Here is a 121,896-nt window from a genome sequence, read left to right on the forward strand (position 1 = left end):
ATCCCTTTCCACACCAGAGCAGGCTTTCTCTCGAGCCTATAGCTGATTCTCTTCTCTGCTACCAGGAGTCCCCTTCCTCAAAGCTACTTCTTTCCTTAAGTAACTGCCATCTATCTTGACTGTGTGTCTCTGCTCCCTGCTTGATGCAGTATCTCCTGTCTATTAAATCAATATGTCCCCAGGGGGAGAAGAGGTAGAGTGGGAAGGAAGAAACGAGAGAGAAAAATTCTCTCTTTCCCCAAAATAGGGATTCCCTCTCAGGAACCTAGTTCTTCCTTTAATCCTGACTCCCATATTAGAGCTAAGCAGAATTCCCCATGGTTTCACTGTTTTAAACTCTCATTGGTGTGGCTAATTTGTTTGCTCAGCTAATTGTATTTTTCCCTTCGGACTTGGAGAGGTGTTCATACTTTGCAATGGGATCAGGCAAGGCCACAATTTTACAGTTAATTTAAAATCTTATTCTAACATTAAAAACTCATCATCTATGACTAAATCCTATAACTTCAACAAATGAGTGGGGGAGGGGAGAATCACATCCCCTCTCTTTTACATATACTGTGAAGATATTAGGAAACACCTTGTTTTCCAGAGCTAAGGCCCAGCAAGCAGACTGCCCTGAGCTTGGCGTAACAACCATCCTTTGCATTCACTGTCTGGATGACCTCAGCCACAGCAAAATCCCAGAACTGTTTCATATGAGTATTGTATCGCTTTGACCAGCACCAGGTGTTCTCTGAGCTCAGAAAATCACCACACAAGTAACCATGTTCCAGTCGTGCTATGAATCAAACTTGTCTCATTGTTGCTATGATCCCTCATTGTCAGGGCTACAGCTCACCGTGTAGCCATTGGTATAAGTATCAAGGTATCCCTACATTGCTTCGGGTCCTCCCACTAGGGCAGGGCCCTGGCACACGTGTACTTGCTGGCAAACCAATTCCCTCACTTTGAAATTAAACTTCTGTTTGATTCTTGACTCCCCTGTCTCTAGCCTGCTCTATTCAGCTCTAGCCATCCACAGGTTAGTGGTTGGTTCAGTCCAGATGATAATACAAAAAAATATCAAGTCATTTCTGGGAGTCAAGGAATATCACCAACAAATGGTAGTTCAGGGTAGACTTCATGTAAGAGGTGGTGCTTGAAGTGGGTCTGAGAAGAAGCTAGGGATTCCAAGAGGGAGAAGTGAGGAGGCAGGTAATTCCAAGCATGAGAGCCAGGCTTAGGGTATGGAAAGCCAGGCATGGAAGAAACAAGTAGTCTGGTTTAGATGGACCTTAGTGTGTAAATGGGAAAAAATGTTCAATAAATCTAGAAAGAGAGGTTGAAGCCAGATTATGAAATGCTTTGAATGACAAATAGGATCATAGATGGAGCAAGAAAGGACTTAAGAACCCATCTCATACATTTTACATGTGAGGAAACTGAGACATAAAGAATTTAAGTGACTTGCCCCAGGTCACAGGTTCTAAATATCAGAATTTGAACCTGGGACTTCTGACTCTTCTTTGCCTCCTACAGAAAAAAGTGAGCCTCTGGAGTTTCTACCCTCCCTTCCTTTCACTGATTCATCTTTCCTGTTCTTTTCTTATTCACCCTCTCTTCTCTTCCATTCCCCTATAAGACTGTAAGCTCCCGGAGTACAGCTCTGAGTCATATTGACCTTTGTGTCCAAAGCACCTGACACAGAACTGTAATTGAGAGGTTTCCTTATGCTCACTTGGGACTCATGGCTCATGCATTACATCTCTGGGCACCCTCTCATTACACCTCCATATTAGTCAAACCCTCCTAAGTAGGGTAAGATCCACCTCAACCCTGCCTAGGTTTGTTGTTAGACTAAGCTGAGCTTTTTGGTGAAGAAAAATCTAGTTCTTAAGGTCATAGGTCCCCATCTAGGGTGGCTCTAATTTCAAAACAGAATTACAAAATCACAAAATGTGATGGACTGAGGAGTTGCATTATTCTCCCCTAGTCAAATGTTCCTGAGGTGGAAGCCTCAGGCTTTACCACTCCTTTCTAAGGATGTCTGAGAAACGGCCCTGGGTAATTTGCTTACCTTGGCCCAGGGGAAAATAGAAAAGGGGAAAGCCTTTCAATCACTACCATTCCATCCCACGGCACCCCCACCCACCCCCAAGAAAAACCAAACCAACAAATAAGCGAAGCATAGGGGAAAACGCTCTGGACTAGACTCAAGATGTGGGATCCTGTCCCTGCTCTTCCCCTACCTGTGTGACTTTAGTCCGGTAAGTCACTCTCTTGGCCTCAGTTTCCTCTTCTGTAAAATGGGCAGGAGGGAGGGAAAAGGGGCTGGTCCCTTATAGCTCCAGCACTCAATGATTTCATGAACCACAGGCATGAACTTCTTTGTGTTTGGGGTCCACTTTTGGCTTCCTGATCACATGAGCAGCACAGATTATCAACAAGGTTTAAAAGGAAAGTGAACTCAGAAACTAATCAAATCCCACTCCTTGAAGCCCTGCTGCTTCTTGGCCGTCAAAGAGGGAAAGTCAGCAGGAACAAAGCTATCTCTGAGAAGTGCTCTCGGAGGTTTCTTCAGTGTTCCATCAGGACAGCTGTACAGAATGACCAGTCTTCCTTCCAAGGATCAGATCCAGGGACCACCTAAGGATGGATGTTATGACCCAAGTAATGGATAACTCCCCCAGAGAATGGCAAATCCTGACACTTGGAAATGAGAGGAGTGGTAATGATAATGATAATTCACATTTGTACTATTATTATTATTGTTATTGTTATTATTATTACATTTACACAGAACTTTGCCATTCACAAAGTGGCTTCATACTAGGTTATCTCATTCAATCCTCACAACATCTCTGTGCAGGAGATTGGGTAGGGATGGTTATGCCCATTTTACAGATAGGAAAGCTGAGACCCAGAGATAGAGAGAGAACACAGGCTGCTAGGACATTGAGGTGGATTGGATCTTAGACAAATGTTAGGGCTTCAGGGGAACTTTGAATGTTAATTTATATGTTAAAGCTAGAAAGAACCTTAGAGATCAACTATTTCAAACACCTCATTTTATAGAAGAAGAAAGGACCTGATCTTCCTCATTTTATAGAGATTTGCATTCACTCTACCTCCACTTACTACCTGCGTGACTCATACAGGTGACTTAATCTCTTCACCTACAAAACGAAGGGGTTGGATGAAATTATTTCCAAGGCCACTTCCAGCTGTAACTGTCTGCACTAAGCTCTGTGGTTATAAACCTCCACTATTCGTATCCTGACAGGACTACAATGGGGGATGGGAAGGGAAGTTGGGAAGCTGGGCTTCAGGGACAGCTCTTTTTAGACAAATGCTGTACATTCTGTATTTAGCGGCTAATGAGCTGTGTGAGCACTCGGGACAGCCACCCAAGCTCACACTGACAACCATGTGGTCTAGGATGAGGGCAGCCAGACGAACTTTGATTTATTGAGCCTTTCCTAAAAGAACACAGTAATACAGGCTGGGCCAAGCCTGAACCCTTCTGGGAGAGAGTCACAGATGAATGGGCAGAGGCTGGGTGACTAGGTCAATCTACTTGACCAAACCGACCAGTCAATTCAGTCAAACTTGCAGTTATATTGTCATTGTTGTTGTTTTCTATTGAACTAACTGGTTGTTGAAAAAAGGAATTGGGAGTGTTTGCCTTGGACACAAGAAGTCTTAAGGAGGGGCCTGAAGGGCTATACTGGGGAAAAGGAAGAAGATTTGTCCTGTGTAGCTGCAGAGGGCAGATATAGAACCAATGAGAAGGTTCAGGGACACAGATTTATGCCCAACATGAGGATGATCTAGCTAATGATGAAAACTATGCAACAAAATCTCCTTCCTCGATGGTATTAAGCTCCCACTTGCCAAGTCTGGGGCAACATGGGCTTTGCCCTGAAGGGACCAAATTTCGAGAGTGTTGATAGAATTTCAGCGACATGGAAAAAATAAGACAACACCAAAAGTATTTTGTTAAAATAGAAAGCTACAAGATTGTAGGTTGGGGTGGGTTGCTTTCACACACACACACACACACACACACACACACACACACACACACACACATTAAATAACCAATCAATAAACACTTAATATTTGCCTATGTACCAAGCAGAAATGTATGAATGTAGCATCCCTCTAGAAAAGGATGTAGAGTTCCAATACCCTCACAGGCAGGAGGAGTGACATGGATTCTCATAGACTTTTGAGATTTTGAGTTTTTGCTTATCTCTTTGGCCAAGAAAATACAACAGTTTTGGGACAAGGGTAGAACTTGGAGAGGCCCATGACAAAGGGTCCAGACTGAGAGAGGGGTGAAGGAGAGATAGCTCATTCCTCTTTCCCCAGGGTGGGGGCAGCAGTAGAGAGGTTAAAAATGCCTGAGAGAAGTTCAGACTCTGTCCACTCCCACTTCAGAGGGCTGTGACATTCAGCCTCCCCTATTTCTTTCTGCTCTCAGGTGGAAGCCGCCCCAGTAATCCCTATGCTGATACCCCAAGGTCTCTGTCTTTCCCTCAAGCACACATTTCATGCTCCTGGATTCAGGTGCCATTTTTGGTATATGCTGTGGTACAAAAACATATAGTTACAACTCTACCTGACTCCATAAGTGATTGAGTAAAGGTTGGCTCATCTACTGAGGTAACGTAGAGAGGTTTTCCATCCTGTATTGGAGGCTGACCCAGATCATCATGAAGGGGCCTTCCAACTTTAAGGTTCCACTACTGTATACCTGGGATCATAGGATTTAGAGGCAAAATCTTGTCCAACCCCCTCATTTTACAAAGAGGGAAACTGAGGTCTAGAGAAGGAAGGAATTTTTTCCAGATTTTACAGGAACCAAATAGCAGAGCCAGTAATCTACTGAGTATGTTGGTAACAGATCAACATTAGCTAAGAATGAAGATCAGGAGCATCCAGGAAAATAGAAAAGGTTCAAATACAAGAGATCAGCATATGCGATCACTCTCCTAAGCATGATAGGAAAAGTTCTTGTCAACTTTCTTTCCCTCCTTTAACTCACCTCTTTGAAAATGAATGGTCTGAACCTTCCCACTGTCAAGGACCCAATCAAATGCTCATTTTCTCAGGCCTCCACCCAGACTGCTTTCCCAGTCTGTCTTAAGGAAACACATTATACAGCCTCACATAGATATATGGAGGGTTCCTGAAAAATCAGATAGATAACGACCAACCTAGGACAACAAAAACCCTCCTGGAACCCCTTTATAAGCTTGTCAAAGGAATAAAATGTGTTGAATTCATCTTTTCCTTTTCTCTAGAACCTAGTATAGAGCCTTTTACATAACAGGTACTTGATATGTGACAGCTAAATGCATGAAAGAAGCCAACCTATTACAGAGACTAACTCAGGAGCTGCCCCTCACATCTTAACTGAAAGTAGAATGTGGAAAGAGTACTAGACTTGGATTCAGAAGACCCAGCTTCAAATCCTGGCTCTGAACCTTACCAACTGTGTTAGCTCAGGGAAACCTGCTCTTATGCTACTTCCATACCATAGACCACACCAAGTAGCCTACATCTCTATCTGGAACAGAAGATCCCATTCTTGTGACGCTGGGCTCTGACTGGTGAGCATTTCATCTTTTCCTGCCTGCTCTTGGCCCATTTCCACACTATCACCCTCCACCTTTCCAACTCTTGCTCTGAGAACAGTAATCAAACCAGGAATCTTGTCCCAGTAAGGACCTCTCAATTCAACTGCCCTATGACTCCACTCTCTCTGACTTCCCTTTGGTCATACTCTTTTATATAAGTTGTCTTCTCCTATTAAAATGTAAGTTTCTAAGGATAAGGACTGTCTCAAGTGCCTCTTCAGTTCTTAGCACAGTACCTGGAATACAGTAAGTGATTAATAAATGCTTTTTCATTCATTCATTGAAGTTGCTTCAGTTTTCTCATTTATTAAAATCAGTATAATAATTCCTATGCTGCCTACCTCCCAAGATTGCTGAGATGATTCTGTAGAGCACTTTGTTAACTGTAAAGTACCATATAAATGTTAATATTGCTGTTATTAATTATTACTTTCATTATTTTTATGCCAAAGTGACTTTGCCAGATGACTGGATGAAAGAAAGGCCTGACATCTCAAAATAGAAGAGTTCATTTTCTAAGCATCACATCATAGACAGATGGTGGAGAGAAAGGTTAGGAAAACAGAATTTTTTCCTTTGTTTCCTCTCTTTTCAGAGCAATAACTTGATTGGGGTGAACAGGGCTTTGTTCTCTCCGAGCTTGTGAAGTTTCAAAGGGTGTAGTATACATAAGGGAGATATGACTTTGGATTACTGGAGGACTTTGAGAGAGGCAGTAAAGTTAGGCAAACAGGATGGCAGACTGGAGATCTCCTTGGAGCTACAGATATATAGGGAAGCTGGCCTCTACTGTTCCAGTGCTTACAACCCCACAGGTGGCTAGGAGTAATATGGGTGTTGCAAGGACATGACAGAGGTCAGGTTCCCCATGTCTGCAGCTCCAGAGAAATTTCCAGTCCACTATTCAAAAGTTTCCAAAAGTCTCCTTAGACTACCTTTCTTGAAGTCATCTAACAATCAAAGTCATATCTCCCTCAGGTAGCCATATTGGCTCTCTTTGTCTCAGAGATCTCTCAGCCAATCAGGAGTCACATCCTCTTCCACCTAGTAAGCTCAACACAATGTATATATACATGTATATGTGTGTATATACATGGGATGGTGATTTCCCTGAAGCACATGTATGTATATGCATATGTCCATATATATATATATATATATATATATATATATATATATATATATATATTATATATACGCAGAGAGAGAGAGAGAGAACACTGAATTAAATTATCTTTGTTCATTTTATTACATTCCCCCAAAATTCAGGCTTCTTCAGAGCAGGAAGATATTCACATTCTCTTTGAATCCCTAGTGTCCAGAGCAATAGCTGGCACATAGTAGGCACTTTATAAGTGTTTCCATTGAAATGATTTTAATCAAAGTCTGTAGTTATATACTCCTTATAATTGCAGATGCAGAAACTGAGACTTAGGGAGATTTAGTGACAGGATAATAAACATTAGAGCTTTCAAACTCAGGTTTTCTGACTGCAGATTTAATGGGGGTTTTTTCACTGCATTCCCAATAATGCCTGTTAAAAACACTTCATAAACTTGGTAGTATTATGCAAATGTGAGAGATTATAATGATTCATGTGTTTCTCTTGTCAGAAGCAAAGATCTGTGTTTTTACAGAGTCCTTCATGAAATAAATCCCTAACACAAAGAAATGGCTCATTAATGGAAGAATTTCAGGCACTGTGGTCAGCTGGTGGTGAAGGATTTGGGGGTCAGAAGGGATGGTCTGCCAACATCCTTCATGATACCATGCACCCAGCATCTGTTCAGCCTAAAAATTATTCTAGCCCTAACCCTGCCTAGAGCCCTGGGTGTAACTAGTGAAGAACCAATAGGGCACAGCCTCAACATCTGAGGGTCAAGGGAAGTGTCATAATGTTTCCTGTTGGGCTATGCTTACTCCCTGCAGTGATGGCTAGATTTGCCAAGATCACCAAGGTACTGTTTCTATGGTTCCCCTTTGTCGGAGCACACCTTTTTTCCCATGGACTCTCTGGAAATCAGTCCCCCCCTTTTGTCCATACAATTACACCTAAGATGTAAGTATCCTCTTCATTATCACCATCCCCCACCCTCATCCCCCATCAGAATCATACCCCTCTTGACTATTTTTGCTCAGGTGAAAAAATTCTCAGCTATAGCTGAGTCTGTCAAGGAATCATTAAGGTCTTAGAATCTACAACTGTTCCAACGGAGGCTCTTCTCACAGTAAACAGAGCTCTGGTCTGCTTTCTTTTTATTCTTTCTGTTGGTTAAGCAGGTTCCCCTCCCACAGAGCACAGCATCCTTCTCAGCTGCTGTAGCCTGTATAGTTCATGCAGAAACCAAGCATCCCAGGAGGGTCAGCAAGGCCTGGTCAAGGCAATCTCTGAGCATCGGTAAAGCTGTGAGTCAGCAGTGCGTGAAGACAGAGCAGCCTGGCGCCTGGGGTGAGTCAGGTGGAAAGCTGGGGCCCTAAGACCCCTGCCCCGGGGGTGACTCCCATTATTATCACATGAGGGAATGGGGGGAGAAGGGGGAGGAATAAGTTTGGCAGCTACCCTCCAGAGACCGTAAAGTCCCTGCCATCAAGGATGGGGGAGGGAGAATTTCGCTGGCTTCGGGATGTTCTCAGCCAGTCCTCTCTCCTTTCTCTTTTCCCAGTTACATCTTATTCCCTCCAAAGCGTTAGGGTTGCAAAGGTTTTTGTGGCGGTCATTTGGTGCTGTGTTGTTTTTCTTTAGCTCTGTCTGGGGTTTGGTTTGGTTTTTCCTCTTCCAGAAAGAAGAAAGAACTATTACATTCATCTGCTAGGCACAGAATCATAAAAGATGAGGACCATCGTAAAGACTCATGGCCAACCAGAGGATGCATGATGGGCCACGCTGCCTTGCCTTCTGACACAGAGGCGACAGAGTTGGTGCCGAATGAAGCCCACGTTCTTGGACGTGGCCAAGGGGAAATTGTTTTGCTTGACTATTTATTACAAGAGTTTTGTCTCTTTCCCACTCCAATTCATCTTCTACTCAGCAGTCAAACGTGGGTCTGACTGTGTTGTAAACACACACACACACACACACACACACTCACTCACTCATTCAGTCAACCCCCGTGGCTCCTTCTTAGCTCCAGGATCCAAATTAAAATCCTCTGTTTGACTTTTAAAGCCGTTAGAACCTGGCCCCTTCCTGCCTTTCCAACCTTCTCATGATTTACTCTCCTCTATGTACACTACCATCCAGAGACAAACAGGGGCCTGTACGCTGTAAAACACACATTATTACGTGCCTGGTATACACATGCCTGTGGGCTGGGTGCAAGGGATACAGGGATAAGACACAGATTCCGCTCTCGAGGACTGACCATTCCCATCGATGCCATACTCATTAATTACTTCCTGAAAAAGGCCACGCCATTACAGACCAGTTCTAAGTATTGGGACATTTTCCCTTACAGTGAGCCAGGATTGCTTCCCTGCAATAGCTATCTGAGGTAGCACAGTAGATAGAGCAACAGGCCTGGAGTTAAGAAGACATGAGTTTAAATCCAGCCTCAGACACTTACTAGCTGTGTGACCCCGGTTAAGTCACTTAGCCCTGCTTGCCTCGGTTTCCTCATCTGTAAAATGAGAAGGAAGTAGCAAAACACTCCAATATCTCTGCCAAGAAAACCAGAAATTGGGTCACAAAGAGTCAGACAGGACTGAATAACAATAACAAAGTCAACTCTTTTGGATTCCTCATTTTGCCCCCAGGCAATAAAAAAGAAGTGTGGTGCATCAGATGAGGAAACTGAGGCTCAAAGGGATAAGTGACTTGCCTAGGATCACAACAAATTCAGGGTAGCAATAACAGTTGTAGGGGGCAGCTAGGTGGCGCAGTGGATAGAGCTCCAGCCTTGGAGTCAGGAGGACCTGAGTTCAAATCCAGCCTCAGACACTTGACAGTTACTTAGCTGTGTGACCCTGGGCAAAGTCATTTAACCCCAAATGCCTCAGGAGAAAAAAAAGGAAGAAATAACAGCTGTTGAGCTGCTCCCACCCCCAACAATGCTTTCCCACCCCTTTGTCCTCTCTTCTCCTGACTTCACTCAATCATTCTTCCTGTTACGTCGTTTCTGGGCTTTTAGTCACACTGGTCCCCCTCCTTGGGATATTCTCATTTGCCTCCTAAAATATCGTGCCCCAAAACAGGACACACTGTTCCAGGTGTGGCAAGACCATGACGGAGCCCAACGGGCCTCTCACCTCCCTGGATCTGGACACTAAGCTTCTGCCAAAGCAGCTTATTAAGGCCTTTCTAGTTTTGGAGAGGGTTGTTTTTTTCTTTTCTTTTCTTTTTGCTTGTTTGAATTGCTTTGGGTTTTGTTGGGATAGGGCTTTGGGGCTGGTTAGCCACCATCTCACATTGTCTTTGTGTTTTTGGACTTATGATTAACTGAAAACACAGGGCTCTTGCCCACACAACATCTAGCCACATTAGGAGCATTGCTAGCATTTGTATAAGGGCTTCAAGGTTTGTAAAACACTTTACTAATTATAAATATTTTTCTCATTTGATCCTCACCAACAAGCCCGGGAGGTAGGTGCTGTTATGATTCTCATTTTACAATTCGAGGAAACCAAGGCAATCAGAGACTAATGCCTAGGGTCACTCAGCTAGTAAGTGTCAGAGGCTGTGACCTCAGGTCTCCCAGACTCCAGGTCCAGCACTCTATACACCGTACCTACTAGCTGCCTATTAGAAAGAATGCTAGGTTTAGAGTCAGGAGACATCTGGATTTGAATTCTGCCTCCAATATTTACTATATAATGGTGCAGTGGAGAGAGTACTGGGCCTGGAGTCAGGAAGATGAGTCTTCCTGGGCAAGTCACTTAACCCTGTTTGCCTCAGTTTCCTCATCTGTAAAATGAGCTGGAGAAGAAAATGGCAAACCCCTCCAGGATCTTTGCCAAGAAAACCCCGAATGGGGTCTCCAAGAGTCTGACACAACTGAAAAATGACTAAACAACAACAACCTATACAGTTTCTCCCAAAAATCTTAGTACAGTTTTAAGCTTTTAAAAGCTAAGCAGGCTTTTATAAGTTTTGAATACTTGTACTAAGACTCTCTGAATTTATTGTGATCCTAGGCAAGTTGCTTGTCCATCTGAGCCTCAGTTTCCTCATCTGGAAAATGGGAGTAATAATACTTATAGTACCTATCTCATGGAGTTTCTGTGAGGAAAGTGCTTTGCATACTATAAAGCACTGCGTATCTAAGAGTTATTAATAGTTCCCCCATCCCTGCTGTGTTTAGCTTTAGGGATTTTTTGCCAAAATACAGTAAATTCGATCAATATTTATTAAGGACTTACTGTGCACAGAATAATGTGTCAGGGAGGGAGTGGTCCTATAAGGTCTGAACAAACATAGTACCTGCCCTCATAGAGCTTACGCTGTAGTCATTTATTTTCATCTTGCTGGGCTGAGTCCAGAATCCCAGCCTGTCTAAATGGTTTTGGATCCTACTTCTAATGTGAAAGGGAGGTGCTTTTATCTAGGCATCCCTGACTTGCTAGATGGATTCTATCTTGAGGACTGGCTTGGGCGATCTCTCAGAACCCTTCCAACTCTGAGACTTTATGACCTACAATTAAAACCGAGCACCTTCAGATTTTAAAAAAGTTTGACACACAGTCAAACCTCAACAATTCAGATTAAGGATTAGGGCGAGGGATGAGGCGGGGGTTTATCGAAGCAGTCCTAGCTCTCAAGTCAAAAGACCTGGGTTCAACCTGGTTCTGCCACTTACCTCCTGTGTGACCTTAAACAGGTCACACTCTCAAGGCCTCCAAATGTGGACACTGGAGTCCATGAACTCTAAACATGTAGACTGAGTATAATGGAAGGAACCCTGGCTCTAACCACTGTTGCTTGTAATCAGTGTGATCTGAGAGGTCACTTTACTTCACTAAATTCCCTGATCTGAAAAATAGGAATAATAATAATATTTGCACTATTTACTCATACATTGTACTAACTCCAGGGTTGTTGTGAGGAAAGCATTTCACAAGCCTTAGAGCTACCTGTGGAGGTAAGCCACAAGATTGAGTTAAAATCCCAGCTGGGATGCACGCTGGTGGGGTGACTTTGGGCAAGTCTGTGGGCCTCAGTGTCCTCATTTTCAAAATGAGAAAGCTGAATTAAAATATTTGGAAGATCCCCTCCAGCTCTGAATTTTGTGACTGCCCCTTCTTTAACCTCCCTTGTCTCTGTATAATTAGGAGATTGAATTAGATGGCCCCTTCCACTTCGTCTATGATGGTTCTTTGGGGCAGTCTCTGACCTCTTCTGGCCAGGCACTTTCCTTGGCAGCCTTCTCAACATGGCACTGCCTCTACCTCTCCCAGCTCCTCATCTGAGGTCCTGTCTAGAGCCTCCACTGAGGAAGAACTTCGAAATCATTCTTACTCCACACTCAACTCAGTACATGACTCCCCAGACTATTTCGCCCCTTCCCTACCCCAAACACATACACACCTTATTCAGCTACCTTCCATGTGTTGTCTTCCCTCATTAGAATATAAGCTCTTCGAGGGCAGGGACTGTCTTTCTTTTAGTTTATATCTATATTCCCAGTGCTTAGCACAGTACCTTCCATTTTTTAGTTGTTTTTCAGTCATGTCCTATTTTTCTTGACCCCATTTGGGGTTTTCTTGGCAGAGATACTGGAGTGGTTTGCCATTTCCTTCTCCAGATCATTTTATAAGGCAAACAGGGGTAAGTGACTTGCCCAGGGTCACACAGCCAGTATATTTCTAAGGCTGGATTTGAATTCAGGTCTTCCTGATTCCAGGCCCAGTTCCACCTAACTGCCCCAGCAGCTACCTGCATAAGAAGTACTTAATAAATGGTCCATCAATCTCAGTCCATCTTATAGTTTAGTGATATATACAGAACCATACTCTAAACTTACATGTATATACTTCCTCCTTCTGTTAAATTTCTAAGCTTCTTGAAGAGGGGGACTATGTCGGTTTCCATTCTTGTATCTCTCCCCAGTGTCTCTCTGGGGACCTTGGACCTAAGCACCTAAGCAGATGCTTAATATTAATTGAATTAAATCACTGAATGATAGAATGTAAGTCCCTAAGAGCAAAAAGAGTTTCTCTTTTTTTTTTCTCCACCTCTAACCTCAGTGCCAGGCTTGTGTAACCACTTAATAAATGTTTGTTGATTGACTGAAGAGGGGGTCATAGGATCATAGCTATAGAGCTGGAAGGGACTTATTTTAACTCCCTTATTTTACACATAAAAAAATGAGTCATTGACTGGTTAGAGACAGAATTTGAATCCAGGACCTGTGATTTGAGGCACATTTTGTTCTGTCATCACAGTTGGGTTCAACTGTCCACCTGAGAGCAAACAGAAATGTGTCCTAGGGCCGCTGAGGTTGTGAAGGCACCAAGGACTTTCCTTACTTTCACAAGGAGTAATAGCAGCCTCATCAGAATGTGTGTGGCCTCCCAAGGTGACTTCTCCAAAGGAGCAAATATTCATTTAGATGTACAAGGTATGGGGTGTTGGTTAAAAACGCAGTCACATTGCCTTAACTGAAATTTGCCTCATACAGTCATTCAAACTTGGCTTAACAAGGAATTGCCTAGAGGAAGTACTTAAGGGTGCTGCTTTAATATATGAAGCTTCGGGTTGGAGAGGGGCACTCTCCAAGTCCTGGAATGGATGATTCCCCGGGGACAACTTATCAAGAGTCCTGGGGAGAATGAAGCATCTTCCCTTCTCTTGGCATATCTGCAGCCGAGGCCGCCCACTTGTAATGAATAAAGGAGGATGGAGAAGGGTCCTGGGTTAGACAATTCTCAGGAAAGACTGTGAATTCTCCCCCTCTGGGTCAGCCCTGCTGGAGGTGGGGGCAGGGCTCTTCCCTCCCTAGGAGAGACTCAGTGTTTTCTATTCCAAATCAGATTTCGTCTTCCACAGAAAGCAATACTGCTTCCAGTCATGTGGAACTTATTTTTTATCCAAGGGACTATATCAGCTTATAACTAGATCCTGATAGGAACCTGGGTTTAAAACATTATTCACAGCAGGCTATTTGATCCCTATTTGTTGAATGCACTCAGCTGAATCGCCATCTCCAAACAATACCAGAAATAAAATGCCAGGCACGCTTCATCAGCCCTCGAGCTCATCTTGATTTGCAGAGACAATTACATCCCTCTCCAACTCACAAACGTTCTTGCACAATCTCTCAATATTTCTTTCCATCTCCTTCTCTCCTTCCAGAGTGGTCTTGTGGGAAGCATGTTGGCTAAGAGCCAGAGAATCTGGGTTCATCCTGATTCTGCCACTGCTTGCAAGTATTTGGGGACCTCAGTTTCCTCATCTGCAAAATGGGAACAACTACCAGCCTCCCACCTACATCAGTGGCATATCCTGAGGATGAAAGAGGATAGGATTCATGGCAATCCATTTTGAAAAATCAAGTGTGTACTATCACAAGATAGTTTTACTACATCCTAGGGTCCTAAGGATCCCAAACCCACTTTCTTCACACAATTTTCTCAGCTGGAGCAATACAGCCAACATCCCTTAAAAGGCAAATTTAGACATGATGGAGGGAAAAACTTCCCAACACTCAGAGCAATATTTATTGTGCTTACTATGTGCAAGTCACTGTGTTAGGTGGTGAAGATTACATACAAAAATGATATAGTCCCTGCCCTCAAGGGGCTTATGTTCTAATGGGAAGACTCTAACAAACAGGGAAGGGATCTTTGGTGTTAATCTGGGATGGACACCCTCCCAAAAATAGGCTTTACAGATCTGTGAACTTGAATGGGAAAAAATATTACATCTTTCTTTTCTCTAACCTCTAACTGAATTAACATTTCCTTCAATTATTTTTAAATAGTATTCTAAGAAGGAATCTTCCCCACGGACTTCACCAGACTGCCAGAAGGGTCCTTGACACATACAACAAAAGGTTAAGAACCTCTGATCCAAGCACTTACAAGGACTGCAAGGGGTCTAAGGGGCAGTAGGTTGTGCCATCCTTTCCAGGAGCACTGCTAATAATGATTTGAGGATTATTCCCTGAACTAGAAGTGGCGAGTGGCAGGACGCTGCTGGCCAGGCGCCAGTGTCCTGCTGGATGACCAGCAGGGCAGAACTTCCTCATCCCCTCTTTGGGGCAGCTCTTAGCCCCTTTCAGCTCTGGCATTTTGTGAGGTTCTGTGAGTTCTGATTTGCAGTGAAAGGGATGGAGCGGGGTCGTTTTCAGTTGGATGTGATGGGCCTCAGCCTCCAGCAAAGTCCCCATTCCTCCATCTCATTGGGGTATGGAAGAGACCAAAGGCTCTCCAAGGCTTTGCCAGGGAAGTGAGACTGGCAAGGCCAAGTAAGGGCCAAGCAGCTAGCCCCCTCGGTGAAGCTCAGTTTTCCAGACACTGCCTATTAATTTCTGATTCTCTTTTCAGAGGTCAGATCCCACCTTTGATACTTACCTACTTGTGTGACCTTAGCTAAGTCCATTTCCTCATCTATAAAATTTGGGGATCAGGCTAGATGGCCCCTGAGGTCCCACAAAGCCCTGAGCCTATGATCCTGGGATCTTGGCTTCAAAAACAACAAAGCGCTCTCAGTCAGAATAAAAACTCTCTTCCTTTACCTATTCTGAACCTTTGGTAAACCAATTCAGCTCTACACTGTCCTCTCAAATTCTGTGCCCTGGAGATCTTGCCCTTCTTAAATCCCTCCCACCATCCACTGCCTTTGTTCCTACTCAGGTGTGCTGAACAAAGGTGGGGAAAATCCCTCAACAGTGTTGACTGTCCATTACAAGTATATGTTACATAATCTCAACTGGGCTTTACACACAGAACAGCAATCCTTCTACACCTCCATAATTAACTCATTATCCCACTCTGGCAGCCAATCTTGCCAACTTTTCTCCCCCTCTTGCCTCCCATGGCTCCCCGTTTCCCCACTCTCTCATTTGATAACCTTGCCTCATATTGCATGAGGCCATTTGGCAGAGATCTCACTCTTCTCCCCCTCTCATCATTCGAATGCCTTCTGCCATTTTTTCTTCTTCCTTGCCAAGACAAACTCTTCTGCATACCCAAGGGATGCTATTCCATCCCCTCTTTCACTTCTACTCACTAACCTCCAGTCCTGCCCCTCCACTGGCTGCTTCTCCATTGCCTACAAATAGGCTCACGTCTCTCCCATCTTCAAAAACCCTTCACTTCATCTGTCCATCCCTTCTACTTTTCATCCTCTCTCCTCCCTTTTGTGGCTAAACTCCCTAAGGGCCATCTACACTAAGCACCTCCATTTCCATTCCTCTCACTCTCTTAACTCTGCAGTCTGGCTTCTGACCTCCTATTCAACTGAAACTGCTCTCTCTCAAGTTATCGAGGATCTCCTAATTGCTCATTCTACTGGCCTCTCCTTAATCTTCATCATTCTTGATCTCTGCAGCCTTTGAGCGTCAATCAACCTCTTCTCCTTCAAACCCTCCTCTCTCCAGGTTTTCTTAAGAATGCTTTCTCTGGGTTCTGCTCCTGCCTGACCTCTCCTCCGTCTCCTTTGGTAGATATCCATCCATAGCACCCCACTAATAACGGGAGCCCCTTATGGCTCTGGCCAAGGTCCTCTTCTCTTCTCTTTCTATACCAATGGTGTCAAATTCCAACAGAAACCTGCAGGCCACATACTAACTTAGAAAACCATATATTAACATTATGCTGTGTTAGATTTTTATTTTGTTAAACACTTCCCAATTACATTTTAATCTGGTTCAGCTGCACTTCAGTTTTGTTTGTGGCCTGGTGCCAGTCTGACACCTCTGCTCTATTTCACTGGGTGATCTCATCAGCTCCCACGGTTTCAATTATCATTATGCAAATGATCTGGCCATCCCAAACCCTCTCCTGAACACTTCTCCCATCTCCAACCACCTTTCAGACATTCTGAACTGGAAGTCTTGTAAACACCTTAAACTCAACGCGTCCAAAACCACCCAACCTCCCTCTCCCTCCCCCACCTTCCCACACATAACACTTTCCCTATTATATACCACTATCCTGTCATCCAGGCATCATTCTCAACTACTTATTCTCTCACACACACTCCTCATCCTATCATTTCTACACTTAAACATCTCCTTTATATGCCTCCTTCTCTCTGGCACAGCCACCTCCTTGGTGTAGGCCCTAAGGCATCACCTCACCCCTGGATTATCACAATAGCCTGCTGGTTAGTTCCCCTACATCATCTCTCCCTACTCCAATCCTGTCAAACTGATCTTCCTACAATGCAGATCTGACCATACCCTTGCCCTCTCCCGTTCAATAAACCTCAATGCCCCCCTATTGCTCTCTGGATCAAAGATCTCCTTTGGCATACAAAGCTCTTTATAACCTGGCTCCTTCCTGCCTTTCCAGTCTTCTTACATTTTGCTGCTCTCCCTATACTCTTCTTTCCAATGACACTGGCCTCCATTTCCAGCCTCCAGGTGTTTTCCCTGGCTGAGCTGCATGCCTAGAATGCCCTCCCTCACCTCCACCTCTGGGCTGCCCTGGCTTTCTTCAAGTCTCAACATCCTCCTTCCCAGGCCTCCTTAATCTTAGTGCATTCCTCATGTTATTATACACTTAGGCTACATATAGTTTAATTACATATAGTTGTTTGTATGTTGTCTCTCCCCTCCCACTAGACCGTGAGATCCCCACAGTAGGAATTTTTGTCTTTCTATCCCCAGTGCTTAGCACAGTGCTGCGCACATAGTAGGCACTTAAAGGCTAGGTGACTGGTTATTATTCCACGTTAGGGGGAAAAAAACATAGAATCTTGGGCTCAAGGAATCACTTTAATCCACCCCCAATTTTCCAGATAAAGAAACTGAAGCCCAGTGTGGGCAAGCATCTTCCCCAAGGTCACACTAATCTAAGTGGTTTCAAAGCTGGGAGCCCAATCCAGGAGCTCTGCCTCCAAATAGAGGCTTCTTCTGCAGCTCAGGGTCTGTGGTCCAGATCAGCCATCTCCCAGCCAGCCTCCTGACTAGGGAATGATCTGGAAGAGAGGTGCCTTGGCCTCCTAGGACCCCCCACCCAGGCTTCTTCTGCAGCTCAGGGTCTGTGATCCAGATCAGCCATCTCCCAGGACCCCCACCCCCAGGCTCCTTCTGCAGCTCAGGGTCTGTGGTCCGGATTGGCCATCTCCCAGGACCCCCCACCCCCAGGCTCCCTCTGCAGCTCAGGGGTCTGTGGACCAGATCAGCCATCTCCTAGCCAGCCTCCTGACTAGGGAATGGATCTGGAGAAGTGCCCTCGGCCTCCCAACACACCTCCCCCCATTCCCTGCCCCAGGCTGCTACGGAAGCCAGCTGCTGCACCTCAGGCCTTTCCCAGACTACTGCAGCAGCATACAGGAATATGCATGAGGGTTATTACATGACCCTCACTCTCCAAACTTAAGGTACACCTTCATTTGGGCAAGGAACACCCTGGAACCTTCAAAGCCTCTGTCAGGAACTTTGTAAAACCTTAAAGCTTACTTTGCTCCAGTTTGTCCACGAATTCCTAAGCTTCTTGGGGAGGTAGAGGGTCTGGTGACTCCATTCTCATTGGCCAACCCTGTCCTGATCCCCTCCATGTTCTTTTCTGACTGTGTACAGGGCTTCCTTAGCAGAGGAGCACACGGTTCCAGGCACAGCCAAATGGGGCTGGATGAGGATTCCTGAAAAGGCCCATGGCCAGTCTCCCTTCAATTGTGGGAGTCATAATGCCCACCAAGAATTAGCCCCCAGGGCTGGCTGGATGAGGAATCCTGGTCCTGGTCCTGACCCTAATGCCTGGCTACTTTGCACAAGACACTTCCTTTTTCTTGGCCACATCTTCTTCACCTGTAAAATGGCCACACTGGCCTAGGTCATTTCTAAAGGCCCTTCTAAATCGGACAGTCCAAGGCTCTCTGGGTCTTTGTGCAGGCCTCCCTGCTCTCCTTTTCTGCATCCCTTCAGATGGCCCTTTTGGTCCCTTTCTATCACCCCCACCACAGCCCCCTAGGAACCCACTGCGTCTCAAACCATTGGACCATGGATAACCCTCTCCAGGGGGCAGGGCAGGGATGGAGAAAAAAACAGCATCCTAACAGAGGAGGGCAATGTTAAACTTGAAGGAATGAAGCTCAAATGATAAAATGTTACCTCAAGAGCCACTGAGACTTCCCTACATTCCTAACAACATTGCGTCACATGGGTCAGTCTATTTTGCCTGGACATAAGGTGCACCTGGCCTCATTGGCCAGTAATTACTAAGGGGGAAGCGTGGTGGTCCTGAAGAAACTGACAAGGCCATACCCTAGACACTAGGTTCTCACCTTCCTTTATCCAGGCAAAAGTAAACCAAGTCATCTTCAGAGGAGAAAGGGATGGAGTGTGAAAAAAGGAAGCCAACTCCCAGCCCCTTCAATCTAATGGTTTATGGAAACCAATGGGTCCTGCCCCCCTTTCCCCTCCCTCACAGCTCCCTCCCCATCGCCTCGAGTCACTGCCAAGCTCCGTGGCTGCATCCAGGTACCTGGAGCCCAGATCATGTAAGGCAGGCTCCATGCCAGGGAAGTGTCTCTTCATGACCCACTAGAGACACCGAGTTCACACCCAGGAGCAGCCAGCAGTCCCCCATCCCAAACCAAGCCTGTACTCTTCCTGTCCTAGAGGTGGCACAAAGATGGAGCACTGGAAACGGAGTCAGGAAGACGCGAGCTGAAGTTCTGCCTCACACACTCAGAAGCTGCCATGTCCCTTAACCTCAGGGCTTCACTTTCTTCTTCTGTGAGGTTGTTGTGGGGATCCGATCATCTCTGTAAAGCCCTCTGCAGCCCTTAAAGCGCTCTACAAACACCAGCCATCCTTCCAGAAGAGGCCACAGAGCTGGGTTTTCCCATTCAGCCTCTCCCAGCACCCGAGGCCAGGCCAGCCACTAAGACTCCTGACCAAAGAGTTATTGCGACAAAATGCCACATCATTCAAAGCCTGTTTTCCCCCTTATTCTTAATTCTTCTTTTAAAAACAAAGAACAGTAAAATATGCACAACTTAGCGGTTCTATACAAGAGATCCTTCTGCCCAAACGCTGTGGCAGACAGTAAGGGAAGGAGGCTGGGGGGATTAGGCCCATGGTGGCTGGAAACTTTCTTAGGGAGCAGATGGTCCCCCAGGTTGAGAGGCTGAGATGCTGCCTCTATGCATTGGGGAGGAGAGACCAAGCAGGATCTATGGGCCTCAGGTTTCTTAACTAGAGACTGGGGGGCGGGGGAGAGGTAGGAAAGATACCTCCTGAACTGGCCCTTCACAGAAGCAGAGCCAGCCCTAGGAGGTCAGCAAAGATTTGGAAATAACCATTCAAGCTAGAAGGGAAAGCCCTGAGCCTGTCCCCAGCCTGGTACATGCCCTCCTCACTCTGACCTCAACACAATGCCCAGGCAGGATGAGAGGCTTGGCTCTAACCAAGTCGGGTTCTAAACCCTCAGGCCCAAAAAGCTCTTCCTCTAACGAGCACCTCTTCCATCACCAAGGCCCAAGTGTCCCCATCAACACGGTGGGAAGTACATGGTATACCCTCCCTTCAAGCAGGGAAAAGAGGAGGTCCAAACCTGGGCTGATTTCCAGAAGGGCCCTGGAAGGCCAGGGCATATGCCCAAAGAGATTCTCCACCACAAACACACACGCACACACACCAACTCCCACTAGCTCTTCTGGGTCAGGAGCTGGCTAGGTTCTTCTCTCAATGAAGAAGGAGAAGAGAGATCAAGAAATCCCTCAAGACACAGCCCCCTCTATTTCTACTCCCCACAAAGCAGCCACCTGTAGTCCCCACCCAGGGCCTATCCTGTCTAGTCCCCAGGTCTCAAAGGAAAAGTCTTTCAGGGAGGTCTTAGCCACCCAATCACCCTGTGTTTTAGCAGCATGGGGAGATCTACCCCAAACAGGCTGCCTCAAGTCCGGCCAGCTCTGGCTTTTATATACAACAGGCTTCCTCCTCTGCTCAGCCTAGAGGGCTCAAGCTTCCAGTGGCAATGGGCTTGCTTCCCACCCGTCCTCCACTCCCACCTGGCTTCTTTCTCCTCTTCACTTTGGCCAGCTCTCTCCTACACTTCTGCCAGGCCTCTGCCTCCATGACCCCTATACCCTTCACCTGACTTCTGCCCTCTCCCAATCTCCCACCCCCCTTCTGTCATGGTTCTTTTCCTACTCTGCTTCCTCTCCTCTCCTACAAGCAAAGGTTTCCCAAACAGTCCCATGCCATCTGATTGGCATGGAGACACCAGGCCTGCTGCAGATGTCCTGTATCGGCTGGCATTCTCCCTGACTTCTGGGCATCCTTCTGCCTTGACTCCTCTTCCCTCCCAGGGGATCCTGAGAAGTGGTTATGCCCACCAGCTAGTATGGCCAAGACAAGGAGCAGGTAATCAGACCTGGGGCTCAAAGCCTGCAAGTGGGGTTAGGGCTGGTCTTGGTGAGGAAGGAGCTAGGGAGTTTGGAGGTGAAGCCCCCATGGCTGCTGGACCTCAAAGCCTTTCTGGGGCAAGGGGAGGTGTAGGCCCAGGGAGAGAGGGCTCAAGCATTGATGGCCTTCCAGCGCTCACTGTCAGTGCTGTTGATGCTGCCCACGTGGCAGGGCATGGAGGCCACATCGTCCAAATAGGCAGCTGTATCAATCTGAGTGTTGGAGTAAGAGCCCACTGGCACATCCAGTCCCTCCCGGCGTGCCACCGCGTAGGGGTGGGGCAGGTGCACATCAGGCTCCTCAGCCTCGTCCACTTGGCATTTGTATGAGAAGAGGATTTTGGGCTCTGCCCTGAAGGAAGAGGACATAACACTGCTGTTGGTGGGAGACAGGGAATGGCACCACCCTCTGACAGGCCTCCTCTCACCCCCTCAGAATGTGCCAACACCAAGGCCTCCCTTCACTTAATCCCTAAAACGAATGAGAAGGGGCATAAGACACGCCCACAAAGGGCAGGGAGTGTTCCACATGGGATAGGAAGGATGTGCAATGGAGAGACTTACTGTGGGAGGGGAAAGGCCAGCCTGGAAGGAAGGAGGGCAGTATCCATGCTGGACTGACAGAGACACTGAACAATGCAGAGGTCCCATGTCCAAAACCAAGGACTGACCGTCAAATCCCCTACGTTTGCACCCCTCCACCACAGCACGAGATTCCCATCCAAGGGGCCATCAGCGGGGCCCTTATACCACCCTCCAAAGACAGACCCCACACACAGATACAACACACACACACACACACACTCTTCCCTACACCAGCCTTTCCCTACTAAAAAAAGAAGCTGTTTTTCCCACATGTGGCCACAGGGTGGCGACCACACCCCTAGATAAAGACCCTCCCTTTGCGCAGCTGGGCTTGGGGAGGGGTTCCTGGGGGGCTGGATCGCTTACCCAAAGAAGCCCTTGAGGAAGGCCACATAGATGAGGGGGGCAAAGAAGCTGAAGTAGAGGAAGGTGGTCACGTCCACACAGCTGGGAGATGGGAGATGGGGGGATGGGGTTAGGCGTGAGGCTCATGACCTCACTGTCCCCCACCCCCTCTTGGACATTCCAAAGAGCTGTCCCCATTCCACCCTTGTCCCCAGCCCCCTCCCTCTGTCCTTCCCTCCCTGCCTCCTACCTACCAGAGGCCCTCAATAATGTCCACACAGAGCAGGGCACTGCCCAGGCCCTGGACCAGGTTCAGCAGGGCCAGGATACCAGCATAAATATAGAAGCTCTTCCGGGCTACAGGGAGGGAGAGCAGAGAGAGTAAAAGCCTGCCCCACCCCATCCCACCCGTCCACCAACGCTGGAGGGAGAGCCTTAGTCCCACTCAAGGGGTCCTGGTTTGTGCCAGGAGAGTGGAGCTGAGGCCTTCATGGGAGGGCTGGGCTCTCCACTGAATTCCTCAGTGACCCTGGGCAAATGAACCGACCCCCTCTGGGCCTCGGCTTCTCTTTCTACATGAAGGCACTGAACTAGGGACAATCCAGAGGTGACCCTACACACCTGGTGAGGTGCTTAACTCCCCTCCTGGGCTCCCCTGAATCTGTGCTTTGAATCCTCCCACTCCTAGGAGGTGAGGTAATGCTGGCCTCATGCACCTTGGGAATTCCGACTGCCTTGCCCAACCTCGTGAAGGCCCTGGCCTCAACGACCCCCCCATTCTCCTTCCTTAACACGACAGTCCCCCCACTCCCTGCTGCTCACATGGCAGCGAGATCCGATCTTTCAGAGGCGTCTTCGGGAGGATAACCACAAGAGAGTAGACCTAGGAATACAAAGCAAGTGGGGACTGGGTGGTTTAAAGCGTGGGAAGTACAGGAGCCATCCCCAGGCAGTAGAAAGAGCCCCAAGCTCAGAGTGAGAAGAGACTTGGGTTCAAGTCCCAGTTCTAACACTAACTACCCATGTGATCCTGGGTAAGTCACTTGATTTCTATGAGCCTCAGTTTCACTCACCTAGGAAACAGGGATAATAATGTTTGCATTAACTAAACCTCAAGATTTCTGTGAGCAGAGGGAAAGAAAGAACAAGTGCTAGGTGGGAAAGGAGCCTCCCTCAGCCCTTACAGAGCACCCACCCCACCCTCATCTCTGCCACCCTTACCAGAAAGAAGAAACAGGAGCTGGCGAGCCAGAAGTGGCGGCCACCATGCCCGTAGATATTGAAGTCATCAGCGGAGAGGTGGGAATCAGGGTACAGGATCTCCAAGGTCCCCTGTGAGGCAAGAGCAGAGGAGGCTCACTTCCTGCCTGGGCCTCCCCAAGCAAAGGCCTCCTCCTTCATCTGTCACTCTCCTGATTTCCTGCCAAATTCATGTGGCTGGAGCACAGCAGCGGTCAGGTCACATGCAGGGTCACAGACTCCTGAGCCGGGGGAGCCTCCACAGATGGCCGTTGCAGCCCGAGCCGCAGGGAGAAGGGCCTTTCATCCAGGCCAAGCACACAACTCCGGTGTCTATGGTGCTGCAAGGCTGACAAGGCCCTTCCCATCTCACTGGATGTGAGGCCTGGCTGAAGGAACCCACAAAAGCGAGAGCAGACTCACTCTTAGACTGGTGTCAGCCTGTGTGCCTATATGTGTGTGTACATGTGTGTATGTGTGTGTGCACATGTGCCCGTATGTCTTGGCTCCCAGGCAGAGTGGGTGCCCGATTGCTCCCCTCGCGCCTTCTTCTCTAGCCACAGCACAGCCAAGCATTCAGCCCTGCCAGGCACAGGCTAGGTCCCCACTCAGTAGGCAGGCTATGCCTTCCACGAAGGCAAACGGTCTCCCATCTGACCCTTCTTTGGAGCTTCCAGGGCTGCCTGTGATGGTCTAAAGGAGAGTCTGGGGAAAGACTCTGGATGTTATAAACCAGCTTCACTGCCTACTAATCCTCTTTCCTCGACTGGTATAGTTGGTCCTAGATTTACTGGGGACGTGTTTTTCCACCTCTCCCCATCAGAGATGCTTCATCGTGCTGGACACAGGAATCAGGAGCTCTCAGCTTGGATCTCTGCCACGCATTTATTCCATTTAACCTCAAAAGGTCCTTCCCTTCCTCTGGGACTCAGTTTTTCCTTCTGTAAAAGGAGGGTGCTGGACCAGTTGATTGTTGAGGTCTCACATCCTGGGGAAGGGGGCAGTTATCAATGGCTCTCAGCTCTGCCCTTTCTTTTTGAAATAAGGGGACAAATGGGGTAACACAGGAAAAAAAGAAGCCTAAGATACAGAAAATCTGTCAGATACCACAATCTGTTCTAAAAGCCTAGACAAATATTTTTGTCCTTTGTGGCTACAAACACTTAATGTGAAAAGTTTGAGGTGCTTCATTTTTTACCGCTAAAAGAAATCCCATTACTTTTGGTACCACTGTACAGATAAGTGGAAGAACATGCATATTTCACATCAAGCATGGGTTTCCATTTAAACTGCAAAACTGCGTAAGTCTCTAAATATAGGAATTAATAATTGTGTAAGTTTTAGAAACTGCAGCCCAGTGGGCCACCCAGCCATAAAGGCAGTAAATAGTTCCACATATATATGTGTGTGTGTGTGTATGTGTGTGTGTGTGTGTGTGTGTGTGTGTATGTATGTGTATATGTATATGTATACGTAACACTCCATCTCCCATCACCATGCCTTTGCCCAAATGGTTCCCTCCTCACCACTATATCAGAGCATCCTTAGCTTTCTTTAGAGCCCAGTTCAGGCACCCCTTCCTACCGGATGCCTTTGCTGATACTCTTAGATAGCATTGTTTATCTCTCAAAATTACTTTGTACATATTCTGCATTTACTTACTACATTTGCTCTGTTTACTTGTATTCCCCTCGATACCCAGTAGGACACATCCTACTCAAAGGCAGGACCTATTTCACTTTGGTCCTCGTCCCCATGTCGCCTTGTGTTTAATAAATGCTTATTGTACTGAAAAATATCATTCTTCTTATCCCCGCCCTCCCCACACAGGAGTCCGCTCTCCCCTTTACCTGAGTGGCGAGTAGGCCAAGGACAGAACTGTGGTGATGGCCAAGACTCGTTTGATGCTGGATTTACTCTCCAGGTGACCTGAAAGACGACCCAAGTGGCCAGTGAGGGCCACCCCTAGAGAGCCGTGCCCACATGGGGCAGGAAGCCCCAACCTCCTCCCCCAGAAAACTGCTCTCCCTCCCCCCCTCATAGCCCAGTGTCCTCAGCTCAGTCCATACCAAAGGCCAGGCCCAGAATGATCACACTCAATTCAATATCCAGAAGGAAGAAGCGAGTGATTTCCCACAGAATCTGAAAAACACAGAAAGTCGAAGAGGAGATCAAGAGGCCCCAGGGTACTTAATCCTCTACCACTCTGCGCTCTCTTGTCCCAAAGCCAGACACATCCAAATTTCCCTTCCCTCCCCTCCCCTAGCTGGCTTCTCTTCCCCCACCTACTAGTTCACCACACACACACACACACACACACACACACACTCTCTCTTTCTAGCTTTAACAGCTCCACTCCTCCAGACCAGTGATGAGGCCCAGACAGGTGGGTTCTTCTTCCACGATCAGACTTACCTTATCAGCCACCGTGGCTGCATCTGAAGTGCTGACTGTCATGGAGACCACAGCCCGGGCTATGCCCACCAGGGCCACCACAAACACCTGTTTGGAAGGCCAGCATAATTAAGGCTTACGGCACCACTCCTCCTAGGCTTCATCTGGCTAAAGCCTCCAGAAACCAGCCTGGCTATCTGCAGAGGCAGAAGCGTGTGGCCAAGCAGCGGTGGGCAGCTCAGAACTGTATCAGACCAGCCACTTTCTCTCTCCTTCCATTGCCCATTCTACCCCTTCCCTGCCCATCCCTACCCCATACCCCGCTACTGCTCAACCTAGGAACTGGAGGGAGATAAAACCAGCCCTGCCCCTGAGGAGTCAAGAGAGCTGGACAGACAGGAAACACAACCACCGTTCTGGGCAAACAAGTACATCCAAGAGGCTGGCCCGTCTGAAAGCTGCTGGGCTGAATGGCGCTGCGGGGGACAAGTCCAGAAAGGCATCATGGCGGGGTGACTTCTAAGGAGCTATTCAAAGGCAGGTCACATTTCAGTAGAGAGAAAAGCTCTAACAAAGCACAAGCACAGTCCCATCAAGGAGCAAAGTTCCACCACCAACTCTTCCACAAGGAAGGAAAAGGCAGACAATGTAGTACACTGGAAAGAGTGTTAGCTATATTTGGAGTCAGAAGGCCTGGGTTCAAATCCTGACTCTGCCACCTGTGTAACTTGTGGGCCTCGGTTTCCCCATATGTAAAATGAGAGTGTTGAATTAGATGGCCTCTAAAGTCCCTTCTAGCTCTCCACTTAGGATCCTATGGACCACAGATGGAAGAACCCAGTAACGCCCAGGGCTAGGACTCCTCCATTGTTCCTGGCGATATGGCCACTAATAGCTCACACTTACTAATGCAGGTAACTGTGTAAAGTGCTCTCATGTGCACTCATTTGACACAAGTCAAGTCAGGACCAGGGAGTAGCAGAAAATGAGCTGTGCTAGGAATCCCAAGGGGACCCAGGATCTAGAGGTCCAGAAGTCACTCTGTGCCCTGCTGAGTGCTGGGGGGCAGGGGAGGATGGACACAAAGCGGAAGATTTTCTCTCTGTCCTGCCACAGGGGCGCACTCTCTCTCTCTCTCTCTCTCTCTCTCTCTCTCTCTCTCTCTCTCTCACACACACACACACACACACACATGCATACACACATGTAACACATACACACGGTACACACATGCAACCATGTTGTAAGACAGTGCAGTGAAGTGGAAAGAGCACTTGTCTAGGCATCAGAGATCTTGGACTCCAGTGCCAACTAATCCTGTCTAATCCCATCTCTGCCACTTGCTTACTACATGACCTTGGGTAAGTCATTTCCTGTCTCCAGATGTGTTTCCTCATCAGCAAAATGAGGAAATAACTCCTGTCCTTTTTACCTCATGGGCTTGCTGTGACGTTCAAGATAATTCAAGTTAATTTATTAAGTGCCTACAATGTGCTACACTATAGACAGGAAGACGAAAAGTTACATAGTCCTGACTGAAGAAGCTTATGGGGAAGTATGACATTCATTATGAATACAAGGAGCAAGTCATGTGACCTCTCTGAACCTCAGTTTTCTTGGCTGGAAAATGGGAATACTACTACTTGCCCCACCATGCTCAGGCTGTTGTGAGAAAGGCACTTTAGAAACCTTAATGTACTAGAGAAATAGGAATTACTACCGGAGATGGCACCATTGCGGCCAACCTTCTGCTCCCCACACCAAGCTAGGGCTGAAAACAACTGGGTATTTGTTCGCGGCCTGGTTAGACTGACTTTTAAGAATTCCTAAGGTCCTCTGGACCCAGCAAAGCAATGCTGTGACCAGTGAGGCTGTGTGATATAATGAACACAATCCAGAAGACTTGTGTTCAAATCATTCATCAAACACTTACTAGCTATGTAAACCTGGGAGTCATTTAACTTCTTTAAACCTCAGTTTCCTCAACTGTAACTTTTAAGGTACCTTCCAGCTCTATGTATCTATCTATAAACCTATGATCTTATTCTAAGTACACTTTACTTACCCACTTGCCCCAGCAGTTTAGTGAGCATGGGCTAATCTCGGGATAATCCAATTTCTGTCCAACTGAATTAGGAAATGGAAATCCTAGGGGAAGAGGATGCCTGGATCTAGAAGTTCTGGAAGGAGGGGTGATCTGTGCTGAGTACCAAGATGGCGAAGGCTAGAAATTGATTTAAGAGCTAATAGCACCAAGAGCTTACACAATAATGATTCGATAAAATTGTGGTACATGAATGCAATGGAATAACACTGCACCAGAAGATAGCTAGAGAACAGACAGACAGACAGAATTTATTAAGTGCTTGCTGTGTGCCAATCCTAAGAAAAGATGAATCTGAAGATAACAGAAAAACATCAGGAAACATATTAACTGATGCAGAGTGAAGTAAGCAGGACCAGAACAACATACATGACAAGAGGGTAAACATCCACCCCAAATTAAAATTGAATGCTAATTATCAATACCAAGCATGGATCCAAAAAAGGGATGAGAAAATGTACCTCCTTCCCTAGTCTGTTGAGATGGGGAACCACGGGTGTGGAACACCACCAGCACCAGCTGGCTCAGTTGACATGTTTGTTAGTTTTGCTTAACTGCCTTTTTCTCCTTTTTTATGCTTTGTTATAAGGGTGATCTTTATAAAGGTACTCCTCTCTGGAGAGAGGGACAGAGAGGAATATAGCGGGAAATGAAGGTAACTACAAAAGCAAAAGATGTCCAAAAAGTTTAAAAAAAGCTTTTTTAAAACAGCCCTGGTGACTTCCTATGCCACAGTTCATAAACCTCTCCCCCAGGGAGGGAGGGAGTGCAAATATTGATCTTACTGAGAATGAAACTTTAGGTCAGCACTCAGCACAGTGCCTGGCATATAGTCCATGCTTAATTAAATGTTTACTGAATTGAAGTCCATCCAGCAAGGTCCTACAGTGAGGAAGGGATGAGGATGGGACTCACACCGAGCCCTTCTGACAACAGATTCTGTATCTTCTCTGGTGTGTTGATAAGTGGGTGTGAAGTCCAGCTGAGCAGGTACCTCCCATGCTTTCACCCAGCCTCAGCTTGCTATTTCCTCCTGTTCCTGAGTTGACGAATGCAGGAAACAACCATTTCTTAAGCACGTACTATGTGTCAGACACTGTGCTATGGAACTTAACAAATTATCTCAATTGAGCCTCACCTGGGAGGTAGCTGCTATGATGATGCCCATTTTACAGTTGAGGAAACTGTGGCAAACAGAGAGTTCAGCGACTTGCCCAGGATCACATAGCTAACGTCTAAGGCTGGATTAGAACTCAGGTCTCCCTGACTCCAAATCCAGTATTCTATCCACTGGGCCATCTAGCTGCCACCAAGAGACCAGAACGAAATACGGCCTTAACTCTCCCTCCAGCTCCTCTTGGCATCAATCCTCCAAAACAACGCCCTTAGAACAATTAAGAAGTCTCCGACTACACAGCCTTGGCCCCTACCGAAAGTCTAACTCAGGGTCCTGGATCCTTCTTCCATCCTTCCTCTCTACTCTTTAAAATACAACAGCAGGACAAGAAGGGGTATAGAATGGTAGATGCCCAAACTAGTGTTTGACGGGAGCAACCAGCAGGCGTGTGTAATGATGGAGGCTCCCAGAGAAATAGATGCCAAGTTTAGAGGCCTCTCATTTCCAAGATTCAGTAAGGCCCCTAAGGACTGCCTGTTCTTCTAAGTCCCCAGACACCCACAGTTGTGAAACCACCCAAACAAAACAGGGGAGTGTAAAGGGAACACGCACTTATTAAGCGCTTACTATGTACCAGGCGCTGTGCCAGGTGCTTTACAGACACTATCTCCTTCGATCCTAGAGGGCAGAGACCCAGAGAGGGGTCTGAACAAAGGCATTCTCCTGGGATTGGAAGGGAGGTTGGCTCTCTCCGGTTCTCAATTTCCTCAACTATAAAATGAGATAGCTGGTCTGGATAGGCCAAATGGTCCCTTGTGTGCTCTTCCGGCGATGTTGGTGGGGGTAGGAAGAGCATCCCAGGACTCACCAGGATATAGAAAGTGGTAAAGATGGGGCTGGAGGTGATGCGGATCTTGGCCCGAGCCGATGGCAGCTTCCAGAGCAGGAAAGTGAAGAACAGCACATTGGGGATTAGCAGCACGAGGTCCCAGTACCGAACCCTGAGCCACATGCCAAGACTCAGTTAGGGAGGCCTGGCCTACCTTCCCCACCTCTCCCTACCTCCCACCTCCCATCTCCCATCACCATAACACAGACAGACCCAGGCTACTGGTCCCACCTGCCCCACCCCTGCCCATTGCAGATCCAGGGCTTAGGATCTAAATCCACCAATTTAGGTGTGGATCCCCCAACACACATTCAGAGCTTCCTTCATCCAGCTCAGCACAGACCCAGACTTGGCTGCACACACATACATAAACATACAGACTCAAGCTTGCCCCTCCCCTCCCTACACACACATCCACCAAGGCCCATTCTCTCTCTATTCCTCAACCAAGATCCTGTAAACAGAGCTGAGCTTTGGCCTCCTCAATCCTAGACCTCCAGGAACAGGGGCCCAAAAGGTATCCCCCCTTCTGGTGAGGTCCATCTCAGTCTGAACAACTGCAATGGTTCCAGGAAGGTGTGGATGGTGGACAAGCCTGGCCCTTGCTACTACTCACCACCCCACATGACACAGGGAGAGTGTTATATAGGACATCCCCGTATTCCAGGGGCACAGAGACCCTCCTCCCCACCTCTGGCCCCCTCTACTCACCGGGAGGTGCCGATGTCTTCATAAAGGAGAAGTAAGCATCGGTGCGGGATGGTGATGTTGGGCAGGGAGGATGGGGCTAAGGTGGCATTGCTGCTGTCCCAGTCCACCATCTTGCCTTGACTCTAGCCCTGAAGACAGACCAAAGGGGGAAGAGATCAGCCGCAGAAATGGCGGACAAAAGCTTCGTCGGACACACATGCTGTAGTTCCTTTTATTACTGCGTTGAGTCAGGCCTGCACCACTGGCGGACTCCAAGAGGGAGCAAGTGGTCCTTTTCACCTCAGGAGGGAGGCTCCTCTGGAAAAAGTGAGGGTCTGATTCAAATCCTGACTAACTGTACCACCTATGAGGCCTTAGGCAAATCACTTCCCTGGGTGGGCCACAGTTTTCTTCTTTGTAAAATGAAATTGTTGGACTAGCCTCAAAAGTTCCTTACAGCTGTAAATCACATGATCCTGACTGAAGACAGGGAAAATGCTGGGCAGGATTGGAAAAGCAGAGAGACTGGGGAGCATGAAAGACATTTCAGATAATAATGGGGCCTGAAAGAATGGAGGGACCAAAGGCAAGGAGACAGCAGTGAGAAGAGTGGGCTCAAGTTCAAATCCGGCATCAGACACTTAACTAGCTGTGTGACCCTGGGCAAGTCACTTAATCTTGTTTGCCTCAGTTTCCTCACCTGTAAAATGGGGATAATACTAGCACCTACCTCCCAGCATTGTGAGGATAAAATGAAATGTTTATGAAGTGCTTTGCAAACCTTAAAGTGCTATATCAATGCTAGTTACTACTATTATTAAGAGGAGATGAAGACACAGCAGGAATGGGACTCAAGATAGTAAAGGGGCCGGAAGCCAGAGGAAGAATGCACTTCATGCCAACAGTACGTGAGCCACAGAGAGGTAGGTCAAGGAGCATGAGAAGAGAACAATGGCCATCAATCTGGCTGCTATGATATGAATGGCGATGAGGTGGAAGGAAAGGAAATGGAGCTGTCCAAGTGCAGAAGAACAGAAGTAGGGCCCCAGGAGGGCAGGGCCTCAGGAGGGCAGGGCCCCCAGGAGGGCAGGGCCCCCAGGAGAGCAGGGCCCCCAGAAGGCAGGGCCTCAGGAGGGCAGGGCCCCCAGGAGGCAGGAGGGCAGGGCCCCAGGAGGGCAGGCCCGAGCCCAGTCAGGGGCTCTCTCCCACAGGAGCACCATCACTGCCTCATGGGAGAAGAGCTTGGCTGCTCCGCATCATGTCAGAAGCAAAAACTGGCCCCATGATAGCTTAGCTTGCCCTAGTGTAGTATGGACCACAAGGAAGGCCCTGGCCTGCCCTGGACCCCTGGTTTATGTTCATCTGCTCATTACAGGTTTTCTCAAATTCAACATCCACCTGGTGCTCCTTTCCTGCTCTATGAAAATGCCTAGAGATGTGAAAATGTAACCTTGACCAGGAATAACCTGTGTGGCCTTGAGGTGGTGCTCTTACGCCAAGAAAAAAGACCCAGTTTTCAGCTACTCTGGAACAGGTAACAACTTACATTTAGCCTGGTTAGCAAGGAAAACCAAATAAATTCATGACAGTTATACCTTTTAAGGAACAAGGATATGCTCTCAACCAAACATTCAAGAGGAAAAAAATGGAAAAGTCCAAACTTTTAAAGTCATTATTGACCCACTGGTGGATGGGACATCATTAAAAACCACCCCACTGCATCCTAAGGCAATGTGTACTGAGAATTAAAACTATAGTGAGGGAAGGGATCCCCTCTCTTATCTCCCCCCAACAAAGTCAAATAATTTTTGTAGGAAAAAAATTTCTCTAAATGGAAGGTGTGCTGAGAAAAGAAAATAAAAGGCCCCAGGCCCCTAGAATGCAATCACGCAGGGGAAAATGAGCCATAGAAAACTGCTAGAAGGGACTTTCAAGATCATCTATTCCAAACTTATAGTTTGCAAAACTCCTGGTCTAGATTAAAACGCAATTGGAAATGTTTAATAAAATAAACAAAAAGTACAACAAAATGTAGATAATGTGAATTTATGGTTCTCTAAATGTCCAGGGAGTCTATAGGGGTCAGTTTCAACACCACTAATCTAATCCAAACCCCTCATTTTATAGAGAGCAAAACTGAGACCCACAGAAATGACATGACTTGCCCAAGGTCAAATAACAAGACTGTATCAGTCAAGATTAGAATCTGAATCTCCTGAAGCTCTATCCAGGACACCAGAATACCACAAAGCCTCCCATGACTCAAAGGGAATTTGAAAAGTTCCTTGCATGACCTCCAGGTTAGGGTAAGGCTGGGGTATCTTCAAATACTCCACTTGGGAGCACTTTGTGGACTCAGAAACTGATCATGGGATTTAGTCAGAGAACCAGGACTCAAGCACAGTCTTGGGTCACCTGGAGCAGCCCCTCTGACCCCCTGGGCCTCAGTTTTCTAATCAGTAAAATATACAAATGTCAAAATGACTTCTGAGGTCTCTGCTACTTCCAGCTCTCTAGATTTCCCCCACTGTGATCCTCCCTTTTCCCTCAACTCCAATCTAATTCATTTCTTAAGTGCCAGCTAAGTACAAGATTCCAGGGAGAAAAGACCAAGTGGAAAACAGTTCTTGCCCTCAAGGAGCTTACATTCCAGGGGGGAGGGAAATACCAGCAGCAAACAGCTAAGTATGCACACAACAAATAAAGGAGGGATGGAGCTCCGTCCACTAAGGGGCTCAGGCAAGGCTAGAAGGAAGTGAAGGACTGTTTGGAGTTGAGGAGGGCGTGCATCCAGACATGGGACAAAGGCAGAGAGGCGGAAGACGGAGCTCAGAGGGACAAGGGCAAACTCTGGGGGAAGGGAGGTAACATCCCCTAAGTCTAGGCAGCTGAAGCCAGACCATCAAGGCCAAAGCTTTTGTATTTACTCTTATACCGTGAGTAAAGTGGCTGGTCAGACTCATGCTAGATTCCCAGACCACTGTCCACGTGTAAGATTCCTCTCTCAGGGTCTCTTGTTAAAAAGGAGCTGTGTGAGAACCTCTATCTGTTGTACTTAATGAAGACTGAGGTTCTGGGCCTTAATTCAAAAAGCCAGCGAGCTGACTCTGTGCACTGGAGTGAGTCAGGTGACCCACAGCTGATCCCGACCAGCAGCTGCTACCTCTTGGCCGTATCACTCACTGTCCCTCCTGGGTCCCGTCAATGTCATCTGTAAAATGGGGACGTGAATCCTCCTATCACCAGGGTTTTGCGAACTTTTAAGCTCTACACAAAGGAGAGCTACTCTTTTCACTAAGGTCCCCTCCTTATATCTCTCATTGCCATATGTAGGTAATACTGGGTTCCTGGATGCTAATGGAGGACAAGCTAGAAAATATGGACCCCTGGGGCAGATACTGCAGGTTGTGCCTTAGGACCATGAGGCAGCTAGGTGGCACAGTGGATAGAGCACCGGATCTTCAATCAGGAAGACCTGAATTCAAATCTGACCTCAGACACTCAATAGCTGGGGGACCCCGAGCAAGTCACCACCGCTACTTGTCTCGGTTTCCCCACCTGAAAAATGGGCATAATAATAGCACCTACCTCCTCCCAGGGTCTTTGTGAGAATCAAATGATATATTTATAAAGTGCCTCGCAAACTTGAAAGCACTCTATAAATGCTAGCTATTAAATTATTCTAGCTAAATTAGAGGGTGAGGGGACCAGGTAATTAATTTTTTCTACCACACCAACCCAGGAACACTGCCTGCTGGGACATGGAGGTGTTACAAACATCAGTAAATGGAACATTGGCAGGGTTACAGACATTCCAGGTATTTAAGTATCAGTATCAACTCAAGGGGAAAAACATCTATCCAAGACAAATTCTGGGGCTTTTTAATTGTGCGACTCTCTACTCACTACTCAAGCGCCCTTGGCCAAGTCACCTAACCCCTATGGGCCTGGCTGTGGGCAGAAGGGGCAGCAGGAGGAGGAAGAAGGTTTTTATCAGGCCTAGAGAACCCTGGTCCCAAGGTCCAAGTGCTGGGCTCCATCTCTGACACCCTCTGACACTCAAAGGGCTGATGGCTAGAATCCCCACTCACACACCGGGGAGACAGAAAGGGGACTGAGGCATAGAGGAGAAGAGGGTACAAAGCCAGGAGGGACTTTCTACAATCACTCCCCGCTAGGCACCACAGGCCAGTGTACTCCAAGTGGCCTTTCACAGGCAGAAGGGACCTGGGATGCCATTCATCAATCTGGCCCAAGCCCTGCATCTTACAGATGACCAGCTGAGGCCTAGAGAGTTGTGACTTGTCCAAGGTCACACTGCCAGTAAGCAGCAGGGGCAGGATTTATTCAACAAGCATTTATTAGGCACCTACTAGATGGCACTCAACAGATAAAACAAAACAAGTCCAGATTTCAAAGAGGTCCTGAGTGGAGGGAAGATGGCATGTACACATGTAAACAAATACAAAACACAGTAAACATGCAAGGGGGGGGATGGGGAATGACATCACTAAATCAAGATAGGCCCCCTGGAGGAGGTGACGCTAGGAACGCTAAGAGGCCAAGGCAAGGAGGGAGCCCCCTGCGGATGGGCATGGGCGGTGGGATCACAGGGAAGTCACTAATGGCCAAGAAGAACAGTGATAACCCTGGAGCTTGTCCTAGCTTCCCACTGGCCTGCTGAATGGCCTCCCTGACCTCGGTTTCCCCTCTCCCATCTAGCACAGGAATACTGTGTAGGTGTAGGGAGAGCTGGCCTGGAGAGATCACCTGTCCGAACCCAGGTATGCCCAACCAAGCCCAATAAAAGCTCAGAAATGAACTGGCTCAGGGCGCCCACAGAGTCACCACGCACACCTAATTAGGCCTTCGGTGCCATCTTCCCTCTGTGGGAAAGGCGCAGGCACTGACCTCCAGCAAGTAAGAACCAGGAGGCAAACCTCCACCATCACCAACCCCCCCTTACCCCCGGCCTCAGGCTCCCTAGCAACAGCCCCAGCCCACAGGACGTCCATGGCAGGGGCAGGCCTGGGAGTCAGCGAGAGCAGAGTTCAAACACTGCCTCAGGTATTTACTAGCTGGACTAATCACTGAACCTCACTGGGCTTCTGTATCTTTACTGTATAATGGGGACAATAAGAGCACCCACCTTGGAGGGTCAAATGAGATAATGTGTGCTGTTAACCCTTTGCAAGATTTAATGTATTACAGAAATGTTAGCTATTATTATGATTACAGTGGAAAGAGGAGTGGCCTGGTGCCTTGAAGCTAAGCAAGTCACTTCCCTCTCTCCGTGCCTCAGTTTCCTCATCTGTGAAACAGGAATCTTGACTGTTGAGGACAGAATAAGCCTATGGATCTGGCAGCACTGGGGGCTCTCAAGCCACATGGTGGTGGTTCTTCTTTATTATAGCCCTCCCTGCCTCAGGGCTCCAAGGAGAAAGAACAAGATGTAAGAAGCCTTCAACCCACGGGACAAAGTGAGCAGCAAGGAATGGGGCACCAATGGTCACCTCACCTCACTCATCCCTCTGACCTTTCATTGCTTAGCCTCTCCCCACGCCCTTGAGAACAAGGAGGGGAATGAAACAGCTGCTCTGGAGAGCCTGCCCTCAGCCTCCCTAGCATCCTGGACCAGAGGAACAGGAAATGGCCCAGGAATGTGAGAACAGATCAGGCCTGGGTGGCTAAGGCCTGGTTACCTGCTCTACCGGCCTGGTGACTTCCAGGAGCACCACTTAAGACATCCCTTCGGGCCCCTGGGCACCCAGCTGGCAGGGCACAGAACCAAGGATGCTGGGCAGCGTCCACATCCCTCAAACCTGCTCCTCAATACCTGCAACGTCAGGATCCATGGATATAATGGGATGTCTCCTGCTGGGTCTTCCTCTGAAATACCCCCCCAAAAAAAACCCCACTGAAGGCCAACTTCTGGAAAGGCAAGAGAGAAGAAAATATGCTAATGTATTCAGAAGAGGCACAGAAATGCTTCTGTGTGAGGACAAACCTGTGAATTGGATACTGTCTGGGCAACACAGGGCTGGGGAATGGGGGGTAGGGATGGATGGTGCTCTCCATTGCCAAGGCCTTTGGAAGTGGCAGGGGAAGGCTGGCCCTGCTACTGGCCTGCTAGCGCAGTAAGGCCCTCTCGGTCACTACAGCCAGCACAGAGGAGTGCCATCTCCCCACTCCCACAGCTCCAACCCAGGGGCTCCTCCTCCCTACCACAATGGCTAAGAGAGAAGGAGCTAACCGCCCCCCCCATCTTACACCACAGAAAGTCATGTAATTCCACTCCGAAACTGGCTCTGTGAGCCCAACAGATGGCCCAGTCTCCTAGAACAGCTCTAAGGACAGACACATACACAGTCATCTCCCATCGCTCACCTAGCAGCCACAAAGCAAGACCGACAAAAACCAACCAACCTGATTCTAAAGGTCAGCCTGATCCTCAACCTGACCTCCACATCTCCCAGCCGGCAGCGGCAAGCCTCCGGGAGCTCCACAGAGGATCCTGGGGCCAGGCTGGAGAGTGGAGAGAATCAGATTTCAAGAGCACAAGCTGAGCCATCTTGGCCTAGGCCCAGGACTACAGGTGTCCTCCATTTTGTCATCCTCAGAGGTGAGGGATGTTGGCTGCATCCTTTAATGCTTAAAAGGAAGCACAGGGCCTAAAAGAAACCTTAAAAGACAGGCCCGGGACTCTTCGCCTGGGGTCTGTGAACTTGGTTTTGGTCTGTATTTTTTTTTGGGGGGGGTTGGCAATAGGATTAAGTGACTTGCACAGGATCACACAGCTACTAAGTGTCAAGTGTCTGAGGCTAGATTTGAACTCAGGTTCTCCTGACTCCAAGGCTGGTACTGTATCCTCTCTATATCTTTTTAAAAAATATTTTGACAACTATATTTCAATGTAAATGGTTTCTTTGTTAATAGTCCACTGTATTTTATTTAAAAGCTTGATTCTGACAAGAGGTCCAGAGACTTCACTGGACTGATGACCAAGGGGTCAGTAACACAGAAAGGTTAGGAACACCTGATCTAGGCCAAAGCCCTGACTTTACAGATGAGGAAACAAAAACCCAAAGAAGGGAACTAACTACCCAGGAACGACAGAACTCCAGCTCGGGTCTTCTGACCCCCCATCCAGTTGTCTCGATGCTTTCCCAAGCTGCTGCCCCCACTGGACACAGGCTGCTTCCCACCTCTCCCCAGAGGCTCATTCTTTGAACCATTTTTCATTCTTGGATGATACCGTGGTTAGCTCCAGATTTGCTTCCTACACTGCAAATGAATGTATCGTCTAATATCATCTGGTTTGCCCAAAACAAACAGATAAACAAACAAAAACGCTCCTCTGGGCTCAGCCCCCCAGCCCTGTCCCCTGTAAATCTGCCTCTGATCAGGCTTCAGCACCCCATCTACCCCTCCATTTTTCCTGGACTAGAATTCTCTCTTTTTTCTTTTTTACATTTTTATTGCCTTCAAATTCTAAGTTGAGGATTGGGAGGGCAGAAGATGTTCATGCACTGGGGGCTCTCCATACCAAGGAAATCACAGGCCTAGATTTTTGAAAATGAACATCTTAGGTTTTTGACCTTCACCAAGTCCTACTCCAATGCCTCACTGAGGCACAAAAAGCAACCCAGGCTCCTCCAAGGCAGCCAAGGGCAAGCTGCCTGTCCTTGGAAAGGTGTCAAGCCCAGCTATCGGTCCCCAGGAGGCAGCCCCTTGGCCACGGCAACCACAACTCACGAAACCACCACCAAACAACTTGGACCTGGGTCCTGTTGGGCACCTGTCTAACTCTGCAGGGAGAAATGACACAGCAGTGGAGAAGAGGACAGAGGGTGCTAAGAGTCTCCCAACCATAAGGCCATCTATAAAGACCACCTTAATTAATACTCTAGATGTGAAGTACTTGACCAAGGAGTGGACACACTAATAGAGGAAAAGTATCTTCATCACTGACATTCTAATCATAAATGAAACCATCAAACAAGACACGCATTTTCAGACATGGGCAATACGTGTTGATTTGTTCTGCTTTACCACACTGAGAGGGGTGGGATGGGGGAAAGAGAATGAGTCAGAAGGGGATACAGAGCTATTTTGTGACTACCTCATTAAATGTAATATATGCTTGAAGAAAACTGTACCTAAGCTTGTGGATTCCTATACAACTAATCATCTCTCTTGTGGAAGATGGTTAAATTCGTAATACGGAAAAAGCATGGGAACAGAGAACAGAGGGAGCTGTGGCTAAGTGGTGGGATGGCTCCCAAGGTCGTCTTGGAAAGGCAGAGCTGTCGAGCCTCGGCTGGGCATCAAAAGCATCAAGACCGCCATGCCACACAACCTCAAGGCAGCTCGTATTATTCACGTGTAAGTATCTGCAAAAAGGTGACCAGCAGACAAACTGCAGCATTTAGACAAAGGGCTGGAGAATACAGAAATCCTACAAATTAAATCAACACAGTCGTGGATACTCTGTGACTCCAAACAAAGGAAAGAAGTGCGAATGGCAAAAAACACAATAGAAAACATGGATGGAGAACAAGGAGAGAGGGCAAATCCATGCATATCATGAATACTTTGTTGGAGAAAAGAACCTGAGGGTACTAGAAACGGCAAATGCCAAATACTGAAGTGAATCTGGGATCTCATCAGTTCAGGAATTCTCTCCTACCATGACATTCACAGCCCTCCTACGCCTGCCCATCCTAGGCCCTCAGGTCCACAGGACACACACCCTGGAGCTTGCCACGAGGGTCCAACTCATGAGCTGGGGCCTTCCTGGATGTCTCCTGGTTTCAGGGTCACCAGTGGAGCGCTCAAGTTGTCCACCTGTCATGCCTCCTTCTTGCCACTTGACGAGATTACCCAACGACAGCTTCTGCTCTCCCTCTTCTTCAAGGTTCCCTACTTGTTCCACATCTCATCTGGCTAAAGCCCATCATGAGCTTCTCCATCGCCCTCTGTGACAAACTCATTTTAATTCTTCAAATGTCTCCCTGCCACATAGCATCACTGGCTGAACACTAGCATTAAAAAGATGGGCCTTTACTTCCATGAGAGGCTTGAAGTCAGTAAAGGAGCGCTGCAATGTTCTGAAAGCCATCCAGCCCACTCTCTTCCTGGGCCCAATTCACTGCCCATCTGTACCATCTGTCTCAAAGAGCCAAGCTGATGGACAAGCCCTCTGGGGGGTCTGTCCAAATGCATACTGAAGTCTGGGCAAAAAAAAAATTCTCCATCCATTCATCTTCCCCGTATGGATGGGTAGTAGTGGATCTCCTCCAGAGTCTGCAGTGTTCTAGGGCTTGATGTAATAAGCAAAATGTCATCAGCAAACAGAAGGATCCAGAGGACTCACCTTCCTCTGAAATTTCCTCTTTGACCTGGGCCTCTCACTGGATCTCCAGCATATGCCTTTGGCAAGTGTACACCTCCATGTTCTATGCTTTACCTAACTTTGTGATCAGAGGGTCACTGAGTAGGAAGGAAAGAAAGGAGGAAACAAGCATTTATTAAGCACTTACTATATGCCAAGCACTGTGCATTATCTCATGACATTTTCACAACAACCCTATTATCTCCACTTTTACAGATGAAATCCTGAGGAAGAGGTTAAGGGACTTGTCCAGGGTCACACAACTACTAAGTACCCGAGGCCAGATTTGAACTCAAGTCTTCCTGACTCCAAGCCCAGCACTCCATCCACTGCACCTGGCTGTCTCAAACAGGGTTATTCTGTTGTTATATCTTCCAAGGACTCTTTGGATTTTGACATACGTCTGAGAGACAGACACGTTACTGTAAAAGAGACCGCAAGAGCTTGAGTTTTGTTCTACCAAATCAAATGCCTTTCATAATCAATAAATACTAAGCACAACGGGATCTTAAATTCTGTACATCTTTCAATTAACTGTGGAACGGTCAAGTTACGGTCCACGGTTAAAGGAGGCTTGCCAAAGTCAGCAATGTCACTTGAGAGAACTATCGAGCCAGGAAAGGCAGACAGACTGGATGAAGCGGCTGCAAGGGCTCGGAGAGACCAATACAAGGAGTATTTAAGGAGGAAAAGACATGGAAAAACCTCAGACCTCCATTCCCTTCAGCCACTGCAATCTGTAACAAGCATTCCCTAATCAATGGGCACTTACTTTTGTCTCCTGTTTTCGCAGCCACAAAAAGCTACTCTGAATATTTTTGGCAAACCTAAGACCTTTCTGTCTTTGACTTCCTCAGGGGACATGCCCAGTAGTGCAAATTGTTGGGTCAAAGGGGATGAAGAGTTTAGCAACTTTTCTCATGCAATTTTAATTTAATTTTGCAGAAAGATTGGACCAATCCACAGCTCCAGTACTGGGATATTCATAGGCCAGTCTTCTACTAGCCCCCAACATGGATTATTTCCATCGTTTATCATCTTTGCTAACCTGACAGGAGGAAGATGAAGACTCACGAGTTGCTTTAATTTACGCTATCAGTGACTCTGAGAAATTTTCCATGTGGTTACTGAGAGGTTGCACTCCTTTTCAAAATTCTTGTACCTTTACCTATTATCTATGTATCGTACACTTACCTATTAGAGTCAGAGGCTAGTCATATATTTGTGTTAATTCTCCATATCTGAATATCAGACATTTATGAAATGTTTTATTTAAAGGAGGAAATCTCTTCTGATTCTAATTTATTCATTTCATTCATGCAAAATCTTTTTTAAAAGTTTATCTATTGACTATTTTATTATCTCTTCTATCCTTCATTTGTTTAAGAATTCTATCCTTAGACATAACTGTGTAAGGTTTCTTCATTGTCCTCTAATTTTTTTTTATAATAGGACCTTTTTATATTTAGATCGTGTTCATTTGGAGATTGTGGCATATATGCATATATACACAGTGCATACATATATATGCACATACACATACATATATTTGATTATATATACAGTGTGCAGTAATATATATACATACACATATACTGTATATATAGTATATTGTACATATGTGTGTATGTACATACACACATATGGTATAAGATCTAACCCTATCTTCTGCCAAACTGCTCTCCTGTTTTACTAGCACCTCCTGTAAAACAAGGATCTTGTCCAGCAGCTTGGCATTAGGTATTTGTAAAACACTAGGCTACTGTGTTCAATCACTTTTAGGTCTTTCTTGTTCCAATGATCTACTTTTCTATTTTTGTAAACCGGTATAAACCATTTTGTTGACTATGGTTTAGCAGTATGATTTGAGATCCTGTAAAAAATGCTAGGTTCCCTTCACATCTTTTTCATGATCTCCCTTGAGGCTCTTGGCCTTTTGTTTTACCAGATTAATTTTTATTTTGTCTAGTCCTACAAAGTAGCCCTTTTGGGGCTACTGGTTGGTATAGCACTCTTTTTAAATTTAGGCAGCATATTCATTTTTATTATATTGGCATGACCTAGTCACAAACAACGAATCTCTTTCCAATTCCCTAAGTCTACCTTGATTTCTATAAAGAACATATGGCAGGCATTTATAAAAATATTAAGTGTGTCTCCGCAGGTTAACTCCCAGGTGTCTTACGCAGGTTGTGATTAGTCCGAATGGAATTTTTCTAACTCTTGCTCCTGAGTCTCATTGGTGATATGCAGAAAGGCTGATGGTTTTAGGGGTTTATTCTCCAAAGGATGAGACCTAAGCATGCTAACAAGATGTGGAATTTGGTGTTGGGGCCAGGACTGCCTTGCTTCAAACCATAGGGGAAGTGGGTGGGAAGGGGGCAGTTTCCTGTTCAGTAAAGGCAGAAATAGTAGGGCTGTTGTCCATTCAGCTATAATGGGCTCAGAGAGAGATGATTTTCTAAGCAGCTGTGACATGGAGGGAGGAAGTTTAAGACCAGAGATCACGGGATCATAAACTGGAAACTGAAAGGGATTTTAGTGACCATCCAGTTCACTGAGATTAAATAACTTGCCCAAAGTGAGAGGCAGGATTTGAACCTAGGTCCTTCAGAGCCAGCGATCTTTCTACTGTACCACACTGCCCTCCATGGTTCTCTATCCAGCTGTGACTGGGGGAGGGAGATGGCTCTCGCTGCAGATGTGTCAAGAGAGGGTGGCTTTCATTCCAGGTGTAACGGGAGGAGAGGGTGGCTCTCTCTCCAGATGTGACAAGGGGGTGGCTCTCTCTCCAGATGTGTCAAGAGAAGGTGGATTTCATTCCAGGTGTAACGGGGGAGAGGGTGGCTCTCTCTCCAGATGTGACAAGGGAGGGTGGCTTTCACTCCAGGCGTGGTGTGGCTCTGTGTCTCCAGATGTGACGGAGGGAGGTAGTTCTTTCCATATGTAATGGGGGGGTTGTCTCTCTCCAGATGTGACAAGGGGGTGGCTCTCTCCAGATGTGTCAAGGGAGGGTGGCTCCCTCTCCAGATGTGATGGGGGGCCTGTCTCTCTCTAGATGTGACGGGGGAGGGGCCTCCCTCTAGAGCTGTGACAGGGAGAGGACACGTCTCCTCCATCCAGCTGTGACTAGGAGGGCGCGGTGGGTCCCCCCTCCAGCCGTAGCCCTGGTTGGGGGCGGTGGGTTGGGGGCAGCCAATCCGACCCCCATCCAGCTGTGGCCAGGACTGTTGGGAAGGGGGCGGGCCGGGGGGAGGGGGCGCCGGGCCTGGAGGGCCTCCTTACCTGAACTCCCCGGATCCGCAGCCGCTCAGCGCCCGGTTCCCGGGCGGCCCATCAGCCGCCCCCCTCCTGGCCCTCGCAGGCCCGGGCCGCCTCAGGCTTCTCCGGCTCTGTCGCTTCCGACCCCGAGGACGCGGAGGAGGGTGGGGGGGGAGAAATGAAGGCTAGTCCGAGGCCGGCCAGGGACCGTCGCCAAAGAGCCTCACCTCTCGGGCACCGAAACGCAGAAATCACGGCCCCGTCTGGGGAAAAGACAGGAGACAGCTCGGCCCTGCCTGAACTCCCGGCGTCCGGTAAAGAAACTAGCCGAAAAGCAGTCCGCTGGGGGAGGGAGGCCGGGGACTGTGGAGATGGAAAAAAAAGTCCAAACTCGCCAACCAGTCGGGCCTAGGAGCTTATCTATCATCCCTAGGTGCAATGTCCAGCCCCGCCTCTCCATCACGGAGTAGCCAATAGGACTGAAGCACTCTGAAGTCTCGGCTTAAAACAGAAAGTAAATAGCAAAAGTAACCAATAGAGAGCGGCAGGAGGCGGGACGTACTGGCTCTTCTCTTAAAGAGACAGTCTTTGGTCCTCTCGCCAGGAAGACTAGCCTTGCACCTTTTCTGTAACCCACAGCCGTACCCCTCCACCTAGGAGCAGGGCCACGCGATGGACATTAGGACTAAAAGGGACCACAATGGTCCAATTCCTTTGTATTACCGATGAGGAACCTAAAACAGAGAGGTTGTGACTAGTTAAAGATCACACATCGAGTGTAGTTTATGCAACCTGGATTTTGAACCCAGACGTGGCCTGCTTTCCCCTCTCCCACAGTATGCCGCTTCTTTTGTTTGATTTTTTTTATAGTATTTTTAAAATATTAAATAAATATGGAGAACAATTTGGAACTATGCCCAAAGGGCTACAAAAATGTGCATACCTTTGATCCAGCAATAGCACTTCTAGGGCTACATCCCAAAGAGATCAAACAAATGGGAAAAGAACCCACATGTACAAAAATACTCATAGCAGCTCTTTTGTGGTGGCAAAGAATTGGAAATTGAGAGGATGCCCATCCATTGGGGAATGGCTGAGCAAGCTGTGGTATATGAATGTAATGGAATACTATTGTGCTATAAGAAATGATGAACAGGCTGACTTTTCAGAAAAACCTGGAAAGACTTATATGGTCTGATGCTGAGCGAAGTCAGCAGAACCAAGAGGACTTTGTACACAATAATAGCCACGTTATTCGATGACTAATATTGTTAAACTGAACCCTTCTCAGCATCCCGAGGATCTAAGACATCTCCAGAGGCCTCAGGATGGAAAATGCTGTCCACATCCAAAGAAAGAACTATGGAAGTCGAATCACTATCACTTGTTTTTACCTTCTGTTGAGTTTTGTTTCATCTTTCTGATGGTTCCTCCTATTGGTTTTAATTTTTACTTACAACTTCACTAATATGAAAATATGTTTAATGGGTATGTAAATGTAAAGCCTGTATCAGATTGTGTACCGTCTTGGGGGGGGAGAAAAATTTTCAACTCAAAAGCTTATGGAAGTGATTGTTGATAAATCAAAATAAATTAATAAAATTTTTTTAAAAAGGAAACAAAATTAAATAAATATTTGTTTAGGAGGCCATCCAGCCCCTCCCCGACTCATTGAAAAGGAAAGTGATACATGTGAAGTTATGCAAAACTTATTTCCATGATAGCCATATTGCAAAAAAAGGAGCAAAAAAAATGAAGAAACCGAGAAAATTGTATTTCGGTTTGCGCTTAGAGTTCATCAGTTCTCTGGAGGTGAATAACTTTTTTTCATCATGAGTCCTTTGGAATTGTCTTGGTACCCAAATCTTTCTGCGTTGATCATTCTCACAACATTGCTGGTACTGTGCACGGTGATCTTTGGGTTCTTCTCACTTCACTTTGTAGCAGTTTATATAGGTCTTGCCATGTTTGGGTTTTTTTTTCTGAAACCACTCCCACTCATCATTTCTTTTAGCATAGTGTTCCATTACAATCATATGCTACTTGTTCAGCCACTCTCCAACTGATGGGCATCCCCCCCCCCGCTTCCAATTTTTTGCTGCCACAAAAAGAGCTGCTATTAATATTTTCAGTATGCCATTTCTAACAGATCTGGCCCAGTGAGAATTAACTTAGAGTACCTATCTTCAAGAACCAGGAACCTCCCTACGGACACCCACTGCACTTCTGCTTTCCTTTACAGCAAAGAATAATTGGATTTCAGAGTTGAAAGAAAACTCCGAGGACATATAGGAGACAATGATTGAAGAAAATAACTTACTGGATTTAGAGCAAAGTGGCTCTTAGAGCACATAATGTCAGGGCTAAAAGGTACCATCTTGTCCAATTCCCTTATTTTACAGATGAGTAAACTGAGACCCAAAGACAAAAAGTGATTGTCCAAGATGTCAGGGGTAAAAATACAAGAACCAGGGTTCCAGACCAGGTCCTCTGCCTCCAAGTTCAGTGCACAACAGTGCAATGGATTTGGTATCAGACCTGCTACTTATTCCTTGTGTGACCTTGGTCAAGTTACTGTATGCCTCGAATGGGATATTTGTAAGGCACTCAGCCCATGTTGTTTGTAGTTTAGTTGTTTCAGTTGTGTCTGACCCTGCATGATCCCATTTGGAGTTTTCTTGGCAAAGAGACTGAAAAGGTTTGTCATTTCTTTCTCTAGCTCATTTTACAGATGAGGAAACTGAGGCAAACAGGGTTAAGTGACTAGCTCAGGGTTACTAGTAAGTGTCTGAGGTCAGATTAGAACTGAGGAAGATGATGAGTCTTCTAGACTCCAGGCCTGACATACGGTAATTGTTTAATACATGTGTGTTCCCTTTCTTTCCCCTTCTCCCTCAACCTCAGTTTCCTTATCTCTAAAATGGGGGGAGGAGTTGAATTAGGTAGTCTCTAAGGTTCCTTCCAATGCCATGTTCCTATCACATCTAGCTTCTCTACTGGGCTGCTAACAGGAAGGAAGCCAAAATAACAAAAAAATTGTAAGGATAATTGAAGCCGACTCAATCTATCAGCCAGCGTCAAAGACCAGATCTGGGACCCTAGTGAGAGGTATAATTATCCTACTGAGTGAGGAGCCCCTGAGAAATAGGGCTGAGAATGGGCAGTCTGAGGCAACAAGTGTGTAATAAAGTAGAAATAAACATGGGAACTTCCAGCAAAGGATGAAGGGAAATCCCTCTGAGTCAGGAAAGCCCATCAGAAAGGATTAGCCATTGGAAACCACTGAGAGCCAAAAGCTGATGGGTAGGAAGTCTGACTCAAGGCCCTTTCCCTAAGCAGGGATTTCAGCAGGGCTATGAGCTTTGCCTTCACTCTCCCATCACAGCCCAGGGTCAGAAGGTACCGTCACCCACAGCTGACCACTTCTTTCTCTTCCTATCCCAGTGATACGGAATCCCGGGCTGCCTAGGTGAAAAACACCTGCCACTGTTATCTCTATATCCTCCTCAGGCCCACTTTTCCCACTTCCGCTCCAACTGTGCAGAACCCCTTCCATTGTGACTGCTGGAATTCCCCTTCCCTCCTTAACAAACTTCTCTTTACGTTTGACCTTCATGCCCTACAGATGGTTTATCGGAGAGGGTGTTAGACCTGGCTTCACACCCCACCTGGAATACTTACTAGCTGTGTGATCCTGGGCAAGTCACATAACCTTGGTTTGCCTCAGTTTCCTCAACTGTAAAATAGGGGGAAATAACAGCATCTACCTTGAAGGATTGTTGTCAAGATCAAATGACGCCATGTCTCCAAAGCCCTTAGCACAGTGCCTGGCACGTAGAAGGCGATTAATGAATGTTTGTTCCCTTCCCTAGTTCCCTCAGAAGGAGAATGACAGGGTTGGTCTTGAAGGCTTTCAAGTTTTCTTCCCATTTTACATCTCCAGCCTTAGAAGCCTAAGCTCCTTCCATCTTCTGACTCTCTCTAACACCTGACTCCCATCAATAACACTGCTTCCCTGGACTTCGTTCTTTCAAGTACTAAACACGTCTTCCTTCATACTCTCTGACTCACTTGACTAGGATCAGGGAGTTGGAATACTCCTTGCTTCCCATTACCACTTCTAAGACTGTCTCTCAGACACTTATTAGCTGAGGGACCCTGGGTAAGTCACTTAATCCTGTTTGCCTCAGTTTCCTCATCTGTAAAATGAGCTAGAGAAGGAAATGGCAAACCACTCCAGTGTCTTTGCCAAGAAAACTCCTAATGGGGTCGCAAAGAGTTGGACATGACTGAAATGAGTGAACAGTAAGTGTTTAATAAATGCTTGGTGATTGATTAAATTGAGCCCCATCATTCCACTTCAACCAGGGACAAATAGGGCCATACCCTTGATCTTGCCGTCCCCCATATGTGTCCCACTTTTATGATCAAGAATCCTGAAATTCTTTTAATTAGCCACAACCTCTTATGTGATTTTATCTTTTCCTATGCCTTACTCCTTTATAATCTTTGGCAATTCAAAGAATATAAATGAAAGTGGCCCAGAGTAAAATCAGCCAGGCTGAGACCAAATTGGGGTTAAAAACATTCTGGGGAAAGAGTTACAAATTCACAGACTAATTGATTAAAGTAAAGTGAGGAAGTATTTTGCACTGCCCTGCCTAGGGACAGAAAGGCTGCTCCTGGGAAAGGCAATTTCCTAGAGTCCTTTGGGAAGTATCACTCTCTAATCTACCTGTAGCTCTTTACAGGAATGCCAAGTTCTAAAAGTCTGACAGATAAGAGAGCTTAGAATCCTGATGCCACAGCTGTCTGTACTCCAGGCCTTCACTTTCCTCTCACTTCTCAATTCCTTGTAATCTGGCTTCCAAATACATCACCCAACTGAAACTGCTCTCCCAAAAGTTATCAATGATCTTTTTTAATCTTTCATTTTATTTTTCAATTAACAAGCATTTATTTTTTCTCCCTCCCACTCCCCTGACTTCAAAGAAAAAAAGAAAAAGAAAACTCATGTAACAAATATATATGTATTTTATATGTGTGTATATAACATATATATGTGTGTGTGTGTCTATATATGTGTGTACATATGTGTGTATATATAATTGAAGCTGTGTGTATATATACGTATGCATGTATATATATACATGTGTGTGTGTGTTATATATATATATTATATATATATGTATATATATGTGTATATATATATATATGTTATATATATATATATATATATATATATGTATGTATATATTCAAGCAAAACAAATTCCCACCGATTTGTTTGTTTTTGAAGAGGCCCAATGGAGTCACAGGGCAATGCCTTGACTTACCCTTCAATTGGGTTTAAGTGATCTCTTAATTGCCAGATCCAATGACCTTTTCTCAACTGGTGCCCTTCTTGACCTCTCTGTATTTGTCACTGTTGACTAACCTTTCCTCCTGGATACTCTTTTCATCTCTCTTCTGGTTCTTCCCCTACTTGTCCCCTGCTTGTTCTCACTCTCCTTTGCTGGATCATCAGCCACATCCTTCCCCATAACTGTGAATATACCCCAAGACTCTGTCCTGGTCCTCCTTCCCTTTCTTGGTACATTTTCTCACCTGTTGATCTCATCTCTGTGCAGGTGACTCTCAGATCTAGGTAGCCAGTCCTAGTCTCTCTCCTCAGCTCCAGAGCACTGGACTTTGAGTCTGGAAGACCTGAATTCAAATTATGCCTCAGACCCCAATTAGTATGATTTAGACAAATTGCCCTACCTCTCTCAGCCTCAATTTCTTCATCTGTAAAGTGGGGATCATAATACCTACTTCACTAGATTGATATAAGGATCAATTGAGATAATGTACGTAAAGAAACTTGAAAACCTGAAAGCTCTACATCAATGTTAGCTGTTATTATTATCATTATTATTATTTATTACCATCACAAACTACCTATTGGACATTTTGAACTGGGCATCTCAAACACAGTATGTCCAAAACAGAACTCACCATCTTACACACACACACACACACACACACACACACACACACACACACACACACACGCACACACTCCTTCAGAACTTCCTTCTTTCTATCGAGGGCCACACCATCTTTACAGCCTTCCATTTTGGTAGCCTCCGAGCCATCTTGGATTCCTCACATTCTCAATGGGTTACCAGGCCTACCTACAACATCCCTCACATCCCTCACCTTCTCTCTGCCCCTTAGGCGACCTCAAGCATCATCACACCAGGACTACCGTCCTAGGTTTCTGATTGGTCTCTGTGCCTCAAGACTCTCCCCTTTGCAATCCATCTGGCACAAAGAAGCCAGAGTGATATTCCTAAAGCCCTGTCCTGATCCCGTTATTCACCTGCTCAGGAAATTCCAATGGTTCCCTGCTACTCCAAGGGCCAGATACAAACTCTTCAGTTTGACATTTAAAGCCCTTCATGACCCGGCTCCAATTTACCTGTCCTGGATTATTTGTAGAGTACTGAACACAGGGCTTGGCACATAGTAGACACTATATAAATGTTTTCTTTCCTGCCTTCCTTCCTCCCTTCTTTCCTTCCCTCCACCCCTTTCTGTTCTCCTAGTCCTTCACTCCTATTCTGTTCTCTCTTTTCTTCATAGTATCTGCCGTGTGGTTTCTCAGGTTCCACTACATAGTATGTTCTCGTCTTGGATCCCTTGAGTTGTGGGTCCACTACAAATACAGTTTATTACCCGATTTCAACTTGGCCCTCACTGTTGCATGACAGTCTTTTAACTCTACTCTAATTAACGTAAGCAAGCAAGCATTTATTGTGCTAAAACCCAAACATCAGACTTAACTGTCCAAAAGGAATAGGGGTGTGCTAGACCCAGCTCAAAAGCGGTTCCTGGGATCATTTAAACTTGTTAAATGATAAACGGCTACAAATCAGAACTTGATTTATTGTTTTGTTGGTTGTCTAGACTTAAGAAAATGATGGAGAAAATATTGATAATTTTTCCTGGAAAGCTACTTATTAAACATTCACCAGTATACCACTGATAAGGGATTCATGAAAGAATATTCAATATATCTAATCAAAGATTCAGGAAGGGGGCAGCTAGGTGCAGTGGATAGAGCACCAGCCCTGAAGTCAGGATGACCTGAGTTCAAATCTGGCCTCAGACCAAACACTTGACACTTACTAGCTGTGTGACCCTGGGCAAGTCACTTAACCCCAACTGCCTAAAAAAAAGGGGAAAAAAAGATTCAGGGAGCCTGGAGATGAGGGAAAGGGCCACAGTCCTCTAAATCTTCATCCATGTTGGGATGAGTCTGTGACAGCTCCTAAGATGGTTTCCCAACTTTTCCTTTGACAGAGGAAAGTCCCATTTCTGATAAGCATTTAAGATGTACCCTCCTCTTGGGGGGCTTTAGGGTAGATATTGATGGAGAACAAGGTACTCTTGATTAGGTGTAGAGGTTTAGGGGCGCCAGAACCCTGAGATTAGAACACATGGGCCCTACTTGAATGAATTCAACCCAAATCTTCTTTCAGCCAGAGAAAAAGTTTACTAGAGATAAACCACACAGCCAGACTTTTAAGGAATCTGAACATTGGTGAAGCCCATAAGGATGATCGGGCATGAGAAAGTCTTAGTGTTTAAATGGGGGTCAGGTTGGATCTTATATACACTAAAGTAACTTTGGGTGACCAAAAGAGGGGCTGGGAAAAAGATCTAGGTATGAATTCCAATCAGAATGTCTGAGAGATTGAATAGACAATGGGAATAGATGATGAAGGGAACTGGAAGGAAGAAGTTTGAAAGGCATCTGAATAAAATCAAAAAACGGGGCTAGGGCTTTCAAAGGGAGATAAGGGGAGTCGATAAGGAACTGTTTGAGACCAAGGGTAAGAAAAGTTTAAGGGTTTTCTGGGGCCTGGAGACAAATGGCAGCCGGATTCTTTTTAGGGCAATGGGCAAAGGTCTCAGCTGGGGCCCATACTCCATCACTATAACCATCATTTCCAAGAGTATGATTTGGACTTTTGGAACACAATAATGGGTTGAGGGGAATAAGACTATAGGACTGGAATATCTTGCAATTTATTCGAGGTTGGCCACAAAAGATGTGAAACATATGGGTCAGTCAATCAGTCAGTGAGCATTTATTAGACACTTACTATGTTCTAGGCATAGAATGATGACTGTGTGACCCTAGGTGAATGTCTATGGAGTCATAATTGGGGCTTCTTAGCTGGTTTGGGGTATAAAATTTAAAAATTGGGAAGCAATTAATACCACAGACATATACAGCATAGTAGCCAATTAATACAGGCATGAGTCTTCCAAGGGATCTGTGTCTCTAAATTGCTTAGCCTCAGTTATGCTCACAAGTGAGGATCAAAGCCCCTCTGATGGAAACACAGTTTTTTTCCCTTGGGGTTCTACAAAGGAATGTTAACTCAGATCCTCCAGGGAAGGAAGAATAAACTCCCAGTACACAAGGATCCTAACATGGAGGAAAAGGCCTCAATTATTAATGTAGCTATGTATAAATGTGTGCAAGTGTATCTGTTTTGGCCAGCAAACAAATAAGGAATTTATTTGCATTCCAAAGGAAAGGGATGATGCTTGCAGTTACAAAATTTTCAAAAGCAAATATGTGGTTGTATGCCTAGTAGGATAAGACCTAGGAAATGACAAAGCAGATTTAAAGCAGTCACAGCTTAAGGTGGGCTATAATGCCCACTTGTGGGCCCATTGTAAAAAGGATTCTTGTTCAGGTTAGATCAGATGGCTCTGGAGGGCCCATTCAACTTTGAGATGCTGTGATTCTATGATTATTTTATAGCCAAACTCCTTAGGGGAAAAAAGATCATGTGAAGGATTGGCCTTCATTTCCTCACCTCTCATTTTCTTCTCATCTCTTAGTAATCAAGCTTTTGCTTTCACCATTCTTTCTAAGATTGCTCCATCTCTGAAATGCTCAAGGTGATGGCCTCTCCTCAGTTATTCTATTTCACCTCCCGGAAGACGTTAACATCAGTCCCTCCTCTTGGATACCCTTTCCTCCCTTGGCTTCTGTGACACTGTTGTCTCCTGGTTCTCCTCCTCCCTGCCTGATCTCTCCTTCTCCTATGATCCTTTTCTAGATCTTAATGTTTTGCTCTCTAATCAAGGGCATTCACCACAGCCCCATCCTGAGGACTCTTCTCTGTCCAGGCAAGTGCAGGGGATAGGGCATAAAGCATCGGCCCTGGAGTTAGGAAGACCTGAATTCAACTCTGGCCTCATGTACTTGCTTACTGTGTGACCCTGGGCAAATCACTTAAACTCTGCTTGCCTTGGTTTCCTCAACTGTAAAATGGACCTGCCTCCCAGGGTTGCTTTGAAGATTAGATGAGATTTGTAAAAGGCTAAGCCAAGTGCCTGGCACAGAGTAGGCACGTAATAGATGTTTCTGTTTTGTTTTGTTTTATCTGCACTCTTTCTCAGTGATCTCATCAACTTCTTTGGATACAACTATCGTTTCTACACAGAAAAATCACAAATCTATGTATCCAGTTTTCTCTTTCCTGAATTACAGTCCCACCTTGCCAAAGGCCTGCTGGATGTTTCCAACTGGTTGTCCCATTGAATGAATGAATGAATGAATGAATGAATGAATGAATGAATGCAAAAACATTTAAGTGCTTAACATGTGCCAAGTACCCTGCTAAGTCCAAGAGATTCAAATACAAAACCAAGGCAGTGCCTGCCCTCAAGGAACTTTTAATCTAATAGGGTAGAGAGTATATAAAGGGGAATGGTGCCTAGGAAGGGTTGGTTTTTTGGGGGGAGTTTGTGGGGTTTTTTTGAGGGGGGGAGGTCACAGGTGGGGTAAGTGAAGCCATAAAGGAGTTGACTAACACACCTTTTCCAGTAGCAATCACAATATTGATTATGGCTCCAGAGCTACAAAGTGGTATAGGAAGAAGTGGGGATTGGAAGATGGAGGGAAGGCATTTCAAATCCAGTATGTCCGAAAGAGAATTCAAAATCTCCCTCTTTGGGGCAACTAGATGGCACAGTGGATAGAGTACTGGCCCTGGATTCAGGTGGACCTGAGTTCAAATCCAGCCTCAGACACATAACACTAGCTGTGTGACCCTGGGCAAGTCACTTAACCCTATTGCCTAACAATAAAAAAAAATTTCTCTTTTCAAACCCTCCCCTCCTCCAAACATCCTTATTCCTATTAAAGGCACCACTGTCTTTCTAGTCTTCAAGGTTCATCATCTCAGTATACCTCATATCTAGTTAATTTCAGTCATATTAATTTTTTCTCTACAAAATCTCTCCCATTCATCCCCTTCTCTTCATACACATAGCCACCACTCTGGCTCATCTCTCACTTGGACTATTAAAATAGCCTCCTAATTGGGGTATCTCTACTTCTAGCCTCTCTCCAACCCATCCTTCCTTTGCTAGTATAGTGAACTGGCCACAGGTCATCACTCACTCACATACACACACACACACACACACACACACACACACACACATGACTACCTATCAGTCCTATCTGTCTTGGAATTCAGAAGTTAAGGATTCCACCTCCAGTCCCAAACTTGGTTGGCAATAGACAGACTAGCACCTCTGGTGTGAACACTTGCCCAGCTCTTTTCAGGCTGCTCATCCACCTTTGGTGTCTACCTGTCTCCCAGCTCTCACTTGTGGCTCCAAGAAGCTGTAGCAGGAGCCGCATCCCAGTAAAACTGTCTTGAGAGATGGGCTAAACCAGGCTGAGGGTAACCAATGGTCCTCAAATATGTCAAGAAATTAGGGAAATGTCTACCCCCAATGGAATGAGCTGATGGAGCAGGCACTATGGAGTGCTTAGAGCTTGGTCAAACATCGTAAAAGCCAAGGTCATCCATTGCATCCCGGGCCATCACCAGTCATCTTAACTTGCCACTGGTCTTTGATGACTCTGGAAGAGAGAGTGAAGCTAACAATTTTGTGCAACTCATCCTCACCTAAATCCAATTCACAGACAAGTAATATCATCGGTCTTCTTTGAAAATGAAGAACAAATAATAATCTTACAAAAGCATATATGTGGTAGGAGCAATATCTTGACTCTGCACCCCTACCATGCGATTCAGTATAATTTTTCCTTAAAAGGAAGTGAGGCTGTCCTTGAGACTTAATTGACTCAGGGAATGATGGCTCAGTCTGTTGGCATTGTGTCCTGGTTGTCTGCATACAAAGGAGCTCCAGGCATGTCTTCTGATGCTTGGGTTGGTGATATGATGGGCAAGGGATTTTCACTCAGCTGAATGAGCTTGAGGAATCTTCAGTGACCCTCCTTGTTAAATATTCTTTTGTTACAGCTAGATAAATCTCCTATTCTTTACAGATGAATGCTCCCCAAGTGTCTCCTTTTGCTCCCAATACCAAGCCTAAACTACCTGGGGAATGGACTGAGTCCAGCCCAGATCAGAACAGCAGGTCTGGCCTTATCGCTTTGCCCAGCTCAAGACCCTTTAGGGGCTCTCTGTTGCCTCTAGGGTAAAATACAAAATTCTCAATTTAGTATTTAAAGCCCACATCTCCCTCCAGCCTTTCTTGCCAGGCTTATTCCAGGCTTTCTTCAGGTTTGTACTTCTCAGTAGAAGCATCCTCCACCCCATGGCCTCTTGCTCTGATTAGCTGGCTTCTCCCAGAACCTCCATTTTAAGGAGGACGGACGCCCAGGCCAGCCTCTCTTCATTCCTTCCCAGGCTTTGGATTTTTCCTACCATGCCTCAGCATTGGAACCCTTCACTGTTCCTCCCCACACCCCACCTTGCTTTTAGTTCCATTTTATGTGTTGTCCACCTCATTAGGATGTAAGCTCCTTTTTCTTCTTAAAAAAAAACTATTTGTTATATGGGATGGTTCTCTGGGATGGGAAAGGATACTTGGGATAACTACGATAAGGCAAGAAACGGAAGACATCAATAAAAAATTATTTTCAAAAAAAAAGAATGTAAGCTGCTTTAGGGTAGGGACTGTCTTTCTGATTGTATTGTATTCCCAGTACTTAGCACAGTGCCTGGAAAATAGTCATGGAAAACTGAAAATTCATTTTAATTCTGCTTTTTTTCAAGTCACATCAACCAGCACTTATTAAGTTCTTACTATGCCCCAGGCACTGTACTAAATTCTCTGAGTAGAATACAAATAGAAAAACAGTCCCTGCCTTCAAGGACTTCACATTCTTTTTTTTTTCTTTCAGTTTTTAAAAAGATTTTTATTTAAAGTTGTGAGTTCCAAATTCTATCCTTCCCTCCTTCCCTATGCTCCCCCCCATACCCCGGACTGTAAGCAATCAGATAGAACTGAAGGCAGAGAGTATGCTTCATCATTAGTCCTTTGGGATTGTCTTGGATCATTGTATTGCTGAGAATAGCTAAGTCATTCACAATTCTTCATCGTACAATATCATCGTTACTGTATACAATGTTCTCCTGGTTCTGCTCACTTCACTCCATGTCAGTTCATGTAAGTCTTTCCAGGTTTTTCTGAAAACCACTTGCTCATCATTTCTCATAGAATAATAGTATTCCATTCCATTCATTCATATACCACAACTCAGCCATTTCCCAATTGATGGGTATCCCCTCAATTTCCAATTCTTTGCCACCACAAAAAGAGCTACTATCAATATTTTTGTACAAATAGGTCCTTTTCGCTTTTTTTGGATGCCTTTAGGATATAGGCCTAGCAGTGATATCATCAGATCAAACGGTATATGCACAGTTTTAGGGCCCTTTGGGCATAGTTCCAAATTGCTTTCCAGAAGGGTTGGACCAGTTCACAGCGCCACCAACAGTACATGACTGTCCCACTTTTCCCACATCCCTCTAACATCCAACAGTTTCCTTTTTTGTTATATTAGCCAATCTGATAGGTGTTGATCATTTTATGTCTTGATGCAAATTGAAAACTTATTTAAATGAAGTCCTAACACACCCAGGGAAGATTCAGATCTGAGACACTCTACTTCTAGAGTCTAGATAGGGGCAGATCATAATAAAATATAATTTAGAGACAGAATTCTCCTCGGATTTGTAGTCCTCACCTTATTTCAGTCTTAAAGGCCCCCCCTAAAGGTGGATCGATCATGAAAACCCCCAGAATTTGTTTCTTTTGAGAGTTTCTATGGATCTTAGGCTAAGAAGGAGATCAGAAAAGGTAAAGGGCACCTAGATTCTATTCCAGCACCTTTGCAAAAACACACACACACACACACACACACACACACACAGACACACAAAACCACAAAAAAATGGGGTCATAAAAAGACCCAACAACAAATTAAGGGTAACCCTGTAACCAGATATGAAAGGATCACTGATGAAATCTAAGCCCCATACCTATCTGTGTGACAAGAGATACTAGGGCTGGGATAATGGGATTTCTGCTTGTGGAATGTTGCGATATTATTTTCCAAAATGCCTTGCATATAGGTATATAAAAACCCACCCACCACCCAGATAATTCAAATTCAGGTTGATTCAGTGAAAGCTGCTGATTACTTCCATTGTCTGCAGCCTAATCCTCCCGCTAGGTGGCAGCAGAGCTCTGGGTCTAGAGTCGGGAAGACTCATCTTCCTGAGTTCTGATCTGGCGCCCAACACTTACTAACTAGTTGTGTGACCCTGAGCAAATCACTTAACCCTGTTTGCCTCAATTTCCTCATTTATAAAATGAGCTGGAGAAGGAAGTGCTAGACCACTTTAGTATCTCTGCCAAGAAAACCTCAAATGGGATCATAAAGTTTGAGGAAACACAACATTTCCATTTTCTGAACAGAGAGGAGCTAAGGTGACTCTCATCCCACCTCCTCATTAAAACGTCTACTAATCGGGATTATTTTACCTTTGTTAGGGGAGAGTCCAAATGATGTACTGTCAGGCCAATCAGAAGGAAGACCCATCCAGGTTTAAGAGACCCTGTCAGCCCTCGCTCAGGGTCTTTGGTCCTTGAGAAAGGCGTTGACCCAATTTACTGCTAGCCTAGTTGATTGATAAATTGATCACGCTCAGACCATTGTCTCTCGGTTTACCCCAATTTTGAAAGGTAACAGTAATCTAATAATAATAGCAACCCAAATAAATACTTATTGACTTCACATTACCTTCCTTTTTATCCTCTACCTTCCAGACAAAATGGCCTATGTGCTGTTTCCGAAATTGATCATTCCATCTCCCGAGCCAGAATCTTTGTACAAGCTATTGCTCATGATTGGAATGTACTACCTCCTCCCCTCTACCTCTTCAAATCCTTCTATCTCAGCTTTCCCTTCCGATGCCACTTCCTAGGGATAGCCTTTCTTTGTTAATCAATCAATAAACGTTATTAACCCAGGCGTTCTTAACTTGGAGTCCACAGATATACAAAGGATGCATGGGATAGACTTCAAGGTGTTTGTGAACTTGAATGGGTAAAATTATCCCTTTATTTTCATTGATCTCTAAACTGAAATTTAGCATTTTCTTCATTATTTAAAAACATTAGCCTCAGAACAGTCCACAGGCTCCACTGGAATGCCAGAGGGGTCCATGACATAAAAAAAGTTTTAGAATACCTGAGCGCTTACCACATGCCAAGAACTCTGCTAGGCACTGGGAATACAAAGAAAAGATCTCCCCCCTGACCCACCTAGTTTTTGCTACTCTCTTTTCTTAAATTATCCTGTATTTGCTCGTGTAGCATATCCCCCAGGTTACTTTCCCAACCTAGCACTTGAAGGTCACAGATTGAGTGTGCAGTAGGCAACTATTACCCCAAGGTCAAGGGACTCTGTGGGTCCACACTCCTCTAACAACACAGCTTACGAGCCCCTACTGGTGTGTATCCCTTTGTTAATTAGCCGCTAGACACAATTAACTCAAGTAAAAGCGTTTATAGAGAGGGCGTAGTAAGAACAAGAGCTACAAAACATTTCCCCCGTAAACATAGATGGATAGATAGATAGACAGACAGACAGACAGATAGATAGATAGATGGATGGATAGATAGATAGAATGAGTGGGAAGAGTGATATACAACTTGTCGTGTACAGTACAGAGTACAGTAGCAGTGAAGTACACACACAGGAAACACCTGCAGACAAAGAACTTTATACCCCTGGCCCTGTAGGGCCCTGTTGTCCTTCATCTTCTCATAATGTTGTTCCCACCTGGGTAACGATGTCTCTGCTGGGCAGGTCAGTAAGCTGGACTTCTGATTGCCAAGGCTAATTTTCTCTTCAATTTATAGCTATCTGCTTTCTCTGATGCCAAGGGTCACAATCCACAAGGCTGTCTCACTCAATTACTCAAGTTTGCTCCCTGCTGGGCATTATATCTCCTTCTAGAGCAGTAACTTTGCTCTAAAATGCCATGGATAACTTGAGGGGAAGATAAATAACTGCCCCCTCCCATAATTGCCAGCATTTATACAGCACTTTACAAATATTATCTCATTACAGCCCTGAAAAACAGGTGTTGTTATTATTCCCATTTTACAGATTGAGGCTAAGTGTCATGCAACTAGTAAGAAGCTGAAGTAGAATTTGAATTTGAATCTTCCTAACTCTGGATTCAGTGATTCATGCACCATGACACCTAGCTGCCTGCTCTCTTTTAAGTAATAAGACTTTTTCCAGAAATAGCTCTCTTCTCTGCTGTTAGGGGTCATTCTCATCAAAGCTGTCTCTACTAGCTCTTCAGTCATTTTTCAGTGCTGTCTAACTCTTCACATCCCCACCTGGAGTTTTAGGTATTAGAGTAGTTCACCATTTCCTTCTTCAGCTCATTTTACAGATGGGAAGACTGAGGCAAACCAGGTTAAGTGACTTGTCTAGAGTCACACAGCTAGTAAATATCTGAGGCCAGATTTGAACTCATGAAGATGAATCTTCCTGACTTCAGGCCTAGCATTCCATCAGTTGTACCACCTAACTGCCCCTCTACTACCTCTATGCCTTCTAATTTCATCAAACTCGATTGATGAACTTTTAAATACTTCTTTTAAGATCCTAATACATTGTTGCCTATTACCTTCCCTTCACATTCTTCCATTTCATCAACTGGGCTATCAATTGATCAAGGTTCCTCCAATGATTTACACTATTATACTTATATTTTATATTACCTCGTATCTGTGTAAATGTATCTGTATGAATCCTCTTCTCTCTCTCCCTCACAGTGAAATGCAAGCCCCTTGAATTAAGGGACTGGTTATCTTTTTTTTTTTTTTTTGCTAGCCAGTGGGGTTAAGTGACTTGCCCAAGGTCACACAGCTAGTAAGTGTTATGTGTCTGAGGCCAGATTTGAACTCAGGTCCTCCTGAATCCAGGGCCGGTGCTCTATCCACTGTACCACCTAGCTGTCCTGACTGGTTATCTTTTTGCTATTATATCCACAGTTCCTCACACAGAGTCAACACTTAATGAATGTTTGCTGAATTTAAGCGAAGAAAGCTTGGTTGGCATCTGATTATACATGGCCCTAAATATCAAACTAAGAAGTCTGGAATTCTCTTCCCATTACACCTTCTAAAAGTACTTTGTATTTATTCTGTGTTTATTTTCATATTTATCTGGGGACATGTTGACACACTCCACTTCCCACTTCTAAGACTGGAAGCTACTTGAGGACAGGTACAGTTTCATTTTTACCTTTGTATGAGAACCGAAAGTCTAGTCCATTGCCTAGCACACAGCAGTCAACTAATACCTTCTTGTTGAACTGAACAGAATGTTAGACCATACAACGTTAGAGCTGGAAGGGGCCTTTGAGGCCACTTCATATGATGCCCCACCCCCGTCTTTCTCTCCGTCTCTGTCCATCTCTGTCTCTCTCTATCTCTGCATTGGTCTTTTTTTTTTTAAGAGCAGGAACTGAGTCTGAGAGAGGGAAAAGTAACTTACTTAAGGTCATACATACATGGAGGATGCTTCTGGCTGAAGGCCTAGCATCTAATCCAAACCCTGACCCTTGCAAAGACATTGTATTGCGTTAGGTAAGGAAGCTTTTTGCCCTTAATTATTTCTAGGTCAGGTTCTTTTCCATATAGAGTTTTCCTGGAAGGGATCAGCTGATACTGTCAGTATCCAGAGGAATAACATTGTGCAGAAGGAGGAAAAAACACATAAACAGAATTCTGGACACAACCTAATCTGATTGTTTGTTGCACAGTCACTTTTCAGTTGTGTTTGATACTTCATGACCCCATTTGGGGTTTTCTTGGCAGAGATATTGAAATGGTTTTCCATTTCCTTCTCCAGCTCATTTTACAGATGAAGAAATTGAGGCAAACAAGGTGAAGTGACTTGCTCAGGGTCACACAGCTAGTAAGCATCTGATGCCAGATTTGAACTCAGGTCTTCCTGACTCCGGGCCCAACATTCTATCCACTACACCACCCAGCTGCCCTCATTTCTCACATTGGCAGTGTCCAAAAACATATGCTGTATTCTGCATCTGTAATCTGTCACCTCTCGGTCAGGAAGTGGGTAGCACACCTCAACATTGGTATATATATTATATATGTGCATGTGTCTGTCTGCACAAACACATACACACACACATATATTAATTGAAAATGAATATCTAGCTGCTTTGTAGGAGGGAGCATCAGTAATGATGAAACCCCAAATCCATTTGGATATTTGATTATTATCAGTCAGTCAGTCAATGAGCATTTATTAATTGTCTGCTATGGTGGCTCACCGGAATACAGTGCTGAGCCTAGAGTCAGGAAGACCTGAGTTCAAATCTGACCTCTGACACTCACTAGCTGTGTGACCCTGGATATTTGGCTTAATTCACCAGAGAAGGAAATGGCAGATGATTCCAGTATTTTTGCCAAGAAAACTACATATAGGATCACAAAGTGTTGGACGTGACTGAACAACACAATAACGTGTACTCCGGCCTGGGGATACAAAGAAAGGCCAAAAAAAAAAAAGAAAAAAGAAAGAAATAGTCCCTTTCCTCAAAGAGTTTACAATCTAAATGGGGTGACTGTAAATAACCCCGACCTTAAAGAGTTTACATTCTAATGGGGCTGAACCAAAGACATTGAATATGTGCATGGGGCGGAGACTTTGGAGAAGATGGTTGTGAGAGGTGGTCTTTAGAGGCTAGTGCTGACTTTTGGGTGGTGGATAGATTTTCCCGGGGCTAGAGACTGAGGGAAGCCAGCCCCCACCTTCCCAGCACATGAAACCTCAGAGGTTGTTAAGAGCAGATTCCCCTGGGTAAGCTTTGTCTATCTCTCCTGAGTTGAGCAGAGATTTTATCTTGCTACTGTCTGAAGAGCTTGTATGTTCTTTGATCTCTTCTAATCTGTATAACTTCCCCTCTCTTTATTTTTTACTTTGATAAAGAGGTTTACTAGCTATTTGTCATGGTTTTTTGTGTAATCAGTTTGGTTGGAGGGAGTTAAACAGGCAATAGGAAGCCTAATGTTATCCTCTCCTTGACAGTGATGGGTAAAGTGCCTTTTATTCTGGATCCCTTATTGTACGGCTAGGCTGCAGATATTTGATATGTGGTAGATAGATATAATTTTAGTCCAATGTCCTTGGCAATAGGAGAGTATAGGAAAGAACACGTGCTATGTTGATCTAGAATCCCACTTGCCCTTCCCCTGCTATACTACAGGTCGTATCGGCAAGGGACCTCTTCTTGCTCTTCACTGAGAGAAATGATTATTCTTCCCTCATATTAATAATCAATTATTGAATTAGGACCAGGATTTTTTTTAGAAGCCTGTAGGTTGCTCTGAAGGACATTGCTGATAATGAGATTGAATTAATTTTCTCCTCAATCTTGTTCAGACCCCACCCAACCTTACATGGAATTTAGTATAAGGCAGGGAAGCCCTTGTGCTCTACACAGGTATGGGTGGGGATGAATTCTTTGATTAGATTGTCCAAGGCTGGGAAATTTAGAAGTAAATGATATAATTAAAGTTATATCCTCCAGCCCTTCATTAGAATAGGTCCACCTCTCACTGTAATATTCATTCTCTGTTGTTAATTGTTAACCAATTAGAGTTGATTGCCACTCTCAGGAACACTCACTCTTCCAAGGGCATAGAAACTATGAGCCCCACACCATGATTGGTCTTTGGCTCTCGAGAGTGTCACTGACCCTCTTATTAATAAAATGCTAGCATTATTAGTAAAATGATTACCCAGAAACTATGTCTCTTGAACTTTTTCAATGTCACATCACAAAGACAGAAACTACAGGAATAGGAGGCTACAAGAGCTCATTGTACAGGGTGGGGAGAGAAGATACGGTTGGACATCAATTTTTAAAAAAAATCTCATTGGCTGCTGAGTGGAGGATGGTTTGGAATGGAGAGAGAATTGAGGCAGGAAGACTAGTTAAAAACCTATCGTGGTGGTCCAGGAAATAGATTATGACGACTTGAAGTAGGATGGTCGCTGTGAGAGTGGAGAAGAGAAGACTTCTAGGAGAGATATTGGGAAGATAGGAATGACAAAGTCTGGCAACACTTTGGATGTGAAAAGTGAGAAGTGAATGACACCGAGACTGTAAACCTGGTTTACTTGAAGGACGGTGGCGCCCTTAACAGAAATAGGAAAGTTGAGAAGTGGGAGAGACACAGAAGGAGTTCTGTTTTGAATATGTTGGGTTTATGATGCCAACAGGGAGGACCAGCCAATGTGGCAGAGTAAGAAGAAGCCCTGCAGCCCAGCTCCCCCCAACAAATATACAGACAAAGACGTCAGGTAAGTACCAGAACTAACTGTAATCAGAAATCTAAAATGAAATCATGGTAGGTCATCTTTCCAGCACAAGATCATCAACTCAAACCGTATTCAAATGACCGGAACAGAAACTGTGGAACAGGGGTGAGCCAGACCTGAGAAGCAGAATGAGGAGATTGGCATCTTGGTCTCAGCCCTTGGGGTTAGTGGCCACAGCTTTGTCACTGTAACCCTGCAAAGGAGACGTTAGCTCAATGCCCTCCCTCACCCCACCCCCCCACCCCATGAGAGGGATCTAGGGGGCAGCTCCTCTTTGCAGGAGACATAGTTTTATTGCTCTATGTAGGAGAGAGGATCTCAGAGCCAGACCTTGGGTGAAAAATGGGGCTGCAGCACTGTTTCTATGACTCAGTGGCAGAAAAAGAAATAAGGGAGGTCACAACAGTCTTCCAGAGTGTGCAGAGGCTAGCCCTGACACAAAATCCTCATCTAGGAAGTAAGGCTGGAAGAATAAGTAAACAACAAAAGATGAAGAATTATTATGATGCCAGGGATGCCCAAGTTGAAAACTCAGGAGAGAAGAATAATCCCAAAATACCTACAAGCAAAGCCTCAAAGAAAAATACAGCTTGACCAGAAGATCTCTTAGGATTCCTTGAAGAAATGAAACAAGATTTTTTTTTTAAAAGATGCCTATGGGAATCCAGTGTGAGATGTTTAAAAAGCAGCTGGAGATGAATGACTGCAGCTTGGGAGAAAGAATAGAGCTGAATATACTGATCTGGGAATCACTCGCAGAGAGATGATAATTGAACTTACAAGAGCTGATGAGATCACCAAGGGAAACAGCATAGGGCAAAAAGAAAAAAGGATCCCCTGACAGAACCTTGGGAGTCACCCAGAGTTAGTGGGCATGACATGTCTGAAGAGCCAGCAATGGAGACCAAGATGGGGTAGTTATTAAGAGAAGAACCAGGTGAGACCAAGAAAGGTCAAGAAAACCTAGAGGAGAGGGCATTGTTGAATGAATCCATTGAATAACCATTGCCAATTACCCAGCAAGAGAAAGAGACAAATTTTTACTGTAGCTCACTCACTCAGTGTGACACACTCCATCAGCAATTGATGGAAATGTGTGTCATTCACAATTCAGCTAGTAGTATTTACATGAAAAGAAGAAAAGATGGCTGCTTATTATAGAGCAACTGGTTATACAAAGAAAAAAGTGTGCTCATTAAGGAAAATGTATATTCCTAGCTACAGGAGATAGAGAAGGGAATGTGCCTTTGCTACTAAAGCTAGTTGTATGAAATCAAAAGGAACTATACATTATGTCAGACAGGATAAAGAAGGAAAACATTCCCTGGGCAGCGGAAGTCCTTTTGTAGCAATTAAGTCTTTTGTACCAATTAGGGAAGGAAAGAAGACACTGAAGGAAACCACTTGTTGCAACTGGTTCTGTAGTTTATGCAGGGGTCATACACAGCAAAATCACAAATATAGAACAAAATGGAGTTAGTTATGTCAATTCCTGACAGACCACTCTTAGCTCTCAAAAAATTCACTTTTAATAGTATCCAGCAGGAGAAAGTGATCAATAGTGTCAAATGCTGCAGAGAGGTCAAGGATGATGATCGAGAAAAGTCCATTTGATTTCATAATTAAGAAATCATTAGTAACTTTGGAGTGGGGAGTTTCTATTAAATGATGAGACTGGAAGCCTGATTATACAGGGTTTAGAAAGGAGTGAAAATAGGTGTAGAGGTCCTAAGTGTAGACTATTTTCTCAAGGAGATTAGTCATCAAGGATTGATATAGCATGAAAGCTCATGAGTATGGTGGGTGGGATCAAGTGAGGGACTCTTAAGGATGAGAAAGACATATGCATGTTTGTAGGCAGCAGGGAAGGACTTTTCCTTTTAGTAGATAGGGATCTCTTGAAGATAAGAGAAAGAATGGAGATGACTGGGGGAAATAGGCTGGAGAGATGAATAGGGGTTAGAATCAATGGCACATAGAGAGATTTGCCTTGGTAAAGAGAAGGGCTATTTCTTCATTTGAGCCCAGAGTGAAGGAGGAAATAGTGGGGGAAGAATTCTCAATGATGGATGTGAGAAAAGGTGTTGGGAAGGAGGAGCTCTTGGAAAATGCTTTGTTTTCTTGTCAGTCAAGTTGAACCTAGGTCCTCAACTAAAAAGGTGGTGGGAAGGAGTGCTGTGGGATGCTTGAAGAAAGAGATTTGAAACCGCTGTTGAGGAGAGTGAGCTGGTGAACCTATTAAAGAGAAATAGAATGTTTGTAATATCATAAATAGCATCTATCCAAAAGTAAGCATTATATATAATGGGGATACACTAGAACATTTTCCAACAAATACAGGAGTGAAGTAAGAATACTCATTCTCCTCATTATTATCTGATACAGGACTGGAAATGCTAGCAACAACAGTAAGACAAGAGAAAGAAATTCAAGGCCTAAAGATAGGTAAAGAGGAGATAAAACTATCCCTATTTGCTGATGATATAATATATTTGGAAAATCCTAAGGAATCAAAGAGATATTAATTGAAATAATTAATAGTTGCAGCAATTTTGCAGGCTACAAAATAAATCCTCAAAAATCAACATTTCTATATAATAATAAAATTCAAGAAGCAATAATAGAAAGAGAAATCCAAATGATTACAAAATGCATAAAATATCTGGGGATTGACCTACCAAATCACACAAGACTTGTACAGAGCCAATTCCAAAGTGCTCCTTAAAGAAACAAAGAACAACTTAAACAGCTAGAGGAATATTTGGTGCTCATGGCTAGGCCATGCCAATATATTAAAAATGACAATACTAGCAAAATTAATGCATACTTTTAATGCTATCCCAATTAAATTATGAAGGGAATGCTTTATAGAACTTGATACATTAATAACAAAGTTCATTTGGAAAAAAATGAGAAATCAAGACTATCAGGGGAAATGATGAAAAGAAATAAGGATGAAGAGAGAAAGACCTTAAACTATATTATAAAGCAGCAGTCATTAAAACTATCTGGTATTGGTTGAAAAATAAAGAGATAAATAAAGAGATAAATTAACAGACTAGAGAAGAAAGAATCAGAAACAATGGAACACAATAAACTGGTGTTTGATAAAGTAGAAAACATAAATTACCTAGGAAATAAATTTATAGATAAAAACTACTTTTTATCTATTGGAAAATTGGAAAGCAGTCTGGCAGAAATTAGCTTCAGACCAGCACTTTATATCACATTCTATAATACTTACTCAATGGATACATGACCTTAATATTAAAGATCATACTATAAAAAATTTAGAAGAGAAGCAGATTATATACTTCTTATAGCTATGGGTAGGAGATAAAGGCAATAACAAAAGATAAAATAGATATTATGATTAGATGAAATTGAAAAGCTTCTTTCTGCACAGACAAAATTAATGTCCCTAGGATAAGAAGGTCGAATGGGGAAAAAAATCTTTGTATAAAATTTCTCTAATAAGGGTTTAGTATCTAAGATTTATAAATTTCATGTGTGCATATATATATATATATATATATACACACACACACACACACACACACATATATATATATATATGTCTGTACACACACACACACACAACTAATAGCTTTTCCCCAGGAGATAGGTGGTCAAAGGATATGAAGTTTTCAAAAGAATTGCAAAGTATTTATAACCACATGCTCAATATCATTAATAATAAGAGAAATGCAAATCAAAACCACCCTGAAGTGTTGTCTCACACACTGCAAATTAGCATAGATGACCAAAAATGGCAACAGTCAATGTTGGAGGGATTGTGGAAGTGAATGTGACAAAATTATAAAACTCAAGCATGACTAGAATGAAGAGATATGAGAGGATACCCCCAACCCACCTCTTAGTGGAGGTTGGAGGGCTACATGGGTTACACAGTGCATGTGTTTTCTTTTTGAATATATCAGTTATGCTGATTTATTTCCTCTTTAAAATGCTATTTGTTTGGGATGGCTCTCTGGGAGAAGAATGGGAGAGTATCAACAGAACCAGAGCCGGTCTCTAACCTGTGCATGGCCAGAGCTGAAGAGTAGGCTAGAAACAGGAGTCAGGAATCAAACCAAAGTTTAATTTCAAAGTGAGGAAAATGGCTTGCAAGTAAGGACCCACATGCCAGAGCTCCATCCCTAGTGGAGGAACTTGAGGCAGTGTGGGGAGATCTCAATACTTATACTTATGGCTACACAGTGAGTTTTAGCCCTAATAATGAGGGGTAACATTAACAATGTGACAAGTTTGATTCATAGCAGAGCTTCATGACCAGAAACAATTCTGGGATTTTGTTGTGGCTGAAATCATCAAGAGGGTGAACGCAAAGGATTGTTGTTATGCCAAGCTCAGGACACAGTCTGCTTGCTGGGCCTTAGCTCTGGAAAACTGTGTGTCTCTTAATATCTTGATAGGAGGGATACCGAGGATAATGATTTTGATGATATAAAAAACAAGACGTTGCCAAAAACTTATTAAAAAAAAGAATGTTTGCCTCACTATAATGCGGACCCTGTTGAAATTAGATACTAATTGTAGCGGGCCCAGTCAGCACCATATTCAGAGCCCACGAATAGGAGCAAGAGATGTGAGTAATGTAGGCTTGGGATTTGGCTATGGATAAAACAAGCAGATTCAAGGATAAATGATAGAATGGAGTTGGTTCACCAGGGGCTTCAACTAGGGAAGAGAGGAGAGTGTAGCTTGCAGAGGGGAAAGTACTTAAGGGTGGAGGGTTGATGTTGTGGTTTGTTCTTTGTTTTCAAAGAGGACCAGTGACATCATGGGGTGTTGTCCTGACTTGAAGGTGAAATGGATTTAAGAAAGTCATCAGCCTCATTCTCTCTTTCAGAGTCTTTGAAATCCAGTGGTAGGACAAAAATCAGGATGACTGGTGATAGCCTGGGATGTAGTGCAGGACCTTGGTATCTTTGATGTCTGACCAAGCTCTAAGCCCTCCACGGTGTCTGCTTCCACCACCTTTCTTCCATTTCCCCCTTTTAATCTCCTCTTAGCTTGTCGGTCAGTAAGAGGGGATTCAGTTCCAGCTGTCGAAGACTGTATCTTTGTTGTCTTTTCACGCTCCTGGATTTGTTCTCTTTCCCAGCTTGGCTCCAGTGGTGGTGATAATTGTTTGTCCTTCCTTCTCGAAGACCATGACATCAGGAAAGTGAGGCCAGGACATGCAAGTGAATTGGATTTAAGCCAGGAAGGGCTTTGCAAAGTCACCAGCCTTATTTTCTCCTCCAGTGCTACATGGGTCCAGTGACAAGATATAGATTGGGATGACTGGAGATGGTCTTGGAGAGTCAGGGTAAGCCCAAACTCCAAAGCAAGGGTAACTCTCAAGTCAGTGACATGTCATTTTGGGGGGTCTCCCACGTACAGAACCTGGAAGGTTCTGCCTCATCACTTATTTCTTAGACACACTTGCCAATACAATATTTCTTGCCACTCTCAGAAAATTTCCCCCTTTACATAAAAGGGTGGAGGAACAGAGAGGACAAAGAATGACGTTAGGGGTCATAAGAGATCATAAGGAAAGGTGGAATGAAAAAAGATTGTGACCAGAGGAAAGGAGTTCAGAGTTCAGAACAAGGAGGTATCCGGTAGCCTCATTATTAACTGCACTATTTCAGGGGCAGCTAGGTGGCGCAGTGGATAGAGCACCATCAGACCAAACACTTGACACTTACGAGCTGTGTGACCCCGGGCAAGTCACTTAATCCCTTTGCCTAGCCCCCCCCCATAAAAAAGATAACTGCATTAATTCTCTCGGGTCCAAGGCTCCAGTCAATGTCCCAAAGACTCCCAACGAAGCTGTAAACTCTAAAGCGGCCTCCATAGCCCTGGCCTTCTTTCCAGGGCCGGATTCCCTGGGATCCCACCGGTGCAAGCCTAATGCAAACTTGCTGCCTGGTACGAATGAGACGCAGCTTCACCCGGAGATTCCTGATTTCTCTTTCCATAAACAATAACCTATCCACTTAGTTTTATTTAAAAAGCAAAAACAGCTGCCATTTGCAGGCCTTCCCAAGGCCTGTGCCCCATGCGGGCCCAGGAGGTGCCGTCCAACTCTTATTGCACCCCTGTTCTCGAGGAGCAAACTGAGGCTGGGGGAGGAAGCTCGGGGCTCGGATTCCGAGTCCGAGGCCTCTGGTCCAGCGCAGAGATCCAGGCATGAGGGTGCCTGGTCAGAACCGGAGGGCAGTGTACCGGGCGGCCTCGGGGCAGACTGGTGGCCCGTCTGCGGGTACGCACGCTCAGCTCGGGTCGACTCGTGCCCGCAGGAGGAAGCCTAGCCTGGAGAAAGGCTGGCTTGGAGAGTGGCTGGGGGCGGGGCAGGAGGCGCGGAGCGTGGGGGCGGAGCTGAGAGGAATCCAGGCTCCCGGGCCAAGCGTCAGGGCGGAGAGGGCGGGGCTTAATGCTCAGGGCGGCATAGGATTGGCTGGAGTGCCTCTGGGCCCCCCTCCTGGCCGCCTCCTTCATGCATATTGATGACGTGCGCAGGGAGCGTATTGATTATTCAGGACGTTTCGCGGGCTCCTCCGGGTCACGTGGGCTTTTTCGCGCGAAAACTACTTGCCCGGGAAGGAAGGAGCTGCGGGTCTGGTAGCTGAGCTTGAAGCAACTATGGCGGTGAGCGGGGAGCACGGCCCAGTGGGAGGCCGGGAGACGTGGGGAACGTGACAGAGGGAACCCCGTGAAGCAGATACTGAGGGCTTTGAGGGACTTGTTTGGGGCTGCGATGAAATACAGAGAAAGAAAAGAGGGGGGGGGGAGTGAGAAAACGATGTGCATGTTGCGCATGCGCAGCGAGCAGGCGAGGGGCCCTTGTGCCTCCTGCGAGCGGGGGGGAGGTGAAGGTTGTGCATTAGTTCCACAGGCATTTTATTAAGCGCCTGTTGTTTAGGGCCCTGCAGTCCGAGTGGGGACGAGGCTCCCACCTGCAGACAGAACTGTAGGGACGAGCCCACTAGGTTGGGGGGGGCAGGTGGGAGGTCATTATCGGGTGGAGGTAATTGGGTGGGTGAAAGGGGGAAGCATGGGTAGGGGCGGGGCAGGAGAGTGGTCTTGGGGTGGGGGGCGGGGACAGTCTGCAGGGGTGGAAAGAGATCTCTCTGGGTCCTGTTTCCATGTATATATGTATTGAAATGAGTCAGACCAGTTAAATGTCTCAGGTTGGTTTTTCATTTTAGAGATGAGAGAGGAGTCCTAGGCCCTGAAAGGTGGGTGACTTGTCCAAGGTCATACAGTTAGTAAACAATCAGCAGAGCCAGGATTCCTAGGGAAGTTCTGATCCCTGAATTCCAGGTGCCAGGTTCTGTGACGCAAAAAAAGACTTAGAATTTAGAAGAGACACAGTCTTTGGAACCTAAAGCCTAGTAGGGGGAAAAAAACAAATAGGCTAACAACACCTAAGTGCATTGGAGGGATGAGGCACCAGGCTGGGTGAAGGAAATTAAAGGCAGAGAATCCAGGAAGACTTCTAGTAAATAAACGTTTACTAAGCACGTGTTAGATTAGCAGCCCTCTCCTACCCCTGAACTTAAGCAAAGGGAAAAAAGTCCGTGTTCTCAGGGAGTTTACCTGCTGCTTAGGGTAAATGAGTATACAGATAATTACAAAATATTTCAAAGAAATTTCAGATGTATGGGGGGGAGTACTAACAAGTTGTTCAGAAAAAGCCTCTGGAGGGAGGCGGTACTTGAGCTGAGCTTTGAAGGGGGAGGAATGGGAGCTTCCAAGAGGCAGGAATCAGGAAAGAGGAGGAGGGAGCATTAGAGTTTGGGCTTTAGAGAATGGATAGAAATTCAGCAGCTGAAGAAGGAAGGGGGAATGGCATTGCCCCCATAGGGGAGCTGTGAGGAAGGGGGCTTCTCTTGGGTTAGAGAGACCTTGTTTAACCAGGCTCATAAAAGTGAGGAGGAGGCTGCCAGGGCTGAGCAGACTAAAAAGAAGCATTCTACTCATTGCCTTAAAGAGCCTTCCCTCTGAGTCTTTGATGTACTTAATATTTTGTAATTTATCTGTATACCCATTTACCCTAAGTAACAGGTAAACTCCCAGAGAACAGAGACTTTTTTTTCCCTTTGCCTAAGTTCAGGGGTAGGAGAAGGCTGCTAATCTAACAAGTGCTTAATAAACGTTTATTTACTAAAAATCTTCCTAGATTTTCTACCATTAATTTCCTTCACCCTCCCTGGTGCCTCATCCCCCCAATGCACTTAGGTGTTGTCAGCCTATTTGTTTTTTCCCCCATATTAGCATCCTCACCTACAACTTGAATTGGCACCAGGGCTGAAAGTGCCCCAATTTATTATCTCCCTTTCATTTCTACTTTTTCTGCTTTGACAGAAGTTTTTTTTTCCCCCTGAAAAATAATTGATCTAAAAGGAAATCTCTACTTTGCAGGATTCTTTCCTAAAGTAAGGGTAAAGAAAACTTGTTTCCTTATACTTCAGTTCTCACCCCATAGATCGTCTTCTTGACCCTAGCTTTCTTGCCAAAGCAAGCCCTCCTATGAAAGCTTCCCTGTCACTCCCTCTACACAAATGCAGGATTGTTGACCATTCTGGTTCTTTTTCAGGATTCCTCAGAGTCTTTAAATATAGCCTCCTCCAGTCCAGCCCGAAGATACAGACGTGTCAGTGATGGTTTGACATCCAGCCCAGGGCGAGGTTCCCGGCGTGGGGGCACTGATGCTTTGACTTCCAGCCCTGGCAGAGACCTGCCACCTTTTGAAGACGAATCAGAAGGTCTTCTGGGCACCGAAGGGCTTCCTGATGAAGAGGAAGAGGATGGAGAAGAGCTTATTGGGGATGGAATGGAGAGGTGAGAGGTTTGGTGGGGCGGGGGTGGGAGCAGATTTGGTGATGGGAGAATGAGGGCATTTGAGAATATTCTAGACCAGAACCCTGTTCTTTAGGACTGGCTAGTCAGGTAGGATACAAGGGGTTAATTCTATTTGTCACTGCTTTTTTAGCAAGTTTTTTCTTCCTGTTTCAGTTTCCCTTCCATAATATATGGAGATGATGATAGCACTGAAACAGCATAGTAGAATTTTTTGGAAGTAGCCTTAGTTAGGGGAAGTTGTGTGTCTCTTTGTCTGTTGTATATCTGTATATCTATTGTGGTTTCATGGTGTATTGTGGTAGGACCATGTCAAAGAATTCAAAGTCAGACCACCTCTAATCCAAGTATAGGCATTTATTGAAAATTGATGCCCCTCAGAAGCAGGCTAGGTTCCAAGAAGAACCAGCAACTTAGTAAGACAAGACAGGCAATTTTATAGTGTAATGATGTTGATTACACAACAAAAATTATGAATATTAAAAAGACAGGAGCAGTTTGGTAATGGGGAGGGGTCCTTTTTATGATTCAGTGTCAGACATCCTGGTGGTGCTGCTTTCTGATTGGCTACCTATTACGGTCCTGTCTGGTCGAGATGAATAGTTAGGCATTGTGGTCTGTCTTAGGCTAAATGATGATGTGATTGTGGTTGAGTACAAGGACATACCTGTTCAGATATGTGGGCAGTGTCTGTATTGAGCCTGTGACGTGGTTAGAGCCAGATTGTGTGGTCAAAGCGGGACATGCCTATTGTTCAGTGAGGTCCATAAGGAAGTTAAAATATTGGGGCTGGGGGCAGCTTTATTAGGATTCCATCACTTTCATCAGCAGAAGAGAAAGAACAGATCAATGAACTGGACATGCAACTAATAAAAATCAGATAACCAACAAATTTTTAAAACTTAAATGCCAAAATGGAAGATTTGAAAGTCAAAGAATAATTAATAAAATTGCGAGTCATTTTCCCTTTGCTGAGATAATATAGTATAGTTATTAAGCAAAAACCGCACCAAGACTTTTGGGACACCCTGTGTTTTGAGCATTATGCTGTAATTAGGCAGACACATTGCTCTACCGACATCAGAGATTCTGTACTGGAGCTTAGCAGTGCTTTTTTCTTACAATATTCTTTCTCTGACAGCAGCATCAAAAGATGATGTGTGGGAGAGCGTAACTGCCTACCATGATACTGACCATAAAGACTGACATTCCCTAAACATCCCTAACTTTAAGTCATAAATGTCTGTATCCATTAGTAAAGTGCTTTTTGATTTCTGGGGTCTTGAGGTCTTATGAATGAGACAATTACCCTTTGTAGCCCTAAGGCTAGCCACAGGAGCCCTCTGTGTCGATGACTTAGAACTTGGGTTGTCTTTCCTCTGCACTAACTCTACTTGCTCTTGGGTCTCCCTAGGGATTACCGAGCCATTCCCGAGCTAGACACCTATGAGGCAGAAGGGTTAGCCTCGATGATGAAGATGTGGAGGAGCTGACGGCCAGCCAGAGGGAAGCTGCTGAGCGGGTGATGCGGCAGCGAGACCGGGAGACTGACCGAGGCTTGGGACGCATGCGCCGAGGGCTGCTCTATGGTAAATACTCTGTATTTCTTGCTTTTGGGGGCTAAGCAGCTAAAAGTGCTTGATTTTATTATCTCTTCCCCTCCAAGGACTTGGGGATAAAACTTTGGAGGGAAGAAGAGAAAGAGGAGAGGGAAAATGGTATTTATGCTCAGTTAAAGAGACTAACAAGTCCATCTCCTTTGGGGCTGCCATGATTTCCATGGTATTCAAACTGTTTTGCCCTTCTTGGCTATAGGTTAATGGCTGCAGGTGATCTATTCACTGAATAATGGGAAAGTGGCTATGGCCCCAGGGAGCACACTGGATTGGTGGTTGAGAGGGAATGATCTGGTGGAAGGAAGGTAAGGATTAGAAGAAGGGAGAGACAGAGGAGGCTGACAGGCATGTTCTTTATGGTTCTCAGATAGTGATGAAGAAGATGAGGAACGGCCAGCCCGGAAGCGGCGCTTGGTGGAGCGGGGCACAGAGGAGGGAGAAGAGGAGGAGGACATGATAGAGAGCATTGAGAATCTAGAGGACTTGAAAGGCCACACCGTTCGGGAGTGGGTGAGCATGGCAGGCCCTCGACTGGAGATCCACCATCGATTCAAGAACTTTTTACGCACTCATGTGGATGGACACGGTCACAACGTCTTCAAGGAGCGAATCAGCGACATGTGTAAAGGTACATGGCCAGGGCTCCCTTCTCTTTCCCCTGCTCTCAGACCCCGTCCCATTTCTCATGTTTTCTCCCTTTCAAAATACATTGCACATCTAGTTTGCTGTTTCTGTTCTCCTAACAAGATGCTGTTTTTAGCCTTATAACAATTCCTTTAACAGATAAATTAGGACACAGGGCAGTGTTGTTGAAGATCACCAAGCTGAAGTGAGCAGGGCTAGACCTAGAGTACTTGGTTTTTGAGAATCCTTTCTCTGTGCTCTTTCTCCATGCATGCTGTCCTGACTCCAACATGGTCGCATTTGGGTTAGGGCCATGTTCTTCCCAACATAGATAGAAGGAAATCAGCCTGCATTGCTCAGGACCCTAGGGAAAAGCTGCCCTAGAATCCTAAAACCATTTTTGTGTCCCCCCTGCAGTTGCACCTTTCTCACCTCTCTTACATGTGTGGTATCTCCTAATTAGTGGGTGAGCTCTATGAAAGCTGCAACTGTCTGACTTTTTCTGTTGGCATCCCAGAACTTAACAGAATGCTTGGTGTTAGTAAGCACTTACTGCTTATTCATTCGTTCATCCATTCATTCATCTTTCCACCTCACCAGAGAACAGGGAGAGCCTGGTAGTGAACTATGAAGACCTGGCTGCCCGGGAACACGTCCTAGCCTACTTCTTACCTGAGGCACCAGCAGAGCTCCTAGGGATCTTTGATGAAGCCGCCCGCGAGGTGGTGTTGGCCATGTACCCGAAGTATGACCGAATTGCCAGTCACATCCATGTCCGTATCTCTCACCTCCCCCTCGTGGAGGAACTTCGCTCCCTCAGGTGAGAAAGAGGAGCAGGTAGGCCGGCGAGCAGAGCCAGGGTCCTCTTGAGGGGAACGGGTGACAGGGATTGCTTACCAGTTTCTTCTGCTAGACCATCTGAAAGCTGGGCCTCTGTGGGGTTTACTTCACCCTTGGTAGAACTGGATGGGATAGTACGATGAGAAATCAAAGTCTACCCAGAATACCTAGGGGAACAAATCCTGAAGAGCTCTGTCTTGTGCAGGGATAAATACAGATAGATGTGGGTAGTTCTGCCCAGTAGGGCAGCTGAGGCTTTCATTTTCTGGACCAGGATTTCTGTGTGCCCTGAAGGAGAGTACTGCAGTCCTTCCCTGCCTGGGCCTGCGCTGGGGAGTGGCCCGGCCACAGCCGGTTTGCCTGTGGCCTCTGAGGGGTTCCTCTTCCTTCCCCACCCCCCCTCCTTCCTGCAGGCAGCTGCACCTGAACCAGTTAATCCGAACCAGTGGAGTGGTGACCAGCTGCACAGGAGTCCTGCCTCAGCTCAGCATGGTCAAGTATAACTGCAACAAGTGTGGCTTTGTCCTGGGGCCGTTCTGTCAGTCCCAGAACCAGGAGGTGAAGCCTGGCTCCTGTCCTGAGTGCCAGTCCGCTGGTCCCTTTGAGGTCAACATGGAAGAGGTGAGCACAGGCGGCAGACCTTCGTCTTGTTAGGTGGCTCAGCGGATAGAGCGTCAGGCCTGGACTCAGGAAGACCTGAGTTCAAATCCAGTCTCAGACACTTGCTAGCAGTATAACCCTGGCCAAGTCACTTCACCTCTGTCTGCCTCAGTTTCCTCATCTGTAAAATGGGGATGATAACAGCGCCTATCTTCCAGAGTTGTTGTGAGGATCAAAAGTGCTTAGCACAGTGCCTGCTCATAGTAAATGCCATATAAACATTAGCTATTTTTATAATCATTCTATTACTATTATAGTCTGCCTGAAGGAAAACTAACTAGGCAGTATGAAACAGTCATTTTGACTGCTCAGGGCACGTGGTGGGGTATTCCCTGAGTGTAACTGCTCTTCCTCTTAAGAAGAGGAATCTCAGCATGTTCATGGCATGAGCGATCCCTTCCTGTGCTTCCTGGTGTGTCAGGATGGACACGAGGGAGAGGCATTTGGCCAGCCTCACCGTCAGCATCCCCAGGTGACCTTGGTTGAGTCACATCTTCTTTTCTGCCTTCGTCTTCATCTGTCATTTCCACATAACACGGCTCCCTGAAGGACTGGGAAGGGTTGACCAATAGAAGGAAATACTGAGAAGTCAGGAGGTCAGCAGTGATCTCCGTGACTTTTTTATTGGAGAAGCCTTCTAAGAAGGGCATGTCAGGGTAGACAGAATGTCTTTACTTTCTGTGTGCCCCTACGTAGAGGTGTGGCGTGAAGAGGGAGACGTGGCTTTTTGTCTTGGCTCCCATCCTAACTAGTTGTGAGACTTTCAGCAAGTCATTTATCCTAACTATATTGGTTTCTTCAGATATATCAACATAAATATCCGTATCTGTGTATTCTGGCCAATTCCACAGGGATATCATCGGGATAAAATGAGATAATGTAGATGAAAGAGCTTTGACAGATTAAAAGTGCAACATAACAAATATAAGGCATTACTGTCCCAGAGGCGGAGGGAGTTATTAAGTTTGCTTTGTCAGGTACATTAAATATTAAGCACCTGCAGCATTTGAGGCTGTGTGCCAGGCACGGAGGAATACCAAGAGGAATGAAATGGAGGGTCCTTACCCTCGAGTAAGGTAGCTAAAGAAAGAAGTGTAATACAAAGAAGGATACTGAATGCTAGAAGAGGTTCAAATGTTTTAGGGATTTGGGGAAAAGCAGAGACCGTAAATCCTGAGAGATTGAAAGATTTTATGGAAGATGCTGCTTTGAACTGGAACTTGAAGAATGGGTAGGATATTGATAGACAGTGATGAGGAAGGAGGCATTTCAGGTAGAAGGGACAGTGAGCAAAGGTGGGGCAGTGGGAAAATGAAGAGTTTTTAGGAGAATTGCAAGTGTTTGCGTACAGCTGGAACATAAGGTATATGTAGATGACAGAACGTAAACAAGTAGGTTGGGGCGAGAGCGTAAACTTTGAATTTCCTCTGGAGCTGGGACTTGATCCTGTATAGGCACTAATGAGCAGCCATGGTTTTTTGAGCAGGGCAATGGCATGACTAGAGAGTAGGGCTTTAGGATTCTCTGATTGGAGTGTCCTTTGTCTTCTCTAGACAATCTATCAAAACTACCAACGCATCCGAATCCAAGAGAGTCCAGGCAAAGTGGCTGCGGGCAGGCTTCCTCGGTCCAAAGATGCCATCCTCCTTGCTGATCTAGTGGACAGCTGCAAGCCAGGAGATGAAATTGTGAGTGAGCTGGAGAAAGAGAGGGGGCTGAGCCACCTTCACCTCAGGACCACACACTAGGAAATGCAGAAGACTGGGTACAGGTTGGGGGAAAGATGGGTATGGCAGTGTTTGTAATGGGTGAAATGCACATATAACTTGAACCAGTTAAATGAAGAAGCCTGGGGTGATGATGATGATAACGCCAGAGTGGAACCTTGCTCTGCCATTCATTCATTGAATAATTTAGGGCAGGGCAACTTATTTATTTGTGCCCTGGTTAGGTAAATAACTTGGATAAGGGAGTTCGGAATTATTTCCCCTATAGTTCTAAATAATTTTCTAATTTTGGTACTTTGGGATGAGAGGGCTTAAGGAAAAATAATAAATTGGTGGAGGCCAGCTGTGGGGTGGGATCTAACTCTTAGCCTTGCTTCTCCAAAAGGGCCATTGACCACGTCCTTTTTTCCCCTTCAGGAGTTGACTGGCATCTACCACAACAACTATGATGGCTCCCTTAACACTGCTAATGGCTTCCCTGTCTTTGCTACGGTTATCTTGGCCAATCACGTGGCCAAGAAGGACGACAAAGTAGCTGTAGGGGAACTGACCGATGAGGACGTGAAGACCATTGTTAGCCTGTCTAAGGATCAGCAGATCGGAGAGAAGGTGAGTCAGGTGGAGAAAGCTTGCTGTGGAGATGCTTAGCAATTAAAATCTTTTCTTTGAATCACCTTGCCTTCTCCTTTCTGAGTCTTTAATTCTGGATTTAGCCTTCCCCCAAAGTGGTCAGTGAGTAGATTGGATCTCGGGTGAACTGTGGGCGTGTCCAAGAAACCCATAAAGTAGGACAGAATGTCATAGAGTTGCTGAGATCCCTAATTTTAGGGGCACATAGCTGCAAATAATTTTATTTCCACTGTGTGGAGCTGATGCATCACCAAACCAGAGGAACGGACCTTCGAAGGCATGCAGTGCCTTAGTGTCTGCAGGCTAAGTATGTACTGACGTGGAAGTCGGGATGTCTTAGGGTTCTAGCCCTTGTTTCCCCACAGTAGCGTTCACCATATTATTATCTTCACCTCAAGAGATGAATGACTGTCTATAAAGCGTCATGGAAGCTCATATTATTGCCATTGTTTGGAAAAATGTTAGTGCTCAAGGTTCTAATTCCCATCATGCTTCAGGATGCTTGTGTGAGAGGCAGAGGATCAGGGACAGCATTCTCCTGGGGGTGTGCAGAGGGTATATTACAAGGAAGAGTAAAGAACCCTGACACCTCAGGGGAGCGGGGGGTGGTACATCCTTCTCTCCTAGCATCCAGTGCTGTCATTCTGCCCTGGTCTTTTCTATTGAGGAAGAAAGCCCTGTTAGGGAGTTAATGTGGTTACCTAGTTGTAGGAGTTTTTGCATTTTAATATAGCAGCATAGAGGAGAACAGTGAAGTGGAAGAGAACATGCAGGCATCGTGGCGTTAGAGAATTCTCTACTTGGAATGCTCACCCTCCTCATCTGCTGCCTCCTTCAAGTCCCAGCTCAAATCCCACCTGCTGCACAAAGCCTTCCTAATCCCCCTTGATGTCAGTGACGTCTCTCTGCTAATCATCTCGGGTTTGTCATGTCTGTGTCTTGTTTGTCCATTGCTGTTTTCTCGATGTCTCCCCCATGTGACTATGAGCTCCTCCAGGGCAGGGACTGTCTTGCCTTTCTTTGTATCCCCAGTGTTTAGGACGATGCCTGGTACACAGAAGGCCCTTAATACATGTTTATTGACTGACTGATTAACTGGAGAACACTCCTCAGAATTGCTTATTAGAAATCACTTGCCTCTCTACGGTTGGCTTTTACTGGAGTTATAGTAAGAGCTTCCAGGGTTCCAGATGCTGTCAGCTCCTCTAGCCTCACACACCGATTGATTCTTTCAGGTCTTTGCTAGCATTGCCCCCTCTATCTATGGACATGAAGACATTAAGAGAGGCCTCGCCCTGGCTCTGTTTGGAGGAGAACCCAAAAACCCAGGTAAGTGGTAATGTGCATGGGACTAGCTTGTGGCTTTTTGTTTCTTGGGCTAGGCAGTGGGGTTAAGTGACTTGCCCAGGATCACACAGCTAGTTAAGTGTTTTGTGTCTGAGGTCAGATTTGAACTCAGATCCTCCTGAATCCAGGGCCAGTGCTCTATCCACTGCGCCACCTAGCTGACCTTGTGGCTTGCGGCTTTTTCAGTGTTGACTCTTATTTTAGTGCACATTCTATTTAGAAGCAGTCTTATATGAGACCTGTTTGACAGAAGTGTATGTGTTTGGCAGTTGGCAATTTGAGGGTGAGGATGCATGTTCAAAGGTAGCTTGTGTTGACCAGGGATAACTGGTAGCTTTGGGGGAGATTCTCCCCATGCTCTTCATACCCTAGCCAGAATGGTCTGAGTGGACTCCCCACCACAATACCTTGGATGCTCCCCTCTTGTCCTCGTCCATCAGCTGGTTATGTCGGTGGTACGATGCTTCTTCTTTGTCCCTGTCACCCTCCTGACTAAGTGACAGAGTAAGGAATCGGTAGAATTCAGCTGCCTGAGAAGTCCCTGGTTCTTCCCTTCCTTAATTCCTCAGTCCAGGACAGTGTTACCTATCCCCCAGACACTTATCCCTTTCTCCTTTTAGGTGGCAAGCACAAAGTGCGAGGTGATATCAATGTGCTGTTATGTGGGGATCCTGGCACAGCCAAATCGCAGTTCCTTAAGTATGTGGAAAAAGTGTCTAGCCGAGCTATCTTCACCACTGGCCAGGGGGCCTCAGCCGTGGGGCTCACCGCGTATGTCCAGCGGCATCCTGTCAGTCGAGAATGGACCTTAGAAGCTGGAGCCTTGGTTCTGGCTGACCGAGGGGTGTGCTTGATTGATGAGTTTGACAAGGTGGGTGCTTGGGCTTTTTAAGGCGATGAAAACTGGTTTATGGGAAAAGACCTTGGCTGAGCCCAAGTCTGGTATAGGCAAGGGAGTGGGGATGTGGACTAAGAAGGACACTTGCCTGTACTGCAGATGAATGACCAGGACAGGACCAGCATCCATGAGGCCATGGAACAACAGAGCATCTCCATATCCAAGGCTGGCATCGTCACCTCCCTACAGGCCCGCTGCACTGTCATCGCTGCTGCCAACCCCATAGGTATTAGGTTGGGTGGGTAGGAATGGCTCTTCCTCTTTGAATACAGAGACTGGTGAAAGGGCTTGACTCCTAGTAAAAGGAGGGATTCTGCCATTGTTTCTAGGAGTCCATATGGCCCATTACCTTCTTGTCTCTACAATTGTACCAGCTAGAAGTAGATTAGGGCTTCTGCTCCCCAGCTTTGGTTTGGGAAAGTAACTGATAACAAGAGGTGCGATAAAGCCTTTGATAAAATATGTTCATTTATGTTAGAAATACTGAAAATAATAGTAGCTCTCATTTACATAGCATTGTAAGATTTGTGAAGCATGTGGCATACGTTATCAGGACTGAACCTCTTTAACAGTCCTTTGATGAGGTGCTGATATTATCCCCATTTTACAAAAGTGGAAACAAGCTCAAGAAGTTCAGCTGATTTGCAACTCACAGCATTTCAGGTGACGCTTGAACCCAGGTCTTTCAGGGTTCAAGCCCAGGGCTCAAGAGCCCACTATGTTCCGTAGGATTTCCCTTTTATTTTATAGCTATCTTTTGACAACGTTTTCTTAATATGAGAGAAAGTATTTGTTTGAAACTTAGAGCTTATAATATTTGAAATGGAGCAGGAGGAGATGCTTTCTGACTAAGAAGGGCAAAGCAAGGCTGCCTGTTGTCAATATTACTGTTCATTATAGTTTTAGAAATACTAGCTTTGCAGTAAGATTTTTTTTTAATGGCATACAAGGCAAAGACGATATCAAATATCCATTTGTGGATGATATACTTTGTTTAGAAAATCCAACAGAAAACAAAATTAACCAAAATAATAATTCAGATGGGTTGAACAAGACACCAGAATACAAGAGAAACGCACTAAAACCAGAAGCTGATAAAGATAATCACAGCAATAAAATGTACCAAATACTAGATCTTTCATTTAACAAAGACCTATGTAAAGCCAACTGTAAAATACTTTAGACAATAGTAAAGGAAGAGTTAAGTAATTCAAGAGATGTTCAAAGTACATGGCTTAGGTTGAGCCAATAAGATGGTGATACTGTCTAAAATAATTTGTAGATTTAATATAGTACCCAGATTAACAAAAACATTTTTTACATTTATACATTGCTTTTGAGATCTGTAAAAAAAGGATGGAGGTGGCACTAGGAAGGCAGTCCTGGGGACTCAATTGAGCATTTATATTGAATCAGCATCTACACTCTGCTCTTTGTAAATGTGGGAGAGAGAACTCAGGTCCATATGGCCTTGTGGAGCAGGCATTAGGTTTCCATCAGGGCAGTTCAACTTTAGAAAAGTTGCTAGACATCTTTTTGTTATTAGCTTTTCTTCCCTGAGAAGCAGCTGGACCCTCTGAACTATTCTCCTAGAGCATTCAACCCTTACAGAAATAGCATGTCTCCCTTTGTCTTTGCAACATCTATATGGACCTTTCTGTCCTTGGGCTGGAGAAAGCGTTCTGAAAGCTGAGTAGAGGCACAGAGATTTGGGAGAGTAAGAATTAATTGAATCACTGTTATGTTACAGGAGGGCGGTATGATCCTTCGTTGACTTTCTCAGAAAATGTGGACCTCACAGAGCCCATCATCTCCCGCTTTGATGTCCTGTGTGTTGTGAGGGATACTGTGGATCCTGTGCAGGTACTGCTGTCCTCCAAGAGATTTGAGCAGTGAGGCTTATTCATAATGAAAACTCACATGGGGTACTTTATAGTTTATAAATATAGTGCCCTCCTCAAAATCCTGCAAGATGAGTGACTACAGGTAATTGTCTTCCCATTTTACAGATTTCCTGAGGCTTAGAAGGTTACCTGGCTAGGAAGTGTCAGAGCCAGGGTTGAAACCCAGGTTTTCTGACTCCACATGCAGTGAGTGCTCTTCCCTGAGGAGTCTCCAGACCAGGGGTTCTTAACATTTTTTGTGTCATGGATCTCTTTGGAAGTCTGATGAATCCTGTTGCTACCTTCTCAAAGTCATGTTAAATGCATATGGTAAATTGAAGAGCAAATATTAAATATAAATTAGAGGTTAGTGAAGATAAAGATGTCATTTTTTTAGCTAGCCAAGCTCACAGGAATCTCACCATGGATCCTTTGGGGATCCAGAGACTCCAGGGTATGAACCACCCCTACTCCTGACTTTGGTGCTTGGACGGTGCCTGGGTATGTTGGGTCCAAGAAGGAAAGGGATGACCAGATTGGAGATCTCATTCTGTTGGTTAATTGGTTGCCTTCTCGTGGTTAGTTCATCTCATTTCTTCTATCTGGCTTCCCATAGTTTAAGATGATTGAATGACTTGCTACAGGATATGGATTTGGTTTAGAAAAACAGAGTGTCCTAACTGACCTTTCCCTTCCCCTCACCAGGATGAAATGCTGGCCCGCTTTGTGGTTGGCAGCCACGTTAAACACCACCCCAGCAATAAGGAAGAGGAGGCAGCCGGCGGTAGGGCACCGGAACCAGCCTTGCCAAACACATATGGTGTGGAGCCCTTGCCTCAGGAGATACTGAAGAAGTACATCATCTATGCCAAGGAGAAGGTCCGCCCAAAACTCAACCAGATGGACCAGGATAAAGTTGCCAAGATGTACAGTGACCTAAGGAAAGAATCCATGGTGAGAACCCTGGGGAGTAAAACTCAGACTGGGAGGAAAGGTGATTTTGGTTCAATTCAGCAGGCATTTACCAAGAGCCTACGTGTGGTAGGAACCGAGTATACAAAAACAAGAAGTCATCGCTGCCCCTGGGTTCATGTGCTCCTGGAGGACAGAGCATATGGACAGGGAAGCAAATCATAATTTGAGGACAGAGAGAACACTAAGGGCTAGGAAAGGTTTCTTCTTAAGTGGTGGCATCTGAAGCGAGGAGGAAGATCATTGGGACAGAAAGCCTGGATGAAATGCACAAAAAAGGTGATGCGTCGCTAGGCTTAGGAATAGGCGAGTAGGCTGATTTGGCTGGAAGGAGAGTGTGATGCCAGATTTAAATGTAACTGGGAAATAGTTAACAAGATACAGCGAAGCGCAGATGATGTGGACGTGATTTTCTAAGTCAGTGTTCACCCCATAGGGACCCCATTTCTGCTTCACTTTAGTACGCTGCAGTAGGTGTAAAGGGGAACAATGTGAGTTACGTCTGGACAGGCGGGACTGGCGCCATATCACACGAAAGGGCTTAGATGCCATGCTTGGTGACGTGGACCGGCCTACTCATCACCAAGATAGTTTTTCCAGACTTGTTGGGCGTATGGAGTGTTTCTTCATTTTCTTTGCTACACTGTACTCCTCTAAACTAACCCTCTGGTGGGATTTCCCTCAGCTAAAGCCTGAACATGACCTCTCTCTGGCAGGCCACAGGCAGCATCCCCATCACGGTTCGGCACATCGAATCAATGATCCGAATGGCAGAAGCCCATGCCCGCATTCACCTTCGGGACTATGTGCTGGAAGATGATGTCAATATGGCCATCCGGGTGATGCTAGAGAGCTTTATCGACACCCAGAAGTTCAGCGTCATGCGCAGTATGCGCAAGGTGGGACACAAATACGGGTTTAGATGAGGAACTGTTAGACAACCTAGCCCTGCCTGAGATCGAATTCAGTGGGGGGTTGGGGGACTCGTGGCCCTATAGGTGGGGCCCTAACCCTGCCCCAGGCTGTTCTGTTCAGTGGAAGCCAGACTGGTCTCACTGCTGTGAGCAAGTAAGAGAAGGTGGGGGGAGGGGAACACAGCAAAAAAAAACCTGGTTAATGGGGAATTTTAATGCTCTAGAAAAGTGGTTGAGAGCACATGGGTTGATCTTGTGTCCCTTTTTTCTTCTCAGACCTTCTCCCGTTACTTATCATTCCGGAGGGATAACAATGAGCTATTACTCTTCATTCTGAAGCAGCTAGTGGCAGAACAGGTGATCTACCAGCGAAATCGCTATGGGGCCCAGCAAGACACCATTGAGATACCTGAGAAGGACCTAGTGGATAAGGTAGGGACCAAGAGCAGGGATGTGCCATCCTGAGTCTTAGAGCCATGTTTGGGGAGCATGGGCCATCACATAGCATGCTTTAATTGCCTAATTTTGTTTTTTTAAGGCTCGTCAGATCAACATCCACAACCTTGCTGTTTTTTATGACAGTGAGCTCTTCCGAATGAATAAATTCAGCCATGACCTGAAACGGAAGCTGATTATCCAACAGTTCTAAGACCTCAGGACACTGTAGCTAATTACGCACTTTGCTTCTGGAAGGTCAAGTCAACTTTGAACACCCTGTTTGCTTTGTGCCTTAGGGAAACCTCATCCAAGAGTTTTGTTAAACCGTCAGTGGACATGGGAAAATGGTGGGGTCCTGTTGTTTCAGGGTTTGAACACCTTAACTTGGCCACCAGGGTCCCCTTGGCTGTGGTTCTGAAGGTCACTGGTTGTGGGCCAGAATAGTTATTTTGTATGTTCTGTTCCTTTGCTGCTTTAGGTGCCTCTATTTTGTATTTTTCTTCCTAGCTTCTCTGGAGCTTGAGCTTAAGACCTTGTGATCTAAAAGAGAGTCCCCTCTTACCGGTTTTGGTCAGAAAAAATTTCATTTTTAATAATATTCTGATAGCATGAGATACCCTGGCCCTGCCCTTAGTTGACTTTGGCCAGATGAGGTATTAAGAATGTTTTTTCCCACTCTGGTATTTCATTTATCATCTTTAGTTATTTCTGCATCCTCTGCTTAATAGCAGTTAAAAGTGAGTAGGAAAAACTAGCGTGTATCACTCCTAGAACTGTCTGCCTTACACTCATCTGGGTAGAGGTAAATGTCTGTATGGAACAGAAACTAGAAACCTGGCAATAGGAAGTGGATAATTCTGACCCTTCCTGGTCCTCCTCAACTGAGAGTTAAGCAGCAAATATGTGACTACATTATATGACCCTGAGGGCCAAAGGTTCAATCATTTTTGCCACATCGACCTTTTCCCATCCCAGCTGTTTCCTTTTTACCATTAGTTTTTGTACATTGTGTTTTCACTTTTGTAGTTTTCATTTTGCATAAGATGATTAAAATGTTTACTTGGAAATGCTGATGTCTTAGTTCTCCTGTGAGGCATCAGAGTATAGTAGAAATAGTGCTAGAACAGAAACTCCCTGGTTCTGCTACTTAACTAGCAGTATAGCCTTGAGTCTTCAGTCTCCTAATCTTTGGGGATAGTACCCTGCTTTGTCTACCAAGGTCTTGAGACAGCTTCAGGGGTCAAATGAGAAGGCAGTATGGTGTAGAGGATAGAGTGCTGGACTGGGAATTGTGAAGATAGTGGGCTTTAATTCTGTCTCTGATACCACCTGTGTGATCACAAGGAAGACACTTTTCTGAGCCTCAATTTCCTTATTTGTAAAATGGGGATAATACCTATAGTACCTGTCTCACGGAGAGTTATGAAATACAAATGATACAGTGTATTGCAAAGCTTTTTGCAAACTCAAGTGCTATATAAAATCAGTTTCTAATTATAATCATTACTGATACTGTGTCTTAAAACATAATCTTTAGGGTTCCAGCAGCCTCTTTTGAGGATTTCTTTCTTTAGGACATCAGTCATATGGCAGGGCTTGTTTAGCCTATATGTGGGTAAGGACATTTAGCCTAGGGCTGATTGGGGTACTTTAGAGTTGCTGACTGGTAAAGTGAAAAGATCTCTGTGACTTTGGAGTTAGAAAACCTGGGTTCAAATTCTATCTCTTGACTACCTGAGTAACCTTGGGGAAGTCACAACTTTTCTGGGCCTCAGTTTCCTCATCTGTAATATAAGCAAGATCAGACAAGGTGGCTTCTAAGGTCCCTTTCAGCTGTAAATCTGAGTCTGTTTAAAAAGATTAGACATTTGGGATGGAATGGAAAAGACCATAAAGCTTATCTGTTCCAACCTTCTACCTTCCATAGTAACTCTTCTAACATCTTAGTCTGTGCTTGAACACTTCCAGTGATGGGGGAGCTCACTACTTCATTCCACTGTTGGAACAGCTCAGAAGTCTTCATCCCTATAGCTTCTGCCCACTGAATTAAAGAGTGTCAGAGCTGCAGGGGACCTGGGAAGTCATCCAGTTTAACACCTTCATTTTACAAGGGAGGAAATAGGATTAGAGAAAGTGAAATGATGTTCCTAAGATCACACAGTGAGTGAGAGACTTGGGACTAAAACTCAAATCGCCTGACATTTGCTCTACTATCCCAGTGACTTGGTCTTTCTTCAGCCATTTGGAACAACAAATAATAGCTGACCTTTAGATAGCTCCTTATGGCTCTAAAGTGTTCTACATGCATCTTTCAGTGGATACTTAGGATCCTGAGCACTTGTTTATTACTGCTAAAAGGGTGACTTTTCCATGGGTGGCAGAATCCACCTAAGCTTCTTCTATAAGTCATTTATTCACCCGTCTGCCGTAATCGCAGTCCTAGAAGGCCTTTCATTGCTAGGCCACGTTGTTTCCTGGGTACTTTCAGCTGTTCCTCCTAACGGGGTTTGGAGCCACACAGGAATGGACATCGGAAAACCTGCCTCCGTTCCTGCCGAGACTTTGAATAAAGGCTGAATACGGGCCCCCCTCAGGGATGTGTTCCGAGGCCCTTGTTCGCTGGGGGTTGGCCCTAGGGGCCAAGGGGTCTGCTTGTTGGAATGTCCCAGCCCCGGCCACGCGGCTCTGGCCGAAGTCGGTCTCGTCTCTGTGCTACAGCAGCGGGCCTGGAGGGACCAGGTCTCTCGGGCCCAGGCCCGATGCCTCTGAGCACAACCAGGACCAAACAAGGCCTCGGTCCTCAGCAGAGTTAACCAACCCTTCAGGCGAGGCCCGCTTGGCCTGCGGCTCCTCTGCCCCTCCACAGGTTCCACCTCCTTCACCTGCCCCGGCAAGGCGCCACCAGGCCAAGTAGCAAAAGTGCGCGACGGAAGACCTCTAGACCCCTTAAGGAGGTTAAGGCCCTTAGACACGCGAGGCACGTGAGAGCAGCCTCAGCGCCTGATTGGTTCGTCCCGACAGAAAAGGGCGGGGTTGGGGCGGAAGGGGGTGGATTCCTTCTGCACTCGCTTCCTTCCGGTCGAGGCGTGAGGCACGAGGCCCGCCGAAAGAGAGAGGGAAGGAGGGAGGGGGCGGGGTCCAGTGTGAGTGACTGCTCGGCGGCCCTATCGCGCTCGCCCCGCCGGCCCCGCCCTCCGCGCTCGGTTACACCCGAGGCGAAGCTCCGGGGTTGCTGCGGCTGCGGCGGGAGGAGTGCGCCCGGGGCGGCTGTGGGAGCCGAGCGAGGCTGCACCATGGGCCCGCTGCTGCGCGCCGCCCTCCTGATGGCCTGGGGTGAGTGTCCGGGGCCTACAGGCACGATGTCTGGGAGGGCTAAGGAGGAGGAGAAGGGGGGAGGGGAAAGTGAGGGGGAGGGTCGGTGACAGATATGGTGCTGATGGACAGCGCCTCTGTGTGTGTGTGTGTGTGTGTGTGTGTGTGGTGTGTGTGTGTGTGTGTGTGTGTGTGTGTGTGTGTGATGGACGCTGGTGGACAGGGTGTGTGTGGATATGTGTGAGAGACAGACACTGCCGTACGGAGTGTGTATATGTGTGACACGCTGCTGGACAGAGTCTGCCTCTGTGTGTGACATACAGGGTGCGTGTGTACGCGCCTGCGTGTGACAGACACTGGTTTACGGGGTGTGTGTTTGTGTGACACACTGCTCCATGGTGTGTGTGAGAGAGAGATGCTGCTGTATGTGTGTGTGTGTGACACACTGGTTTACGGGGGGGGGTTGTGCGACACACTACTGTTCAGTGTGTGTGTGTGAGTGACGCTGCTGTATGTGTGTGTGACAGACACACTACTGTTCAGTGTGTGTGTGTGTGAGAGAGAGAGAGAGAGAGAGAGAGAGAGAGAGAGAGAGAGAGAGTGACGCCGATGGACAGCTCCCGGGTGGCCTCACGCACGGGTGTGCGACGGTGCACGCCACAAATCCTGGCGTGCTGGTTCTTGGGTTGTCTCACATGGGGTATGCGTGCACAATTGGGGCGCGGGGAGTCAGGAAGGTAGGAGCGGTCAGTCTCGCTGCTGGACAGTGCCTGTGAGGCTTCGCGCAGGGGCTATGTATGTGTCTCTGCTGGACAATCAGTTATCTCTGGATGCTCCCATATGGCCCCCACCAGGGAGAGGTGTTCATAAGCATGTCTGTGTGACTGACACATTCCTGGATAACGCTTATGTGGCTTCATGCAAGGTGTGTGTGACAGACGCTGCTGTACAGCTCCCGTTTGCCCTAACTTAGGATATTGCGTGATTACTAGATAACAGAGCTTGGTGTGTGGGGCCGCTGCTCAAGGGGGTGGGGTATGTGTGTGTATGTGAGAGAGACAAACGTGCTTCGGAGATATGATGCGTGTCATACACACTCCCTAGTGGCTTTGACCCAGTGACACCAGGGGTGTGATCTTATGTGAGAAACAGACAGACTTCTGCTGGACAGCTCCTGGTACAGCAGCCACTCAAGGATATGGGGTGAATGCATGAGAGAGTGACAGCCAGTTCTGTGGCTTTTACACAAAAGAGAAAGGAGAGGGGGGTGTGACATAGTGGCTTGTACATAGTAGGTGTGAATGGTAGGTGCTTAATAGCTATTGATTGAATTGAATTGAATAACTATTGACTGAATTCACATTCAGTAGCCATACAAGTGTATAGAATTATGTGGCAGTGAGTGCTTGTGTATGATATGTAAAGTACCACCTTGGCCTTACATTCCTGTGACGCTTTACAGTTTTCAAAGTGTGTTCACACATATTATCTCACTTGCTCCTCAGGACAGCTCCTGAGGTTTCTCATTTTTGCAGATGAGAAAACGAAGGCGTAGACAGCCTAAATATTTTGTTTATGGTCACATGGCTGTTTAGTATTTGAACTGGGATGAGATCTCAGGTTTTCTAACTCAATCTATTATTGTTTTTGTTACATAACATTATCTCATCCACTGAGGGATACTTCTTATATGATTAATACACAGGGGTGAAAACTGTATATGTGTATGTGTTTTGTGTTAGAGACACTGTTGGATCTTGTGTAGCTGCTACCAGAACAATTAGGAATGTATGATTCTGTCTGTGAGACAGACACTGTCGTACAGTCTGGCGTAGTTGTCATACAAGGGTATAAAGGTGTGCTTGTGTATGTTGTAAGTGATGCTGAATAATTATTTTAAGGTACGTGCTGCTCAAGTCCTCTTTATATCCCTGTACTGACTGCAGACTGTCCCCTAGCTCAGCCAACCAAGGCTTTGCAGAGAAATGTAAAGCAGAGTAGAATAACTCATTCCCTGTCTTGTCTTGGGATCCTATCATCCTGACTTAGTGGTAGTGTTCTTTCACTGCCTTATTTTGCACTCCCAAGCAGGGACCTCCTAAGGGAATTGATCTATTTGTCTCTGCGTGTCTACCAAAAAGGTGCTTAAAATGAACTGGATTATGGAAGCACTGACAGAAAAACAAAAACAAAACAAGATAGCTCTCTCTCTGAGTTGACTGCTGGAGCCAGGAGCTGACTGCTGGTACTGAATTTGGAATTTGGGAATGAGCTAGGCAATTGCCACATGACATACCTCCTTCCCTTTTTGTCTGGGATGATCAGTTAGATATTCTGCTCTTTGGGGCTGTTACCTTAAAGAAATCTGCATGGGATCATAGTATGATCGAAGATCTAGAAGGGACCTCAGAGTCCATCTAGTTCACCTTTACTTGCACAAGGTCACATCAAGTATCAGAGGCAGAATTTGAACCCAGGCTCTCTGACTGTAGAGTCAGTGTTCTTTCCCTTGTACCAATGTCCTTTCTGACAACTTCTTTTACTCTACTCACTCTATTTGTCAAGCATCATAAAGTAACAAAAAATGTAAAGTGCTTAGGGGTAAAGAAAACCAACCATTCAGAGTGAAATCCTGAAATATGAAGTCGGGTGTGGCCTTAATTAAGGCAGATTAATTGTTAAGTGTGAAAGTAATTATACTTAGAATGAGTAGGTCTGTGATACTATTTTGGTGTAATCTTTTTGTAGACATATTTGAAGAGAAAGGGCTCCCATCTAATTACCTAAATAATTATGTACTGTCAAGGTCTTTGAAAATATCAAGGTCTCTATAAAGGCAAAATAGTCATCATCGAAGCAAAATAACCAAAGAAAATGGGATGCTTCCTGGAGAACATCAGCTAAAACCTAGAGATGAAAAACCAGGAAAACAGATTCTCTTACACACACACACACACACACACACAGAGAGAGAGAGAGAGAGAGAGAGAGAGAGAGAGAGAGAGAGAGAGAGAGAGAGAGAGAGAGAGAGAGAGAGAGAGAAAGCATATCATTCAAGTCGCTCAAAGCCCCTGGTTATTTCAACACATCCAAAAGAGATAGGAAAGAAAGCAGGGCAGGAAAGAGAGATGTGTTGCAGAGAAACTGACTCTCCTTACTTTACAGGTGAAGGAACTGGGTCAAGGAGAAGGAAGTGACTGGCCTAAGCCTCCACCTGAGTCAAGAATGGAACAGAGAATAGTGCCCACAAGTCCTTCAGCTGCACATTCTGTCCTGAATGCTCTATACAGTACTCAATGATTCATAAAAATAATGGAATTTTTAGAGTTCAAAAGGACCTCAGAGGTTATTGAGTCCAACACACGACTGAAATAGAAATTCCTGCCACAATATCCCTCACCAATGATGGTTCAGTTTCCACATGATAACTTCCAGAGATGGCAAATCTAGTGCCTACTGAGGTGGTCTGTTCTACCTTTGGGTAGTTCTAATGGTTAGGAAGATTTGTACTCATATTTAGCTGAATTTTCTTTCACTGCTTCTCATTCTGTTTTCTAGGACCAAGCAAAACAAATCTAATCCTTTTTCACATGTAGACCCTTCAGATATTGAAGATAGCTACATATCATGTTGCCCCTGGTTTTTATCTTCTTCAGGTTAAAAATCCTCGATTTCTTCAATATCTTCTTGTTTCATAGCTTCCAGTTTCTTTACTATCCTAGCCACCCACTTCATACTGTGTCACAGTTTATCAATACCTTTCTTTAAATGTGTTATCCAGAACTGAATGCATACTTCCTATGTCACCTGACCAAGGAAAATTACAATGGAAATATAAACTTCTTGTTCTAGACATTTCTATTAATGTAGCCTAAGATTGTTAAGAGTTTCTTTTCTTTTCTTTCTTTTTTTTTGGGCGGCGCCACAACCTCACACTGTTGACCAATAATGAACTTGCAGTCCACTAAAGCCTCCAGGTCCTTTTGAATAAAATACTGTCTAACATCTTTCTCCCATGCTATGTACCTGTACAGTTAGGTTTTAAACAATTGCTTTATTTTTAGTCTGAACTTCATAGACACCAAAGAAAAGATCATTTCCTCTACAGGGTAGAGCAAAAACAGATGATTGCTTGTGAAATGTACAGTTGTTTTTTAACCTAAGTATGAGACTTTTATGTTTTTCCTTTTAATTTTATTAAGTGAAATTTGTATCAGCCTGTCAAAAGCTTTCTAGATCCTATTTCTGTCATCCAACATGTTATTTTTTCTCTCACCTACACATTGAATGAGCGTACCATCTACACCTTCACCCAAGTAATTGGTAAAAAATGTTCAATTGAATAGTGCCAAGAATATAGTGCTATGTCCTTGCACTAGAAATAGCCCTTCAGGTTGACCTCAATCCATTAATATCTTTGGGTCTGCTCATTGAATCAATTCCAAACCCACCGAATGAAGGCTCCCTCAGTTCACACCTTTTTCTTTTGTCAGCAAGGATGTTGTAAAAAAGATATTTTGCCAAATGACCAACCAGACTTCCTAGAAAGATAGGGAAAATGAATGACTCTTCCTCATTTTATCCATTCAGTCATTTCGCAAACATTTATTGAATGTCTACTGTGTGCTAGGCCCTATGCTAGGCATTGAGGAAGGTAAAAAAATAAGTTTACAACCCAATGGGAGAAATAGGATTTGTATGAAAACAACTAATGCAATTTATAGTATCCTAATTCGAAAAAAAATAGTTATATCAAAATACTTTGGGATGACTAAGGATGAAGAGACGATTTTGGGCTGGTAAGATTGCACAGAAGATTTCTTAGAGGAGGCAGTACCTTTCAGAAATGTACCTGGAATGATTGTAGTAGTTAATTCCCCTATCTTGACCCCCCTCCCTCCCTGCAAGTTTGCCTAGTTTTCCTTAAAAGGAAACTAGCCTTCAAGATATAATTGGCTCATTGAATGAAAGCTTGAGCCATTGATGTAGCTACCTAGTCACCTGAGTATAAAACATCCAGAACATGAAGGGCTAGAGGTCCTTTCTGTGGCTTATAACCACAGACTGTCAGCATGAACCACACTGGGAACCTGTGTCCAATTGAGCCAGTGCTTTATCCTAGATGAACTCTATTCCTTGCTCTCACTGGCCTTCTGCCACGGCTAAGTAAATTTCTTTTTTGCTAACTGTTAGATGGATTACAAGAGTATCATTTCATTTCAGTTTTAGATCCAAACTACCAGGAGATTAGTCTGAATCAGGGCCAGACTTCAGGTTTTCACTAGGTGGATACAGGAGGAAAAGGACATTCAAGGAAGCAGGAATAGCATGAGCTAAGGCATATAAGGAGGAACGTATGGCATGTGAAGTAGTCCAATTTTACTGGACAGAAGGATTTGTTTAGAAGAGTAGTGGGAAGATGAAACTGGTACAAGGTAGGTTGGGGAAAGATTGTTTGGAGAATTAAATGTCAGATCACGGCGTTTGGACTTTGTTCTGTAGGTAAGCAGGTAGTCATTGACAGTTTTGTTATTTTTCCCTTTACACTTTTGTAGGCGTTTTGTATGTTGTTTTCCTGACTTTTCTTATTTCACTTTCTTTCAATTTATTTAAGTCTTCTTGTGCTTCTCTGATTTTTTTACTTTCTTGTTTCTTGTAGTACTAATACTATTCCATTGCATTCACGTGCCACAATTTGCTAGCCACAATATTCCCCAAAATATGCTACTCTGAATGTTTTGGTGTTTATGGAATTTTTCTTTCTATCTTTGGCTATATATAAATGTGTGTATCTATGTTTGTGTGTAATTTCTCTCTATAAATATGTGAAATATATCTAATATATATTATGTATTATAACCTTATATAATATATAAAATATATATTTCATATATTTATAGAGATATTTGATGTTTATATAGAAATAATTTTATATTCTAAGTAATGTATATAATATATAATATTAATTATATGACATGTAAATATAATTTTATATATATGCATACCTAACAATAGGATACTTAGTTAAAAGGGAAATGTTAGTCACTTTTTGGCACGGTTCCAAATTGCATTCTAGAATGGTTGGATCGTTTTATAGCCTTTCAACAACAGCTGTCTTCTGCAGCCTGTCCAACACTGATTATTTCCATTGTTTGTCATCCTTGCCAATTTGCTGGATATAAGGTAGAATCTCAAGTTGTTTTGATTTGAATTTTTTCCATTATTAGTAATCTCTCTACTTGATGTTTCTACTTCTCTTACTCTCTTCTAAGCTCTATTCAATCTGGCTCCCAACATCATCATTTAAATAAAACTGCTTTCTCCAATGTTACCAATGATCTCTTAATTGCTAAGGCTGATGACCTTTTCTTAGTCTTGATATTTCTTAATCTCTCTGTACCATTTGACACAGTTGATCACCTCCTAGATCAGGGGTGGGGAATCTGCAGCCTTGAGGCCATATGGGGCCTTCTAGGTCCTTGGTTGCAGCCTTTTAATTGAGTCCAAGTTTTACAAAACAAATCTTTTATAAAGGGGATTTGTTCTGTGAGGTTTGGATTCAGTCAAAGGGCCACACTTGAGGACCTAGAGAGATCCTCAAGGCTGCAGGTTCCCAGCCCCTGGAGCTCCTTCCTCTCCAGGTTTTTCAGGACATTGTATTCTCTTCTCCTATTGGTATGATGATTCCCTCTCAGCTTCCTTTGCTGAAGTGTGTATGTCATGCCCACTAAACATGACTGTGTCTCCTAAGGCTCTGTTCTGGGCTTCTCTTTTCATCCCAAACTATCTATACGCTCTCATTTAGTGATCTCATCAGTTCCCCTGGGTTCAGTTTCTATGCAGATGATTCATAGATCTGACTATCCAGTCCTGGTGTCTTTTTTGAGCTCTAGATTTTCATCACCTCAAATTGGATGTCCTGTAGACATCTCAGACTCAACATGTCCGAAACAGAACTCATTAATTTTCCATCCAAACCCTCCCTTCCTATTATTATTGAGGGCATTACCATCTTTTTTAGTTACCCGGGTTGCTAACGTGGTGGCATCCTCAACTCCTCACTGTCAATCAAGATACATATCCAATCTGTTGCCAAAACTAGTCATTTGTACCTTCAGAACATCTCTTCTATACCTCCCCTATTCTCCACTCCCACTTCCACCAAGAAATGATGAGGACTTAGTTTAGGCCCCCATCATCTCTTGTTTAGACTATTGCAATAGTCTTCTAGTTGGTCTCGGCCTCTAGTCTCTTTTCCCTCCAATTCACTTCCACTCAGCTGCCAACAGGATTTTCCTATACTTTAGGACCTTAAGCATAGGTATGACCTTGTCACACACACCCCATCCCCCACCCACATTAACTTTAGTGTCTATTACCTCCACAATCAAATTTAAAATCCTTTACTTATCACCTGGCCTCTTTATACCTTTCCAGTGTTCTGACACTTTACTCTCCACAAATTCTATGATCTAGCTACTCAGGCCCTCACATATAATATTCCATCTCTTGTCCCTGTGCCTTTATACTAGCTGTCTCTCATGCCTGTAATATTCTCTCTCCCCACCTCCATCTCTTACAATCCTTGGCTTCCTTCAGAACTAATTTCAAATGCTACCTCCCTCAGGAGGCCTTTTCTCATCCCCTAGCTGCTAGAGCCTTTCCTTCTAAGACTACCTCCTATCTATGCTATGTGTTTCTTATATGTGTCTATTTCTCTACATGTGTTACAGTATAAGATCCTTGAGGACACACTTTTCTTTTTGCTTTTCTTTGTACCCCAAATGCTTAGCACATAATATGCTCTTAAATAAATGCCTATTGAATGACAGAAACTGTCAATATTATGTACTGCTTGCCTTTTTTAAAGTATGTTTCAAATTTAACAAGGTAATACCCACACTACCCTGCTTGTCTTCATCCCCTTCTGAATTTTCTTCTGTTCTCTTCTGTGCATTTAAAATTGTCTCACTAATGTCTTTTCCTTAATTTTCTTGAGTCACTTTCAATCTCTTAGTCCCCCTCACAATTCTGTTACCTCCAAAAAATGACAGACTTCCCTCATTAAAAAATATAGACAAACAAAAACAATCTATACATTGGCCATATATGAAAACATATCTTATTCTACATTTATAATGCATCTCTCAAGAGGTGGGAGATATAGTTTATATCATTCTTCCAGAGTTTTGATTGGTCAGAGTTTTAAAGTCTTTCAATATTGTTTTCCTTTGCAGTATTATATTCATTGTTCTCCTCTTTCTCATCACTTCCACAGGATTCTCTAAATCTATATCTTTTATAATTTCTTTTTTTTTTTTAGTTTTTTTGGGGGGTGGGTTAGGCAATGGGGTTAAGTGACTTGCCCAGGGTCACACAGCTAGTAAGTATTATGTGTCTGAGGCAGGATTTGAACTCAGGTCCTCCTGAATCCAGGGCCGGTGTTCTATCCACTGCGCCACCTAGCTGCCTCTATAATTTCTTAATAATATTTCACTGCTTGCATATATACAATTTGTTGCTCATTTGATGGACATTACCCATTTGATGAGCACCCACTTTATTTCTAGTCCTTTGTGCCAACAAAGAGTGCTGCTATAAAATTTTAAAACTTATGGGTCCTTTTCCTTTTTCTTTGATCTCTTTGGGGAATATGCCTGGAAGTGGTATAACTGGGTCATAGAGTATGCACAGTTTAGTGACTTTTGGAGTATTGTTCCAAATTGCTTTTCAGAATGGGTCAACTAATTCAAGGCTCCACCAACGATGGATTAGTGTAGCTGTCATCCTATAGTCATTTTCCTTTTTCGTCATCTTTGCCTATTTGAAGTGAAACCTCAGAGTTGTTTTAATTTATATTTCTCTTATTAGTCATTTAGAGCAGTTTTTCTATATGGTTGTTGATAACTTGTATTTCTTATGAGAACTACTCCTATTCTTTGACCATTTATATATTGGGGAATGGCTCTTGTTGCAGTAACAGCTCTCATAATAATATTAATAGTAATAGGACCATAATTTAGAGGTTAAGGAGACCTTAGAGGTCATCTAGTCCAATCTCTCATTTTTTTTTAACAGATGAGGAAACCAAGACACAGAGAGGTAAAGCAACTTCCCAAGATGATACAGGGCCAGGATTCGAATCTAAATCCAGTGCTCTTTCTGTTATATATACCTTACTTTCCTGTTTATTGTCCATACTGCCCCTCCCCATGTGCCTATTGCTCTTCTCTAGAGAATGGTACATGGAGAATAAAGATTTTCATCACACAACTTTCAAGGAATTACTGCTCAGGTATACATAGGACCTATAAAATCATACAATATGTACTTATTGCAACTTTTTCCCTTTGACATTTAGCCAGGATGATTTGCCTGGAGGAACTTTGATCACTGTCTCCAAATGCCCAAAAGAGAGGGTAAACTTGTCCTGGGCTGCTCCAGAGAACAGAATTAAGACACGTAGGGAAAAGTTAAAGAGTCAGATTTTGGCTCAGGATAATGAAGAATAACATTGAGTTGATTTTGCCTCTGTTTTATTGAACATTGTGCTCCCGATTTAACTTCTGTTTGCTTGATTCTTTGCCCCTGGATGACAGTTGTTCTACAGAAAGCAGTCCTGGCGTCTAGGTGAATGGGGCAGGGGAAGTACTCAATTATCTATCCAGTATCCTGGGAGCCCCAGGAAAACCAGCACTGAAGAGAGGGATGGGGGATGGGAGCGGAAGGAGGGAAAAGAGAGAGACAGAAACAGAGACAGAGAGAGATGGATACAGTACTTATTACACACCAGAGAGGCAGGTAGGTGGAGCACTGAGCCTGGAGACAGAAGAGACCCGAGTTCAAATACAGCTTCAGATACTTACTGCTTATGTGATCCTGGACAGTTCACTTATGTTTTTCCTAGTTTCTTCAACTCTAAAATGGGGATAATAACAGCACCTACCACACTGGGTTATTGGGAGGATCAAACGAGATGATATTTGTAAAGCGCTTGGCATGGTGGCTGGCCCGTAGTTGGCACTTATAAGTGTTTATTCTCTTCCCTAGTTCCCTACCAGGTATTGTGCTAAGTACTAAGGGTACCAAAACAAGACAATTTCTGCCTTCAGGGAGCTTACATTCTAACAGGGGAAGACAACATCCAGGGGAGCTAGAAGGTGGGAGGTGGGGAAGAATGAGAAAAAGGGGAAGGAAAGGAGGATCCCCACATAGAGGCAAGGAAGTCTACCCGGTGCCAAAATAGCTTTCATTCCTCCCTTATATCTCTTCCAGTGGTTAGGACTAGATCAGAGATGTTTTAGCATGGAAGAGAAGAAGCTAACTATACATATGCAGTTATTTCTACAAAGGGAGGAGCTGGACCCTCTGGGATATGGCAGAGGTGTGCTGGAGCCAGCTCAAACTGACTTATGAGCAGATTATAAAATTTTCAATATGGGCACTTACAACTCAGAAATTGGCAAAAAATTACGAATCAGGCCTAGATTTATTGCTTTGCTGTTTGTTTAGACTTTTAAAAATGATGGGAAAATGTTAATAATTTAAATTAAACTTAAAAATGTATCATGTTTTGAGAAGCAATCATTAAACATTTACCAATGTGCTCCTGGAAATAGATGTATGTTTCCAAAAAATGATGATATGGATCCACAGATGGCATCTGGAGGGAGATCACCCACTAAGGATTAAAGGGAAAAGAGATATGTAGTGGTGATTAGTGACTCCTAAGTGAGAAATCCTCAGGCAGCTTTTTGTTGGCTTGACATTAACAACTGATGTCCATCTTCCCAGCTTACACATCCAGCATTTGATGAAGAGTTTCCCAAGACTTGTCTAACCTGGTGACCATTGCCCATTGCCAGAAATTCAGGTGGGGACAAATGGTACCTCCAGAAGAAATTGAGAACATATTTCTTGAGATGATGAAGTATTTGGCAAGAAGGTGAAGGTCTCAAGGGGTACAAGTGATATTTTCCTCATGGTTACTAGTTGAAGACTGGGGCTTTGATAAAGAAAGGCAGATTTGGGAAGTAAACTGCTGGTTAGGAAGATGGGGGTCCGACAACACAATTTAGAATTCTCTACAACTTAAAACAGAAGAGTGATTGGCTTTTGACTAGGGATGAGAGATTTTAAAATATACTTTCCTGGAGTCTTTTGAATCTGATTTAGAGGATGTTAGACTAAAATGGGAGGAAGAAGGTAAAAAATTGCTATGTATCACTCTAGATACCAGAGGGTAGCAGCTACAATATGGGAAGAATAACAGTAGAAACATTTAATAATTCATAGAAAATATACTCCAAGAAAAGAGCCAGTAATAAAAACTGGCTGCCCTAGATTCTTGCATACAAACGCAGAAGTATGGATGATTTCTAGATCCTATGCAAAGGATGCAAGTTTGACCTCAGAGGTACTACTGAGACAGTAAGACAGGAGTCAGAACTAGAATATGTCTTGGGAAGATTAGACTTTCTTCTAAAGGAACCATTACCTTACCATCATATATTAAGTACTTACTGATTTCCAGTATTTAGTGCTGGAGATGAAAAGAAAAAGCAAGAAAAGCAAGAACGGTCCCTGCCCGCTAAGCACTTAATTCCAATAGGGGAAATAGCATATCTAAATGAGAATATGCAAGATCAACATAGCATAGTTTGGAAGGTAACCTTAAAAGGGATGGCATTAGCAGCGGGCAGAAGAAGGGTCTCCCGGAGGAACTGAAACTTATAAAAAGTCAGGGATTCTACGAGGTGGAGGCGAGGAGGGAGAGCATTCCAGGCATGGAGAACAGCCAGTGCAAAGTTAACAGAGACAGGAAATGGAGGGCTGTGTATGAGGAGCAGCAAGGTGACCAGTATGGCTGGCATGTAGAGAGTATGCAGGGGAATGGAGTGTAAGGAGATTGGAAAGATGGCAGGGGGTCAGGTTATGAAGAGCTTTCAGTGCCAAAGGACTTTAAATTAGATCTTCAAGGTAGTAGGAAGCTGCTGAAGTTGATTGATCAGGAAAATTATGAAGTCAGATCTACAGCTTCAGGGAAATCACTTTGGAAGCTGAATGTGGAATGGATTGGAGTAGGGAGAGACTTGAGGCAGGAAGGGTGGCAGCCCTTGCTGTGTATTAGGAAGGCCCAGGCTGCCTTTGGCCCTTACCTTGAAGTTACATCCTCACACACACATCACCATCCCCCAGGTTATCTTTCTTTCTTTTTCTTTCTTTCTTTCTTTCTTTCTTTCTTTCTTTCTTTCTTTCTTTCTTTCTTTCTTTCTTTCTTTCTTTCTTTCTTTCTTTCTTTCTTTCTTTCTTTCTTCCTTCCTTCCTTCCTTCCTTCCTTCCTTCCTTCCTTCCTTCCTTTCTTCCTTCCTTCCTTCCTTCCTTTTTTCTTTCTTTCTTTCTTTCTTTCTTTCTTTCTTTCTTTCTTTCTTTCTTTCTTTCTTTCTTTCTTTCTTCTTTCTTTTTTTTTTTTTGAGGCAATGGGGTGAAGTGATTTGCTGAGGGTCACACAGCTAGTAAGTGTCAAGTGTCTGAGGCCAGATTTGAACTCCTGCACCCGGGGCTGGTGCTCTGTCCAACTAGCTGCCCCTCCCAAGTTATCTTTCAAGTGGTAGAGAAAGCAGTGAGGAAAACTGCTGTTCCTAATCTGATTATGAGATTGATGATGACTGTAAAGGATAACAAAAAGTGCACTTTTTAAGAAAAGTCATGCTGGGGAAACGAAGCAAGGAACAGAAGGCCACCTGCAACACTGCTCAAAGTGGCGGTGTGCCAGGAGTCAGGAAGACCTGAGTTAAAAGCTAGCCTCAGACACTAGCTGTGTGACCCTGGGCAAGTCATTTAACTCTGTATACCTCCGTTTTCTCATCTGTAAAATGAGCTGGAGAAGACAATGGCAAAGCACTCCAGTATCTCTGCCAAGAAAACTCTGAATGGAGTCATGAAGAGTCAGACTCAACTGAAAAACAACTAAACAACAACAATAACCCCAGCAACAGACACTTACTTGTACTCCTTAGGACTTTGATGATTTTTCTCTATGGAGGGTAGAGACAGTCATTTGACTCATTCTAACTCAATGTGCAGATTGGGGATAACTTGGTTGGCTCAGAAAGTGAGAGTGCAGTCTCTTTGAGAGCAGAGATTGTTTTATTATTTGTATTTGTGTCTTTAGAGTCTAGCACAGTGGCTGGGACACAGTAGATACTTAATAAATGCATGTTGGTTGATTGATTGCAGGCTTGGGCTTTTTTCCCCTTTGCCTTTGCTGGGGAGTTGCTGAGAAAGCACTAGAGATAAAATTGAACCTGGATCCTGGGGAGTGGGGAAGAATAGTGGTGGGTGGGTAATCTGTGCATGCTATAACCTACCCAATTCCCCTCCTCCCCAGCATTGGGTAACAACTGTTTCTGAGACAGAAGCACATGGGAATTGCATGTATGCTCAGATCTATGCAGCCACAGATGCTTGACCTTCAAGCAGCTAGACTCAGCCTAGGTATAAGTAGAGCAAATAGTATAGCCTCTCAGCCTAAGAGATAGCAGCCATGGAGAGGGGAACCACGTGGTCTGAGAACCAGGAGTTCCCTAACCAAATTATCTGGAAAAGCTTCAAGAGTTCCTGGACTCCAGCCTTCTGGATGAAGTAGAGATTTCCTGGGCAGCATGATTTTGCCTCTTAGCAAGAGAAGAGAGGAGCCTCTGGGTAATGTCAGCCTTGACAAATTCAAGAGTTTGGGGATCCAGAATTCTAGAAAGAGAATGGGCATAGGGGCGTTCATGGGCAGTACTAGCCTCTTGGATAGAAAAGTGTGCCCACGCACATATCCCATGGAGAAGCAAGGGCCTGAATATGGGGGAGCAAAAGAACTGAACTCTCTGTTGTTATTGAGTTATGTGGGACAGCATAGGTCTAATAGGAAGTAGGCTGCCTTTTGAGCAACTCTTACATTTGTCTTTCTACTTGGGAAAATTCCAATTGTAAAGGTTATACCGCAGAGCTGGAAGTTTTCTTATTGTTCCCAAGCCTGGGACTTGTTTCCTAAGAGCATTCCTGTAGGTTCATAGGCTCTTTTGGACCATCTGTGTCTCTTCACGTTTGCCAGATTTATCATAGAACCATAGATTTATGCCAGGAAGAGGACCTTAGAGATCATTTAGTCTAGGCTTCTGGGTTTGAAGATGAGAAAACAAAACAAAAGAGAGTACCAAAGAAATTAAATGACTTGTCTGGCTAGGGACACATTGTAAGGAACAGAGCTGGGATCTGAACTCAGGTCCTCTGCCTCCAAATACAGGACCCTTTTTGCTGTACCACATCCCCTACATTATGTTCGTCACCCTTGCTTCAAGGGCAATGGGGACCCATGCGACAGAGTTCTACCCACACTATGGAACCCACTCAGGTAGTCTAGGTAAGTCAATCCCATGGTGTGCTGGGCGTTCCATTTCTTTTACCTTAGGAATTCAGGGAGCTGACAAAAGTAAGCATCATTCAATATAATCCCTCACTCCAACAGAATTGACAGGGTCAGCAGCTCCTTCATTCTAGCTCCACTTGGCAATGTTATTCTTTTTTTTTTTTTTTGGCTAGTCAACGGAGCTAAGTGACTTGCCCAGGGTCACATGGCTAGTGAGTATTATGTGTCTTGAGGCCAAATTTGAACTCAGGTCCTCTGACTCCAAGGCCAGTGCTCTTCCCACTGTGCCACCTAGCTACCCCTTGGCAATGTTATTCTAATGGAGTTGGCCCTTCCTGATCCTCAGACAAGGAGAACATTTTGCTCTCTGAATCTGACCTGTCAGCCTCAAGGACATCCACCCTATGTCATCTCTTTGGGTCTCTTGGTCTGGGGAGTGTAGTTAATTGAATGGTCCCTCATGCGTTGCAGACGGGGGAGGGGGAGTTTCGTAGCTATTTTTTTGCTTCTTAAGTCCAGAGACCCATACGTAGACTTCACACACAGGCAATAGACGGAGAATGTAAGACTTGATGCTCTTTACAAAGATGAGTACCCATCCTCCCACAGGTAAACAAAGGGAGGGAGGCCAACCTTGTCAATTTTCACAAAAGATTGAAATTCCTGACTTTGAGAGCTCAAGGGAAAGGGCCAGCTTCTGGCTTGCACCAACTCTACCCAGAAGAAACAAGTCAGGTAGTTTGGGGACAAGAAAACAGCTCATCCTCTTGTAAAAGACCCAGTGGGATCCCTTATGACATCACCTTCAATCAGCTTCCTAGTCAGTCTTCAGCCATCACCTTTTACAGAGGAGGACACTGAGGAACAGAGGGGTGAGGGGCCCTACATAAGATTGCAGATAGTGGAAGAGGTCCTTATGTAATAAAATAAGACAGCACATTTGCAGTTCCATTGTTAAGAGGAATGGAAAAGCAAACAATTTTGGGGGCCTTACTAATTTGTATATTACATTGAATAAATTGCAAAGTGAATCCCAGAACCACTCATCATTTTGTACCACAATTCTTTTAAAGAAAAATATTCAGGATGCCATGCAACCAAAATACAGAGCAAGTTTTAAAAAGTAACCAATTTAGTAACATCCTTGATCAGTAGAAAGACCTGGGGAGACATGACTGTGGAAGGGGTTAGTCTGGGATTCAATATTAATTTTCTCCTTACCCTCCCCCACACACTAGCACTATTCCCTAGGCTTTAAATGCTCTTCCCCCTCTCCCTCCCCAAAAGAGCTGAACAGCCATTTTTCAGGAACTCTCCAGCCCTGCCTAGAGAGAAAAAGGAGGCCTAGCCTCTTCCTGCAACTGAAATGTGCCATCCTACTGCCTCTCCTCAACCGATCCCCCATATACACGTATGTGGACCTAGTCTATACCTCACTCCACCTCCCTCCCCAAATACTATTCATTGCAGACTAAATTGATAAGGGTGTTGATAAATTTGTATAAGGTTGGTGCTCTTGAGTGATTTTTCAGTCTAGATTCCTCTCTTCTGTCCCTTCCAAACTCCCATGGCCTCTTTTCTTTTTGTGTTTGCACAGGTGTATCCGTGGGTATGTGCCTGATAGGGCTTGAAGAGCCTGGCCCTGAAGGGCTCACTTCTACCTCTCTGTTGGATCTCCTGCTGCCCAGTGGACTGGAGTCAGTAGACTCAGTTGAGCCAAGTGAGGCCATTGGGCCAGGAGTTGGGTTGGGAGGCCCTGGTTCAGGCTTTACCAGTGAAGAGAATGAAGAGTCTAGGATTCTGCAGCCACCACAGTATTTCTGGGAAGATGAGGGAGAGCTGAATGATTCCACCTTGGACCTAGGACCCACTGAAGGTAACTTTTTACCGACAATGCTGGTTGAGTGCTAAATGGATGTATGGCATGGCTCCAGACATGAGTGCAAATGACTTACTCCCCTTAGGTTATTATCTGAACTCTCCCGTCTTCCACACCAAGTTTTTCCTGCCAGAGTTATTTAAAGGCCCTTCCTGTCCATGTGCACACTAAAGGTGAACCTCTTCATCTACCTTTGAGAGTCAGGTGGTGACAGGGCCAAACATAGGAAAGCTTATATATTACTGTATCATGATAACTAACTCATTTTAATTCTAAGGGACCAATATAATGGCTCCTAAGGTTCACTTTATTCTATCCGTTTTCACTTCAAGAAGTTTATTTTGGATGAAAATTCTAAGTTCATTCACAATTCCTCCAAGACCCCAATTAGGAAATTTACTAACATTTAGGCAGAGGTTGGGCTCTGTGCCTAACTTTACATTTATATCCATCTCTAATTAACCTATGGCCTCTTGGTAGTTGAGACAAAATTCAGTTTTCTGGAAACATTTGGGTAACAAAGCAGTAGCTTATATTAGAGTGTTTGTGGATAAACAGACACCAAAAGGAAAAGTTGGGGAAAGAGCCAACCTTATCTGGGGACTTCCTTCAGCCTGGGTCTTCTGCCTTTAAAGCTAATACCCTTGCCATCGCCCTAATCTGCTACAGCTCAGTTGTACCATTGCTCTTCGAGGATGTGCTGAAAAGCCACAGATACTCCAGCTTCTTGGATGAATGTGATTCTAATTAGTTTGATAATTTATAGATGTCCCTGAGTCATGGCCAAATTTCCTCAACCTATCCAAATATGATTCTTGTATCACTCCAGTTTGAAGGACTTTTCTACACTTGGCCTATAAAATTGATTGATTGGCATCTGATCACTTACTTTAAGTGGGGTAAATTTGGATACAGGATTCTTTTCTGCACTGGGTTGACAGGATTGGGTTGGGTTCCAGGACTTCATACTTGGCTAGCTCTCAGTAGTCTTCCAGCTCTCTGTGGTCATGGAGGATACCTTCCCTAGGCCTGCCGTAATCCCTCCTCCCAGAGACACTCTGAGATCTGGTGGAGGTGAGCCGGAGCACCTGGCAGTTTGTGTGAAGGATTGAAAAATTGTGCAGCACACTGTTCTTCAGCTTTGTTCTAGCAGCCGTGCAAACGTGCTTGGTTAGCAAGAACCCCTTATAGATTTCAGGCTATTGAAGTTCTAGAGTGGCAACTCGGTAAGAGTGCTGGACCTGAGTCAGAACTCTAGCGTCTGCATCCTGGATGCACTGCTTTACTAAACCTGGGACTGGGTCTGGCGTCCTTGCTGGGTGCCAGTTTTGGCACCTGGAAAATGAAGATAATAATACTTGCCCTACTTGCCTCAAAGTGAAATCGAAAGGAACACCAGTTATATATAAAATAGCTGTATAAATGTGAGCTATTATTAGCTTGAGATGAAAGGCCCACTCTGAAGACCCCCCACCAGAAGAGGAAAATCTAGTGTTGAAGCTGTGCTTCCTGTTCCCCTCCCCATCCCCACCCTCCAGGGGCCTACTTCCAAGAAGTTGATGGGATGGATTTTTATCTTAGATTATGCAAAGTTCTCCATACCTGTCTCTTCCTACCTTTTGTTTTTCCTCTTTTTCCCCCCTTACCTCATAATCTTCTCTTCTTCCTTTCCTCAGTGTCTTAAATAGATTTCATATATGTGCACAATACACACATACATATGAGGACATATATGTATGTGCATGTGCAGACACATTAATGGCTGTGTGTCTGTAGGCTTGTATTCATCTGCATGTCTTTCTCTCTGAGTCACTCATTCTCTTTTCCTGAGCAGAGCTGTAAAGGACCTTAGGGAACATCTAGTATAAACTCCCACACTATATAAGAATCTGCTCTATGGCTTCATGACATGTGCTCATAATGCTTCCAGGGACAGATAACGCGTTACCTTTCTGGGTGGTTTATGTCATTGTTGGCCAACTCTAATTCATGGTACCATGGAGAGAGCATTGGCTTTGGAGTCAGATCCTGCATTCCAGACTTCCCTCTAATGTTTACAATGCCATCATGATCTTGGACAGGAAGTCCCTGCTTCCCTGGGTGTCAGTTTCATCATATGTAAAATGAGGAAATTGAACTAGATATCCTTGGAGGGCCCTTCTAGCTTTAAAGCCAGAGACATAACATCTTTTCAAATCGTGAGAAATTTCTCTCTTGTCCTGAGTTGAAATCTGTCTCTTGGTAACCTCCATCCATTAATCTTAGTATGCCTTCAGTAGTTACACAAAATCAGTCATAGACTCAGAATGTTTAGAGCTAAAAGGGACTTTATAGATCGCTTAATGGAACTGGATCTTCTTATAGGTAAGAAAAATGAGACTTTGTAGATAAAGTGACTGGGCTCCATCTTGTTTGGTTTTGGCTTGTTTTTGGTTGGGTGAACCTGAAGAAAAAAAAAAAGGGATACTCAAAATAGTCCTGGGAAGATTTTGACCTCTGTAGTACAGTACAAAAAATTTTGTAAAAAAGGTATTCTTGCCCAAGATTTTTATATCCTAAGCCAATGTTTAACTTTTCTTTAAAGTATCTTCAAGAGAATTTATAGCTAGTTATATGTTTCTGAAGAGGATAAAATTGAAACTATAGTTTTTAAAGTCAGTCTGTTGTCTCTTTCAGATGATGGACCTGTGTGTGAAATCACTCTAAATTCCTTCCTGTCCTAGTCATCTCCTCTCCAGGCTACACATCCCCAGTTCTTTTAATTATTATTATCTGACACTGAGTGGGAACTGATGGGTTCTACTCTCAGTTCTGCTACTTAGGCAGACATTAATCTCTTTCTCATAGCTCAACTTGAGAAGCCCTTCTAAGTTTTTAGCAGTGCTTTAGAAAAACATTCCCAGCTATTTTTGCTTTCAAGGTCCAGAGCAGAAAATCAACACTGACCACCTCCTCTAGCTTCTCTCTTCTCAAAGACAGAGTCCTGACTTGATTCAGGTCAACTTTGGAAACTTAAGAGTCTTGCTAGAGTGAAATTATTATTGTCATTACGATGATTTGTACATTGTAGGCCCTTAACGTTGTTTTGAACTGAATTGGATCATTACCATTATAATTGTATAAATTTAAGCCTGAGCTGGTTCAAGCAAGGGGCCATGTTGGGGAATAGTGGGAAATAGCAAGTCTGAAGAAGGAGGATATCTCTCTCCTTAAATCAGTCTCACTCAGTCCTAATAGCTTCCACCTTGCAGCTGGAAAGGAGTAGGGTTCAGGGAGTTTACTTGATGGTTAAATGAATTGATGATTAAATAAATAAATGATTAAATATTTAGATTTAATTAAACTTAAAATTAAATACTTAATTAAAATATTAGATGTTTAAATGAATAAATGGTTGAATAGATGAATGAATAAATGAACTTTTTAATCTCTATCTGTAGACTCTGTTTTTCTAGCCTCATCACATTTCTAATCTGCACATAATGATACTCAGAGCTATAACTAGAGGTGACCAGAGCTTTGCCTTAGGGCCCCAACATCGTGGATAAAGGAGGAGGGTATTTCCTCTCTGGGCACTGGAATGTGCTTCTTCCTTGCAGCTCTCACTATGCCTGTGGCAATCACCATTTGCACACCTTGCCCCACCTCTCACTGTGTGCCAGTGACTCTGGAGCCCCAGAGGGGCCAATGGAGTTGTTAACCCTTCTGCCATTTCAAGTCTGTTCAACGTTGGCAGCATGTGTTAAGTGCCTTCACTGTGGAAGGTGCTAGCCTGGGCCCTGGGCACACAAATGCAAAAAAAGGAGAAACACTTCTTGTCTTCAAGGGGCTGAAATTGTATCCCAGAAGCTTCTGTTCTTCTAAGAGGCCAAAGAAAGAAGGTGGGCAGACGGGCTGGCCCATAGGCTTCTTGGAGAAAGAGACCACTCAGTTACAGACTTCTGTACCCCTCTACAGATAAGATGCACTAGTCCAGTCCTTTCGTTTTACAGCTAAGAAAACTGAGGCCCAGCGATGTAGTGACTTAGTCAGGGTGAATTAAAGGTAGGTTCAGAACTAGAACTCAAGTCTGCTGATCCCTAATCTGGTGTGCTTTCATATCAGCAAAGGATCTTGAGTGAAATCACGTGAGTAAGTCAAGAGAGGCTAAGCCCCATGAACCAGTTAGCCCGTAAAGGGGTAGCTAGGGTCTACATTGCAAGAGATCATGGGCAGAAGATTATGATAGTACAGGAGCTCTCAACTCCACTCTATTCTTCCTGAGAATTTTTGGTCACTCCCTGTGCTCTTTCAAGAAATGACTGTCGACCTCTAGAGGCAAAAAAAAAAATGCTTGGTTTGGTTTTTAGAGCCCTACTCTCCTTGGCCCTTCTCCCTCTCCAGTCTTCTTACACTTTACTCTCCTCAGCACATGCTGTGATGTAGCTGCACTGCCCTACGTGCTGTTCCTCATAGGGACCTCCTGACTTCCTACTGGCTTCCTTCAAGACTCAGCTCAGACCGCACCTTCTGTGGGAGGACTGTCCCAGTCTTCCTCCCAATCTCACTCGTGTCCTATCACTTTCCATTTACACGGCACAGATCTTGTGTGTGGTTGTTTGTATGTTGTCTCCCTGCATGGGAGTGTACCTTAAGGGCAAGGACTAGGTTCATGCCTTTCTTTGTAGCACGGTGCCTGGCACATAGTAGGCACTTAATAAATGCTTGTTGATTGACTGACTAATATCTCCCTTCCAGCGGGTATGCTCACACAAACTCACGCACACATATAAACACACACACATGTACACACACATACACACAAACACATATATACACAAATACACACACACACACACACACACACACACACACTCTTGCAGCTACAACATAGTATTAAACCAAAAACAGAGTAACCATTACAGGTAGACTTCCCAGCTGCATGCAGACTCTTAACATATGCATATAATGTCTAGTGGAAACTGTAGTGGGCCATGACTCCATCTGTGTTCCTCTTGGCTCCTTATTCCCAGGGAATCAGAAAGTGCTTTCTGGCCTTTGCCAGGCATTTGGTCACACTGACTTCTTTAAAATCACCTAGCCAGTCACTGTGAGCACTTTGGATAGAGCTCTTTTAAAAAATAATTTTTATGGATAGCTTTGGTTTTTACATCACTTAATTTTCCCCTGGAATTCCTTCTCCTTCCCCCAGAGAAACTTCTCATGTAACAAAGACTTTTTTAAGAAAAGGAAAAAGAAAAAAAGGAAAAGAAAACAAACAGCAAAACCAACTAATACATTGAAAAAATTGCAAAGTCTATGCCATGTTTTTTTTGTGGACCTTCAGCTTCTACAAAGTAGTCTAGGGAAGATGTCTTCTCTCCTTTTTGGGGGTCATGCTTGTGCTTGGTAATTTCATAACATTCACTTTCAGTTGTTTTGTGGTTGTTCTTTCCATTTACGTACGATGTTGTAGTCATTATATATATTGTCATCTTGACGGTTTACTTCGAATTACATCAGTTCCCGTAAGTCTTTCCGTGTTTCTCTATACTTGTTGTTTCTTATGGCACAGTAATAGAATGTTCATTCATGAACTGTCACTTATTTATCCATTCCCCAACTGATGGACATCTACTTTGTTTCCAGTTCTTTACTATCACAGAAAGTGCTGTTATAAATATTTTGGTGTATATGGGCCCAAGTATTTACTCAACCAACAGAGGGATAGATTGAGAAATTAGGGGCTGATCATTATGGCTTTTTACAGTTTTAGGAAATGGTATGTAGAATGGGCATTTCCATGGTTCCTGTCTCAGGAACCAACAGTTTAGTAGATCACAGGCCCCTAAGTTCTTGACCTGGGGCTGGAAGGGATCTTAGAGGCCATCTAATCTAACCTCCCAATTTTACAGATGAAGTTACTGAAGCCCAGGAAGATTCAGTGACTTGGGTCCTATGACTTCAAGTTTGGTAGCCTCCTTCTAGCAACAACCCCTCTGGCCTTTGAGACTTCCTGCCTCTTAATTGGTTTTAGGGAACAGCCTCTTGGGAGTGATCAAAGGGCACATGTGGTAGCCTTGCCCAGGCTTATCCTGATAAGGGACTTGAGAAAGTAGAGATACTGAAAACCCATCTCCAAATGTCTACATGATATCTCCGCTTGAATGTTCTCTGTTACCTCAAACTCATGAGACTTTTGGGACAACGTGTCCCAAGAATTGAATTTATAATCTAACTTAAATCAGCACTCCCATATAACATACATTTTACATTAGGGCCCCAACCAATCTCCCAGTCACCCAGCCTCTGAATCGTGGAGTCAACTTTTGACTCTTTGCTCTCATTTGTCCCCTACATTCAGTCAAGTACTAAGATGTATGGAGCATTCCTTCAAAATAGCTCCCAAACTGATGGTTTTTGGTCTATCCCTTTTTTCCACTTTAGTAGATTCTCATCACTTTATCACTATTATTGCAGCGGCCTCCTCACTAATTTCTTAGTGTTCACGTGTCCCACTTTTAATCATACATGCCATCATAAGACTAATGAGGTTTTTTTGATGCATAAAACCTTGAGTTGCTCCTCACCACCTATGAGATAAAGTCCAAATTTAGTCTGATTGTCAGAAATGTGGCCAAATGTGGCCAATCTCCTATTATTCCCTAAAATGATCCCTCCACTCTAGCTGAGCTGGTCTTTTCTCCATTCACCAGCAATGTTTTTTTACATTTCTTTTATAGCACATTATGGTTGATAAATAAATCATGAATGAATGAACTAACCTTTTATCTCTATCTTCAGACTACACCTTTCCACTCTCACCACAGAAAGCAGCACCAGGAGAAGACAAGAGCCAGGACCAAGAATCTCCAAGCCTCTCCTCTCCCCTGCCCACGATGAATCTGGTTGAGCCACCCTGGCATAATCCTCCTGAGGATTTGGATGAAGAGGAAGAGGAAGAGGAAGAAGAGGAAGAGGAGGAGGAGGAAGAAGAAGAAGAAGAAGAACAGGAAGGGGAAGAGGAGGAAGAAAGGGGACCAAAAAAGGAGCAGGAGGAGGGAATGCTACCACTGAATGGGTCCCAGGAGACACCCCAATCTCAGCTCCCTAGACCCTTTTCTACCAGCACTACCCCATCTGGCTCAGTACCAGGGGCTCCCAGAAACAGACATGAAGAACCTGTGGACCAGGGTGTGGAAGTGGGGAGCAGCATGGAGCCAAGCTTATTACCACTTCCCATCATCCCAGCTACAGTGGCCTTGGGCAGCCAAGACTTTACCAAGCAGGAGGCAGAGGGCACTGTGGGAGTGTTAGAACAAGATACAGGACATGCTACAGAATTAGAAGTCCGTGGAGGAGTAGATGAGGAGGCTACAGTGGTAACAAAAGAATCAATAGTCAAGCAAGGGGACGAGCCCCCTTCAGTATCACCTACTCAAAGAAATGTGCCATCTGGGGGTCCTTTCCAGACTAGTATCTCTGCCTCTTCCACCCTGGACCTCTATGGAATAGAAGTCACTTCCTCTGCTGCTGCCACAGAGCAACAAGACCTTGCTCTTCAAACTGAGGATGGGAAGGCTCCTGGGGTACCCACCAGAACATCCTGGGACCCAGCTCAGGTAACATGAAGCGGCTTATTGACTGGGAAAGAGTGGCATTCTGATACGATTGCTAATGTTCCATAAAGGAACTCTCAATAACCATGCATACTATGCACAAAATATAATATAACACTAAAAATAATGTTCACAAAGACTGGCCACTCCACTGGGTCTCTTACAGGGGAGCTAAAGCCTTTGATTTTGTAGGAGGAACTCTTTTAAATCAGTTAAGTGACATCTCAGGGGTCAGGGTGGGTCAGGAAAAGAGTGTAATTTCAACTCTTAGAGACCCTCTAGGGAGATGCCTCATGGCTTGCTGATGATTTGGGGAGGGGGAAGGGGGGGAGGCAGGCTTCCACTCCATTAGCAGTGGCATCCTACATGATGCGTGCCATTGGCATCCAGGCTAGTTGTCACTCTGCTCCCTCCCTCCTCACTTCTCTCCCTTTCAATGTCCAGGTTATCTGCAAAGACTGGAGCAACCTGGCAGGAAAGAACTACATCATCCTGAATATGACAGAGAATATAGACTGTGTGAGTGGTGGGTCTTGGGCAGGGACTTAGGAGAGAGGGCTTACCTCAAGATGATTTGGGGGAGCAGAACAGAGCTTCATAGGAGGTGGGGGATTTGGCTGGGGATCAAGAGAAGGCAGCAAGAGGCAGGCTATGGATATTCGCCAATATCATGGATAAAAAGCTCTCATACGTTACTTTGTAAAATGTTATTAACTCAGTCATTCATTATGCTAAATAGAATTAACAGAGGTTTACATCATTCATCCATTTATTCATTTGCATATGAAATTTAGTTGTTTGTTTTTAATGATCTTTTTATAGCATTTGAAAATACAAAGTAATTTGTAATGGCATTTGTTTTCCTTCCTTCTCCTCACTTTAAGGGGCACACTTGGAGCTCTAAACAGCCACAGGTACCCTCAGAGCCAAGGGTTGGTTACTCCTGTTCTCAGTGGTTGCCTTTGGGAGAGTGGGAGTGACCATGAAGATGGAGCCCACATTGGGCTGATGTTGGGCAGATCAGTACCCAAATACTGGACAGTCAGAGGGGGTGAGCACTCTGTGGGCCAGGCATAAAGAAGATAGTGCCACTGGGAGATGGGACTCCAGAAAATATACTTCTGAGGACTTTCCATTTTGGTGGGGACTTTGGGGAGAGGAGAGTGGCAGTGCTCTTACAACTCCACCCCTTGCTTGCCTAATTGGTGATCCCAAATCTGCCAACCAACCTTGGCTTGGGAGTCTGTGCCTTGCCTCTAAGTCCTAGGAGGTTTCCATGAAGGGAATTCCCTGTTGCTTACTCTAGGAGGGTGTCAGTTCTTCCTGCATGGTCTGCAGAGAGAATGCTCCAGGCAATCTGGACCTAAGTGTTGAAGCAGCCCAAGCTAGATGGTGAAAGATGGTTCCTGATGCCTCCCCAGCTCTCGTTCCATCATCTGGTTGACTGTGGAACTGCTAGGTGCCATTGTTCTTTCTACTGATGTCATCTTTCTAGGGGATCGGAGTGACAAAAAATAGGTAGTAGGAGCTCTATGGGGTGGAGTTATTGGGCTGTTTCTGAATGTCTTTAAGTCTGCCAAGCAAGGGTCCCTCTCCCTTCTTAGATTCAGAATCAAGCTCTCTCTTCCTATTAGGCCAGGAAGAGCCTTGAACTTTTACCTTGGTAACCAGGGGGGATGGTCAGGCCTATGAATCATATTGGTGGCCTTTGAGTTGGCATGGCAAGAGTAGCAGCAACATGGGCCAGAAATGAGAAAGGAGGGGATGGGAAATGACAGAGAAACCCCAAGGAATGGATCTGAATTCAATGGTGAGCATGTCTTCAGGCTTCCCCAACCCAGTCACAAGGCACAGGAGACAGACGGAAATGAGCACCGTCACCTCACCTGGCTGCTACCCTGGAGAAGAGGCCAGAGTGGGGCCATTAGGGAGACACACAGAGACTGTGTTAAGAGGAAGAGAAAGGCCTCCTGAGAGTAACAGAAGATCTGGAGCTGAGGGAGCAGGGGTGTGACAGGACCAAATAAAAGTGTCTGTAGAACTGGAGGACAGTAACTCCCTATGAGGGAATGTAGGTTACCTATCTCTAAACAGGACTGGACATCATTCATTCATTCATTCATTTATTCATTCATTCATCCATCCATCCATCCATCCAACTATTCACTCAACTAGCATTTTACAAGCCCATACTATGGCTAGAGCTCTACTGGATATTATTAGTGGTACAGTGATAAGACATTCCCTGCCATTAAGGAGTCCAGGATCATCATCAATATATGATTTAGGCCCAAGTGAGGAATACAGACGACTTATTGCTATGAGTTTGAAGTACATCAAAGCCTGTCACCTGGCTTCTCTGATGCTTGTGCTCATAGTGGTACCTCCCCTCCAGAGAGGGATGGGGCTAGGGAGGAGATTGTGCCGTTGGCCTGGTCCCCTCCTTAGAGCAGATGGAACAGGTTTGCATGATGCAAAGCCACTGAGCAGAGTTTCTAAGGGGAAGGACTGGAGAGAGATAGGTCCTGGAAATAACACCTCACTCACGGTGGCTTTGCTCAGCTTAGGTCTTAGGGAGATCTCATCTCTTTGGCAGGAGGTGTTCCGGCAACACAGAGGGCTTCGGCTCCTGGCCCTGGTAGAAGAGGTACTGCCCCGGCAGGGGGATGGGCGTCCTGGGGACTGGCACATCTCCCTGAGCAAACCCAGTGAGAATGAGCAACATTTACTGATGACCCTAGTGGGAGAACAGGGTAAGTGACCAGAGCTGGGGATGAAGCAAGAGGTGGGAGGGCTTGGAAGAAGAAAGACCCATGTGTAGTAGGTGGAACTGAGGGTGAGGGAGAAGAGAATCAGTGTGAAGGAGGGCACAGAGTGGAGACTTAGGATGACAGACGGGGAAGAGGAGGAAGAAAAACCTATGGCAGGCAGAATGGAAAAAGGCTGGGCCTTTGCTCTTCTCCTTTTCTTTTGTTTAGATACAGAACACAGCAGGAGGCCTAATTCACTCAGAGAGCTAGCATCCTATTATGGTGCCTCATAAAATAACAACAATTTGGCCAATTCAGCATTTTCAGGGCCCTTGAGAGTTTTCACATAGAATGAATTACAAAATACAAATGTAAAACTTGGGGGTTTTACATTTTCTCTTATTTTAGGTCTTTTGGGGAAGGTAGAAGAGAAGTCACCAATTAGATTTGTCAATCATATATTCAGGGTTCAGTCTGGGAGTTCTGGGATCATGAGGCTATAGGGAAAATTTATAAGCCCAGCTTTGGGGCACTGGAGAAGAAGAGGAGAGTATACATTATGAGGTTCATTCAGACCTATAAAGGCAACCTGCCACAGTGGACAGAAAGCTGGTCTCAAAACCAGAAAGACCAGGATTCAAGTGATATTTCTGACATCATGTGACCTTGGGTAAGTCACTTAACCTTAAGTGCTATAGGCACCCTCTAAGACTTTAAGTCACAAAGAAGGTGCTGATCTGCAATGGTACAGAAGGTACCAAGAATTCCCTGTACCAATATAGTCATGGGTCCAATCCCCAATCCCTAATCCAGAGTCATGATTAGGCTGGGACAACTGAAGCTTAGTCTAGGTTACTGAAAAGTGCTGATAGCACTTGTAGCTACAGCTCAGGTGTATTTCTGCTCTGGACTGCCCCCTGCCTTGGCAGTAGTCTACAGGATTCCACCTTTAGTCTGTAGAAATTAAGGAAATCTATAGGAGGAAAGAAAGGCATTTCAGTAGGAGAGAGGCATGTTTATAGAAGGAATGAAAAGAGGATGTGTGTACAGTGAAAAAGGTGCAAGTGAGGAGTGTGTATGTATGTAATAGAGTGGGAACTCAGCAGGGTTAGAGAGAAAGCCAAGGCAAGAAATGGATGGGAGCCCCAGGGGCTGGGGCAATAGAGACAACCCTTTGTCCTTCTCCTCAGGAGTGGTTCCAACTAAAGATGTTCTCTCAGTTCTGGGTGACATCCGGAGAAGCTTGGTGGAGGTAAGAGCCTTAGAGCATGGGTGGTCAAGGTGGCCTTCTTCGAATCACATAGCCATGTGGACAAGGGCCTTACCAAGTAGACACACTAGGTTCCTGCCTACACATTTGTGATTCTGGGGAATAAATGGCTTCCATCCCCAAAATACATCCTTACTGGTCTGCCGCTGTATGAAATTCCCACTATCAGCTTCTTCTTAAAGAACCTGCTGGAAGAGCCCAGTATTTTAGCTGGTTTAAGCCTTTCTGTTGCCTAGGAGGTAGTTACACATTCCTAGTAGACACATTAGTAGGAATTAGCATATCCTAAGTAATAATCTGCTGCTATATACATTGTTACCCAGTAGAGAACAGAACCCTGAGGGAAGGGTGTAGTGGAAATTTGAGGGGGTAGTAACTACTTGGGGGAAGACCCTTGGTAGCCCGGGAGGGCTAGGAAGGATTAGGGGTTGTTAGAGAAATTGGGGAAAGTGAAGAGGACCTAAGAAAGGCTTTGTTGACTTCATTGTTTGGCTAAGAATCAGCCCTGGCTCCTGGGAAGGGTAGAGGAGGTGCTATTTCCACATACAAAGCCAACATTTCGTTCCCAGCTCAGGCTATTCCTCTAATGAACTGCCTGTCAATGAGCCCCAAGCCAAACTTCTCTAAGGATTTTTCTACAAAGAATATAGCTGGAGATTTTCCAAACCCAGCAAATGGCAATGGAAGATTGAAATGAAAGAACTGTCTTTCTACGTATTTTATTTTAGGTTATTTTGCTCCTTAGTGTCTTCATGAAGTTGTTGTTGTTTTAATCCTATTCTTTCTCAGTTGGATTAATTTCTAAGAAGACATGCCCTCAAGGAGCTTACAACCTACTGGGGAAAACAACAGGAGGTCAAATAAGTTGGGTTCGAGGTAGAATATGACCAGGGTGACAGGAAGGTCTAGATAGAATGCTCTAGGAAGTCTGAGGAGGGAAGAATGACCTTCAGTTGTGAGGATGGGGGGGGGTTTCCTGGAAGAGGTGGCACCAAAAGAGGGCTTTAGAGGGCTACAACAGGCAGAGATAAGAGAGTGGTACTAGGTCTATGGAGTAGCTCATTTGATACAGAGAAAGGAGAGCTTAGGACCATGTCTAGACCCATGACTAAAGGGTGGGGACTGGTGGGGACAGAAGGAGAGGGAGAACTTGGTTAGACAAAGTATTGACCACCTAGGGTAGATACAGTTCTCCTGAGAGCAGAAAAAAAGGGGCACATCTAAATATTGCTTTTTGTAAATGCTCATATGTTTTGTTCCAAAATATTCCACTCTCCATGGTACCTACTATTTATTTTGTGATAAGTCAAGTTGTACATGTCATGGTGAGGCTCCAAACATCCATTGGTTAACTACATATGAAGGTATAACTTTTGATAGGAGGGAGCCCAATTTTCTATCTTTGCCAAGGACATACAAATACCCTGTCTGTCTGCAAACTGGCTAGGCAAGGACTGGCTTCAACAGCAGATTTGTTGATTGATTGATTGATTGATTGATTGATTGATTTTTTAAAGAAAGAAGGAGTGGTAGCCCTGGAGCTCTGTGATGTAGCCCAATAAGAAAGAATTGGAAAGGAAGCTTCAGTTGGGACTGGATCTGAGCATAAGTTCCTTCTTGCTTGGGGCTGTTTATTAATAGAGGCTAGTTCTTAAGTTTCACTTTCCCTTACTTGGTATGAACTCCCAGAATCCCTATTAGCTAGCTTTTGGATGCCTCTAAGAATGAGACACCATGGCCATCACCCAGGTCCTGAGGATTCACCAAGGGAACAGGGCAGACATTTGTCACGTGAGGATTGATTGAAGAAATGGGGATATTTAGCCTGAAGACTTAGTGGGAGGTCTTGAGAGCCGTCTTCAAGTATCCCTAAGATTCTTGGAGAAGGCTTTAGACTGTCTTTTTAGCCCCAGAACAAGGAACAATGGGGAGAAGTTGCAAAGGGACAGTTAAAGTTGGATAAAAGTCAGGAAAAATTTGCCATCAATTTGTGCTGTCCAAAAGGAAATGGGCCACCCCAGGAGACAGTGAGTTATCCTTCTCTAGAGGTCTTCAAGCGAAGACTAAGTGACGCCTTTTCTGAATGTCATACAGGGGATGGTGTGTGGGCACCCTCCGGATTTGCTGCCCCACTCTGCTATTTCCTGAGGATTCTTGGGTGAGGGTATCCTTGTTCCTCCCAGCCTCTCTCTGCTCTCTGATGTACTTCTGCAGTGGGCAGGCGTAGCTGGGAGGCCATTCTGGGGGTTCTCAAAGCCTCCCCAGAGTGGCTAAGCAAGTGCCTCTGGTGCATCAAGGGGGAATGCCCTCACACTTTTTTGTCCTCCTGTCTCTACTCTAGATTGGCATCCAGAATTACTCCACTACCACCAGCTGCCAGGCCCGGCCAAGCCAGGTCCGGAGTGACTATGGGAAGCTCTTTGTTGTGCTGGTCGTCATTGGCTCCATCTGTGTCATCATCATCGTGCTAGGGCTCATCTACAACTGTTGGCAGCGTCGCCTGCCCAAGCTCAAGAACATGGTAAGGGGCCAGAACCAGACTCGGGCAAGACAAGCTGGGAATGGGACGGGCAAGTTAGTGGGGCAGGCGATGGCCAGAGAAGTGGGGAGTGGGCTGAAGGGTGAGCTACTCAGTCATGGGCTGGGACTAGGGAGGATGTGATCCTCCTTCAATTCAGCGGATCTTTGTGGAACCTCTGCTGAATGCCCAGTGCTGGAGAGGAGCCAAAGATGAACAAGGTACGTGGTCTGCCCCCTCAAAGAGCTTACAGTGTAGTAGAAGAGGCTAGGCTGAGGGGCAGTACACAGCCGTATGTGATTGAGAGGCATACAAATGCTATAGACACTAAGTACTCTGGGGAGATGTCATGGTGAAACCCTGTGGGCCTCCATAGCAAGAGACAAGAACTTCATGGAGGAGAGGGGTTAAAGCCCTGGTAGGATTTGAATTGGTAGAGAGGAGGGCGTTTCAGGCAGGGGTGACATCACGAACTGGCTTTTTCTCATGGCTGGACATTCTCATCTCCTGCCTTATGACAGTTCATGTGATTGATCTGAGGTAAGAGCAAGGGGAGAGAAAAATGGGTAGCCGAGCTCCTGTGTCCTTCCCATGATGGAGTGTAGTGAGCTGGAGATGAGGCTTACCAGGGAAAGAACTGCATCCTGAGAAGGAGCTGCTGGACACAGAGAGGGCTGGTTTGTCCAGAAAGGGAACAGGTTCCTGATCAATCCAGGCAGGAATATAAGAAATGGGAAAAGAGGAGGGGGGGGTGTTCAGATTATAACCAAGAATAATTCCAAAGGGCCTAGGAAGAGATCCAAGCTTCCAAGAAGATTCCCAAAAGGGGCAAGAGGAAGGGTACATGGAGGCCACTCCTGTTGTGGGCTAGGTCTGAAGAGTACTGTTGAGTTGAAAGACCTGGTTGTAGGCCAGGCAGTCCCAGGCAGTGCCACCTACCAGTGAGCCTGTTCCAATCACCATAGCACTTGCCATGCCTACCTCACAGAGCTGTGGTGAGGATACAATCAGAGAGTACATGGGAAGTGTTTTGAAAACTATAAGGCACTATCGAAATGGAAGGCTGCTGTTAGTGAGGTGGTGGGAAGCTTAAGTCCTAGTCAAGTGCTGTAGGACAAGAAAGATGCAGGTCCATGAGAAGAGGGGTCATCATTGTTCTCCTGGCTGGCCTGGGATTGCTCATCCATCTTCCCTCCTCTTAGTTCAGGAGGCATCTGAGGGGATTTTTCCTTGAGTCTCTTTCTAACAGCTTTGGTTTTTCTTATCTCGTCCTCAGGCCCACGGAGAAGAACTTCGCTTTGTGGAGAATGGATGCCATGACAACCCCACATTGGATGTGGCCAGCGACAGCCAATCAGAGATGCAGGAGAAGCAGCCGAGCCTGAATGGGGGCAGCACGGCCAAGCCTGGGGGCTGGACTGTGCTGATGGGGGGCAAGAGACACCCTGAAGACTCTGATGGATTTGAGGAGGACACACACCTGTGAATTGGGTGGGGGGACCAGTCCCCTCCCTCCCCTCCACCATTACCAGGCATACTCCTTTCTTTCCACCCCAGGACTTTGGACCAACACTCTGGAAGAAACCAGAGTGATATTGTTGACGGGGTGTGAGTGAAACATGTTCAGGTCAGGTCAGGTATGTCGGAGAGAGAAATACTCAAATCTGTATTATTCTGCTCAAAGCCCATCACTAGGTCATGTCTCTTTCCTCTTCCTCTAAATCACCTTTCACCCTTCCCTCCCAGCCTGGCATCTACCTCTTTGCTGGCCCTGAGCATCCCAAGCAGAGAGCTGATGATTTGATCTTCACCCATCTCCAAGGTGGGGAACTCCCCTTGCTTAACTCTTGATTCATGAAGTGAAGAAGGGGCCCCTGAAAGAAGATCCTTGTGGGTAATGACAGAGTTTGTGTCTGAACCTACAATGTAAGCACATCACCCTGTCAGGCTTGAGCACCTGGGACAAAGAGAAAAGAGAGTCCAGGTCAACCTTCATTTTCTGTTCCACCAGAAACCCGAATATGCTATACCCCTTCCCCCACCTCCTTCCTGCACCTCAGTTTCCCACATCTTGCTTTGGCTAACCCCAAAGCACAGACGGGGTGGGCCCAAAGCCTGGCAGGGATTAGGACTATGCAGCCCACTCTGCTTCTCACAGCTTTTAGCACGACAAGCCCTCATTTCCCCTTTGCTGGTGTGGACCGGATGGGAAAGCTAGCAAATGAGGCTGCCCCTTCTCCTTTGGGAGCACCCCTTGTCCCCAGGTATCCCAGAGGTCACTACTACTTCCCTTGGTCCAAGTTTATGAACCAGCCCACAAATCCTGCGTGGCCGCTTTGCCAAACATGGGTTAGAGAAAAAATGCTTCACTTCTGGACACCCTCGATCTGTTGTGCTGTTGCCAAGCTGACTTCTTACTATTCTTTTTTTGCCAAGCTGACTTCTTATACGCTATTAATCGACCGCAATTTGCTGATGGGTGGTTTCTCCAAAATCACTGCATATGGCCCCGGTAACAGCTGTGATTTATTCCAAGCTCTTCAGGGCAGGCAGAGATCCAGGGATCCAGGCAAGGTGCCTGAAGGTGGAAGCTGCTGTTATTTATTTTTGAGGGTGGGGGTGGGAGGGGGGAGGAAAGGGCAGATGACATCCTTTCCCTATTCCCAGTCAGCTCTCCTCCGGGCACCGTGGAACTGATTAAACTGACCCTGGATTAAGGATGCTGAGCAGAAATGTGCCTCCTGTCCCTTTTCTCCTCGGCAGCTAGGTCATCGGGCACTCCTATGCCCAAGGAAGTGGCTAATCATGATAGCAAGAGCTGGCCTTGGCCAGAGACAGGGACAGAGCGGCCCTTGCGCCCAGAGCTTTGGTTTGGCAGGAGAGCCTTGTACAGGAGATTGTGTGCATGTGTGGGGCGGGGCCTCGTGAGGAGGCGGCCCGGTCAGAGAGCCAGGAGCCAATCACAAGATGCGCACAGCTGCCAACACCTAAGGCCCCGCCCACAAGAGCCGGCATTCATCGTAACTCCTGGGGTTGCAGATCCCCAGAGCTGATCCTCGTTTGGGGTTGGGGGACAGTGGGTTCGGGATGTATTTTCTTTATTCGTTAGAGGGGACCCATCTGTGAGGCGGGGGCGGGGGAAAGAGGGTGGGGTGGGCGCCTCGGAGGGCGTCCCTGAACGCTTCCCAAGAGATCACCTAGTCACAGCGCCCTCCCAGGTCTACACATGCTCAGTTGGGCCTAGCTCCGGCCCAGTGGGTGATCAGGCAGCTGCGCATGCTCAATTGGATGACTCTCCTGGAGTGTGAGCGAACACAAATCCCTTTAAGGGGTGGGGGTGGGGTCTTTCTTTACACTTCCCCCCCAAACTACCTCCCCCCCCCCGCCAGCCCGCCATAACTCCGTCCAACCCAGCCGCCCACCTGGTGATGGAAACAGGCGGAAGCAAGGTTAGAGGTCATTATTTATGGCCTCAATCCTAGATCAGGTTGGGGAAAAGGTCTGGCTTTCGGGGAGAGAGTACTTGACGTAGTCAAGAGACCTGTGTTCAAATTCTTCCACTCACGAGCTGTGTGACTCGGGCAAGTTATGTGACCCCTGAGGTCCTCTACTTTTCAACCCCAGCAGAGTCATAGAATGGCCAAGCTGGGAGAGGATCTTCGGGATAATTTAACTCCCTCATTCTACAGCGAAAGAAACTGAGGCACAGAGAAGTGATTTGCCCAAGATAACACAACGGATCAGTAGAGAAAGGACTCTACTTCCAACTTAACAGATATTCATAGTCTCTACTAC

General features: G+C 45.1%; 3 protein-coding genes across 5 annotated transcripts; 2 read left to right on the forward strand and 1 right to left on the reverse strand.

The window, feature by feature from the left end:
* Nucleotides 1-19,918: 19,918 nt before the first annotated feature.
* TPRA1 (transmembrane protein adipocyte associated 1) lies at nt 19,919-43,587 on the reverse strand. Its single transcript, XM_020981172.2, has 11 exons — nt 43,184-43,587; nt 30,526-30,653; nt 29,794-29,926; nt 25,726-25,812; nt 25,380-25,452; nt 25,170-25,239; nt 23,293-23,413; nt 22,894-22,954; nt 22,326-22,428; nt 22,093-22,173; nt 19,919-21,493 (listed from the first exon to the last, which is right to left on the reverse strand). The coding sequence occupies exons 2-11, from the start codon at nt 30,633-30,635 to the stop codon at nt 21,253-21,255; spliced, it is 1,080 nt and encodes a 359-aa protein (XP_020836831.1). The 5' UTR covers nt 30,636-30,653; nt 43,184-43,587; the 3' UTR covers nt 19,919-21,252.
* A 25,899-nt stretch (nt 43,588-69,486) lies between these two features.
* Nucleotides 69,487-85,422, forward strand: MCM2 (minichromosome maintenance complex component 2). The gene is given in 17 exon segments (XM_020981174.2): nt 69,487-69,592; nt 71,544-71,788; nt 73,221-73,267; nt 73,270-73,395; nt 73,790-74,050; nt 74,647-74,866; nt 75,300-75,507; nt 77,100-77,234; nt 77,691-77,882; nt 79,139-79,232; nt 79,871-80,121; nt 80,248-80,374; nt 81,899-82,011; nt 82,737-82,985; nt 83,720-83,902; nt 84,194-84,349; nt 84,456-85,422. Coding segments are annotated over 17 exon segments (2,724 nt in total). The 5' UTR covers nt 69,487-69,586; the 3' UTR covers nt 84,567-85,422.
* Nucleotides 85,423-87,451: 2,029 nt separating this feature from the next.
* On the forward strand, nt 87,452-119,784 carry PODXL2 (podocalyxin like 2). Of its 3 annotated transcripts, XM_020981177.2 has the most exons (8): nt 87,452-87,688; nt 103,684-103,962; nt 110,749-111,566; nt 112,008-112,082; nt 114,160-114,316; nt 115,504-115,565; nt 117,925-118,104; nt 119,378-119,784. In XM_020981177.2, exons 1-8 carry the CDS (start codon nt 87,649-87,651, stop codon nt 119,585-119,587), a joined length of 1,821 nt encoding a protein of 606 aa, XP_020836836.1. In that variant the 5' UTR covers nt 87,452-87,648; the 3' UTR covers nt 119,588-119,784. The 3 variants fall into 3 exon arrangements, with proteins under 3 accessions (XP_020836836.1, XP_078008362.1, XP_078008363.1); XM_078152236.1 differs by lacking the exon at nt 112,008-112,082; XM_078152237.1 differs by lacking the exons at nt 112,008-112,082; nt 114,160-114,316; nt 115,504-115,565.
* Nucleotides 119,785-121,896: the final 2,112 nt, after the last annotated feature.

Source organism: Phascolarctos cinereus, unplaced genomic scaffold, assembly GCF_003287225.1.
Source record: "Phascolarctos cinereus isolate Bilbo 61053 unplaced genomic scaffold, phaCin_HiC Scaffold_4;HRSCAF=312, whole genome shotgun sequence".
Taxonomy (NCBI): domain Eukaryota; kingdom Metazoa; phylum Chordata; class Mammalia; order Diprotodontia; family Phascolarctidae; genus Phascolarctos; species Phascolarctos cinereus.

Bases quoted from the DNA above. Each gene is read 5' to 3' on its own strand.
- TPRA1 (XM_020981172.2), bottom strand. From the start codon at position 30,635: ATGGTGGACTGGGACAGCAGCAATGCCACCTTAGCCCCATCCTCCCTG. The intron at 25,453-25,725 runs GTAAGTCTGATC...TGTGTTTTTCAG, and splicing joins CAGCCACGGTGGCTGATAAG to ATTCTGTGGGAAATCACTCG. The intron at 23,414-25,169 runs GCCACTCAGGTA...CTCCTCTGCTCT, and splicing joins GTTCTGTCCTTGGCCTACTC to TGCCTCACAGGGGACCTTGG.
- PODXL2 (XM_020981177.2), top strand. From the start codon at position 87,649: ATGGGCCCGCTGCTGCGCGCCGCCCTCCTGATGGCCTGGG. The intron at 115,566-117,924 runs GTAAGAGCCTTA...TCTCTACTCTAG, and splicing joins TCCGGAGAAGCTTGGTGGAG to ATTGGCATCCAGAATTACTC. The intron at 118,105-119,377 runs GTAAGGGGCCAG...TCTCGTCCTCAG, and splicing joins TGCCCAAGCTCAAGAACATG to GCCCACGGAGAAGAACTTCG.